Source organism: Centruroides vittatus, unplaced genomic scaffold, assembly GCF_030686945.1.
Source record: "Centruroides vittatus isolate TY-2023 unplaced genomic scaffold, ASM3068694v2 contig_443, whole genome shotgun sequence".
NCBI lineage: Eukaryota > Metazoa > Arthropoda > Arachnida > Scorpiones > Buthidae > Centruroides > Centruroides vittatus.
Window position 1 is genome coordinate 75,618 of NW_027122242.1, and position 144,179 is coordinate 219,796.

At 27.8% G+C, this 144,179-nt stretch overlaps 3 protein-coding genes and 1 non-coding gene across 6 annotated transcripts; 3 read left to right on the top strand and 1 right to left on the bottom strand.

Moving 5' to 3' along the window:
- The first annotated feature begins 10,097 nt into the window (after positions 1-10,097).
- Positions 10,098-36,467, top strand: LOC136977131 (metalloprotease TIKI1-like). Its single transcript, XM_067272571.1, has 6 exons — positions 10,098-10,228; positions 17,622-17,693; positions 24,479-25,039; positions 26,574-26,883; positions 31,725-31,815; positions 35,980-36,467. Exons 1-6 carry the CDS (start codon positions 10,196-10,198, stop codon positions 36,173-36,175), a joined length of 1,263 nt encoding a protein of 420 aa, XP_067128672.1. The 5' UTR covers positions 10,098-10,195; the 3' UTR covers positions 36,176-36,467.
- An 11,017-nt stretch (positions 36,468-47,484) lies between these two features.
- On the top strand, positions 47,485-47,603 carry LOC136977133 (5S ribosomal RNA). The gene has a single exon (XR_010881041.1). It is a non-coding gene; the product is annotated as a 5S ribosomal RNA (ribosomal RNA).
- Positions 47,604-49,900: 2,297 nt separating this feature from the next.
- Keap1 (kelch like ECH associated protein 1) lies at positions 49,901-97,134 on the top strand. 2 transcript variants are annotated; one of them, XM_067272565.1, is made up of 9 exons: positions 49,901-50,064; positions 60,774-60,832; positions 63,626-64,223; positions 66,630-66,779; positions 67,798-68,076; positions 71,192-71,595; positions 78,169-78,374; positions 78,822-78,998; positions 96,847-97,134. In XM_067272565.1, exons 3-9 carry the CDS (start codon positions 63,795-63,797, stop codon positions 96,996-96,998), a joined length of 1,797 nt encoding a protein of 598 aa, XP_067128666.1. In that variant the 5' UTR covers positions 49,901-50,064; positions 60,774-60,832; positions 63,626-63,794; the 3' UTR covers positions 96,999-97,134. The 2 variants fall into 2 exon arrangements, with proteins under 2 accessions (XP_067128666.1, XP_067128667.1); XM_067272566.1 differs by lacking the exon at positions 49,901-50,064 and adding an exon at positions 60,579-60,605.
- A 10,068-nt stretch (positions 97,135-107,202) lies between these two features.
- On the bottom strand, positions 107,203-126,666 carry LOC136977129 (uncharacterized). Of its 2 annotated transcripts, none has more exons than XM_067272567.1 (2): positions 126,441-126,666; positions 107,203-112,364 (listed from the first exon to the last, which is right to left on the bottom strand). In XM_067272567.1, the coding sequence occupies exon 2, from the start codon at positions 112,357-112,359 to the stop codon at positions 111,598-111,600; it is 762 nt and encodes a 253-aa protein (XP_067128668.1). In that variant the 5' UTR covers positions 112,360-112,364; positions 126,441-126,666; the 3' UTR covers positions 107,203-111,597. The 2 variants fall into 2 exon arrangements, with proteins under 2 accessions (XP_067128668.1, XP_067128669.1); XM_067272568.1 differs by lacking the exon at positions 126,441-126,666 and adding an exon at positions 112,650-113,091.
- Between the last annotated feature and the right edge of the window lie 17,513 nt (positions 126,667-144,179).

Below are 144,179 nucleotides of genomic sequence, written 5' to 3' on the forward strand. Positions count from 1 at the left end.
CTGAAAAATTGCTTTCAAGAGTTAACATAACACAAAGAAAGGAAAAAATCCGAGAGACATCTGCCAGCATAAGAAAGGTTTCAAAAAAGAAATATTTAATATATTTCAAGAATTTGCAAATGCGGCATTCAATATGATATTCTATCATTACAAATTTTGAATAAAATTTCCCTAAAAATGTACGGAAAAATACGAAGCATTCCTTTTATTACCATACAATTCCCTTCCCCTTTGAACTCGATATTGGACTTAGAAAATATTTTTCAAATTAATATCGTGAGCTGAAAAAATAATAAGCTTAATTATTGCTAAAACTAACATAAAAGTTAAATACTTGTGTATAGATAATGCTACATTTAAACTGGGAGAATGAATTCTAGCTACGCTACTAATTATTTAATAGATAACCAATACAAGATGCGACCTCTAACTACTAAATATCTAATTCATATCTAACTATTAAATAATTAACTTAGTATAGAGTATGATAGATACGTGCACTAAATCATTTATTGTCATTTTATAGATTAAACTAAGTTACAATAAAACTAGGTTTACTTTCTTTATTAGTTACAAACCAAAATAAAGTAAGGACATTATCTTTTTGCGGTTATTACGAAATCTGGAACAGCTGGACTTATTTGAAAAAGAATCGATGAAAAGAAAGTAAAGCATCAAAACCTGAATGTTGAGCAATTTTAATGGAGTTTCGACTACTTAAAATATGTTATTTATCGCGGATAATTTCTTTTTTTATTTAAAAAAAACGTTAGAATCATCAATATTATTTTAAAAAAATCTTCAGTTGTAAATATATATATATATATAACTTTTCTAAATAAACTAAAAGTAATTTCTTTAACTTCATTTTAGCAAATGAAAAATTTTCATTACGTATTCAAATATTTTTATATTATAAAAGAGAAAAAATGATTAAATATTTCATTAAAAAACGATCTATCAGATTAATTGCAATCATAAATTATTAGAGAGATTTAACAAAGTTTGCAAATAATACTACTAAAATTCGTGTTTTATACAGTAGATACATTTTTAAGCTTTACATTCAGTTTGATAGTTTTTATTCAGTTTTAAAACCAAATGTATAATTGAACTCACAATTAAAAAGAAAAGTGTATACAATAATTAAAGTAACTCGAAGTGTTTTCTTTACGTATCTAACACCTAAATAGGAGCAGTTTCCTATAGAAAGTCCTCCTGGGAGTCACTCCTCTTTGGCAGCTCGTTGCATTATTCCGTCAATCTAACACGATTCAAATTCAATTTTTTCCCCGTATTTTAATTAATTTTGTGAAAATATTCTTTTGCACAATTTCTTATTGAAAAAACTTGGTAAACAGACATATATATTTATATATACACGAACATATATTTTTTGTAAATTGAAAGTTCTTTTTAAAGTATTTTTATTATAAACAATAACAACAACAACAACAACAAAAAATTCCAACAGAACATATTTTATTTATAAGAATTTTACATTTATTTTATAAACAAATATTTTTAAATAATAATTTTATAATTCTTTAAGTAAACAGAATTTTAAACTATATTTTTACCGATCTTGTTCAATGGGAAAAGATTAAAATGCATTGTTTTATTTTATTTTATTGAATAAATTTAATTCTGATATATAATATATATACATTTTTTTTGCTACGTTATTAAATTTTATCAGTTTTTAATATCATCTTATACAAACAACTTATATTATTTAAATATTTAGTGTTTATTTAAGAAATAAATTTTTCAAAAGCTCGAGATTAAAATTTATTTTATTTTATTTAAAAAAAATAAGATAAAAATAGAAAAATAGTTTCTCTTTATTGGAATATCGATCTTTTTATTCATTCATTTGCATGTATTTGTTCGAAGACGAAAATCGAATAAACTTATCAGAATTTTTATTCTCTTCTTCTTCATTATTAATTTAATTTCAATAAAAAAAACATCAGAAATCAATACAGATACGTACGTGTATACGTATTTTTATTTTATTTTACTGAAATAATAGTTTATTGTTCTTTAGTATTTATCTAATTTAACTCATTGTAAATCGATCGTAAATTCGATTTTTAAAAAATATATATTAATTTTTAAATAAATATTATAAATATGTAAATAAGAAATTTGTTAAATTCATAAATATGCGAGTGTTTAACTTATAATTTAAATAACATATTAAATAAATGAATTCTACTGAAATATTTTAATCAATTTGTAAAAAAGTTAATTACATCCGAATGCTACAATTTCACTAAATAATAATAATAATAAAAAAAAATATGTAAAAATAAATAATTTTCAAAGATATAATTAAAGAATATCTTAAATGTATTCTCTCCTTATATTAAACTATAATTAGTAATTTGGAAATGCGAAAGAGCAATTAAAATACCTCATTCTTATCATTATCTCAGTCTCCCTGGACGCACCTTTTCCTAATTTGGATTTAGGCGAAATTCCTTTACTCAACATTCGAATATTTTTCACGAATAAAATGCAATTAAAATTATAAATTCATGTCAAGATTTGGATTTTTCGCAAAACCTTCCCATTTTTAAGTGTCAAAAGATTTTTAAATCTTCAATTATCTTCAATTATGTCTCCACTTTAACTGTCATAACTGTCAAACTTCTCTTCACGTATTATTTTTTTATTTTTGGTTTTAATTCTTTGCATTACTTTTGTTGTCATTTCGTTTTATATATTTTTTTTATTATTTTTTTTCTAAATATATATCAAATTTTTATTTTATTTTTTGAGCACTTTTTCAAATTTTATAATTTTTCTATTGATACAATTTTATTGTTAAAATCAAATTTGATATTATTTTAAATAAATTAATTTATTTTGTATATAATTTTTTAATATTTTTATGAAAATATTATAAAGAAATATTTAATTTTAATACGTAGAAAATTTTATTTAATTGGTTTTTTATTCGTTTTTTTTTCTTTATTTTATTACTTTTATTTATTTAATAGCTATTTGTTTAAAAATATTCATAAAAATCACAGTTTTAAACATATTTTCCTGTATTTAATTTTGACTTTATATTTTATTTTTCTGTTCTTATAATTTATTTTTAAATTAAATATTTTTTTTGTATTTTTTAAAATTTTTTATAAATCTATTTTTAAAAAATAATTTATTATTAAAATTTTATATTTATTTATTTGAAAAATAAACAAATTTTAGTAAATAAAAAAAAATAAAGCTGAATGTTTATTCACTTAAATTTACATAGTTTTTTTTAATTATAAGAATAAAACATAAAAATTAAATTAATTAAAATTGAAATTAATAATAAATTAAAAACTCTAATAATTAATTAATTTGTATAAAATACAAGCAGGAAAGTTTTCTGTGATAATTAAATGAGGTATTTTTTTATATTTTATTATATAATATATTCAATTATAATAGCAAAATTTTCTTTTATTATTATTTTAAAAATAAAACTGAATTTTAAAGCTAAAAAATATATAAACGAATTTGATTTTTAACCTTTATTTAAGCTTTGGAACTTTTCTTATTTGCACAGAGATTCCTCTTCTTAGATTTATTTATTTTGGATATGTTGTCATATTGAAGGATCAGAGATAGAGATCAAATATTTACAAACTACTCCTCTGTCATATATATTAAGGTAATAAAACTAATAAAAGTTTAATAAATATTATATATTTAACTTTTTAATAATTAATTAAATTCCTAACACACATAATGAGATAATTATAAATATTAAATAACTGTTTGAAGATATAATAGATTTGTTTTTATATAGCCACTGTATAGTACATTCTACGTTATTTTCTATCAATAATACAATTTTAGAAATGAAAATTTATATATTAGATGTCGAATTTAAGGCAATTAGAACTCCTTTGTTTTAAATTTCTTTAATGAATAAGCGGGATTCTGCCGAAAATTAAATCTTTATGAATAGTTTAAAGGATCAAAGAAATGTAATTCTTTGATCTCGAATGTTGATTAATTATCCATTCATAAACTTAAGAGTGATTTCTAGCATGTAATGTTTGATTCATCAGTAACATTTTATATTAAAATAACCGCAATATCAACTTTATCTTTCTTTCAAATTTTTATATTATTAATCCATTAATTAATTATAATGACCGTCTTATAAACTTGCAATCATAAAACACAAAATTTATATAAAAGATATGTTTAAAACATAAAAATCAATACATTATTTATACTTTATTTCAGATAAAAGTTACTTAATGTATCTGCACTTTTAAAAAGGGATTTTCAGCAAAGTTTTAAGCTTGATAATTGGAGTAATTATAGTTTACAATAATATATAATAGAATAAAGACATTGATTAATAACATTTTTGAAATTAAAAATAATTAATTGTATATTTATATATGTTTCATTATACACAGAATGCCAAAGAATACCCAAATGTAAAAAGTATCTTAAAGTAAAGGTGTGTCTTTAAAAAGGGATTTACAGAAAATATTAGACGAAATGTAGGGTAAAGTTGTCAATAATATGTTTAAAATAAAATATAATTAACAGAAAAATCTAAAATAAACAGAATTTATTATAAATTTTTTTATTAAATAAAACATTTGGTTAGTGAAAATAAATCCCCGAATTTAAGAATTAAGATGCATCTGAAATTTAATTACGAAAACGCGTGAAAAAATCAGGCTTTATATTCAAAATAATACAAACACAATATATATATAATATTATTTTTGATTACTTACTATTTATTTATTAAAAACTTCCAAAATTTCTGTAAAATACAAAGTTTAACGTTACAAAAGTCAACATTTTAAAATCAATTTTAAGCCTTTTAAAACGTGATATTCCATCGTTTATCATCATTTCATAAGAGTGTTTATTTGAAAAGTTGTACTTTAATTTTCACGTTTTCAGATTTAAAGTACAACATAGCAGCGTACTTAAATAAACTTCAATATTATATAAGAATACTTCTTAAATAGTTAAAATAAGTTATTTGTGTAGAAAGTCACGTTCTGCAATAAAAATAAAGGATTTGACATTTATTTGTTCTTAGAAGTTTTTCTGTCAATATTTAGACAGTTTTTTGAAGATACACGAAAAGACACTTTTTCCGAACAATGTCGAGTAAAGTAATATTTGAACATTAAAGATTTTATAGCAAGAAAAAATATTTGGAAATGGCTCAATAAAAATTTTTCTTTTGAAATTTTTTGAATAAGAAATTCCTTTTAAAAAATATCAATAAAAATTACTGAATGGAAATTTATTTAATTATATAAAAGTAGGAGAGAAACTATTTTAAAATTTTATAAAGTGCAATGAAAATGGTTGCCTTTTCTTTATAAATTGTAGAATGGTGTGCTCTTATATATTGCTTTTATTGCTGTTAAACGTTATTTTTTTCAAAGTTTTTGAAACGAAAGAGCAAAATATTTTATTGTTTTCAGTAATAAAATATATAAATTTTACTATAATTAGAGATTGCAGAAATTTAACTACTAAATTGTTGATTTTGTTATATAAAAAATCCTGTCAATATTCGAAGAGAAGATTTTGGGTGGACCAAATAAAATGTATTGTTAATAACTATAGGTCCACTCCTGAAAAAATCCGAAATTAGCGAATTACTTAAATCTGAATTGATTCAAAATTCATTGGAAATTTCATTGTCACAAGATATTAAAGAAATGTACAATAGGAAAAGACCTGAGTGGTATAGTATTATATTGTAATACCCATTTATTAATAATTATATGTCCACAAGTATCCCTTTTGTAATCAAAAAAATTTTCCATCCAACTTAGACTGAATAAGGTCAATTATGGTCAATACTAAAATTTATGATTTTTCTAAAATGTCGTGTCCAAGGTGTAAAGAGATATTGCCCAAATTTCATATGTTTTGTGAGTGTAAGAGGGGACAAGAATTAAAAATTAAAGTCGGTTTGAGTTATTTAAATAATCTTGTGGACGAAAATAACATGTATCTGTTTTTCCATTCAGCAAATACTGCTACCATATACAAACTGTATAATTTTGCAAAAATTTCCTTTGGTAATTAATTAATCTAAACTAATCCATATATAAACTAGATATACATAAAAGAAATATATACTCAAGATAATGAAATCTTAATTAAATATTGTTGTATACTATACTGATAAGGTTATACATTGTGATTATGCTATTATAACATCCTGATGTAACAGGCCAACGGTCTAATACGAATAAATAAATATTTAATAACTTAAACATTTTCTTTTATAAAAAAAAAAAATTGTATAAAATATATTTAAAATGATTATTATTCATTTAAATAAAAACAAAACCCGTTCTTAATGAGAAAAGAACGTTATATATTAAAAATAATCTCTTATTTTTGAAATTTATAATGAGAATAAGGCAGGACCACTGCGGGAGTCAAAGAAGCTCCTCAAAAGAAAATAATTTTATTATAAAATTAAAACTGAATTTTTGTTTTATAAACACTCGTGTTTGTTAAAATGTAAGAAGATATATAATTAGTTTAATTTAAATTTATTTGTTACCTCTTACCGAATCTGATTCCCCATTCCTCTACTGGACAAGATCACACACAGATAAAATGGAAAAACATTATTATTTTTTAGCATTTCATAATTAAAGTAATGTTATGAAAAAATATGTTAAGTTGTCCAGAAATTATGTATAAAAATTTCAAATTATTAAAGTAATTTTTTAAAAATTTTAGTCAGTTCAAATTAAGGCAAACTTCATTAAAATAATTATCTTTGTATTACAATAAGTAAGAATTGTAACGTATGGTGCATATCTGAACAATTATCCTTAAGTAATTTTACATACATTAATAATTGGAGACGTTATTATTTTCGCTACCTTGAAGTTTTCTCATAACAATAGCTTTATTGTTATTTATTTACGTATTAAAATGAAAAGATAAGGATGTCTAATGTATAATTCTAATTATCATTCAATAACTCTTATAATACTTCCGAAATAACAAATGCATACGTTAATATTAAAACATTTTTGTTTAAAAAATGAAAGTAAATAAATAAAAATGTTAAAATGAAATAAATTATTTCTATCTCAAGCAATAACAGAGCAAGTTACACTTGTATATAAATTACACTACAAATGCTTATATCAATATAATATTCAACGAATTACACTGTAAAGAAAAATGCCGAAAAGATAGAAATATTAAAATCTTAATTAAATTTATTAAATTAATATGTTATTAGAAGAAACTATACAACACTGCTGTAAAGTATTCAAAATTTACTTTTATGATTAATAATTATCATATTTTCTATTATTTAAACAGCTTGCTATATAAATTTTTTTTACAATTCATTTATAATATTTAAAAAAGTATAAGAATGTAAGTTTTATTTTTAAGGTTTTAAAATGCATAAAGTGAAAAGAAAAAAAACCAGTTTAATTATTTTTTTCCATAAAAGGGGGGGAAAGCAGAAAAAAGAAGGAAAAGTTTGTCAATATTCTTCTCATGAAACTGATTCCTGATTTTAAATCTGTAAATAAAAAGCCATGAATGTTGAAAAAAAAAATCAAATTTCGAAGCTCTTCGTTCCTACAACTTCTCAATTGTGAGAAAAATTGGTTTCTTAATTGCGGAAATGGAAGGACAGACGAAGCTGGATTTCCTTCCTTCTATCGATTATTCAGCTTTTATTCTAAATCCACGACTTACGACGAGTCTCTCCTCTGTTCTCTACGCATCTTTTCGACTCTTCCTCACTCTTGGGATTTCCCACAAAAGTCATTTGTTTTGTCATAAAGAAAAATACTACATATTAAACTTACCCAATTAGCAAAGACGAGAATTTTATGTCTTCCGCTTTAATTACATGTCTTACATTTTGATTATTTTGAAATTAATTTCATAATTATTTTATTAATATCAAACGAGAAATAGATTTATTCTACTCTAATAAAATAATATGTATTACAGTTATATTTTTAAATAAATTAATCCTATAATTATTAAAAGATTTGTTTAATTTTTTAAGATGGATTTTGATGATTTTTACCATAGAATTTTCAAGCTTACAACTCGTTATTTGAGGATTTACAAGCGAAATTGATAAGTTACAAGAGATTAAATTCTACAAAATATAACAAATTTATTATTTTCAATGTTTTTAAAGATATAATAATTCATGCAGATTACTTGAATTAAATTTAATTAAAAAATTAAATATTATATTCGGAGTTTAAACTTAATTATTGTTTTTATTACATTTTAAATAATATTAGTAATACAAATATTAATTTTAGTAAAATATAATATAAATTAATTCATTTAAAAATTGTTATTAAAGCTGAAATTATTCATTAAAAAATTTATAAATTGATAAATTTTAAAAGTAATTAAATATATATTTTTTTAATTTTATAAAATTTAATAATGTTTAATTAATTCGTTTAAAATTTTCTTAAATTTAATATTATATAATAATACAGTAACAAATTTTACAGGCCTTATAAAAATTTTATTGCTTAAAAATATATTAAAATAACAATTTTGATATATAAAAATATTTTTCTTTAGTTTTTATTTTGAAATGTATTTTTTAAATATTTTTATATTAATTTAATAGAGAAATAAATATTTAAAAAGAATTAAAATTGAAAAATTTAATATAAATAATTTGAAATTTGTAGATTTAACTCTTTCGTTTATGAAGGAATTTTAATAAATAAAATGCTTTTTAATTAACTAGTTAAATACATTAATAGTTTTTTAATTCAAATTCCAAATATAAACTTTCGTTTTAAATTAATTTTGCATAAAAATGCTTCCAGAAATATAATTATAAGATTAATTAAAATTCATAACTGTTAATGTTTTAATAATCATGTTTATAAATTTATTTTAAAATTAAAATTAAAAAAATATAATAGAGTTTTGAATTTTATATATATATATATAAATTTTTAATGTTTCTTTTTACTTTATAATATTTTTTCTTATTTTTCAAAAATGTTTTTTTATAATATAATAACCAAGTGTAAAGAAATCATATCTTACCTGTCTCGTTGTAAAATATATTATTCATAACAATAAAAAATCAGTGAGTGTCGTATTTATAGTTTATATTATACTATAGAGTATAAACATAAAAGTAAGGGTTCTCCCATAGGGACTTAACAGAGTTTATGAAAAAAAAAAGAATACATATATTTTCTGAAAAGAATATTAACTTTTTCATTTTATTTTATAAAATAATAATTTATTCTATGGAGAATCTGTAATATAATTTTGATGCAGTGTTTAAATTTGCATTGCATATTAAGTTTTTACTCAAGATAGTGATTTCTCATTTTTAAAAGTAGATTGTAGGTGCTTGTTTAATAGATATCAAAATATCTTAATTGATTTTTTTAAAGCTTCTTATATTTATTAGATTATTTTTTTTTTAAATCACTAAAGTAAACTCTTGTTATTCAAATATATAAATATTAATGTCAAGGAAGGAGCAACTAGTGTTTAATAAAATAAATTGTGGTAATTAAAAACTTTACACTTTGATTAAAATGTAGATTTATAACTTTAATTAAATGTTCTATAAACATGCATAAAAATGACTTATTTTTATCATTTCTTAAATATATTTTTTTTTAAATTAAAATGGTGAATATCTCTCTCTCTTCTCGTTTCAATTCATTAATCATGTCAAAGAATATATTAAGTTGTTTTTACGATTTTTTAAAACATTAAAGTTACTTTAATAATTAATAAATAACAAATTAACTTTTACTGCTTTCAAGAATTGTCACGTTTATAAATTTTCACATTTGGAGCTATTAAAAGATAATTACATTTCAGTAAAAGAAATTGAAGTTTGATATTTAATTGCTTTTAATTTAATTTAATTTATTAATTATTAATTTAAGATTTTCTTTCACAGTTTAAGAAATGAGAAAGTTTAAATAAAGACAACTTATGACGTCATTGACAGTGATGTACTTGCGCACGAGAGGCGAAATCTCTGACCAATAAGAAAGGGTATGCTTATCACGTAAAGAAGTACAGCCAAGTTTTGAGGAAGCAAAGAGGAGAGAATGTGGGAACATGATTCTAGTAGAAGGATATCAAGGTCCTGTTCCAGATACAGAATTTTGTCTGGACCTCCAATGCTTTAATGATGGCTTCGATTCTACTCTTTACTTTATTGGTAGGTTTTTTTTTCAATTATAAATTAATCTTAAGATTTAACTTTAGTGTAAAATTAACGCGGTAACAATTTTTCAGTAATTTAAATAATTCTTCTCCAATTCCTTACATTCATCAAAGAAAGATTCTAAAATTAATGTAGTAGTTGTTCAATATTAATTTTATTGTTAATAAATTTTGGAAAATTAAGCTTATTTATTGTAAAATTATTAGTTAATAATTTTTAATAGAAAATATAATATTAAATAAATTTATTAGATTATACACATTGCGTTTTCCCAATTATTATATCTTTAAATAAGAAATTTGATTGTGTTCTTGTGTGATGTATTATGATTTTATGTATACTTTTATATGAAATTTTCGGTAATAATTTTCTAAAATGTGTTTTTATAATAAATATACAATACGTGGAAAAATAAATATGCATTTGTTTCCTTTAGAAATAAATGTTTACTATCGCTAATGCTTTCCAGCGTTATTAAATCTGTAAAAAAATTCCCCATAAAAATGAAGTAAAGTTGCTGATTCCTTTTCCGTGCTTAGATGCCATTAATATACTTTTTAACCATTTAACATTAACTACGAAAATCAATTTTATCAATATTTTATTTGTAGAAAATGAAAAAAGAAAATAAATTCCAATAAAATAGAAAGAACGTACTGTCCTGTACTATACAGTACATCATCATACATATACTTTAACACTCGATTCTGAAAATGTATTATAATTCGAGATATATTTGTATACAAAATTAACTGTATATCCTATAAACAAATATTTTACAACTTTTTCAATAACGTAATTCTTTATTTTAACAATTTTTCCTTTTATTTCTCTTTAAATAAATATTTAAATTTAATGTCGATTACTGATAAAATATTTTGTGTTTATAACTGTTAATTTATGATGTTTGATGGGTTTTTTTCGAAATTAATTCATGATTTTTAATTTAATTGCCATTAAATGAGTCGTTTTTAAAAATTTATTTTGTTTTTTCACGTGTAAGATGTCAGATGGAAACTAGAAATTCGATCGTCTCTTGTATTCTTTCCTATTTTTTTTTTATATACGAATAATTTAGTTTTCTAGTCATGAAGATTGTTAAATGCATTCGAAAATGTTAGAAAACAAATGAAACTATTCTAAAATTACTCTAGTTTTTACTATAATGTATTTTAAACGCGGATTTAGAATTCCATGATATTTTCTAAGACAATTTTTGAGCTATTACTGTAAACAATTTTAGTTTAAAAGTTTATTGTCTTTAATATTATAAAAATCTAATTGGAAAACAATTTTTATAAGTATAAGTTTCTAAATGATCATTTAAAAAATATATATGTTACTTATTCCCAGTAGCGGTTTTAAGTTAGCAAGGCTCTAAGCGAGCGTGCACTTGGTAAGTTCTTTTTATGAGTTTATAAATATGTAAAGCTTGTATCACAAGATATTTAATACTGTAATTCTAGAAACCTAGCTAGATTCCAAATACTGGATCGACAAGCATATATTTGAATTGTCTAAAGTGCCCAAAAGCGCGAGATCCTAAAGCATATTTAAAATCGCTACTGCTTATAACATATTGTAGAAGATTTATTTTTATGTTTGATCAGGAATATTCCTTCAAAATTTAAGAAATTCTTTTTTATGAGTGACAAAAATTTATTCTTACTTAATTTTAACTTAAAACATTTTTTAGATGTTTAAAGAGATTGATCTGTTTTTTATTGTAACTTACGTATCGATCAATGTATACATTGATAAATACATAAGTTACACTTGACACTTTAGTATACACTTTAATAATTAATTTCTAGATACGTATCTGTAAAAAAATTAATTAAACTCTTTAACAAACATGTCTATATTATTTATTTTTGATAGTTTAACTTGATTACTACACATAAAAAACAATTTAAGAGCGTTTTTCTGGTCAATTATCTGTTATAAGCAAGTAAATACAGCAAATAAAACCACTAACTTTATTTAATTAGAGTAATTTATAGGTGATTATAACAATTTTTTTTATTTTTATAGATTTATAGAATATTTTCCAATTATATTCCTTACAAATTTTCCAACTTAAAAATTATTAACGAAGTATTTACTTCTAAAAAAAAAACAATTTTTCATTTCATAAACTGTAAGATGAAAGATATTTCTTATTAATTTTATTCATAGTTGTACTGCATATACTTTAATTTTTTTTTATTTAATAGAATTAATATTTCAAAATTTCAGGAGAGTATTTCAGATCAGATAATTCAATGTTTAACGCATCGTACTATATCATCTATATTTTAATAGATACAAAAAAATATAATTGAAAAACTTGCTTATGCCAACAAAATTATATTTTATCTCTTTTTAATAAATTAAACTTTAACTCGCTTCAACAAAAGTTTTATTGAATGTAAAATTGTTCAATTTATATTATAATATACTTATAACTTAATAAAATTTTCTGCCTTTTATTAAAAGGTTATTACACTTAAAGTTGTTTTTTTTACATATAAAAATATTTGAATTAATTAAATTTACTTAACTAATATCCGAGTAAATGTTTATATTTGTTCTTCTGTTTTTTTATGTGTATAGAAAATTATGATACTGAAGAATGCTCTAAATGATCCAAAAAGATTCAGTATCTTTGTGACTTTTAACAAAATTTAAAATTTTACGTATAGATCTACCTGACCTTTTAATTAGTTTTTAATTCCCAAATATATTTATCCTTGCGGAGGATTCTTGTTATACGTAACTATTTCCTCAGGAGACTTGAAAGTAATTTGTCAGAAGAAAAGTACAGTACATAATAATTTAAACAAGTTAATGAAATTTTCAAAGTTCAGTTTGATAGTTACACTATTTAAAATTTTAATTCGTTCTTTAAAATTTCAAATACATTCAAGAATAATGTCTAGATCCACAATATATTAACTTATAATACCAAAAAAAAAACAAACAAGGTTATATCAGATTTTTTCGTTTTCATTAATATTTAAAATAATTTAAATTCTGAAAATCTAATTCAAAATTTACAATATAAAGATTTATTCTTTAATATAATTCTGCTGTATAACAATAAAACAAAATTCATAAGATAAATTCACAAAAGGATGCATTTCTGTAGAACTAATATATAAAATTACGTTTAATTTGCACAGAAATATAACGAAAATAATAATAAAATTATATATATTATGTTTAAATTAATGCCTTAGTTGTATGGTTAAAAATTCATACAATTATTTTTACTTGTATAATTAAAACGAATCGAAATAATTATATTTCTATCACCATTCTATAGAACCGTTTAGAAAGACTTTTCAAAATGTCAAGAAAAATAAAGAAATAAATAATACAATCTTTACATTTTATAAAATATCAAAAATGTTTGTAAAATTTTAATGATTATGTACTTAATAATAAAAATTCGGTTAGGTAATACCGAAAACTTCGATCAAACTTATCCGCCATTTTTCAATTAATATTAAATAATAGATAAATTAATAAATTTTAAATAGAGATAGTATTAGAATTTAATATATTCAAATTAAAATTTTTTTTTATTTTACAAGACTTCAAAATATTGTTGTTTACAAATTTAAAATTTAAAAGTTTAAAAGGACGACACAAGACATAAGGGAATCAACTAATCAATTTGTTTTTTTGATTACTTAAAACCGAAATAGGAAAGTAGAATCAACCTATTACAAAATTCTATTAATTCTGTAAATACAGTTAATTGACACAGTCGATTTTAATGAATAATGAAAGTTAAAAATTCAAACACTCTTAATTACTTTACAAGTTAAAGAAATCACAGAATATATATATATAACATGTACAGTACTTAAACTGTCTTATTTAATCTAATAGAGATCCGATAAAGTGGGTCTAAATTAGACAGCTTAAGTTCTAAAGAATACCAGAAGTATATAAAAAATAATATTGATAATTTATTACTTTAATTTATTATGTAGGGAAGGAGAAAAGACCTCTTATACTTAGGGCCACAAAAATTACAAGATTTTTAGTCTTTACTAAATAACAAATTTAAAAACACGAGAATAAACCTTAGCTTGGTTTATTAGTTCTTATTCAATTAGAATATTAGGTGTTATTCAAGGTTATAACTTCTTTGAAAAATATATAACTCCTTTGTAAGTAAATATTAAATTCTTTTGGAAATTCGAAAACTGTAACGAAATTCAAAGATATTAAAACTGTAGCTTTAGATAAATTAATTTTGTTTAAATATTTGTTTTTATATCACTGAACTGAATTCCCTATTAAAAATAAATCATAATTGGTTTTACATAAATCTCTTGCAAGGATCGTAACTTTTGGACAGAAACAAAAAGATGATGCTAATATTGATTTTTTCTTCTATTTCCGATTGTTATTAAATATTTGCCTACACATATATTACATTAGTCATATTTACTACATAAATTATAATAAAACTAAATAAAAGAATTATGTAAATAGGGAGTAAAATCAAAAATACATAATTAGGATTGTGCATAAGTAAATGAAATAATCAAATAAAATTCTTAATTACAAATTTCTCTTGCCATTTTAGATAATTAGATAATAATTTTTAACAAAATTAGGTTAATTGAAAAGCTATATTCAATAAATTTTGTATTAAATTCAGAAGTTTATTCAAGTTAATTGTGTTTTCGAATTAGTTTATATTTATTGTTTTAATGATATTTTAGTCTAGAATAAGAATTAAAAAGAATTAATTTGTGATTTCTTATTTTTACTTTTATTGTATAGTATTTAAAGGAGATGAAAATAATAAATACTTAAAGATATTGCTTAATGTTTATCTTCTCTTATAAATTTTTCTTATTTTTCATTGTTAGAAAGATTCTCTTTAATTTAAATATGATACAAAAATAATTGAAAATCAACAGTAATTTGGTTATATTTAATTTAGTTATAATACGTAAGTCATAAATAAACGAAATTGTAAAGTATATTCTTAAAATAAGCAACCTTCTGTAAAAATAAGATAAAAAATTTCAGTGAAGATTAGTTGATGTTACAGATGTAAGCAGAAGCAAGATATATGAAGAGTGCCAACAGAATTATTTGTCCCTAGCCTCGGATATAGATTGATCTCAAAGTTTAGTCCTTTATGTAAAAAAAATATACGAAAGTGATATAGATTAAAATAGTGAAAAAATCTGTTTATGTATTATTTTATTTATATATTTTTAGAACTTTTGGAGAATGGAGTCTTACAATTACCACAGAATTAAGCGTACTGTACCTCACTTTTTCAAGTCTCTACAAATATCCGTTCGTTTTCAATTTATTGACAGCCTTCCATATTTTTTTTATTTTTGTAAATAATTGCTTACACATTTAAGAACTTTATTTACAGTGTATCTTTTATATTTAATTTTTTAAAATTTAATTTGAGCTTACAATCAAATATAATTAGAGTGTTAAACATGTTATTTAAATTAATTTCTGTCATTCTATGATTAAAAAAAAAAATATGTAGTAAGAGAATCCAGAAACGATGAATAGACTAAACATAAATAATAAAGTATGTATTGTGTAAGGTCTGTATAGTTGTTATACACAACATAAAGACACTTTTACTACCTTAGAACCTATAACATCTGTTAATCAACGGGGTCAAAAGGCGACTCAGCTAAGACCTATTGATCTCAACAAAAATAACGTGTAAAAAATACTTAACATTCTTCTTCTTTTACTTCTAATATGGAAATTTTGGCTCCTGCTTCATTCGCCTACGATTACTTAGCATTCTCATAAGAATATGTTGTTTATAAAAATAGAAACGAGTAAAATAGAAACTTCAGTTTAACCGTTTTTACATTTTAAAATTTATTAAAATATCTTTAAAGGAAATAAAAATAAAATTGTAAAACTTTAACAAGAAATAATATTTATTAATGTATCGATTTAATTTCGTTTCTACGACATTTTGTTATAGATATTGACCATAATTTTCAAGTTAATACGAAATTAATAATGATTTCTGTCATTTAAAACAAACTAAAATAAACTTTTATAATATATATACTAAAATTACGTACAAAAATTTCTTTTATAAACCATAATAATAATTCAGTTTATTTTTCAGTTGTGTAGTTGTTTTTTTTCCCCTTTCTTCAATTCTCTTATGTATATTTCTAGATATTTCGATCAAAATAATTTGTTTCATTTGACAAATTATTTCAATAAGATGTGAAATTTTCTAAACAATTTTAAGTAACAATAAAACTATTTCTTAAGCTTCATCAATCACTTAATGCTGTTATTTGAAACCTGTATAGGCTACTTAATAAAATAGAAGAAAAGTTTCACTTGTCTTTACTAAGGAAATTTTCGGGAGAGTTATTGAAACTAATACTATATGAAAGAGCAAACAGGAGAAAAGAAAAGGCAGACGGAGGAGAAAATTGTTCGAGAACACAAAGACGGAACCGAACTACGAATGGATGATGTTCTAAATAAAAATAAATGGACAAGAGCTGCCATATATGACCCTCTATTTATAGCGCGACTTCATCTTCATACGCTTAATATTCGATTGAATTCTTTGTAAATTTTTCTATATTTGTTTAATAAAGTTAAAAAGGGTATGTAGCATTTGACACATAAATTAGTACACTAGAACTCGAGGCATCTCAATGAATCCGAAGACAATAACAACGTCATTTATCCAATTTAATAACTTAATTTAATTATATTTAAACACGGTTAAATTTAAAGATACACAGTAAATTAAAGATTATGTGAATTGTAGGTTAAAAATTGTATGCTTTAACGCTTCCATGATATACTCAGTATACGTAAACATTTTCAAAAGTTTAATTTATTCAAGAGTTCAAATTTATGGTCGAATGACTAATTAAAATATTGTCTATTTTATGAAATGAATAAATTTGATTAATTATCTTAGGTAATTGCTGTATACGTTAGTTAGTTCCACGATTCCACAGCTAAATAGAGTGTTCTTCTAAAACAGTTTGCCTTAGGGAAAACCATTGGGGAAGAGAACTTCTGAATTTCAATACTTGTAATATATATTGTAATTCTGAAGTTTCAACAGCACGGATATTCAACATTAAGTTTGACAAAAGTTAAATTAACAAATTTAGATTTGGGCCAATAAGAAATTTTTAAAAAAAATTAAAAAACAAAATATATTTTGTACAAATTTAGTCAAAGTTTTTTGTACATTTTGTCACTATATTTAGAATTAAGGTAAATGCTAAAATTATCTAACGATACAATAAATAAATTATAGTATTTTTTTTAATTTTAAATTTAAATTTTTAAATTATTCTTATTTATGGAATTTTTATTGATAAAATGTTTCATTTTTTTTTTTTAGATTTGGTTGAGTGGAAAAGACACATTTAGTATTTATGGATACGAGCAACAGTCTTCCTGCGAAAATAATTCGGTAAAATTGTTTTATCCGTTTCTATAAAATATAACACGTTAAAAATATTGAAATTAATATAAAAATATTAATAAATAATTAATTAAAAACGTAAAACATATTAAGCGTTTTTATCTTAAGAACTGACTTTCTTGAAATCAATTCAATGAATTTTTTAATTTAATTTATTAGTTATCATAAAGTGATAACTAATATATATATAAAAAGAATTATTTTAACAATAATTTGTCATTTTATGTAAACTAATAAATTAAATTTCGAAGAAAAGTGATAAAAAAAAAATGGAGGTAAATCGAACAGCAATTGTTTACCAGATATTACCAATTAAGATTGCAGTTTTCTTTTATTCCGGATAATTCGAAAGATCTTGAAAAGGAATGATGAGAATGGAGTAATGAGAAACAATTGTAAAGGCTTGGGATAGTGTTAATACTAGATTTAACTGTAGGAGAATTTTGTTCCTAATATCGATATAACAAGGACAAAGAAATAAAATCTAACTTGGATCATCAAACTGCAAAGTTGGCATTTCGTATCCAATAGTTTTATTTCTTCCTAAATTGAGACTGATTCTGATAATAATTATCCAGATATGAAATGATCACATATGCTCAAATGAGCGAGGAAAGTCAGTTCTAAAAAACGTTTTTTCAGTCATAAAGTTATCAAAGATAATCAGAGATTTGTTAGTGATTTTAATTCAGTTGTTTCTACTCATCCAGTTGGCTTATTAACCATATTCGTGGCTCGTATTTTGAATTGCAAAGCGAAATCGATTGCGTGTTTCTTTTTGACATATTCAGAAATGATAATTTGATAAACATTACGATCAATTTAATGAAATACTTGAAGATTTCTTTAATATAAATACAGTATAATTTTAATTTCAAATACAATCTTCTTATTTTACAAAGTTTTATTTCAGATTTAATAAAGAATGAACATGTAATTTTTTAACTTTTATATTATTAAATACATTTCAAATTTCATTATATATATATATATATATTGATATGTTATCTAATTAAGATTCTTTTGCTCTTCTGGCTGTTATATTGATAGAATAAAACATAGTTTTTGAATTTTTCGACGTTTAGATATTTGAGGAGCCAGAAATGTTAAAAAAAATACCCTTACAGAATTCTGTGTGTGTGTGTATCGGCTTTTATTTTGCGTTATATTTCAGGATTAGGTGAACCAAAATTTTCGAAACTTGGCAAAGTTATTTCTATATATGGAACATTGATTCTATTAAAGTTTGGCGGTTATAGGTCCAGGGATAAGGAAATAGAGAAAGTTATGCATTATATTTCGAGTAGAATCAGACTTAATGAAAATTTTACTCATTATTGACATGTACAATTTTTAAAAAACTCGTCTCTATCTTAAAAAATTAAATTTCTTGTCTTTTTATAATAAATATTCAAGTTTTTTTCTTATTTTCGGCGTTAATTCACAAAATAATTCATTTTTAAATTATCTTCATAGATAATTTTATTTCTTTTTATTTTATATTCTATAATTTAACTTTTCATGAATAATCTTTTTTTTCATTAAAAATATTTTATTATATACGAATAAAATACTAATTTGAATAAATTGTCTATATTCATTGTGAGCATAAAAAAATTAAAATTTATTATTCAAATTACAGAGTTAATTTATATGAATAAATATGTAAATTATAAAAATTATAATTTTTATTTCGAATATTTTATAGTCATTATATTATCTTTTTGTAAGAATTTAATTTTTAAAAAATCAAATTTTATTATTAAGAGATAGGAATTTTTTAAATTAGAATTAACAGTTAATATTTTAAAACATGGAAAAATATTTAAATAAGTTGTGAAAGAAACATTTTATATATACTTTCTTTATTCTCTTCATAACAAATATTTGTAATAAATAGAGAACAAGAAATTTTCTATCCATTCTAAAATTTTTGTATAGATTCAAGCAATACAACTTTATATCATCACTGAGAAATAAAAATGCAAAGTTTTTTTTTAATTATTCATTTAAAAATTTTTAAAAACTCATATTTTAAAAACATTTTTATATTGTTTTTTGTTTTAAATTCTTCTCATATGACATAATATGATAACATAATTAGTAATATTTAATATAATTCTTGGAAACCCTTTGATGAAAAATCCTATTAAAAAATCTTTTGATTAAAACGTATAAACGTTTTCCTACTTTTTAACTAATTGTTTTTTTACTAATACTTTCTTAATTCCTTAATCTTCTTAATAAAGAAAAAAATCTAAAAAATGTTAATTAATTCTTAATTTTTGGTTGTTCGGAGCTTTATTTTAATTATCAGTTAATATTCACTGGATTCTTCTTTAAATTTTCTTTTTTACATTTTTAAATTATTCGAAATAGCTCATAAAACAATTTTTTAAACTATAATCCTGGATTAAACTTTGCAGTTATTTATTTGACTTATACTTTATTTTCTACTGTCTAAAAAAATTGATTTTAAGAGCCGATTTTCAATCAATTTTACCCACAAGATATATTTCTCAGTTAGAAAAAAAGTAAAATAAAAAATTTCTCAAATAATAAATTACAATCCGACAGAGAAAATAGAGTTAAAGAAGTCGAAATTTTCTTTATTAAGAAAAAAGGTTTTTTCTGTTTTCAATTTAAAATATAATATAGATTTATAAATTGTGTTAAAATAATTTATAAGAATTATTTTAGAAAAATGTAAAGGAAAATTTATTAATCTTTTGATTAAAGTTTCTTCTTTAAGATAAGGAAAAAAATATATATTAAACCTTTACATTAAGGATAAAATTCTTACTTATATATTAAAGAAAAAAGTAATTTATAAATTATTTTAATTAATTTTTTAAAAAAGAAGAGAAAGAAATTAAAATTAAAAATCTGTAAATTTATAAATCTTCTTTAACATTTTAATCGTAAATTTTGAATTTTTATTTTGTAAAACGAATTTATGATAATTAAGAATTTTAATTATCATCTTAATTAATATTCATAATTTTCTTAAATTTGAGGATTAAAAGTTGAATTGTATAAATAAAACAGATTGTTACAAGTTTTAAAATTAATTTTTAGGTTTTAATTAATCTATGAAAATTAATGAATTTTTTAATAAAATTTATGTCAATAAATTAAGGCAATTTTATCAAAATTAAATTATATTTTAATAATAAGAGAAGAGTTTTCTTTTCTTAAAACAAGTTTTATTTTCACTAAAATAGAATCAGTTATGGATTTTAGAGGATAATTTATTACATTAGATTTTAAAATTTTAAGTAATAATTGATTATACATTTAAACTTTAATAATATTTTAATCAATAATTTAAAATGTTTTTTTTCTAAATCGATAAATATTGATTTCTATTGTAAAAACAATTGAAATCAATGAATATTGATCTTCTCTAATATTTTTAAAGTAATTTTAAATACACACTATATATATATATATATATATATGTAATTATATATATCTGAGCAGTGAGTGTATATTTTATGTTAAATTAATACATTCACTTTAAGATGAATTCTTTTACATGTTTCTTATCCCACTTAACTGTACCACAACTTTAAATTTGGAGAATTGTCTGATATAATCATTAGAAGGCATTGCAAATACAGTAGGCAAGGTTCTTGCAAATAATTTTTTCGTAGATAGTTCTAAAAGAAACTTATACACATATATTTTGGTTAAGAGAAGACATATGCTCCTTCCGTCCGTCCTAACTACACTTTATCTGTTCTTTGTCACACACCAAAACCCGTAAATAACGATTGTTGTTTACTTTCTGTTAATTATATCACGTTTTAAATGGTTTAATAATGTTTGCAATCTTTAATAAATTATTTTAAACTGCATTTAATTTTAATTATTATTTTAATTTTTTCCGAAAATCCCGTTTTAATAATGAGAGTGCAGCTTAACTTTGAAGTAACGTAGTGTATTCAATGTATAATGTAGACATAAACTCTAATCATTTTATTTACAAGTGTTTCTCTTCATTTATTCTTTTAAAGATTAATTTCTTACGAAATTTAAAAAAAAAATTAAAATTACAGCATCACATAATATTCGTATTATATGTAATTTATTAAACATTAAATATGAAATAAATTTTGAAAATTATGTAATATTGATGTTTATGAAGGTTTATATACTTTAAAAAGATTCATAAACGATTTTTAACTAAAAATTTGAAGTTTTATTTCTTTTTGTTTGAAGATTTCTTTGAATATAAAATTAAATAAAAGTATAATAAATTATTTTAATATTATAGCCTATAAATTTAATCTTACAATTAAATTTCCTGTAATAGTTTTGAATTAATTTTTTTTTAATTTTAAAGAGACTTTTAAGCTAAATTTTGATATAATTTTAAAGATATTTAATCATTTTCTAATGAAATATTTCGGGTCGATACAGTTGTTTCAGCTAATTGTTATTATTATTTTCAATTAATAACAAAATTTAAATGATTGCTAAATAACATTTAAGAATTAATTTGCGTTTGATTTCACTTTATCAACATTTCCTATAATAATTCTTAGACGAAGAGGCATAATAAAAGTTTGAAGTACTGACAGCTGAGAGAAACATTAAATTTAACGACAATCCAAATTATATTTGTGGGATGTTCTGATGAAGTTCTACAATTGCCAAAGTAGTAAAGCCGATAGAAACAACCCCTTTGAGTCTATAAAGTAAATTAATCCGATTACAATAATAACATAAACGTCACTTTTATTAAAATTTAAGATCTTTCCGGAAATTTCGATCTTCGTGTTTTTTATTTCTTAACATTAATATTGTTTAGAATGATTTTATGGGTATCTCTTGGGTAGTAGACTTACCAGTGGTTGAATTAGTACCAGGAAGGTCCAAATTCTTATTTTGTTCTTCTTTTTCAAACCTCCTTCCATTACAAATAAAGCCAAAAACATAATTATATTTGTATCTAAAATTATTTTTATTGTATATTTTAATTTTTTTATACAAATTAAACCAAAAATTACGCCTAAATAATTGTGGTAATATGATGTTCTTAAGTATCATCAATTACACAGTATGCTTCTGTAAAAGTATTCTATACATGGTACGAATTTACAAGTATAGAACATATATTCTAAATTTTGAAATACAGTACATGTTTTATAACATATTTTTAATCGCAAAGAAGTTTAAAGCATATGAGTTTGTCGTTAAAAATTATACATTACTTGAAGCATGCAATGCCATAAGGTTGTAAATGCCATTTTTCTCAAAATACGTATTATTGAAGAAATGAATTTTAAATGCAATGTTTTTTCCTATAAAAAAATATTGTGGCGATAGTGGCACTCTAAGTGGCTATATTTTGAAGATGAATTTATGTGCAAGCCATAACGTTTTAAGCGCCAAAGTGCAAGCCACGTGACTTTTGGAGCGTAAAATGTTACGGTTTAGGGATAACAAAATTACGAATCATTTACATTTTGTTATTCCAATTTGTAACGCAGTGAGTTTTTTTATGCAGAACCGGATAACTGAATGCCAGTTTATTAATAGTTAACCTGTATCAACTTATTATTTGATATTTCAAAATGATATTCGGACTTCCATTAATCTTTCAAATTTGAAGTTTTTAAATACATTTTAACTTTTATTACACTAAATTAATACCTTATTGTTTATATTTTCCTTTATTTATCATAATTATATTACAATTGATAAAGATTACAGCCCAGTTCAAGTACCAAAACTATGGGCCCAACATTGTTGAAGCCAGGAAGCAGTCACTAATAGATTATTGCCAGTTTTTAATGTTAAAATTGATATTAAATTTGTAAATTGTGTTTAATAATTTAAATGTAAGTTTTTGGTATTCAAAACTATTTTTCAGCTGTAGAAACATTAATTTTATGATTGCAATTGTTTTTGGCATTTACAACGTTATGGCTCTAACCCTGTTTTTAAACTTTTTTTCTTTCCTTACCATCAAACTTAGGTGTTTGAAATTAAACCCAATGTTTTATTCCAAAGTGTAAATTGTTAAAATAATTTTTATAGCATTTGATTAAAGTTTGTTCATTAGAAAAAGTGTTTTCTCTCTCTCCTGAAAAGTTTGTTTTTTGGCATTTACAACATTATGGCATTGCACGCTTCAGTCTTATAGATAATACCACTTGACTATAACATTAGCTCCACCAGTGGATGAGTGGATAAAAGCACTGAACACTGGTTCGCGAACTCATACCTGACCACGTGCATTTTTCTGTGTTTTCATGTGTCTAGCACTAGTTTTTCCATAGTGTCTGACACCTATATAGCGGTCGGTTTCCTTTAGAAAGCTCTCTAGGGAGACATTTCCCCTTAGCAGATCACACGTGTTGTGTTGCCTTATCCCATCAATCCAATCCTATAGAGTATAACATTATTAAAATAATTTAATAAAAACGTACCCAAGGGATGGTCCATATAGAAACTATTCATTATCGTCATTCGTTTCCTATTCCAACACATTGTTGGTCAGGTTAGTCAAAGGCTTTCCTGACTTCTCACAATCTTTCTTCATGGACTATTCGATCCAAGTCATCTTTAGTTATTATTATTTAATAAAAATTAAAAAATTAAATACAGTGTAATACCAATGTAAGAATTTGAAGAATTTAACAAAAAATTTAACTAAAATTTGATAATTTGAAAAAAATAAATTTCGTTTATTTTTACTTTTATATAAAAGCAATTTATAATTATAATTATTTCTAAATTATATATAAAATTTAATATTACAGAACGATTATCCGTTTTCCTTCCTCTGGAAAATCAATAAGAATCCGCCATCCTATTTTTTTGGAACTGTTCATGTTCCATACACTAAAGTTTGGGATTACATACCAGAAAACGCAAAAGAGGCCTTTCAATTATCAGATAATGTGTATTTCGAACTGGACTTAAATGATCCTTACACTATATCAACTTTAGCTAAGTGTCAGATGTTACCTCAAGGAAAGAATTTGTCAGAAATTCTACCGTACGATATTTATCAAAGACTTAAAAGATATTTAGATCGCATAAAGGAAAATATGCCATCTTGGACAAATTTTGAACATAGAAGAAACTACAAATCCGATGACAATCTACTCAACGCTATAACAAGAAACTGGGAACATAAAAGACCAGTTTGGGTTATGCTTATGGTTAATTCTTTAAAAGAAAACGATGTAAATTGGAAAGGTATTCCCGTTTTAGATCTTTACTTGGCTCAGCAAGCAGAAAAAATGAAGAAGAAAATTGGTGCTGTTGAAGAAGTCGAGGAGCAATGTATACCTCTTAATGCTCTAAACTTAACGCAGGTAAGATATAAAAATAAGTAATAATATATTCAATATAACAAAATTTAACTTAAATAAAAATCAATCGGAAAAAATTAGAATCGACATCATTTATTACAGTATTAAGTTTAGAATTTAATGAATTTTAATTCAAAACTTATATAAGTATCATCAAATCTGAAAGTATTTCGAAAGTTTATTTATTATTAATATATTATTTTAGAAAGATCATGATCCTGATCATTTCAGTAACTATAATGAGTCTGATATTCTCTTGTTAAAACCAAATGAGAGCTCGTTATATAGAATTTTTCGCATAACGAGTATACCTTTCCTTCATCCCTTTCAGAGGACGTCATTATCTAAAAAAACTACTTCCTTGAAAATTTTCGACTATCGAGATGTTTTAAAACTTAAAAATAGAATGTTCCATCAATTAAATTTTAAAATATCAATTTTATAATTTATTAAAAATAAATTTAGTAATTTCTGTTTCAATGGGAAGTAAATAATTGGCGAGTAATGAATCTTCTTCAGATGACAGAAAATTAAAAAAAGGACATTAATATTTAAATAAAATAAATTAAAATATTAAATTTGAATATTTCGATACGTTTACTAATTAAAAATTATTTTATGTATAACTTTTTATAATTTATCAAAGAGTTATCCTTGTATATAATATCGTAATATGTTTGGTTTTTATATTTCATTAATTGATATTTAAAAATGATTTATTTTCTGAGTGTTTTAACTTAAAGATAAAAGCTGAGAGGAGGGTGGAAAAAAATCTAAATTCCAATTGATGAATGACTGTTATCGAAATGGGCTTTTTTCAATCTCCAGTGCTTTAAGACAAGAATCTCACGAGAAAAAGCAATAGTTGGTGCGACCATTTTGAGATTTTTATAAGGATTTAGCAGCTGAATCCAGATAAATTTGATTCTGTAACAAACGGTATTACTTCTGAGTCAGAAATTTCCTTTTCTAATGTTATTTTAGCGGAAAAAAAATTATAGAATTGAAAGAAAGACTAAAGTTTTGAGGTTTTATTTAAAGATATTTTCAAAAAATTATTTTTGTTTTATAGAATAGTCGAGATTTTATTTATATATGGATAAAACAGGAAATTTGATAATATAACTTTTTATATATTTTTTCTTTTTTTATTGACTTGAAGAAATGTATAATTTAAAAAAGAAAACTTGATACAAAACGAGAAAAATAAAAACGTTATCATATAAAAGTTTTAAAGATGCAAAATTATAATTTAAAATATATTAAAATTAAAGCGATATTCTTTATTTTAAAAAAGTAATTTATTATTACATTTATTTAAAAGTTAAATTTCACACAAAGAATTTTCAAATGGGGAAATTAAAAATAGAAAAATAAAGCTTATTTTTTAAATAATTTAATACTCGTTTCTCACATTTAACTCATATATTTAATTTATTAAAATTATTTTAATAAGAATAAACAATAATATATTTATAAATAAATAGATATTTCAATTTTCCAATGATAAATTATAATTATTTTTCTTATTTTATAGGTATTATTCGCCCTTAATCAAACCCTACAAAGCATCGATAATGAAAACAAAGTGAATGTTTCTCAAGACAGCGATGATCTTATCCATCATTATAATTGCCGCAATTTAAACTCTATTATTTTCAATCAAGACACGACTCAATTACCTAAACTGACCAACATGACGTCAGAGGATATGGATGTTGCACGTGACATGGAACATTACTTCCGGGATGAATTCATTTATAAGAGAAACAAGAAAATAGGAGATCGGGTCATTCAACTTATCCTAAATCATCCCAATGAAACTTTCTTCTTCGCATTTGGCGCAGGTATATTACTTTATTTTATCATTTTCCTTTTAACATTTTATCTATTTTATTTCCGATACTTAAGGATTTTCTGTTTTGTAAATGCCAAATCGATGCTATTGTTCGATAGAAAAGCAAACAAATATTAATCAACGTAGAAAAAAACACAAAAATTGGAGAGTTTATTGTAAAATGTAAGAATGTTGAGAAGAAAAATCAATATTTTATTGAATTATTCAAGTTATATTTTTCTTTAAAAATGATTTTAGGCAATAAGAGAATAAATGAGTTAATTTTATGACAAAATATTATTCGAATTTATATTTTAAAGTGCTTTTAAATATTAGTAAATATTTTATATAAGATATTTTGCGTGAGCGAATTTGCTTAGTTTAAAAATATGTCCTCTATATTCTCATAACGATTGTAATTTTTTAAAATAAATATCTAATATACGAAATTATTTATTTATTTTAAAAAATAGGATTATTTAAACTTTATTACACGAAGAAAAAATTCACAAAATTTTATTAATAAGTCTTCTGAATTATTATTATTATTATTATCGTTTAAGATATAAAAATAACTTTTTTAACATTAAAAGATTTATTAAAATTATAATTAAAATTTAAAAAAAAATGAGATTTTGTTTGATTAAAATTTTATTTTCATTAAAAGAATAAATTAATAATAAATGGAAAATTATGTTGATTAAGTTTATAATATTAAAAAAATAATAGTAATAAAGACACTTTTCAATTAGAAATGAGACATCAAAATAAGATTAGAAGAAGACAGAGAGATTAAAGTAAAAATAATTTTTTTTAATTCAATTTTTCTAAAACTTTCTGCAGTTATTTTCTTCCCAAGAATTTATAAATTTAAACAAATACAGTATTAAATTTTCTGTTGTGAGAATGTTCAGATGGAAGTTAAACTTCACTTCAACTTGAAAGATTAAATTTTTGATATTTATAAAAAATGGTGAAAAACTTTTATTTCTTTCTTTTATTTAAGAATACTTAAACGAATTTTAAACACCTTAATTACTTTATAATGAGATTTTTATTTATTCGCTTAAATAAACAAAATTCTTTGATTTATTATCATTTTCTCTCAATAATTACCGGTACAAATTTCTAATTTAATTCTCATTTTAAATTGAGATAAAGCAAAATTTCTATAATCTAATTTTGAATCAGGAAAAATTTTCAAATGAAAGTAATTCTTTATTTCTTGAAAGCTCTTATATAAACATTTATCGATCTTTTCAACTTTCGTTTACGAAGTTTAAATGGAAATTTACTGTCGGTAAAAGTAATTTGATGCAGTCAAAATTTTTCAAAGAAGTTAAATTTCTAATATATTTCACTTAGACATTGTCTCAGAAAAAAGAAATATTTTTGTTTATAAATTAAATAATATTTTATAAGAAATCCTAATAAGTAAATAAAACCAAGTCTCAAATTTTTTTTAAAAATGATGTATAGGCCTATACTGTTAAATTTATTAATATTTTATCATCTTTATTATTTAATTTAATTATAAATATATGTAAAAATTTAAACTTGGGTAATTTTTATATATGCTTTCCGCGTATCTCTATAAATAAATAATATTAATAGTAGCGATTTTAATAAACTAGTATAAAAAATAGTTAACAATTAAATTGTATAATCAGATGTAATGTAATTTTCCAGTGATTGCTATTAATTAATATAGCTTGAATAGGACGAAATAGATCTGTATAATTATTTTACAAATGAATTTAAATAGAATTTTCGATAAAATACTTTAAGACTGGGAACACAGGAGTGTATAATGTACTGTACTACGTCTGTTGTAGAGTACATTGTGACTTGCGTTGAAGAATTATTGTGTGTTCTATTAGAGACCACACACGTTTAGCGTTTATACTTTTTAACGTGCATGAAACAGATGTATGTTGTACAATGTGTTATCGACGTGCTCAATCTATAGCGAACGTCACGTACTGTACAATGCTTGTACTGTATATCATTGACACAATAGCAGAAAAATGCAAGAGGCCACAATTTAACGCCCGTTTTGTAAAATATGTCAAACTTTGATACTGAAATATTAATATCTGAGATTGAAAAAAGAACATTATTATGGGATACTGCACATGAAGATTATAAAGACAAATCAAAATCTCAGCATGGATTGTTGTATACTCATGTGTTCATTTTATTTGATAACGTTTCTACAAAATTCGAAACCGAATAAAAAGTCATTCGTAATTATTGTTTCATATTTTTATACTAATAATTATATTCTTTCGTACTGCCGTTTCATAACGTTACTCATAAAGTAATTAGTTAAAGCTTGTGGATAAGGGTTGATATTTACATTACCATTGTCTCAATACTTCTCAAAACCAGAAAAAGCTAAAGAATCATGAAAATTGAAATCATGACGTTTGCGAACAAATGTAATACACATTTTACAATGTCAACAGCAAAATTATTGTTTGCATCAATCGATCTAAGAAATGTTCTACACTTATTAATTAAAATGTCAAACGTGCATTCGATGTTGCATCTAGCCCTAGATAACTTGAAAAATTTTTATTTATTGACTAGTTGTACCAGAGTACGACCTAAATAAATAAGTAATAAATTCAAATACTTCATCTCCAACGAAAGCGAAAGACATAGAAATTTGAATTTCAGGTATTTGTGTAGGCACAGGAATTATTGGGTTTTATTTTTCATTTTTTTTCCCCAAAATGAAGAATTTTAATATAGAGAAGCCTATTCTTGTCAGGTGTTCCTATCTGTATAAATGAAGATATACGTAGTAGTTTATCAGCAACAGCCAATAACACAGAAAAAAAAATGCGTATAATTCATATATAAAGGCTTACTTTTAACACTAGCTGTAGCTCTTAGTTTTATTCTCTTAACAACTCGTATATGCTTCCCGTCTATTGCACCTAAACAGTTAGAAAAATAACTTTTTGAAACCCATTTGCTATGTTACACTTATTCTTAATTTATTCAATTTAAAATGTATGTTCTCCATCTAAAATTTGTAGTGTCTTGCCCCTGTTCATCATACTTTCCCTGATAACAAGAGAGTCATGCCGGTCATCCATGTAACTCTAATTCTAAATTCTAAGGAAAAGTTTTGAATTCACATGACTTCCGGTTTAGAACGGAAGTTCGTATATAGTTAATCGGGACCTCTTGCTCTAAGCTTTTCATTTCTGGTCTCAACTTTCATCTATCTAATTCTGTTCTAGAGATTATGGAAGGGCAGACAAACGAACGGACGACAGTGGAAATTTATAGGTCTACAATTTTTTAAATTGCAGTCCAACAAAAGTTTTTATTACTGTACAAGACACTATGGAAACACGAAAGACTATTAAAGATAATTATGTTAGAAGTCTAAAAATCAAGCAGAATCCTACAGATCTGGTTCTGGAGAGGGAAAAGTAAAAAATTTCATATTCGGAGAGACCAATTATCCTTTCTAAAACCAACAGCTACAGTTAGCATTGTTGGAGATGAAAGTGGAAAATAATGGCAAAGTAGGTAATATCAAGATGGTATTGATATCAGCAGGAAGCGGATGATATTAGTATAAACCAGCACACGGCTACTCCTTCTGCATCAAATAAACTTCTACCTCTAAAACCATAAAATAGTTGTCATCGACAGTTTATTGATTGATTTTATAAAAGATTACACTCCAAGAAAATAAAGATGCTACACTTTTTTAAATCGCTTTTTCCCACAATTAGAAGCTTAAATATTGACTAAAAATTTATTTTTCAGATTTCAATCTTTACACTTGTGTCTCTATGCCTTATGTTATCATTCAGATAGCATAATAATTAACAAATCATCAAAAGAAATTTTAGGCATTGTGAAGCAGTTTAAAAACCTTCTGTGTCTTTTTTAAAATGCGTAAATAAAGTTTTAAAATGGCCACACAGATGTATGTTCACAGTTTCTGAGGTGAACCCACAACTTTGTTTGCGTTTAGTTTTTAGATGTTTTTCTACTAAATAAGAAAGGACCACAATTTAATTAGCGTCCATCTTGTCTTTGCAATTTTCTTTAAAAATATTGTCTAACTTGATATTAGGCAACCTCTGCAGAAGTATTTTTCTGAAGCATGTCCATCGTGAAGTACATTATACGTTCGTTTCTCCCCAGCCTAACTTATAAAATTGAAAATATTTTAATGCAGTTTTATTTGATACTAATTATATACGCTAATGAATTTATATTGAATAAAATTATATTAAAAGATTTTTTTTTAAATGTTAACCCGAAACAAAATTAATTTTAACAACGTTAAAGATCATAAAATAAGTTAAACTCGAAGTATTTACGCTTTAATTTAACGTAATGAATGTGTAAGCATATCAATAAGCTTGGCAAATTATTATATTAATAATAGTACAGAGTAAATATAATAATTTTTGTAATTTTTGTAGGCTGTATATTCAAATTAATCAAAATAATGAACGTAATTTAAAATTATTAAATTTATTAAAGTAAAATTATCCAATTCTCTATCTTAATATTTTATTAGTTTTATAATCGAAATGTTCCTAATGCATTCAAATGAATTAGAATAAAATAGGCATATATAAATATATTTTGATGATTTTAAAGATCTATTAAATATAGTAAAATTTATTGAAATGAATAATTAAACAAATATGGCATAAATTTTATTGAAAGTATCTCTTTAAGTACACGTTTTAAATATTAGAAAGTTTTAATTCACAGTTAAATTTCTATATTTTCTATCGCTTCTACAGTAATTTATTTTAATAAAATTGATTTATATAATTTTATTTTTTATTTTTTATTCAAATGAAGGTCATTTTCTGGGCAACAATACCATTTTGGATTTCATTCAAATCGAAGGTTTTCAAGTAACCAACATACCCGCCAATAAAAGAATATTTAAGTAAGTATTATTTTTCTTTTATAACACGATTATTCTGTGTTAAAATCATAACAATATTATCATTATTCAAGAGAAATATTCCGAAAATATATCTCTGGTATAACGTTTTATTATTTGAATTTTCTCATTCACGAATCGTTTCCACGTTGGACGATTTCCAGCTTATCTAGAAATGTTTCATGTTCACATTTCTAACGTGTTCAATATTTTTCTAATGTCCTCAATCCATCTTAAATAAAATACAATAGGTCTATATGTAATTTAATATGTACTTATGCAGTGATAAATCATTTGAAAGACAAGAAATCAAAAATGGTTGATTTATCATTTCTAGAGAGATTAACACATAATAAATTTATTTATTTTTTTAATTCGTATATTCATTCGTTTAAAGTGAAATTTTAGGAATTTTTATGAAATCGTCGTTTTGCAAAATAGATTACTCTAATTTAGTGAATGATCGCTACAAAAGTTTCATTTAGAATTACGTCCGATGTTTTCTCATAGTTGACCAATAATATAAAATAACAGTAAAACAAATGGCTCATTAAGTCCAAGCTAATGATAATCAAGCAAGAAAAAGTTAATTAATCAGTTTGTACGTTTCGTGTTGATTACCATTATAGAAATAAAGATATGTCCGTCCTTAAAATGCTTTTGTGCCAATCATAAAATTATTTTTTTCTTTTAGAATAGGATAAAAATCATATGACAATCCCTTTAATATTCATTTGAGATTTTTTTCTGATCTTGTGATCTAATCTAATTTGGATGATAATGAGGAAACTTACCATTATAAAGACAAAAATTGCTATTAAATACATGAATCGACCAATATTCACTTTATTTTTATTTTTGAACGTCAGGGCCACCTTAACGGTTTAGATAACTCAGGTATTGCCTAAGGGTGCAGGTTCAGAAGGCAAATATCGAAAATTAAAATGCTGGTGAATTAAAACAAAATTCTCCTTATACTCGAAAACTTTCTAATGTGAGATACTTTCTGTCAATGTCAATTGTTATGTGTTAAATTATAGGCTATATCTGATTCAACATCTGAATATTATCTATGTTTAAAACAGTTTCTGTAATATTGTTGGGGTTGCTGAAGAGTCTTAGAGGTCACTTTTTCCTCTATTTGTCAGTAGTAAATTTTTAAAATATTATTTTTAAATGAAGAATTGTTTATTTTTATAGATTTTTCTATGTCTAATGTTTTTTAAAGAAAATGTCCTAAATGTTTCTGATAAGCAAGTGCATTTTTCCACATGAACACAATCTTCTTTTTATATTTACTTTCCTTTGAACACATTTTAAAAGTAACAATGTTTAAATTCTTTATCTTTCTGACAATTACTATAGAAAAAAATTTAATTATTTTGCACAAGAACGTTTTTACTATCTCCATTTATACAGGAGAAAAATCTATTGAAAATGTAATTTGGAAATAAAAATGCAATACTAGATTCTTTTCTGCAATTCTACCACTAATTGTTTTTATAACATTTTTAATAGTAAATTATTTTTTTAGCTATATTTAATAAAATAGTTACGAAAAACTAAAAAAAAATTATCATCATAAAATTCAATAGAAACTAAAAGTAGGTTTTATGAAATTGTAAAGAGAGGGTTGAGTTACTATCACATGGCCAATTATTAGATTATTTTGCGTTGTACGTTAATCTCTAATTAATTGTATTAACGTGTATATTTCATAAAAACTATAAATGTTCAAATGCATTTGTAACGTTTATGTTTATAAAAAATTTCACATTTTATCAAGTGACAGTGTTACAGTATTACATGCTTCACTTTGACGCAAGTAAGCTGTTAAAGATATTTGAATTTTACTTTAATGAGTATAAAATTGATAAATATTGTTATTACAAATATGTCACACAAGCAAAAGAAGCAATAGATGATGTAATTATGATAACTGTACAGACTTTTTTTCCACTATAACATACAAATAATAATACCGTAAAGTAACTTCCTCATTTTTTGACATTTTACTTCATTAATGCTTAGCTCTTTCGGGTAGAAGTTACTTTTAGGTATTTTTTATAGGTCTACATCTAGTAAATTCCCGTAGAGAATGACAGATTATATGTTGTTTAATAAAGTAATATAAGCTAATTAAGTAATTACAGAGTACAATATTTTATTAAATAAAAATTTAGTCTACATCACAACTTTCTTAAAAACAATACTTCTGGTAGATGTATTATTTTATCATCATTATGAGTAATTTTTATTTTTACGAAAATATTATCAGTTGATACTCGACCTACTGTAACTTTAAAGTTATCCTGGTTATCCTCAACACAAGGAAAGTTTATCCTGATTAGTTTTCTTAATGTCTTGTCCAAACTTCTTTTTAGTTCTTTCGGGTCGACAAATTTAATGTAGCAGAAAGACTTGAAAGATCACTTATTAAAAGCAAAGAATGTAATTTGAATAGTTATTTAAAATAGGTATTTAATTAAAATAGATATTTAACAAAGCACTAAACTATGCGGTCGCTAAGTTATCACAGCATTGTAGAAGACCACGGTGCCGATACTTGCGACCTCCAATGTTTTATTCATAGTTAATCATGCTTTATACATTAAAATTGTTATATTTATTTATTATTTTATATTTTAAAGCCATTTCTTGCAATTGTTAGAATAGAATAATTAATATACTTATAATTTTTTTAAATAGGATTTTATGATATTTAATTAGACCAGTTTTTATAGATGTGTTTACTTCAAATGCTTTATAATTATTTTTTTTTCAATCTTCAAACTTTATTTAACAGAAAATATTTTATTTGGGGGGTATTTTAAACGTCATCTATGCTATAAGCATTAAAAAGACATTTTATCATGGCTATTATAAGTTCATATTAGAAGTAAACCACTAGTGAGGATCGAACTACCCAAGAAACTTTCTGAGTTGACCCAGACTGGAATCTGGAACATCCAGAATGACAAGCTGACGTTTTTATTGTTTCAGCCAGCCTATCTAATATATTGTACGAGAAATATGATTTTTATGAATATTTGTTCTAATTTTTTTTTTCCATATTTACCGTCAATAAACTTAATAGACACATTATTATATTCATTGACTCGAATTAAGGTTTAAGAAAAATTATTGTTTTAATAAATATACAATGAATTTTTGAGTATAATGCGTTGTATAATATTCAGCCATATTTGGGATAAGATATTTATTTTTTAAATAAAAACTACATATTGAGGAAAAATATAAAGGGACTTTTAACGTTCTGAAGTTAAAAAAATAAAATATTGAATGAAATTGAACTATGAAAACTGCATTTAACCGAAAATATATACACTCAATGTATAAAATTATGAAAATTTTTCGTACTTTTATCATATTTTTCCTGTTATCTAATAGCTTAATTATACTCTTATACTCAGTAGATATTGAACTTGTGAATATGTAACACAATAAGAATTAACAATAAATAAAATTGCAACTTCTAATACACGTTACGACTCGCAACTATTACTTTATAATATTCATTATTTAAAATTATTTCAATGTTACTATTTAAATGAAATATAAATAATATTGTTGTCCATTAACTCTTTTTATCTATCATTCATTTATTTATTGGGTTTTTTTTTTGTCACATATGTTACTTCATTTTTCATTTCAATTTCTTCTAAAATGATTGAGCAGAGTTTTATAGTTTCGAGATTATTTATTGTTTAAATAAGGTATATAGTTTTTCAATTTTTTCCCTTCTTAGATTTATTTAATCCTAAACTTTTTCTGAAAAAATATATAAAAAAACCAGTTAAGGTTTTCTTCATCGCGGACAAGTCTTCAATTACTTCATCTCTATAAAGAATTTGGGAAAATGTCTTGATATAAAATTAACTTTTCATTTGTTTCGATTATTTCTATTAAAAGTTTCCTCTTAATCATTTCTCTTTCTATTGATCTGTTGGTGTTGAAACTGCGAATTAGAACTTTTATTTTTAAGAATTATATTAACCAGTTTTACTTTTTAATACTGTAATAATCCCCGATGGAAACAAACTCGCTTACAGTTACAGCAGCAAAAAAAAAACAAAAAATCAATAAAGTTTATCAACAGATTTAAAAATATTTTTTTAATTAAATTTTTATTTTTTTCAATTTTAGACAAAGGAAATCTGATGATAAATACGCGAAGGGGTTGCTATATGATTGGAAACAAAGAAATAATCCTGGAAAGAAAAGAATTGCCTATAAACAACGTTACAAGAGAGTTCGAAATGTAATGAAGATAAAAAATCTCGAAAATAAGTTACCTAAAAAAGTAGACGATAAAGTTTGGTTTAAATTAGAAACAAAATAATTGTAATTTATTTAATTTTCTATTATTTATTGATATATTTTATATGTACTTTATCGAATTTTTAATCAATTTTTTTTCAGTTTTATAACTTAACAATTAGCATGAGTATAAAATTCAGAAACCGGAATAGGAAGTTGTACAAAAATGTTTGTGTGTTAAGACGATAAACACTGACTATGCATGAGATTATAAGCTTATCAATGTTGTACACAAGTAAATAGAAAGAAATGTAATTCCCAAATCCTGTTTATTTGTATAGCTGGAGATTAAAATTAGCTTGTAAAATTTATGCAAAAAAAAAAAAAAATGTATGAGTATCTTTTTAAAAATTTTATTTTTATAAAGGAAGAAAGTTTATTTATAAAAAAAATTTTTTAGAAGAATAGAATCATTTAGTTCTTTATTTTCTACGGAAAAAAAATAATGTGTAGTAAAATAAAAAGTTAAAATTATTAAAATCGTTATAATTTAATTTTTGTAAATTGTTTTATTTATTTATTCATTTGTATTGGAAACTGAAAGATCTAGATTCGAATAATTTGTAAATAATAATAAAACTTATCACGAATTGTAGAATGCTTTTCTTTTTTATCGTTCTTTACTATTGGTTGTACTGTACGTCGACAAAATTCATTAAATTATAATTCATTTATAATTAAGAAAATATAATCTACTTTTAATTTAATTTTCTACTTTAGGAGGAGGTCAAAGAATATTTTTGGCCGAATTTTCTTCAACTCCCCCTCCCCAGCAGACTCCCTTTGTATCTGACCAGCGGGATGGTAGCATTCGAATAGGAAAATTACTTAATACAGTTATCAGCGAGCACAAAATACGTTTTTAGCAGTTTTCAGGGTGCCGAGTTTAAGTATTAGTCCATTTATTGCGAAATTTGATTGGTTGGTCGATTATCATTTGATATGGTACGTCAGAGTTAACACTATAAAAATTTTGGATGTCTTGAATTATCTTCTCGTGCTGATGGAAGTCAACAACTATTTTCTGTTGAAAAACATCAATTTCTGTCTCTCTGACCATATTAGAGCAAGAGAAATATCCATATCGAAACCCTATTTGATATCGATAATAAAGCACAACTGAAAATGGTATCTGAGTGCACTCAGGTACTGTACCTTATTCCATAGACTTACCAATTTATTTAAAACTTCGTGATAAATATGGCAGTGGTAGGTTAAAATAATTAAACTCTTAATATGGTTTTAATTTTAATATATATATAAATACTTTATTTTTATCGTTCTTACTTTTTGCCCTAGCAGCGGATTAGTACAGATTTTTCCAAAGTGGACTAGAATTTTAGTTGTGGAGCCCTAAAACTTCGCAACTGAAATTCTAGGCCTCCTCGGATCTTTTAAAACATTTTTAAAGTTAATGAATCAAATGTGTTATCTGTTTATTATTTTATAACTATTTTTAAGAGAACAGTTATTTATTTGAGTCGGCATACAGCTCAACAAAGTAGTTGCCATTTGCCCTTAACACGCATTGTTCGTACAGCTGGCATTTCATCGAACAATAAAAAATAGAATGTACATAATCCTTTGTTTTAACAAACAATTATATACATATATTTTACTTTAATCATTCAATGAATTAAGAATAAAAAATCAGCAACGAGTTGCTTAACTTCCAGGCGGCATTTAGTGGCGCCATCTGTTATCATATTTTATTAAAAACTTTTTATATTTTTAACTATTATAAAATGAAAGAAAAACCCTTAATTTTGAGGGTACGGATGGGTTTTATAAAAAAAATTATAAATGCTAATAACGAGTAAAATCGTCATTAAGTTTGACCCCTCTCGAGCTATTATATATGACCCTGTCTATCTCTCCATTTCTTCGACTTTTAATTAGCAAAATACCCCTTACATACTACCGTGCAAATTTCGTTTCTTAATCTTTAACCCATGTTGAGATATTAAACGAAATAGATGCCAACACATATATACATCGGATTATCCTCTCTTTTGAGTTCAGGAGGTCTCGAACATTGAAGATTTGCAAAAAAAACTCGGAAGGTCTAGTTGACACGAATCCCAATACTTCCTTTCCCTTGCTATGTATCCTTCTGAACTTAGGTCTACGTTTTTCCAATCTTCAAAACATGCTTTAAAGTCGTTTTTGTGACAGCCCTTCAAGACTCGCAACGAATTTTGTTTTCGGCACCAATCGACCAATCAAAACGGTGACCACGAGCAAAAACTGTAGTCGAGGAAACAGGAAAAAGCCATACGGTGCCATACCAGGTGAATACAGAGTTGGAAAAACTAGTATTTGTTAAATTTTGGCCATTCACGACAACAGAAGCAATGTGAGCAAGTGCATTATCGTGGTGTAAAATCCATGAGTTTTCTCGCCACAAATCAGGTCGTTTTCTAAGAATTGCTTCACGCAAAATGCTCAAATAACATTTTTTGATGATTAGCGGCCAGAAGGAATTCATGGTGCACACCACGACAATTGAAGAAAGCAGTCAACATGAACTTGATTTTTGACTAATTGTGACGTTGTTTTTTCGTCTCACTTCCCCTTTCGAGTGCCATTCACTCGATTGTTGAGCTGTTTCTGTATCAAAAGCGTAGATCCACGTTTCATCATCCGTAATTATGCGTTTTAAGAATGATTTATCTCGAAAAAACATTTCCTCTACCACTCGAACACGTTGTTGTTTTGAAAAAATTCAACGTTTTCGGAATGACTCGAAAAGCAACGCTCCACGAGCCCAAATTATCTTTTAAAGTTGTTTGGCAAGATTCAAATGATACTGGAACATCTTCAATAATGTCTCCAAGAGTTTAACGACGATCATCGAGCACCAAATCTCTTACTCGAACGACGTGTTGTTCATCAGTAGAAGTGGATGGTCTATCAGAGCGTAGTTCATCTTCTGCATTCTTTTAACATCTTGTACCACTCAAAAACTCTTGTTTTTAATAGATTATCATCGCCAAAGGCTCTTTGCAACATTTTCAACGCTTTCATAATAATAATTCCGTTGCGAAACGAAACTTAATGCACATTCTTTGTTCAATTACACTAGACATTTTGAAAAATCTTCGACGCAAAATTACTTTACACAGAAAACAAGTGTTTATTTGCAAACGTAAACAGACGATGACATACGGATTGCCGCTAGATGTGAATGAAAGTCGAAAAAAATGACGAAAAAATCCAACACAACGAGTTACTTAACTTTCCCGATAACATTTAAAACTGTGTGTAGTACCATCTGTTATCATATTTTATTTTAAAAAATTTTTTATATTTTTCATTATTATGAAATGGCAAAATGCTTAATTTTGAGGGTAGGGTTGGGTTTTATAAAAAAATTGTAGATACTAATAACGAGTAAAATCGTCATTAACTCCGATCCCACTTGAGATATGATCCTTGACCCTCAGAATTCTTGTACCCCCTCGACCATTAATCGCTGAAATTTAATAGCATCAATTCCCCTAATACAGAAACTTTTCTGCAAAATTCCAGAAATTTTCGAAAAAAAAGCACAAGAGTTATTAAGCAGGTGAACAAACCCGTGCTTTTCCCCCACACACTAACATCCATACATACAGAAAAGTCTCGGTTTTTACATTTCTCGTTTTAAGGTCTGATGAATCAAAAAATGTAAAAGTCTTAGGGGTCATTTTTTGACCGATCGCCACACTTTTTCTCTCTTATATTTGATATAACAGAACCGGAAAAGTAAAATTAATAAGCTAATAAAATGAGTTTTTCTAGTTGATTAATTAAATAATAATTGTTATAAAGTATGAAAAATGGGTTTTCTCACACCTGATTCCTTTTGAAAACTGTCATTGCACGCCGCTGGACTAAAAATATAAAACTGCTGCATGACTTGAAATTGAAGCGTCCCAGTATCTTTTGAAAACTACCGGCCCACCAGTGGCCAAGTGGTCCTCGTACCCTGAACACTGGGAATTCGGTCGTGGGTTCGCGCCTCGCTCGGACAGGCTGGCCACGTGGAGTTTTCCGGGTTTTCTCCACGTCTGTAACGCCTAAATAGGGGCCAGTTTCCCTTAAAAAGTTTTTCTGGAAAGCATCCACCTAGCCCAAGTGTTGCGTTGCCGTAATTTAACAAACATTACATAAGTTTAAACGTTCATTTGTCAAATGTTAAATTCAAATGATTAAATTTGCTATAATAATAATAATAATAAATAAACTTTAATGCTCACAAGACGTCGAAAAAGTAAAAGAAATAAAACATCACGTATATAGATTATTAATATTGGTCGAATGTGTTTTATTTACATTTTAAAAATTAAATAAAGTAGTCCTGGTACGATTAAAATGAAATTCTCGCAATCGGAAGACTTTTTTATATTAAATTACATCCGAATAAACAAAGTATCCAATGGAAATTTTTAAAATAATATCAATCTAATCTTTCGCTTAATTTATCTCGAAATTTGATTTTAATGTCGAAATTACATTTATTATGATATCGTCGCAATTCCAGGCTGCAATTTTTAATCATATTTAAAATTTATTTAATTTAAAATATATATTCTCGATTTTAGTAGTATCTCGCCCCCGTACATCATACTTTTCCTGTTAACAATCCAGTCATGCCGGTCAATTATCTAACTCAGTTCAGGAAAAAGTATTTGAATTGATATAACGTGACTTCCGGAAGTTTGATATAACGGAATATTGATATAACGGAAGTTTGTATACAGCTAATCGGAAACCAAAAAGTACAAATTAAATTCTATACATTTTTCTTTAAAAGATATTTATTTCTTTTTATTATCAATTATAAATACACAAGTACTTATAACAGAAAAAAATTATAAGTGTATTTTTCTTTCAATTTAGGCGTATTGAACGAACGTAAACAAAATGTTAATCGTCCAAAAGGCATTTATTCTGGACATGCCACCAATGATTTAATGTCCAATCACATTTTCTTGTTTTCAAAACTTCTTTTCTAGCTTTGGCATAAAATTCTTCCGCAGCAATTTTGTAAAATGCATACGGTTCATTGGATCCTGCAAATTTTCTCAGAAAGACAGATCCACGAGTACCCGAAGTCAATTTTGCTTTTTCGGTCTTTGGAAAATCCATAAAAGACTCTCGTCTTCTTGATTGAGGAAAAATAAGTCCATCTTCTCTAAGCCCAAATACTTTCTTGTCCTTATCAATTGATGAGAAATCAGCAAATGCATGAAGTGTAATAGCATATAATTCTAAGGGCTTATGGAGATACGGTACTTTCAAATTACTGTATCTAGTCTGAAATGAAAATATATAATTTTTGAAATTCAGATTCATTAAACACTGAAAGAACTTTATGAGAATAACTAATTTTTTTTAAATGTTTGATTATATCGTATAATTGATGGATATATCATATTTGGAAAGTGAAAATAACATCATGTTATAGAAAATAATGTAAAAAGTAAATGTTACATCTTCATAAATAAAATAATTTACACTTGTTTTTCTGGAGTTTTATCAACTTTAATATTCAAATTTATAAAACTCCAAGTATATTTCATTTTAGAAAATAATGAATTACATTTTCGAAATCTAGAATTTAAATTATTTAAATTTTTTTAAAAGTAAAGTTCATCTTTTAATTGCTTTTCTGAATTCTCAAATTATGGTCAAATGTTTAACCAAATACAATTATTCTAGATGTTACTGTTGAATGTCTACAATAAATTTCTAATAATTCTAAAGTAAAATATAATTCTTCAAATTTATAGATATGCATTAAGTGTTTTTAAAAAAAATTTTTCTTACCATTGAACACCACTACCTGTAGGTAACATTTTAAATACTCTTAAAATATCTCCCCTAGCATTTAAAGTTTCAGTTCCACTTTCAAAAGGAAACTTTAAAGTAACATCTATATGTGTTTTTATTCCAGGAAACTTTTAATTTTTATTCGTGAACATAATGAGTTTGATGGAATTTCTCTGGTAATAACTGATCTTCTAATAACTTGTGTGTCATTTTTCCTTCAAATTTGACATCGCATTTCTGAATATCAAAATAAATGATCCATCTTCCAATCTTAAAAAGTAATTTTTTTACATTAATTAAAAAGAATCATCCAAAAGTCTAATATGAATGCAAAATTTTAAAAAAACTATACTCACACAAGATTCTCAATTTTCATACAATTAAATCATCTTTGTTCTTGATTACGTATTAAAGAATTTACTAGTCTGTTCCGTACAGATGTATTTTAATTAATTAACATTATTTTAACTGAGAAACAAATTTTAAAAATGAATATTAAGATATATTTTATTCCATATAATTCATTAAGAATTCAATACTATATATTTATTAAAATAATGTGTAATACACACTTTGAAGACATTTAAGTTTATACTCGAATCCCTAATATATCAAACGTTAGAATTTGTAAATTATCGTGTGTTGATTGTATTTTTCATTCATACAATGGAGACAACAAATGACAAGCAACATAACAAATATTAAACAATACGTAGTTACAGTTACAAATAAATTAAGAAAAAGGAAGTTAAAAAGAGTCATTTTAGATAAATTGCCAATGTCAACAAAATCAAATATTTCACCTAGAATACTACTTTTTATCTGGGAAAACACGACACCCGAAACGTAAATATGGCTCCATACACACTCAACAGTACTTTTGCAGTAATTTCCATTATTAGAAATATCCGAGCGATGGCCGCTTATCATCATTCGCAATTTATTCAAACGTAACTGAATAATCGCGCTTTTAACGGAATAACCCAAATTATAATTTAGGTATTTTCCCACTTAAATGTTGTATTATAAACAGTTCTTTAATTCTTTAACATGTAAGACGAATCGTAGTTCATTATCTGGTACGATTTAACTTGCATTATCTCATTTAAATAAGTTCTCGGTGGTGAGGTGATTGATGCCGAAATATAAAGGAATGTCCCAATTCATTCAATATTTAATGAAAAAAATAACCCAGTTTTTCTAAGCATATTTTTCAGTCTTTAATAATAAATTGAAAACACTACAACGTCGCTCTTCAGAAGGTAAAGCTAATGTTTTAGACCAGAATATTAAAATATTTCGTATAATATTAATTTCCCAATTCAAGACTTAAAATCGGTCCAGGGGTCGATCGTTCTAATTTGTATAAGCGTTTAAAATACCTTAATTGTATTTTTTTAAAAGTTCTACAAGAAAATCAAGACTCCAAACAGGAATCAAATAATATAAATGGATTTTTTATTAAATTCAGTTTTTGTTTTTATGTAATTTCGATATTTTACTTGATTCAGTATTAAATTATTCTGAAGAAAAAAGTTAAGTCCTAAATATTTTAAGCTAAATGAGAAACAAATTCCACTTCAGAATTTGTAAATATACAGACAAAAAGAATATATTAATCTAAAAATTAATGATTTGCCAACAGGATAATTGTTGTTCACTTTATTAAATATGTTAATGGAGATTGATAACAATTTCTTTATGCATAGTTTCTGAAGGCAAAGTATAATCGATGCATTTCTTTGTATTCGAAAGAGTATGTTGACAGTTTAATTTCTCACACTAAAAAGTCAAAATGCATTTTATAAGCATTGAAATAAATCTTTTTCTTGTTTTCAAAATGTTTTAAATGTAAGTCTATTAGAACAACGTTGTTAATTTATTCATTTTCCTCAAAATCAATACTTTTTCATTTGCATCAAAGTTTATTAATAGACAAGTTCGTGAACTAATTTAAAGCCAGAAACTGAGAATTGAATGTTAAGGGAGTTGAAGAAATACAGTCTACTCCTTTAAAATATTTGTAGGAAAACAGAATGGCAGGTAATTTTATATGATGTTATGTTTACAAAATGTCTGAATGTTTTTAAAGAAAAGTACCAGCTTTGAAATCATATTTAAATAAAAGGAAATCTCAAAATGTCGTTACATATTTATCTATATATTTCACTTCTATTTCTATCTGAATATTATTTGCTCTACTTTAATTAAAACATACATCAAAATTTCCTGATAAACATACCTCAAAGTTATTTCTAGAAGAAATATTACTTCTATCGACCGATTCTGCGTAACCTGGAAATAATTATTCCATAATTATTATTGTAAACAGAATTACAAATACTAATTTATTTTAATGTATCAACAAAATATAAAATAACAAATTTTCAATTCATTTTACAAAATCTACTTCCATTCAGAAATAAAATCATAAAATTCATTTATATTTGCACTAATCTGTTCAATCTTTAAAATGTTGTATACAGAAAATTATACAGTACAGGGAATGTAATTGCGATTCATGTCATAATGTGCTATATAATACTGTATTTTCATTGAATATTTTAAAACCTTTCGTTAAAAAATTACGATTAATGCAACTTTTTAATATACAGTACATCATTAGCATACGATAAATGATTCTTATATTTATACATATAATAAACTAAATGATTGAACTTACTTATAAAACTTATTTTTTAATAAACAGCTTTCGAATAAATAATCGCTTCGAAAAAATTCTATAATACTTTTGACAATTCTCAAAATTATATTATTAACATTTACAGTATTGCTAATGTAACAATAAAAAATTTTCATACGTTATGCTTAGAATAGCGCGTGCGTTGAGCATTACGCTCGAGCTAATATCAATATCAAAAAACTGATACAAATATAAGGACACTTATCTTTAACTTACATTAATTATAATTTATTGCTTTCATTCGATGAAGCAAGAAACAAGTCTTTTACACGATATTCATTGCCTTTTATCTTAATCACTAATGGGTTCTGTCTAAAAACATGCTGATGCAATGTTCGATCACTTATACAAAATAATTACATTTTGTCTTATGCTCGTTTACTAAATTTGAATTTTCAAAATAAAATAATCCATTTTCCAATAGTTTATACGCTGTTTTCCGAGGAATTCAAGTAAATTATCGACGGGTAATGTCAAACGAATTTCTTGTTATCAAGAAAAATAGGAACAAAGCTCTAAATGGGCCCCTTTTAGCCTACAAAATTGATTACAAGAGCTGTATATCCGCCAAAATATTTTATTTGTGTTATAAAGGAGGCATTTGACAATTACGGCCACCCTCTGGGTGCACGCACGGCACATCTAGCAGAACTTTTCTTGAGTCATTGACGTTTGGCAACAACTGAAATGAGTGTCACGTCATTAGGTTCTCATCACTTTCACGCTAAAAATGACGAATTACGGCATAGTTAACAATTAAGATAAGAAAAGAATTATAATGCATTAAGTAACATTTATAAACAAGTTGAAGATTTTTCGTATTTTAACTTAATGAAATTAATTTAGCAATGGATAAAACACTTAACACTTGATAAAACGAATAGCACTTGAGGATAAAAACAACATATAATTATTGTTTTAATATTTATCGAATCTTTAAAAATTAAATTTCATTTTAAGCGTTTTGTTTTATGCAGTTAATCGATTTGGCAAGTGAGCGGCTCATATATTTAGAGAAATCAGCTTCTACAAATTATACAATTCTGTCCATTGCCATAACACAAACCATTTGTGAAAATAGAGAAAACGCGCTGACGAATAACCTCGAATTATTTCGTTTAATTAAAGTTCAGACTATATAACGGTGCGAGTTTCATATGGGATGTGATGCGCATGTAAACTGTAGCCGGGGAATACCAATGTAATGTATTTATTAATTTCCGTCTTGTTTTAACAATTCCATTGGATTTGGGCCTAAAGAAAATTAATTAAGAGTGAAAAGTATGTCCCGAAATAAGAGGAAACACCACATTCGTCGTCTCTGTGAAGAAACCGCGCGACGATCGATTAATTCTTATGCAAATAGAGATTTGTCCGATAGCCATTGACACTAATTGTCAAATTCGACTTTCCAAAATACCTAAATTTAGAAACATCGTAATTTAAACTTACCAACAGAAGTGCAGAATACGAAGCAAATCTAAATAAGAAATAAATAACGCTCGAAACAAGCAAATTTTTTATCGCACCAACCGAAAATCAAACCGTTGGCGATAGCGATAATCGTCCGCTCGCAACAATAGAACTCTGACAATTTGTCATTACAGAGTTTTATTGTTGCGTTGCCACGAAATTTAATATTAAAAGTTTGGCCGAATCGCGTGATTTCCGCGGACCTCTCCTTGCATATAGTCGTGCGTTAATGTTAGCGTCAATATGCAGGCAAAAACCTAATATTCTCGTATAAAGATGAATAAAAATTGCGATTTTATCATGACACTTACGACCGAAAAAAAAATAAACTTCAAGTATAGTAACCCCAATTCCATATACTTTTGCCATTTAGTTAATCAATCTGCTTAATTAATGCGCTTAAAGAAATTTCCGCTTTGTCGGGAACACTTGTATACCTCGGCTACTCATTATTGTTGTTTGGCTCTTTGTTTGAGTCATCCATTTTTAGTTTCACTGTACTAAGCTACAAAATAAAATGCCAAATGAAAAGCCTGAAGTTAAAAATAAGCGCTGCCATTGTTGTGTTCACTAAACGGTGTAGGCGAACTCGCAGAATGGCGTATGGGTTTTACCTGGTAAAAGTCACGATTTTGCTGAAAAACGACTTTGAAAATTTCGGGGTTTCAGTCGTCTGCAAACTTTTTCGACAGTCGACCCCTTCAACCTTCCTACTTACTGTTAAGCTACGTAATCATAATGGGACAAGCAAACAAGAATTTTATTGGCCTGCAATTGGAAAAAAAAACCGTAGACTGTCCGTCTTTTCCTTATCTCGAGAACGGAGTTAGATAGATGAAAGATATGGACAACAGGAGATTCGACTATGTACTAACTGTGTCCGACGCAAACCAAAATTCACGTTATTTCAATTGAAAAATTTTTTCCCCCTAAAAGAGTTAGATAGATGACCGGCACGACTCTATTGTTAAAGGTAAAGTATGACGTACAGGGGCTGATTTGGAAAGAATAGCATATAATTTAAATGAAATAAATGAAAACTTGCAAGCCAACATTGTGACAATAAAAGAATTGCTGGTGTGATCTTTCGATTGTTTATTATTTATAATATTACATATATCTAGACAGATGCATTATATAATAAGTCTTATTAAATTAGTAAAATTGTCAATTTTTAATAAACTTTTTTCCATCGATTCCTGTCGAGCGCTTTCAAAAGACCTGGTTTAAAGTGTATTTAGCGTGGAATGCGAAGGGAAGTGGGACGAAAAGCGATACTGGAGGCGCGAATTGGCTACGAATATGCATAAGTGATGCTGTAAAGGCAGTTTGTTTTCGACAGCGGCCATACCACGCTGAAAATACCGGTTCTCGTCCGATCACCGAAGTCAAGCAGCGTCGGGCCCGGTCAGTACTTGGGACGGAGACGACCTGGGAATACCGGGTGCTGCTGTCACTATTTTTTTGCTTTCGTTCTTCCACCTATCTCTTTTTCTTTGGTCTAATAAAATTTATCAGTACCTGGCGCAGTAATTTCTGTTTAATCAAGCAAACATTTCTTTTCTATACCCTGTACATTGCTTTAAAAATTCCCACTGTCAATTACAAAGGTACACTGGGCGTTTAAATGCCTTTATCACGTGTAAAACAACATACTACAGACAGCTATCATCAAAATCAAGCAACAGCCTATTATGTATATTTATATTTACTAAAAATTCGAATGGCACGAGTCATTAAATGTGAAATATATTAATAATGTAGGTTTAGAATTAAATAAAATTTGTATATACTAAACAGATAAAAAGAGAGCGACGGTGGCGACAATTCGCTGTTTAATTTGCATAAATTCGAGCTTTTGTTATTCTGGGCATTTCGAATGAAAATCGTTCGTTTTCGTTTGGATGGAATTTTTTCCTAGGAAGCGATAAAGGTAAGGAATCGGACCCCCCGCCAACTTTGACCTATCGACCCGCAAGTTTCGTTAGCTCTTCACTGATAACGAGAAAGGCTTAAGTTTAAAATTTGAGCTCTCTAGACCCAGTAGTGTTTTTTCTCTAGGAGCATCTGCACCGCCAAATGAATAAGTAAAAGAAGAAGAAGAAAAAAAGAAAGAAAGAAAAATACAGCTTTTATGGCCATCTTTGCACTTTTAAATTGCTTATATTTCGGCGACCCCTTTATAGAAAAACCTGAAATTTTGCACGCTACCTAAGAAAGCAAGTATCTTCCGAACGAGATATTCACATTTACTACAGACGTTTGGAAGACGGAGAAATCGACCCCCGACAATCGACAACTCTGATTCCTGTATATGTAGTCAGTCAGTGAATTTTTCACTTGGCGCTGCTTGACTGCCGTGACTCTCGATACTGCAGAACGGAATTTTTGGTAAATTCAGCGCTGTGAAAGCAAGAGAGCGGTTTTGTTGGTGAATTTCCGAACACCTATTATATTTTTTAGTTCATTGCTAAACTGTCCTACTCATTTTAATTACTTTATCACGTTTTTATCGTCTGTTTCTGTATTAAAAATGTTTCCATGTGGATGGAAGTAAATATCAATAAAAGTAAAAACGTTTTAATGGATCTAAAAGTGTGCAATATTAAAACACTCTATTTATATAACAAAGTAAAATCAATTACAAGTCAGTATTTCATAAGTTTAAGGCCCACCAGAGGCCAAGCGGTCTTTGTACCCCGAACACTGGGAGTTGGGCCGTGGGTTCGCGCCTCGCTCGGACGGGCTGGCCAGGTGGAGTTTTGTGGCTTTTCTCCATGTCTGTAACGCCTAAATAGGGGCTGGTTTCCCTTAAAAGACCTCCCGGAAGGCCTCCTCTAGATCACTCAAGTGTTGCGTTGCCATAACTTAACAAACATACATTTTTCGAGAACTCATGTTGTCCCGGATTTTATCCCCAAATACTTGATAGCCTAGCCAGAACTACGATGAAATGGCCAGATGGTGAGGGAAGAAGCCCGACATATCCGCGACGAACCGCTTATGAAAAAAATTCATAGAAGTTTTCGACTGAATTTAATTCCGTAGCTCCAGAAAGGCAAGCTGACGCTTTAACTGTTTTGACAATCTGGCCGCCTACCAAATTTGGTTTCATTTAGATTGCTGAATATCTCTCTAGACAACGCTGCATATGAGACGGCCGAGCGGTCAAGGTGGTAGCTCTAAGGGACCCGGGATCGAATCCGGACGAGTCGAAAAATCCCCAGGAATTTTTCGGGAAGGAGGTCCATCCGGATAGGTCCCGTCCCTCACCACTCGGCAGCATTATTGTGGCCTGGCCGAACCCATAATTGGCTTGCTAAAAGAGGCCCTCTTAGCGCTCACAGGGCGGAAAGACTTAAAAAAAAAGCTGAATATGGATACTTGAATTATGATCACCCGATCTTTGTGAAAGTTTTACAAGTATTCAATAACATTATTATTTGTTTTCAATTTGAAAAAAATAATGTAAATAATAGAACAGAATATTTTTTAACATCCACTAATTCTTGAATTTATTCTTAGGCGACATTCATTCGCCCCGATACGAATTTTTCAATTTCACTAAGAAAATGATTTAAGTTTAAAAATTTAAGGAATTATATTTTATTTTAGTCGATTATTATGTAAAATCATCGGATTTAATATAATACACCATTAATTAATTTTACGATAAAAAATAAATAATAAATAGATACTTTCTAAAAATATATTATCTGTAGTTAAAAAATTAAAGTGGCGCTGCAGTACAAATCAATGCGAAAGTCACTGTGCTTTTCTGTTATGATCTGGTTACTTTTGAAATAAAAACTTTAATTTTATATTTAGTGGCGATTTTATGTTGTACTTAATTTTAAGTAATGAAGCATTAAAGCAAAAGGAAATTCATCTCTCTTCATTAATCATTTCCAGTACAAGTACAGTACGTATGCTTTTATCTATGAGTATTGATGGTTTGAATGAACAAGTGTTTTCCCCCTGTTTAAATACCTTTATTTAAATTGTATTATTTAATAATGGATCTTAAACAGGTCTTGTTTATATATTCCATGTAATTAATTAAATGGTTTAATTATTATGGCAAAATATCAATTTATTTTGGTGTCACTTGTGTGATTAATGATTTGTCTACAGGTTTAATAAATTTGAAGTTTTTCCAAATGAATGATTGACAGACAGATGAATATTATTGATTAGAAAACAGATAAAACAACAATAAAATATTTTCCACAAGTTTTTTTTAGGTCAGTTCTGTTATCTTATATAATTTTCTTGGATCAGATTATCATCAAAACTTGATATAATAGACATTTCTATTAGTAATTATATGAGGAAACTGTTGAAATTATGCTAACATTCATCTATTCACTATATAGTTAAATTGCTAATTATTTTCTATCTGTCACTTATGAAAAATTTACCATCTGTTAGGTTCAAAATCTGAAACTTTAATGTCGACGTAATTCCGTTACGCTGCTTGTTATTACTGGTATATTCCATGCTAACTTGTTACGCTAACTCTAAACAAATACGATAAACCTAAAAACAATCAAATGATTAAGAATTTACAAAATGCTTTATCGATAAAGGAGATATTTAATAAATGTCTTCTCTATTGATATAAGTTTAATTAAGGTTAAAACTTTAATTAATGATTTTAAAATAATTAGTAAATTGATAATTAGACATATTTTACAAGAGTGTAAGTAATGAAAAATATGGAAATATGTGTTACTCCGTTTATTTTGTAGACGAAAATATATTTTTTCAAACATTTTGGCCTTGTTCAAGCAGGGCCGGATTTGAGGCGATTGGAGTCAATCAGGCCCCGCGCTTGAAGGGGCCCCGCATCACATCAAAATTTATATATTTAAAAATAGTACATTTTACAAAAATAAATATCTAGGTATATTATTATAAAATATAAAACAACATATTTGAGTATGTAAATGAACTGTTAATTAATTTTGTTACGTAAAGTTTGAGGGGCCCCTCAGTGTCGTCTTTATAGCAGGGCATACAGGGCTCTGGCCCAGGGTCCCCAGTCCACAACTAACTTCTGAATATCAGTTACTTGAGTACTAATAGATGGCTGAAGGGATTCGACAAAGTTAAAAAACTCTGGCGACTAAAAAAAAAGAAAAGGTCAATGGCTAATTGTATGCAAGGTGAAAAATGTATCCGAAAACACTATGTACTGCGTGTTCTTTACGGGATTACGAGAATGTATGGTTAAAGGAAGTTTCATGTTATATGTGTGTTCAGTTATTGTAGATTCCAATGTAAATTTCATTTCAATGACCAATAATTTGAAATAATTCAATTTCGTGTCAGGCTGGCCTCTACTAGGCCCCCCATAACAAAACCCTGGCTATGCCAGTGCCCTAGGTCTGTAATATACTATTCTTTCTGTTTCCTTAAGGGGGCCCCATCTTGGTCCTGGCCCAGGGCCCCTTACGTTCTAAAGACGCCACTGGAGCCCCGCAAAAAAAATTCAATCAGGCCTCGCACCTATTGGATCTGGCTGTGTTCAAGGCCGTTGTTGTGCTTTTTATTGAAGGTTTTATAGCCGAACTTTATATTTGGACTTTTTAAAATTAAATTTGGCTTTAGCCCTCGTTTGGGCTATGACAATCTTCTCAAAAGTATTGGCTAGCAATGCCATATTGAAACATAAAAACTTATTTAAAAACATTTGCTGTAAGTATATAGCAAAAATGCTGGAAATGTGCAAAAAGGTCAGTTTATTATCTATTAATACATATACAAATAATACAATTTTTGGTACTTTAAGAAAAACATTTTTTATGCAAATATAACACTTTTAAAAAACAAATACTGGTAGAAAAAATTTCCATATTTTGCTTTAATAAAATATTATTATTATTATTATTTTTTTTTTTCAATATGTTAAAAATGGACTGACTATGGATTAGTTTGTTTGACTTCTTTTTCTTAATATTGTTTTAAATTATGATTGTTTCTTGTGTTTTAATCATATAATTTTTAATCTCTGCCAAATTTCTTTTTCGTGTGAGCTTTGCTATTTCTGATAAATCTTATTCAGTCAAATTCTGGTAAAACTTTTTCATCTATTAAAACTGTTTTGCATATCATACTTAACTACTAAATAATTAAATGAACAAATAATCACTATAATTAATATTAATAAATATGCCAAAATTTAACATATTTAAAATAATTTTAAAGATTGCACGTGTTTGAATAATTATAATGAATTGCTGGTTAATTTTTTGTTAATATATCACATAATTGTTTTTAAAATGTTTTGAATAATTTACAAATTTTTTAAAAGCATTTAATGAATAAATTATGACTTTTAGAATTTTGATGAAGTTACATAAAAAAAATCAATATGCTGTAGTTTTGAACTGTATATTTCAGATTTATTTCAGAAATAAATATATGAAAGTTTTTACCAGTGGCTTACAGTGACATTTGATGATAGGGAAGCTGTGCCGGTCTTGGATAGAATCATTGGAATCGTTATATGATGTTTTGGTGTGTAGTAGCATCCGTGCACTAAACCTTGTGAGGTTGGTACTCTGTAAAATGCATGCGCATAAAATGCATATAATTTTGCTGCTTTACATGATTCAAATATCAAATATTTTCACCGTGGAAGCTATCCCATATTTGACAATACAGTGCTTCCATTGGGAATATGCATATATGAATTTATATTCGTATATACAATAGCAATCTTAGCATTTTTTTTTTTTTACATGTAGTATAGAAACTTGTAATAAGATACATAATGCAATTAAAATAAAATATAAATTTTAATTAATTCAAAGTATGTTAAAATATGAAAGTAATCACACAATATGTATTTATATTTTAGAAAATAAAAGGGAAGTGGTGTTTCCACAGCTTCCATGGACTTACTGGTTTTCACATTGGAAATGAATTTTAGTATCAAATAGGGTGTATATAACAAACAACATATAATTAAATAAAAGAAAATAAGAAAAAATGCAGACAATAGAACTGTATTAGTCAATTATTATAAGTTTCAAGTTATTGAAACCTGACGAAGATAATTATTTAATATAATAATGTGATGGAATATTGACATTTATCACTTTCTTGACAAAGAGCCTTAAAAATTACAGTTAACTAATTTTAAATTAGAATTTTTTTTACTGTTTGATCATTTATTTGATTAATGTTTTTGAAATCTCTTGGCTGTATTCTAGAATAACAAAGTAGTTTGAATTTGATACAAAAGATTACAAAATGAAAATTTTCATACTTTCCTTCTTAATAAAGATATGTAAACTAAAAACCTGGAATATGAAAATAAATTTATTCTGTAAGTTTTAGGATTACAAAATAAACAATGCATTTAAAATAAAGAAAACATGTTTGAGCAGTTCAGTTTAACAAAATTGAATCTACTCCACAGTCTGATGCCTTTCAAACTTTTGCATTCACACATTTCAAAAGGTTCTGGAAGTTCTTAGTTGTAAATTGGTGGAGCTTGTTCTGAATTATTTTGCAAAGTTCTGCAATGAAATTAGCCTTTCATCCTCCATCCTCCATCATAAACTTTCTACTTTAATCAGTACCAAAACCATTTCATTGGTAACAACTGAGGTACAGTACATTAAACACTTTATTTCCATGATGAATTTCTTTTACTGTATTCCATGTTAATCAAAGGTAGCAGCTGTGTCTTGGCAGTCATAATATCTTAAAGCTAGATGTTACCATTTCTGGCAAAAACCCATAATTAAGACTTGCCCAGGTTGTTTCTGTGGCAGATCTCTGTTCAGTCAGAATAACTTTGAATTTCTAACTGTCTTGAGATATACTTGGGTGCAGAAATTCTTTTGCTAATAGCAATATTCCTTTCAACAAATATTACATATAAAGCTATACATTATAAACTACAAATCAGCCAATGGCATATGTTCCTGCAACGTATGGTATTGGTTGGCTTGTAATATTTTCTTTTTTCTCAATCAATCAATCAATCTTTATTATTTCATATAATGAGTGTTATTACAAAGGGGGTTAAATTTAATTTACCAGCAAATAAGTTTTTTCTAACTTATATTTTAAGCACCTGTTCAACTTTTCATTGTCAAAATTTTAAAATACAATAAAATATGATGGAAAGCAATTATCAGGATGATAGACTAGATGCAAGATGACTTATATAGGATGATAAGTATTCTCATCCTAAATATTTGGTAAACATTTTTTGAAGATACAAAATTATAGAGATTTTAAAAGTCAAGCAATTATTCTATAAGTCATCTAAAGTATTGCAATAACTTTTAAAATTCAACCTTAACTTATAAAATCATAGAATATTAATTCTTTCTAGAGAATTTTTAAATACAGTTGAATTTCTCTTGAAGCAATACATACAAATGGTAAATCTAGATTCAACTTTCAGAATGATTTTAACATGTTTGGTATGGTGATATTCAGAAATCTATTGTACTCTCCAGTATCAAAGAATGGGACTGTTATGGAGATGTAGTTTAATAGTTTTGGGAAGAATAATGTTTGTTGAATAGTGATTTGCATATTTTAGGAATTGGATTCTTGATTATTTACTGATATATTTATGAGATACTCAAACCTATTTCACCCTTTTTATGATGCAATTGGTTTTTTTATTGTCATAGATGATGGTGATAAATGAGCATTAAAATGAAACATACAATATAAAGCTATCTTTCTGGTATTTATGGATTTCTTACCTTCTTTTGTCTTTGCCAATGTAAACAAAATCAAAATGTGAAACATATAGAAAATTTAAACTCAGAGTTTAAATATTCTGTATTTTACAAGTTTTCTACATTTAAAAATTTGTATTTGTCATTTAACATTTTATGATTGATGTATGATTAATAATATGATTAGAAAAACAAAATGGTAAATACATAATTTCTATAATGGTATAAAATATAGAATTTGGGAATGATTGTAACTTTTCAAATATGAGACATCAGTCAAGATAGTGGGAAATAAACACATCTGATATCCTATGTGCCAATTAACTTTGGATCATATGTTCCATTTAATATTTAAATACTATACAATATGTAGTTATTTTTATTTCTGGCCTTTATGCTTGGGAGGCCAAGCAAATTCTTAATTTGCTTACAGGATAATCCATCACTAAATGCAGAAAGCAAATGTAAAAGGCATTCTTTAGATTAATACTATAGTTAGTTGCTTTGCAAATAAAATAGACCTACAATACATAAAAATAATAATAATGTCATAATTAATTAAATTTATCATTATCAATATATTATTTTTTTCTTAAATAAAATCTACCAATAAAAGAGTATAAATATATTTAGTTAAATATTTAAAGTGAATAAACAACTAATATATATATAAAGAACAATAAAATTTTTCGCAGTTGTTTTTAAAATAAGTATATTTAAAAAATGGATATATGATATATACTATTGAAACATTGCCTAAATCAAGCAAAAACATTTTGTTCAAACGTATTGATGATATTGATCCACTTGAAAGGCCTAATACGATCTGGTTTTGACATTCAGATGTTTGGAAAATAACATATATGTAAGCTTCATTTATATACACAATTTTAAAAATATTTCATCAGGTTTTAATTGGAAACAATTCTTTTAACATATTCTAAGATATACAAATTAAACTACTAGACAATAATTCAAACCATTTACTTCAGGGAAGTTTTGTAAATTAGAGACATATCAGATTGTAAACTATATTTTAATGAAAAGAATCACCAGAACCAATGTTTTGATAGTTTATCAAATATTGAACTAGATGCTGAGAAAGTGACTAAATTTCTTTTATGTAGTTTGATAAATCTCATCACAAATGCTTTAAGTATTTTTTTAATACTTAAAGCATTTGTAATGAGATAAATTGTTTTAAAATTTAACTAATAGTTAACAATAGTTTTTTTATAAGTGTATTTAAGATGATTGTAAACAATAGGAAAGTTATTAGTTTAAATTGACAATAGAAATCAAATAAAATGAATTATTTGAACAACAAAATAAAAGTTTTGTCAAAATATTAAAAAGAAAATAAATTTTACTTTAGTTGTGTGTTTTTCATATTTAAATATGGTTTATATTAAATTTGTAGATTTGACTAATCTAATTATATGGCAGCTATATAAAATTGCAGTCTCATTGTATGTACTTTTTATATAGATTTACAGATACACAATAAGTCAGATATATCATTTATCTAGTTAATTTATTTCAAACTGTATATTTAAAATTAAATTTATTATTCAATTTCAATTATTATTATTGTTTTTGAACTTTTAAAATATGTTTATCTCATTCTATTTTTCATAGTGTAAAATTTCTATTATATTATTTCCAAACAGCTTCATGTTTGAGACTACAACCATTTTAAGAGTATGATATCTATTAAACTTTTTCTTGAAGAAATTGATCATTAATATAAAAATTAAAGTAGGTTATATTAAATTAAGAGTTAGATAATATATTTTAGGAAATATTTCTTTAAATCAAATATTTAAAAAATTGTTTTTAAAGTGAAAATATCTGTTTATTAAAATTTACTGAATGAAAAATGTGCTTTTTTTGTTTTTCAGATTTAGTTCTTCTGAAGTTTAAATGGCATATTGATATTTAAAGATTATCGTATTTTTACAGCATAAATATAGAGGTAGATATCAATGTAATTTTATAATTTTACATAGAATAAATATCAAAATATAGAACAAATAATACAAATAAAAAATTAGCATATAAAGTACAACTGTTAGAATATGTTTTAAAACAGAAATAATTATGTCCCCATAAATGAGATAATCATAGACACTTGTAATTACACTAATGATAAAATATGTCTTCAATTTTGTGAAAGATCTTTTATATATAACTTGGAGATCTTATATATTATATTATATCCTAACAGCTTGAAGTTTGAGACTATAACCATCTTGTGGGATATATATTCCCACAACATATTGCTCACAAAATTTTTCACACTTTTTTCAATAACTGTAATAAGTATTCATAATGGACCTTGATTTCCAAGGATCTTTGATGGATATTTTTGGGCTACAATTAGTCTAAACTTTCTATTAAGTTGAGTAAAGATTTAACTATTAATATTAATACAAGATGGCAACCTAACTATCTATATACCAAATACATTAATTAAAAGTTTTACCAAATTGCAGCACAAAAAATCTTATATTGACATATTTGACTATTAAAAACTTGAGTTAAATGATTTATAAATATAAATATATATATAATATAGGTTTTAATGTAATCAAAAATAATTGGCATTATGTAGTTGTATAAAGTCACAAATCTCAACCTTATTAACAATGAAACAATTTACAAAACTACATTAGTTAGTTTATAATTAGCAAATTTCTATAAAAGTTTAATTAATACTAAGTTTTAAGTGATACAATGATAACTGCAAAAATAAATTACTTAGTTCTAAACAAACTTAATTATTATTTTAAATAGAAAAAGAACTTAACAAATATTTATCTGACAGTAGAATGCTTCTTAACTTCTAACTTAGATCTACCTTATAATCTCAATTTTTCGCAACCAGTCACCTACTCATCATACTCAGTGTCGACTGGGAATTACACTTTGGATCTGCTCTTGCAGTTTTTTAAGTATTGAATGTGACGTTACATTTCTAATGTTGTTATGTGCTCATTTACATACTTACTTGCTAACAATTGTTTTACCAATAATTTTCCTTATATTATTTAACATCATATAACCAATGATATGTAGAATAAATTACCCTGAGACAAAACAATTTAATGATCATTTTCTTTTTATTCACCAAATTGTAAATGCCATTTTTGACTAGGACCTGCTGATGTAAGCAACAATAAGCATGGGATTGCTATCAGTTTTTTAAATGGATATTAATTTTGAATGGGGAATGCACATATTTTGCTGTTACAACAAAAAACTCTCCAAAATAAGAAAAAAACTCAAGTGAAATATAATGACCCCAGAATATAAAATAATGTTTGGGTTCAATTCTTCATAATTAGAGTTACATATAAACTCTCTATAATGTGAAATGCATAAAAATAAAATATAGTTTATTTGGTTTTGGAAGATATTTTTATGCTGTTCATTATTTCGAGGTCTGATTGAAAAAGTGTTGAGACTAATTTTATTACAGATCAATTATTCAAAATTGTTACATTTTAATGCTAATTCCCTTCAAAGTAAGTCATTTCTGACATAATGCATTTATTTGATCATTTTTCCATACCTCTTAGCATCTCTGGAAGTCATTTGAACTTGAAGAATGACACCTCATTCATGTTCAACATTATCACCCAAAGTGAAAGTTGAAGGACATCCTGATCCTGTTCTCATTCCCTAGCAATTCTCTCCTTCTGAAAACATTTTATGCCAATGAGCACATGACAGAGCTTCACTATCATACACAGTTTTTAATGCATCATAAGTTTCAATTGCATTCTTTTTCAATTTTATATGAAATTTCACTGAATAGCATTGTTCAGTACTCTTCTCCATTCTTTTATAACCACTATTTTGAACATATGAGCATGAAATCTTCAACACCTGTTATGTTGACACAAGAAGATTAAAACTTGTTCCAAATGTTCAGGAAAAATTATTGACTGTTATGTAAATGAATGTTACTATAATACACATACAAATTTATTCTCGTTATTTTTCAATCAGACTTCATAGAATTATTTATAGTAAAAATTTTTGATTGCAACAGATTGTTAAGACATTTTAGAAAAAGTTTCATTTGTAAATAATTTTTTGCAAGAAAAAAGTAATAAGAAATTTGGTTGCCAGAAATATGAAATGCAAAGCAACTAGTTAAAGATAAATTTGAATAACCAAAACATGATTTTTATATTTAATAATACTCTTATTCATACTAATACTCTTATTCATTCTATTTTTCCTCTATTGAATTAGAAAAATGAATATACAATTTCTGAATAAATTCAATTTATTTTCAGCATAATATCATCTGTGACTGGTAAAATTCAAACAGACTTAAAGTTTTAAATTTGCTACAGTAATTCTTGAAAACAAAAGTTTTCTAAAATGCATATTCTGAAATTGGGAATTAAATTTTTCAAAACACTTAATGTATTAATGTATTTTAAAATTAAGATTTTAAAATACAGTAAATTTTATTTAAATTCACATAGAAAAGCTGTTGGAATTTTAATAAATATACTATATATATCTAAAATTTATATGACAAAGAAAAATTTGCTAAACTTTTTATTTTGTAAATTTAATTTTTATGCAATGTATAAGCATTTTAATTTTTTAAGAAATTCTTGAATGTATAGTTAAATAAATATTTTTGAAGTTAAGTAAAATAAATATAACTGATTAGTATATAACTGAAAAAATAAACATCTTATAATTTGTTTTGTGAAATTTATCATTGTCATTATTTTCCTAAACTTGCAACTAATTTCAATTTGTAATATTGAAAACAAATAATGGATTGAAATTTCTATTTTAATTAGTAATTAAAAAGAATACTGAATATACAGATATAATTGATTATTTTCTTTACTTTATTTGATAATCCAAATACTTTTGTTAGTTCATAAAAATCAAACTTTATAATTTTTTTATATTCTTCACATATACATGCTATATTGATTGATTTGCCTTAATTATTTTTTACCCAGAAAATAATTCATTTGTTTTCTTGTATTCTCAGTTTATAAAAATTACAATATTTATGAATATAAAATACTAAGAATTATATTTGCAGAAAGCAGAAAACTTGAGATTTAATTTAATTTTTTTATAAATAAATTAGTTATCAGTAGATTAAATTGAAAAAGATTTAATCTAAATTTGTAATTTGATAAGTAGATTTCACACACACGTGTGTTATGAAGATATATATATATTTTCATTTAACAACCATATGCCCATCTTCATTTTATGGGTTATTATATATTAAATGAGGGACGGGAGGAATGGTACATCCGAAATACTTTTCTGTGTAATTTATATTATTTTATAAGTGAATTTTGCTTACTACAATTAATAAAAATATTCTGATTCTATTCTTAATGATAAGAGAAGTATAGATCTATAAAATAAAATGCTGATTCATCATGCACTCACTGTATGCTGAAATCACTTACAGTATTTTCTGTACAAAATTAATAATAATGCTATCATTAAAAATTTCTCATGAAATAATCAAAATTATCATATCAATAATTAATACAATTTAAAGAGAATTTTGCACATTCATTATAACAGATTGAAAATTTACAAATATGTAAATCATTTGAAGATAATGACACTGCAATATTTTCAGTTGGACTTTTGCCAATTTTTGATTATCAGTAACTTAACTAAGAATAATGACTTTAGTTTCCTATAAATAATGATATTATTTATGATTATCCAGAAAAGTATAGTTTTAATAAGTTTATTGAATGTTTATTTTATTTAGCAATGGATATTAAATATGACAATAATTATATTTAATAATGAAAATAATCAAATATTTGAAATTGTTGGTTTTATATAAAATTATTTTTATAGTAAATTAATATATATTTATTTTTTCCATTATATAGAAAAACAATATGAGGAAAGCCAGTATTGATTTTTGCTTCTAAATATAATACCTCATTCAGTAAGTTTTCATAACATAGTTATTCATTAATAGTTTATTTGATTAAATATCTTTTTCTAAAAGTATATATGAATATTATATTTTATGCATTTTTAAACACTTTTTAGTTTTATTCTTAAAAGTATATAAAATTTAGAAATTATTATGCAAAAATATACAAGAATTTAAAATACTGTTTGCTTATTGCATATTTCAATAAATAAAATTAAAATTAAAATTTAATTTTCAGGCTTTGTTTGTTTCAAAACATCTTTTAAAACATTAACTGATTAAATGTTTTGATGTAAAGTATTATAAACCTACGTGAATGTAAATTTAGTCATATTATAATTTTAAATAACTCAATTAAAATTATAATAACTTTAACTTATAATGATTCAAATTCACAAGGTTAGGTACAGTTGATTTAATGCTTAAATATATTAAATAATAAGGTATTTTATTGTAATGTAATTTTTCGGCAGTTCTCAAAGGAACATTTTTATTTAAAGCATATTCTTCTAATTGATAAAATATTCAAGACAATATATTCTAACATTGTATTTGTTTTTGCATACTTTTAAATCATGTCTGTATTGCAATTTTTAAAAACTGATTTTTGAATTTCTTATCAAAATGCAATGAATGATGATTATTGAATATATATTATGAACTCTTGAGTATGATTCTGAAGAAATTATGAATAATTAAAAGCATTTTTAAAAATGCTAGATTAAATTTTTTTTAATTCAGAATTCTTTATTTCTTCATTTCTCTATATGCATTTCCATATGTTTTTATGAGATGAAATTGTATTTTTAAAATTTTTTTGAAGTGACAACAATGTCAAAGACATGGTAGAAAGCAGAAATTATTTCATATACATTTAAGAAACAAAAATACTAGACTGTAATTGTGTGAGAGTGGAAAATAACCAAATTCATTTCATTTCTTATAGATGAAACAAATATATATTCACTAAACTACTTTAAATTGTTGATTTACATATTTACTGCCAATTGTAGAGAAACAAAGGAAACAGATTATGCTAGACACTTTTTTTTTAATGTAATAATTCTATGATTTATCCTTTGCTTCTATTATGCTTTTTTTTTTTAAATTTTAAAATGTAATTGGTCAGACACCATTATTTTCTAGAAATTATCATATCCACAGACTCCAAAAATACTAACCAATTAACAACTTTATTTTACTTAGTTGCATTTCAGAAATTACAATGTTTTCCTCCTCAGTAGGCTTTCAAGCTTAAACAAGGCACAAACACTTTATCAATACAATTTTTCAATATTTCAACCATTTTTTACTAATTTCCATAATAAAATCATGATTGGTTAGTATTTTTGGAGTCTGTGGATGCGATAATTCCTAGAAAAGAATGGTGTCTAAACAAATTACAAATTAAAATTTAATAATTTTAAGTTCATATAATAGTTAAATTTAATTTTTTCCCTCCCATAAAAATATTTAAAAAGTGCATATTACTGATACTGTCCACTAACATATTGATCAAAACATTTTTTTTACTAAGCCAAACAATTGCCATTAATAATCAGGCTGTTATTATTCTATATTTAATAATTATATACTAAGTAATTTGGTACTAGAGGTAGATGTTAGGCACCATCTCTTATCTAAATTAATAATTATAGTAATTTAATAATTTTATTAAATAATTTAGAATAATCTGGAAGAAATTAACAGCAATCGTTTGGCTTAGTATCAAAACATTAGGCTTCAGGATGTTGTTATATATATATATTTTAATAATCTGTGTTCATGTTTAAATATATTTCACTAATTTTTATTCATTATTCATAGTCATTGTAATTTTATTACTAGTTTTTCTATGTTGCATATACCTTTTATGTAGAATCTCTTTTCTGACCTTAATCTGGACAAACATAATAGTGTTATATCAGTCTCCATTTGTTAAATTCTTCACTTCGATTATACCATTTTTGCAAGAAGAGTGAATTACTGAGCTAATATGTATAACTTATATAGTTTTATGATAATGAAAGTACAATATTCTTTTAAATGTCCATATACAGTATATATTATTTATAACTCTGATATTTTATATAGAATTTTGTGATTTTTTTAAAATAATACACTAAAAATAAAATGGAATTATAAATATTTATTTATAGTGCTGTTTCAAAAAATTGAATATGTAATATGCTTTATCTTTAAATTGTTATATTTATTTCTTTATAATTTCTTTCACATAACTACAATTAGATAATTAAAGAGTAATTAGGTATAAAGAATCTTGAAAATTAAAATTAATGTCAACTCTATACTCTGGAAAGATACAATAGTTTAAGAAATCTTGAAGCAAAAATATAATAGTTCATAAATATAAAAGTAGGACTATACTGTATAGTATTGTTTCAAGACATTAAATTTTGTAATGTATAAACATTTCTGTGCAACTCGAGAAATTCACTAAGAAATTTGTATTTCTATCTTGTCCCATGTAAATATATGCCAGTCACATTTTAGGAAAAGATTACATGACACCATCCTGTGATAAACAGAAACAAATATATTAATGAAAATTAATTGTCATGAAATATAAAGTAGTTAAGTAAAACATTATTTTCATGATTTTTTTCTATATCACTTTGAAGAATAATTCAAAGAAAATTAAACAATCTGCTAATTTCAATGAAAAATTTTGATAAATTAATATTTAATAATTATTAAAAGTTTTACTCTGTAATAAAAAATAGTATAAAATTAAGTATTTTTATTGATTGTATACTTAAAATGTTTTGTTTTTATTTTCAGCTTATTTTTACTAATTGTATATCTGCAATTGTCATTTGTGGAAAATGTCATTGCCTGTAGCATATTCCAGCTTGACTGAGTTATTAGAATGTAGAAATAAATTGTTAAACTTGTTCTCATTTTATAATGAATTTATAATACTCTATATATTTATAAATTGATAATTTTCATGGAACTTTTAAAAATGGCAGAAAAATCAGACTGTACTTCATTTAGGAGTCCAGCATGTTTTAAGCCACGTCCTATTGATGAAAATAACCCCGCTGTCAATGGTTCAATGACATTTGTAAATAGTTCATTTCCAAAAGAAGCTTTAGATATGATGAATATGATGAGACGTCATCAGAAATTATGTGATGTAGAAATTCGTGTGGACAATGATACCTTTCATGCGCACAAAATAGTTCTGGCAGCTGCAAGCCCTTATTTTAGAGCCATGTTCACCAGTGGCTTAAAAGAATCTGAAATGTCTGTTATTAATATTCAAGGTGTTTCACCTGTAACAATGGCCTTTATTATCAAATTTGCTTATACTGGGGAAGTGAAAGTGGAAGAAATGAATGTTTGTAATCTCTTACCAGCAGCAACAATGTTTCAGGTAAAATATTTTTAATGTAAATGTTGCAAATGTATTTTTTACACAATATGCTTTAGTTAAATAATTTAGAATTTTAAATATGTAATAATAATCAGAATCAGCAAAATGACAGATTTCTATAAAAAATAAATAATCAAACATTTATAACTCAACATCAATTTTTAATAAATATTTTTAATTACTTTAGTAGTTACCATCAGATTTTAGTATAGAACCTACTACAGGTTTTATACAATAAATTTAAATTCAAAATAACAAATATACAATAATTCAATAAATTGTACATAAATATAACAAAAAACAATAAAATTAACAGTGACTTGATATTTGTTTTTTACCGTATTACCATATAATTGATAAATTTTATTTACATAAATTCTTTACTTATTAAAGCTTAACATTTTATCAAAAGTTTAGTTGCTATATTTCAAAATTAAACTGTCATAAACTAATTTTAGTAAAACTTGAAAATAATGTTCATTTAGAATAACTTTTTAAATGGGAAGAAAAGGAAAATTCAAGGAAAGAATGATTATATCAAATTTTTAAAAAAATTTCTAATATAAATATCAATTTTGAAATTTTAAAGCATAAGTTCAAGTTGTATTTTTGATTAATAAACAGGCAAGCATAAATTTTAAATTAATATCTCGTTTCAAAATAATGCTCATCTGTTCAATAATGTTTATCATCACTATTAACAACTACTTTGTGATTTAATAAATACAAAAGTAGATAACAACTTTAATGTCATATATGACTTATTAACAATTAAATAATTAATGATATGTTAAACATTAAAGGAGTCAGCAACTTTTTAAAAGATAAAACACTTTTGAAAATTTAATTTATCTTATCTCAAATACAAACTTCAGCAGTAATTAAACAAAATAATAAACTTTTTAATGTCAGAGATACATTTGGTAAATTTTGGTAAAACGTGATATTTATCTGAATTTCCTTTTTAAATAACAATTCTATAATTTAAATTTGCGTGCCCAAGACACAATCAATGAATATATTGTTGTAATTAATGAATTAAATACATATTTTGAATATTTAAAATAATTTGGATAAAAGATGCAAAAGCGAATAATTAAATATAATCAAAATGCTAAAATATCAGTAAAAGTTTTAGGTCATTTGTGGGTTTATATATATATATATATATATATATAAACTCTTTGTGACCTGGACAAGGAGTTTGCATTTTATATATTGATAGTGACCAATATGTGCCTATTAAAATGCTTGAAATGTTCAATTGGAACTTGATGCTGAATGATAAAAGTGATTTAAAACGTTTGTTTTACATAAATTTAGTGCTGGTATGTTTTGTTATTTATAGTATTTTACTAATAGAAAAATAGTTGAATATTCAAAATAAAATTTCACGAAAGAGGTATGCTTTAACATTATATTTCTTGAAATTAAAAATTATAATTTTTCTAAATAGTTCAGAGCTAGTAATGTGACAATGCGATTGTGAAGCATTGAAAAACATATGTAGAGTTCTTAATGAACTTAATGTGAACTTCTTTTTAAACTTAATGTTTTGTAAACATTAAGTTTCAAAATATTTCATTCTTTAAAACAGAACTTTGCCACAAATGTATTTAAAAATTAGTATGTTTGTCAATATAAAAGTTGACATTACAAACAAAACTTTAGACACTTAATATTTTATAATAATTTATAAAATAATTTAATATTTCAATTTTAATTAAAAGTAAAACATTTCTTATATTGAGAATGCTCTAATATGCTAATTATGTATATTCAGTTTAGAGAACTGATTTATTTATGGAAACAAGCATGGGTATGTATTAATCAGACAAGTACAGTAGAGAACCGAAAATCAGAATCACTTGGGGACTGGGGTTGTTCAGATTAGGGATTTGTTCCGATTACGGTCTATGTATGAAAAAATATATTAACCTGTCCGATGTTCAAATTTTTCTCCGTTGCGTGTCGCTTCGTGTTGAATTTTCGTCGATTTTAAGCCTAACGAAAATTTTTATAATAATAATCGAGGCTATCGTATCGTTAAAAATTATTTCTGCATTTTGTACAAACAAAATAAATATATTGAAGAATATAAAAACATGAAAATTATACTTTAGAAGTAAATTTAGTATCAAAAACGTTCGATTCAGCATGATACAGTCCGACTGAAAATCGTGCCGAATACCGGCGATTCTGATTACCGGGGTGCCGATTTACGACTCTCTACTGTAATTAAAGTTATAAAGTTTGACATTGGCAAATTTTATGACATAAATTTATAGATAAAAATATTTTAATTTAAAATAAATATATATAGAGTGGCACTGATCTATAAAAATATATTGTAAAATGATATATTTTATAATAAACTAACTGATATTTTAATTATGAATTTTTTAGGTTAATCATATTATTGAAGCTTGCTGTACATTTCTGGAAAAACAATTAGATCCATCTAATTGTATTGGTATAGCAGATTTTGCCCTTCAGCATGGTTGCACAGCCTTGTATCAAACAGCAAATCAGTTCCTGGATCAACATTTTTCACAGGTTATATTTTGAGGTTTCTTTTTAAAGTCTACAGCCTTTGTTTTATTATAATATCATGTTCTAATTTGTTCTAATGAAATCTTTAACATAGTTTAAAATAAGAATTCTTAAACAAAGTTTTTTAATTCAGTATTTCTGTTTTTAGTACATTACTAATGTTAATATAAATTCTTGGAAAGAGTTATTTAATAAATTTTGATATAAAATTTATTTTATTTGTAATGTTTTTAATTATTATTATTATTTTTAAAATTAATTATCTGTAATATAATTTAGTGTTTAAAGAATTTCTTCCAGCTGGAAAGAGTAAAGAAAAAATATTTTGTAGTTATTTTTTTATTTATATTTTTTAGTTATTTCTGACTTCACTCTAACTTTATTACAATTTTTTTATTTTTATAATTTATTTTTGATTATATTTAATTTAATTTAATTATTATTATTATTATCATCATTTATTGTCTATTGGAAATTTCTTCCCTATTACAAGGGGGTTACATTTACATTGTTTACTTGTTTTTTACTTTACATACTTTTGATTTTGATTTACACCTATTTTTCCGCGAATACATTCCAAACATTAATTTGAATCTTACAATTTTATTGTTCTATTTCATTAATAATAACATGTTTTAATTCTTCATTAGTGTTAGTTTGTTTTGTTTTTATAAATGTCGATTATTTTACAAAAATAGTTATAAATTTTATATAAGTCTTTTTTACCCATTTTGTTGAAGTTTTTTAACAATTCTATTAGCGAATTGCATTTATAAGTTCGAGTTATGTCATAGTGTTCACGAATATCATTTAATTTTGGACATTTTAATATTAAATGATAAGGTGTTGAATCATCGGAGTTACATAAGAAACATTTTGTTGATAACTTATGTAAGTGTTGTATAAAAATATTTTTTTTTCTACAGATTTTGAATAAAATATCAGTAAAAAGACAATAATAATTAAAAATAAAATATTTCCATTATATGATTTTTAAAAGTAAACTTTTATATAATTTCAGGTATCTCAAGGGGAAGAGTTTTTAGTTTTATCTCCTTGTCAATTAATTCAATTAATTAAAAAAGATGAACTTAATGTCAGAAATGAATCTGAAGTTTTTAATTCAGTTCTAAGATGGGTAAAACATGATGAGGAACGTAGAGGTCCTAAACTTTCAAACATTTTGAATGCAGTTAGGTGTCATTTTTTAACACCTCGATTTTTAAAAGAACAAATTCAAGGATGTGAATTAGTGAAAAATATGCCTCAATGTTGTGAATATCTTACTCAAATACTACAGGTATACTTGATAAGTTTTTAAAATATATTAATTTAAAATTTAAATTTTTAATATTTGAAAACATTTTAAATAATGAAAGTAGGCTTCACACTGTGATAACAGCCCAATAAACAAAAACTGTTTAGTCGAAGATACCAAAATTATTTATTTTAAAGTGTTTTCTTTCTCACTTCAGCCAATCTTCAATATACATGTAAATTAAATGCAGGACAGCAAAATAAATATTTATAAAATGAAAAAATTTATTTATATAATTATTTAATGCATGTTAAACAATATTATTACCATATAAATTAACAATACATAATAATAATAATAATCATTATTTTTAATTAATTTATTATTATTTCTTAAAATTTTCTGAAGAGCATTGACAGCAAAAAACAAATTTTTTAAGGAATCCAACAAATTGTTTAATTCATAAAAAATATGTTGGAGCCCTTAAAAAATTTTAGTGTCCGTGCTCTTCAGTTTATATTATGGAGTTGAATATTGTAAAAAATACTTTAAAATTTTTTATGTTGTAAATTTAAAAAATCTTATGTATTTAAATATTCCATTTCCTTGTTCTAAAGTCAAGTTTATGCATATGCTGAAGTTATGTTGTAGTAAAGTTGGAAATGTTTCGAATTTAACACTTTTGAAGTCCTTAACAAAACAATTTTTGTTTAGTCAGTCATCACTTTTAATAATGAAGTTTAGATTTTAAGAAAATTAACTATATTTAATAGATAAACATATTATCAAATAATTTAAAATATATTACTTGAACTGTTTCAGTTAACCATTTTTAATTTTGAATTTAGTAATTTAAAATTGAATAAAATTTCATTGAATTTCATATATTTATTATATCGTAAAAACTGTCCAAATATGATAATTTCATCTCTTACAAGAATAATTGTCATAATTAATGTACTCGACTTTCACACATAATTGGTTCCTGAAAGTGTGTATGAATGTTGAATGTTTGAAAGTAGAGGGATGTAAAAAAAATATGCACCAAAAACTGTGTTTTAAAATATTTATTTATCAATATGTATACATAATGAAGTTAACGAGGCATGTTTAAGTGCTCTCAGGTGTTTTCTTTATAAACTTGTCAAGAATTAGTTGAATACCACCATTTTTTTTATTTTCTTGATAAAGATTTTTATAACATGCTGTTTTTCTCAATCGCCCTACATACTTGAGATTTATGTTCTCCATTGGGATCACATTCTTTCATGATAGTCAAAAATTTGTCAAGATGCATGAAGGCTTCATTCATATTTTTAATTGTCAAAGTCTTTACGTTTTTATTAGCTTCTTCTTTTTTACTTTCATTATGTATTTCATTATTGCTGAGTTGTTGCTCAATTAAGTAATTCATTTGACAGAGGTAATGAGTGAGATTCAATCAACTCATTAACCTTTCAACAGTAGGGTATGGTGCTACTCCAAAGTAATGGAGAAACGTAGGAAATTTTTAAAGTATTTTTTTACACGTTTTTTCTCATTACCATTTTAGAAAAAGATTTTGTAAACAGTTATGTCTAGTAAAGAAAAATCTTTTTTATTGTTACCTAATTCATTTTTTATGTGAATTTTTTTTTGTTGTAGTTTTTTGGTGATACCCCCAAAAGAATTTAACGGATATATCCATCCCTCACCACCTCCACACGATTGCCCTTAATGGATATATCCATCGGCCACTGCAGAGTGGTTAACAACTTCATTGTTGACGTCAAGTTTAGTTCATTCATTAGAATAACTATTTCATCTGTGATAGTTTCTGGTGTTTCTTCAAAATTTATAAAATCACTCATCATTTGTGGGCATAATTGTTTTCAGGAACATTTCATTGTTGACTTTTATTTCAGCCCACGAGTTTTCAATATTGTTTATTGTGTTCTATATATTATAGTTCTTCTGAAAATCTGTTAATGTTGGCCCATCTTCCCTATTAGTTGCCTTGATGGCCTTAGTTATTATCATCCTCATATAATACTGTTTAAACATAGCTATCACTGTTTGGTCCATGGGCTGTATGAGGTAGGTAGTATTGGGAGGAAGAAACACAACATTGATTTCTAGATATAAATTCTGCAGAGATTTTGGGTGTCCTGGAGCATTGTCTAAGATTAATAAATTGTAAATTATTTTTACAATATTCCTTAATTGTCGGCACAATGAAAAGTGAACCAACTTTAAATATTAATGCAGTAACCCAGGTATTTTTATTTGATTTCCGAATGACTGGAAGCAATTCTTTTTCTTTCCCTTTCAATGCTCTGGGATTTTCCACTTGGTAAACTAACAATGGCTTCAATTTTAAATCACCAACTAAGTTTCCACCAAGAAGCAATGTCAATTGGTTTTTGGAAGGTTTATGTCCAGGGGCAATGGATTCTTCTTTTGATAAAAATGTATGATTAAGCATTTTTTTCCAAAATAAACTCAACTCATCTACATTGAATATTTGGCTAGGAGAACATTCTCCATCTACAATAATTTTGGACAATGAGCAAATAAATTCTTTTTTAGCATCTTTATCTGCATCAGCCAATTCTCCAATGAATTTAATATTATGTAAAGAATATCTCATTTCAAATTTGTCAAATCAGCCATTACTTGCTTGAAACACCATGTTAGAATCTTCATTTAATCTAGTCTTCCAATCTTCATGCAAACTAAGAGCCTTAGCTTGAATAATTGAAAACTCAGAGGAACATTATTTTGATGTTGATCATCAATCCATGATGACAAAGATTTTTTCATTTCATCCATCACTATGCCATGTCTTTTGGAAACAATCTTTGAAGATATATTTCCACAATTTTGAACATATTCCTTAATTTTACTCGTATTTTTCAAAATTGAACATATCGTAGATCTGTTTATATCGTACAAATGTCCAATTGAAGCAAAAGATTCACCATTTTCAGAAAGTTTAATTATTTCCATCTTTGTCTTGATCATATGAAGTTTATGAGTCTAACTCCATCTCTGCCTTCCCAGAATGAAACTTTTAGCACCATTACTGTTTAACAATAAATGTTATCTATATTACTGTTAACTTTGATTAAATTCTATAATCAAATTGTCATTTATAATTACACTTCAATATTTTTAGGATTTAACTGTTTGTCGTAAATACAATTGTCATCAACGTACACCGAAAGTTCCATTTGTCATCTATACAGCTGGTGGTTACTTACAACAGTCCCTCAGTAATATGGAATGTTATAATGCGGAAGATAAACAATGGTATTCCTTAGCTGATATTCCTACTCCTCGCAGTGGACTTGGAGGTGCATTTATTGAAGGAAAATTTTATGCTGTGGGTGGAAGAAACAACAGCCGTGATGGCAATCAAGATTCAAATGCTGTAGACTGTTATGATCCAATTAAAAATGTTTGGAGATCCTGCTGTCCCATGAATGTTGCTAGAAACAGAGTTGGTGTTGGTGTTTTAGATGGTCTTTTATATGCAGTGGGTGGTTCAGAAGGAGTAACTCATCATAAATCTGTTGAGAGGTATGTGTACTGAAATATTGAAATTTTGTTTATTTAGGTGCTAAGTATATAAAACCATTTAGTTACATTCATTTTAATAAAAGAATGAAAAAATTAATAAAAGTTTATATCCATTAATTTAACTCCTTTCCAGAAAATTTTAGTATAATTTTTCGGTTAATGTTACCTATGGTGGTGAACATGGCGGTTCATCTCTGAAACAGTGGGTACGCACAGTTCTAACCTAACCTAACCTATTCTAATAATTTGGCTGGCAATAATTATGGTAATTTATTAGAATAGGTTAGGTTAGGTTAGAATGTTTGTCCTCACTGTTTCAGAGACAAGCCGCCATGTTCGCTACCATAGGTAACATTAACCAATTTTTTTTTATTTGCCATATTTATTAAAATTTGGTAATAAGTGTAAATCACTGAAAAATTTGTTCTTAATGAAGTTGTTGATGTTCTCTGTGATATAATTGAAAAGTAAATGTAGTAAAAAAAATAGTATTAATTAGTCTGATTGTTAAGTGAAGACTCCTTAATTTCAGAAATCCCACGGCTACATGACTCAATAACTAAAGAATTATACATCCAAAATTAATGAAATTTTCAGAATAACATATTTGTATATATGAGATGAACTGTATAGTTTTTGGTAGAAATCAGTCAATTTGTTAAAATATGATAAAGGCTTAATTCTTAAACCAATAGATGGCATTTTTTATGCATGCACATATTATTTAAGATAAAAAAAGCATGTGTAAATAGTTTGTTTCTGTTTTCTTTACATGTGCTTATATTTGTTTGTTCACATTCTCCAAAAATTCTTAGCGAATTTCTTTTGCAACATTTTTGTTTTTTATTGTTTTTTGTGAATTTCTTTTTCTGAATTTTGGTTTCGAAGTGTTTATTTATCTTCATATTCTATTTAAAAAGTTTATATCAAGGAATCAATTTCATTTAAAGATAAATTGTTTAATATTATTTTGTTTACTTAATTATTCTGTTTTTGTTTTGTATTTTTTTAAATAAAGATGTGTAGGATGAAAAATAAAGCCAAGTAATAATGAGGCTGATTTTGCACTAGAATTTGAAAAGCAAGCACTGGAAAAGTACCCTGATTAAGGCTATAGTAAAATTAGTAAGCAAAACCCTAAGAAACAAGTGCATTCAAGTACTTGCTTCAACAGATACTGCAGTCAATGGGAAACCAATTAACATTTTCTAAGAATTCCAATTTGTTTTTTTAAAGAACTAGTTGGAAAATTGCTTCAGAACTTTCAAGTTACATTAAATAATATTCAATACCTGATTTTCAATGAATATTCTATGATCAGATCAAGATTAATGTCAAAAATTCACAACAGATGCTGTTAAGTGAATGGGAACAACCATGAACCGTCTGAAGGTATGTTTGTTTACTTCTTTGGAGAAATCCAGAAAGTCTCCTGTGAAAGATACACCTCTTTGCAAACTCTAATGACAAATTTTCTTCTTGAGGACAAGCTTATTTTAGTACATTACTAAAAATGTTTCAATGTTTCAAATGTTGGCAAAATTCAAGTCAACTGTTCAGAAATATCAGATGATAAAATAAATAATGTTGTTTTTTATTTTAATGAAAATAATTTTATTTATTGAAATATTCACTTTTACATTCAATTACATTTTCTCAACAGAAAGACAATTTTAAAATACTATTTTTATAAATGATTTGAATGACACTTAAAAAAAATCTTTCTTTGTGTTTGGTGGACTTTGAGGAATATTGTTAATCATGGCTATTTGAACATTTGTCAAACCTTCACAGCAGATTTGTACAGTGAGCAGCTGTAAAGAGTATGTGACAATTAGGGTAAAACAGCCATCTTTTGTGAATTGTTGAGTTGTTTGTTTTTTACAAGGTAACTACGCTCACCCACACATTGCAGAAATTACAAGAAACAAAATAATGCAATTGGGATGGAAACTTTTACCTTATCCTTCCTATTCTATTGACTTATTTCCATTGGATTATCACATTTTTTTATCTTTGAATAATCATATGCATGGAAAACAATTACAAATCATGCAGCTATAAAGAAAGTAACTCAATTTTTAATATTAAAAATGGTATTTTCAAACTTCCCTTCCATTGGGAAAGTGTAATTGAATGTGAAGATGAATATTTTGTTGAATAAAATTATTTTAAACAAAAAAATACAAACATTTTTATTCACACTTCAAAAATGACATTATTTATTTGGTTACCTGATATATTACACAGTGTTGTAATCAGAAAACTGAAGCAGCAAGAATGGGAGACATTAATGACAAGAAGGAAAGCAATTTTATCTCCATCAGATATAGAAAAATTTAAAGATTCTGTAAGACTATTTCTTACAAACGAAATGGTCACTCTGTATAACAAATTATTCCTTGCGTAAAGTAATAGATAGAATATTCTGCAAAAATTTCTGCAGAATATAATAACATTTTTGTGAAAAAAGCATTAGATGAACAATTTCAAGACTTGCAATCAGTATTATATCTATTGGTTTTTGCATAAAATCTATGGGTCGATGCTGGCCTAGTAAATGGATCTCTTAGAACAGTTATTGACATTCTACATAGAGAAGGAAGGAGACTGCCTTTGTTACCAATGGCAATAATCATAAAATTTGATTAGTATATGGGACCAACCATGAGAAAAGGAAGATTTCCTATTCTTCCTATGCAAGAAAAATGGAAGGATAACAATGTTGATTGTGCAAGAAGATGGTTTCCAATCTCAGTTGCATACTCATTGACCATATACAAAGCTCAAGGACTGACACTGGAAAAAGCAGTAATTCACATAGAAAAAGAAAATTTTGCTGGGCTAGCATATGTAGCTATAAGCAGAGCACAAAAACTAGAAGATATGATGATATATCCATCTTTCAATATTAATAGAATAAATAAAATTGAAGCTATGAAACAAGTACTAAATAGAGAACATTTTTTGAATAGTGTAATGTATAATCAATAAAAAAAACAACTTTTTAAATTCACGTATTTAGATTCAAAATTTTGTTATACAGATTTAAATGCCTTATTTATCTAGTAATAATTCTTTTTAAAAGAACTGGCTTCCAAAAATTAAAATTTGAAATGGCATTCATCATTTAATTTACTTTTAATCTAACTTCAAAATCAGAATGCATAAATATTAAATATTAATAATGTTGCCATAAAGTTTCACTAGTTAGATCTCTGCTAATTAAATTGATTTGAGATAAAAATTTTTAATTTCTTACTTATGTTCAATATTTAACATTCTTTATTAAGATCTTTGCAGATGACTATCCAAACATGAAAAGGGTTCCAGAGTTAGGAAAGATTTTAAAATGTGCTGGTAACATTTGAAATCACAATAACAACATTGCAAATCTGCTTTAATTTGTATTTTAGATCATTGAGATGAGTTATTAAAATGTTTAAGTGACTATAATGAGTTCTCTTTTTCTGTGATATTTCCATTCCTGAGAACTTTATTTAAAAATTTGCTTAAAAGTTTCTTTATTCAAATAAATGTAAACTAGAAGGAAATTAGAGGAATATGCTGTAATCTTCAAAAATGTTACGGTGAATTAATAATAGCATAAGTTAATAAGTAAAAAATGATTATTATTAAGAAGTTTTCTTTAAAACAATATTATATGTTGCAAATTATATCTTTAGGAACATCAAGCCACACGAATGCTTACCTTGTCACACCATCTATAAGAATAAATTAGAATTATTTACCTACAAGACTATGTGATATACAAAGTCATAGATTACAGTCAACACTTACCATACTACATTAAAAGAAACATCTGTATGGAATACAGAAAAATCATAAACAGAACCACAAATCAAATAGTTAAAGAAAAAGAATGACACTAAACAACTATTCAAATAGAATAATAAACAATTGAGAAAAAGCATTACAGAAAATAATAATAATAATGAAAAATACTATTTAAAGTTTCTATATATAAAAAGAATATAAGAAAATATCGCCAATACCATTTAATAATAAATTAAATGATTATATTAAAACAAAAGAAATGGATAAAACAGTGAATTCACATTAATATGGATCACTAAGGAAACAGTAGTTAGTTTGCTTTATTGAAAATTCATATTAACAATTTTTAGGGTGAAGGTCATGATTATATAATTTATAGAGTTAAGGATTGATAGGCAATCAAAATCTCTAAATTATAATATTCTAAATTAATTTACTAAATAAAATTAACTTTATTTAGTAGAACAAAATGAGGAGGACACTGTATTTTTGCTGTTTAAGTGCAGAGCAGTATATCAGAGTGGCTAAACAGAACAAAGCTAAGAGAAACCTGTGATTTTTTTCTGTTGAAAATTGTTTGAAAAGGTAGAAAATATTTTTTGGCACCAAAAGAATAAAACAAGGAGCCAAATTTAGCAGCAACTAGGTTTGGCTAGCTTATGCCAAACTAGTTTGCTGCCCCCTATATACAAACTAGTACATGTTTGCATGAGACTGCATTCATTTAAAGGGTGGACATCCTTAAACTTTAACTCCTATTTTCTGAGTACAGTAGAAAGGTCACCTAAAACTGAATGTTTGAATTGCTTTACCATTTGAGTCAAACTCATCTTTGCTTACTAGGAAAAAAAATCCATTCTACTCAAAATAGAACATTTATTACAGTATTACTTTTCTTTTTACACTTTTCTATATAAATAATAAAATTATTATTGGAAATATGATTATTTCTTGAGGATTGTTAAGATAATTTACAGTTTGGTTTAACAAATTCTGGTAACAAGAAAAACACACCTTTAAAATTCCAGCAAATAAATTTACTAATAAAAACTTTTTTGATCGGTTAAAACGATTTGAAATTGTTTTTATTAGTAAATTTATTTGCTGGATTTTTAAAGGTGTGTTTTTCTTATTGTCTAATTATCCAGTTGATAGAAAATATATGATATACAAATTCTGATAAAATTTTTGTTCACTTTTTCATGTGAAAATTAACATTGCAACAAGGGTGTTTTGTCAGGGTAATGACAAAATTTGCTGTACCAATGATTGTTTTAAGGTGAAGGGACTGTACACAAAAATGGGAAAATGAAATGTAGTATATAGTACCCCTTGCATATGTAAAAACTCCAAATAATATATATGTGAAATGAAAAGACAATTAGTAATGTGACTTAAAGAACATGAAGTTGATTTAAAACACAAACAAATAAATTCTGCATTATTCTTAATAAATTCTTAATAAATTCTTATGAACACTGTATTATTAATAATTGCAAAAGGGATAATAATAATTTAAAATTCCTTTATTACGAAGAATATATGTAAATTAGGAAATTTAAACAATGTATATGTATAAAAAAAAATTCTGTAATAATTTAAGTGATAACAGCATAGAAAAAAACAGTAGCTGCAAAGAATGTCTGTAAATAAGACATCTCTGTATCGACGAAAAGTAAACATCACCTAACAAAAAGAAGAAAAAAAAATAAACCCAAGTTTGAAAGCAAGTAAGGCAGGAAAATTTACTCAACTCAAAGATTCTGAAATGATAGATTAAAGTCTGTAATTCCTATAATTTAATAATCTAGAAGAAAGACTGAATTTTTAATAAATTTATCACTGTTTTACACAATCTTGCTTGCCTTGTTCATAAACTTTGTTATATGAATTAAAAAATTGTATTGATAAATAGAAAAATAAAGTATCTCAGGTGCCATACTGAAGAGGGGAAGAAAACTTCCAAAATGCCTCTATGGCCTTGATGAAATAAACATAGTCTAATAAGGCAAGCATTGGTGTGGATTAATGTTCCTTCCTAAAAGAAATAATTTGCAACATAGAAAATACAATGCGGTTCCAAAGTACAATATTACATGTTAAATTTAAGGTTTCTTGAAGAATGTATCCAGAAATTTTTATCTTACAGCTCTTCTCATATAATTCTTGTTAGAGCAGCACATTCTAATGTTGTGTAACTGTGGAGCTCCTTTCCATCTTTGAATAATATTCAAAGATTGTAAAGTAAAATTCAGGATGATGTAATGAATCATTAGTCATAGATAGGTTCATGGTCTGGAAGAAATTGATTTCTAATGGAAGTAGATGCTGCTGCTTTGTTATCTTAATCTTCTAACTACAGTAATACTGTGTAACTCATTTCAAACTGTGATTCATTCAAATTTCTTTTTGTTGACTTCATCCAGGATTACTTGAGGCCATCCATATGCTAACTAAATAGCTATAGTAACTATGTTATCAGCAATGGAATCTCCATATTTATCACAGAACTGAAAAGCGTATTTCTTCCACATTCCATTTATGCATTTTTATGATATTTCATTTCATGCAGCTTTGATGGTCTACATGGATATTTAGATATGATTAGTTTTAGAGAAAATTTCAATATTTGTATTATTATTCATGAGATTGTAGTTATAAAATTTTAGTTAGAAATAAAATAATTTGAAAATGAATATAGAATAATTTTTTTGTCAATTATGTAAACCTTTATAACTTATAATTATTACTTTTGAATATTTATATTTAATATAGGTATGATCCTTGTGAAGAAAAATGGTGTTTTGTAAGTAACATGTTGACACCAAGGATTGGAGTGGGAGTATCTGTTGTTAAAAGATTATTGTATGCTGTTGGTGGTTATGATGGAAACTGTAGATTAAATACAGTAGAATGTTATAATCCTGAAAAAGACGAATGGGTTTCGGTTGCCAGTATGAAAATTACTCGGAGCGGAGCAGGTAACAAATATTGGATGTTTCATTTAATTTTTATTCCAACTGTTTAATACAATGTTTCTCAGTTTTTTGAATTACAACTTGAATGAAGTCAATGACTGTTTCATGAATCCAGAAAATAAATAACTAAAATAGAAATCTAACATCAATGATAATATGCACTTACTTAGTTAATGATAATAATCAAATAAATACTTATAATTCATTAGTGATTAATTTTGTAATGAAGAATCACTTTTATTTATAAAAGTTCTTGATATTTAAAAAAGTAGATAAAACATTATCAATCTGTACATTTATATAATAATAATTATTATTATTATAAAGGTTTTAATATTATTAACTTTAAGATTATAGCTTAAAATTATTTATGATATTTTGACATAGATTTTTAATAAAATATAAGTTTATTTTGTGTATTAATGAATAAAATTATGCATTTTTAAATAGGTGTTATATCTTTAAATAATTACATCTATGCGATTGGTGGTTATGATGGAACATCACAATTAAATTCTGTAGAAAGATACAATGTAGATCTTAATGAATGGGAAACAGTGGCTTCCATGTCATCTCCGAGAAGTGCCCTCAGTGTAGCTGTTTTAGATGACAAAATATATGCTTTAGGTATGTAAAATTTATTTCTGAATATTTAAGTTCCTTTTATTTCAAACTTTTATTTTAAAACAGTGTTTCAGTTTTGTGAAAACAATTTAAATTTCTGTTTAATATTTTTAAATTCAAGTGATATGCAATTTTTATTCTATATTATGTGCAAATTGAAATAATCTAATACTTGATTGATTATGTTGTTATATTACTTCATTCACATAAATTCATGCTTATTGTAATTCAGTTTAATCATTTATGTATCATATACAGTGAAATCTTTTTAATTTGTACACTAGAAGAAATTAAAAAAAAAAATTAAAAAGACAATTCCATATTCTTTGGCAATATCATATTTTCTCTAATTTTTTTCCACTGTTTTAATCTGCTTAAGTTTATCTTTATATTAAAAAGTTTTTTGTTCCAAGTTTAGACATTATGCAAACATCGGTAAACCTTTTACATCTAGTAGCAAATATCACTAAAAGTGTGAAACAGATGCCAATTTCATCTCTGCCAGGAAATTTAGAGAATAGTGAGGTTGAGGCCGAAGTTTTAAACGTGAAAACATGTGTGTCTGATGTTCAGCGCTGCTTTCCTGTAAGTCTAGAAGTTTGACAAAGGCGTTTGGAAAGTCAGTGGAATCATGCTCGACATTCCAAATGCCATTGTCAAACTTCTAGGTTTACATGAAAGTGGCACCAAACGTCCAGCGTACACATTTTCACATTGAAAACTTAGGCCTCAATCTTGCTAATGTGTATTTTGGGGAATTTTTGTGATATATATTAGTTTCAAATTATCTAAATTTATACTAAAAAATTGGATTAACTACTTTTTTACACATCAATTTACATCTGAATTTCAACGAAATAAAAGTGAAATGAATTATCCAACAGTTCAAATTTAGTTTTAATTAATCAGGTTCAACTATATATACATATACAAATATTTACATTCATACATATCAATTTTTACTTTACACTTAGTTTATAAACCATATATTTTACAAATAATTAATTATTAAATTTTTAAATTAATACTTTTATTCATTTTTGTTTGAAAGTTCTATTTTTGTTTAAACTTTAGTTATTACAGGCCTTATTCTAAGGTTTGTTTTCCTACTGCACAAATTGCAGTTTTGTTTTGGCCAAGCCAATAAATCCTAGTGTTAATAAACTGTTCTAAAAGACATAAATGAAAAATAAGGACAATAACACAAATCTTATATCTGTATAATTATTTATTAATTTCAGTCACTATTCAGTCTTAATTATTAGATGTGTGCAATGCACTGTGTGCTAGCATGTAATATAACTTACTACAGGATAAGTATGCTGTGGTTGTGGATTATAATTTAAATGATAATATTGATGTTGCAGCCATGTAAAAAAATATCTATTGTATATATTCAACACAAATGGTAAATCCTACCAATGTTCCTACCATAGTTCTTTTTTGTGGACCAAATAAAATACACGATAAAACTTAGGTAAATCAGGATTGCACAGTACTGAATATTTTTTCCAGTTTGACAGATTTCCATTTTGAACAGGTTCTTTTTTAATATAGAAAATTACTCTGTTCTGAAGAATTTTTTTTATTTAGGCTGGTTTTCTTTTTATTCAGGTTCTGTTTTGGACAGGTTTTACTGTAAACTGTGTAATTTAAGTAAATATTTTAACTTTAACATAATTAGAAGAAAGAAAGATGTATAAAATTCAGAAATCAGACAACTAATTATTAAATATGGGATTCCCACTGCACAATTCAAAATTTTCATTAAACATTTTATGTCTAGTTTTAGTTACATGTTAGAATATGCACTGAGTTATAACAATGATATCATATAAATCTTTATGAATATTTATATCTGTTAATATATTTCCTGATGGAAATAAAACCAAAGCCAATCATTTACTCATTAATATCTTTTAAATAAGATAATGTTGAAGTTGAATCAATGCAATTACATTTTGAAAATGATATTTAATAAGGACTTTCTATTCTATTTGGAAAAGAAAGCATCTTAGTGATAAGTTATCACTAGTAGTACCATTGTAGTGAACAAATCGAGAAGTGATGTCAATGATAAAATGATAATGACATTTATAATATTAAATTAATGAAAGAACTATAAATTATTACATGGTATATGATACATTGCAGTGAAAACTAGATCTCTATATAGACGGATTTAAAAAAAATCAAGTTTGTTAATATAAAAAACTTTCAATATTTTTGTCACTTCAAAAATATCTACTACCACATAACAGAAATATTGACTATAAAAGATTTTCTAAAATTATTCAATTTTTACACAATGTTTATTTTCCATATTTATAAGATAAATATTAAAAAAAACTATTTTATAGAAATCAACAAGATTTTTAATCTGTTGAAGATTTCCAAGGAATTGGATACCCTTTATCTTTAGATTGTTTGCAATGTTCAGGAGATGTGAATTCTAATTCCTTGAAAATTATATATTTAATAAATTCAAGAATACATATTAAAAAACAAAGCTATATTTATTGTAAGTTTTATTTATTGTAAGTTTTATTTTTAAAATATTAAAATAATGTAAATAAAAATAACTGTTTGCCATTTTCTCTAATATCAACATTTCAAAATGCTATCCTGAAGATGACATTTTGAATTTATTTGTAATTAAAAATTTTGCAAGTAAACAATGCTTCAATGCTGAAAGACAGTTTGATTTATTCTAAATCTAAGTTTGGCATCTTAAAGAGCATATTTTTATACAAGGTCTGTTCAAAAAATACACAGACTGTTTGAATTGTGCAGCTCCAGTTGGTTCCAGGGGAATCCAATTGGTGTCACTAGGTTTGTACAGATCTCCTGGTGATAAAGCCGTTTCTCAATTACAGATATCTTTATTTGTTGATCAGCTACGCGGTTTTTACTGAAGAGCAATTTTTTCGTTTGTCGGATTTCAGAATGAATGACATGAAGGAGCAACGACTTGCTGTGAAATTTGTGTTAAACTTGGAAACGAAGGTCTAATTGTCCCAGTGACATTGAAACGAAGGTCCATTCGTCCCAGTGAGTGGGTGAAACGTCCCCCAGACTCAAAAAAGCTCGCCAAATTCAATCCAATGTCAAGGTGATGCTGACAGTTTTCTTTGATGTTAAGGGTGTTGTTCATCATGAGTACCTCCCCAAGGCTCCACAGTGAACCAGATTTACTACACTGATGTTCTGAAATGTCTGAGGGACACCATCCGTCGCAAAAGACCAAAAATGTGAAGGAGTGGCAACTGGTTTCTCCATCACGACAATGCTCCAGCCCATTCATCCCTCAGAACTTGTGAGTTTTTGGCCAAACACTTGATCACTGTTCTTCCCCCCACCCCCACTCACTTGATCTTGCTCCTTGTGACTTTTTCTTGTTCCCAAACTCAAAAGGCCCTTGAAAGGAAGAAGATTTGAGAGGATTCCCGAGATTAAGGCAAATGCGACGAAGGAGTTGAAAGACATTACAAAAGAAGCATACCAGGACTGTTTCAACAAGTGGAAACACTGTTGGGAAGGAGAGTACTTTGAAGGGAACCCAGACATGTAACTTCTACATAAAGTACATTTTGTTTTATGACATCAGTTCGTGTATTTTTTGAGCAGACCTCGTATACTATAGAAACTGCAAAATGGTTTTTCTTTTCACTTTAAAATTAATGGTTTAACTAGAAAAAAAATAAATCAATTAAATATGGAGAATAATGCTGACTATCTTGATTGTAAAAAGTACAAATGTAAACTTGCATTTTTGAAAGCTTATCATATTTCAAGCCATTCTCCAAAATATATGCAACTTTTATTTGTTGACAATAAAAAAATTTTTAAAGAAATTTATTTATTTATTTAAAACAACTTTTATGAATTTTAAAATTAGTACAGTCAAACCTGTTTTTATGCAGTCTTTTTTTGTGCGATTCTTTATTTGCGTGATTTTTCTATGCGATTTTTTTATTTGTGTGGTATAGTCGGCGACTAGTCTCGTGCGATTTGTCATGTCTCACGTTGACTTATTATAGCTAAATAAACTTATTATAGTAATATTATTGCATGAATACACGAAAAGTGAAATAATTTATTTTTTAAGTCAACAAAACACCACCTGGACAAAAATATGTAAAACAGACAATCGATGAGACGATGCAGTCAAGTGCTGACATCTGTTGTCAATAAATTCTATTTCGTACGGTTTTGAGTTATTTTCTATGTGAGACTTTTTTTATGCGGTCCCTATTGATTGCATAAAAAAATATTTTTTTAATTGTGTTGCGAAAACTATTTTTTATAGCCACTCGTGAAGTTTCGTGCGATTTTTTTTTTTATGCGTTTTTTTTTATGCAGTCCCTATCCACCGCATAAAAACAGGTTTGACTGTACTTTTGCATCTACTTATTACATTATTATCTAGTTGCTTAGTGTCTATAACTAAAAATTTTATTCTGTATTATACAGGGTGATTCTGAATGATGTTCTCAAATTCAATACTTAATGATGGTAGTTTAATGAAATGGAGGCAAACAGAAAGTACACATATACAAAGACTGACTGAACAAGTTTTTGTCTATTCCACTACAAATGTTCAATATGCAATGCACACATCAAGCCAATATTCCAGTGCCTGCCACACACTGCCTAGCATGTCCAAATCAATATCTGCAAATGCTGATCTGATGCATGCAAACAGGTCACCCAGTGTTTTAGCAAGTAGTACAAAAACATTGTCTTTGATGAAGCCCCACACAAAGAAATCACATGGGGTGATATTCGGGGGTGGCATCCAATGCAAGAGTTCATTATCACCTGCAGTTGCATGGCCAATCTATCATTGTGGAAGTGTGACATTGAGGTAGTCACAAACTGTGGTATGGTGATAATGTGGTGGTGCACCATCTTGCTGAAAAATGAAGTCTGGACAGTCTTCCCTGAGCTGTGGAAAAAGCCGTTGTGTTAGCATGTCCAGATAAATCATACCAGTCACAGTGGCTTCTTAGAAAATGAAAGGTCCATAAATCTTGCAATGTGAAATAGCACAAAACATTCATTTTAGGGGATGCACGTTCATGTTGCACAACTGCACAGCGATTTTCCATGTCCCAAATCAGTATGTTATGTCTATTCATCTGTTCACATGCTCCATCATGTGGAATGTTGCTTCATCACTAAACACTAATTTCCATGCGAAATCATCCTCCCCCATATGTTCTAGCAGGTCTGCAGTGAATAAATAGCAATGTTCACAATGTCAAGTTTAATGTTTTCAGAGCGTGCAGAAACTGTAATCGATATGGTTTTATGATGAGTCTTTGAACAGCACTCGCCACACTGTTGTCTATGGAATTTCTAATTCTCAGCCTGCACAGTGTTTGGACTTCAGCAGACTCCTCACAAAGTGAATCATGCATGCACTCCACTGTCAAGTTACTCACCAATGGACAGCCATTTGACTTTCCCTTACAAATGCAACCTGTGGCTTTAGATTGGGCATATCACTTTCAAATTGATTTACTGGAGGATGGATTCAGTCCAAACTTTGTTGAGAAATGCCATTGAACAACAACAACAGGCTTGTTTGAATGGTAATCGAGAAAACAGAAAGCTTTCTGCTGTCTGTTACTTGCCATTTTCTGCTATGCAATTGGACTGCCTCCTGGTGACGCCCGCACAGCTAATACAGAACGGGCAATGCAGATATGAAACCTTTTGAGTTACTCTGTCGATTAACATTAGTCTTGTCATAACTGATATATAACATCTTTCATAATAAATTCTTGAAATCAGGAACATCTTTTAGAATCACCCTGCATATAAAATATAGAATTAGTTTTGGTTACATGTATTTAAATGTCTGTTTTTTTTTGTTGTTGTTTGAAAATAATATGCAACTAATAGTATTTTTAATAGTATTCTGAACTGTATATCTGAATCATATACATTAATCCCTTATCTTTAGAAATATCTGTATTCAAAATATAGAAAAGATACTATGTGACATTAGCTGATTAGAATTGAGTATGGCTACCATATGTTTGAGTACAGGTTTTGATTGTCTCATGCAGTGTGTCGTAGAGATGATGTATAGTATCCTGAGGAATGTTATTCCTGGATAATTGGGGCTTGTAAATAGAATTTAGGAGCTGATGTCAATTGTCTTTCAATCATGTACCATATGTGTTTAATAGGAGATATGTCTAATAATCTAACAAGCATGGGAAGACATTCACTTCCTGAAGAGCCTAAATAGTGAATTTGGGAATGTGTGCATGGGTATTACCTTGTTAAAATAATGTATTATTTATGTTGGTCAAGACTAAAAGAACAACTAGTTTTATGATATTTTTGATGAGACACTGGGCAATAACACTTACAAACACAAAAGATTTTGAATCATATCTTATTTCCCAAATCATAATGCTGGGGTTTGCAGTATCTCTCTTGTTCTTACAATGTTTGCTGGCATATCATTTAATACTAAAGCAGCCATCATCAGATCTCAGAAAGAATTAGCTTTTATCATTGAACACTAGTGATTGCTTCTCATATTTTCAGTTAATCATGTCTTAACATTACTGAAGATGCTCAAGACAATGGACTATAGTAAGTAATAGTCATGTCTGCTTGAAGTAGATGTTTCAAATAGTGGGAGTAATCATATAAAGAGCTACAAAATTTCTGTATATCAGTGAATATTCTATCCATAAATTCCATTGAATCCAAAAATCTTGCCACTTGTCTGTTTGTCATGGAGCTCCAGAAACTGATGATTAGATAGATCCTTCTATTATTCATTGGGACCAGCAACAAAGCACAGTTTAAGTTTCTTTTCCAACTTGATGGACAGTTTCTTGGAATAACATCTTTTCTTTATGTAATCCAATGATCTATTTATTCTCAAACTCAGAGAAATGGATATACGGAACAACATGTTGTGATGTTATTTTTGAAAAACAGAAGAAATATTAAAATTTTGTAAAAAATAATAATAAATCTTAAAAATGTGGCATCTTTGGCAATAAGTCATATAAATTTATAAGACTGTTTTTCATAAACTGTTAAATGGAATCTGTTGAAAATTGAAGCATTCATTCATTATCACACTTTTTAACGATATTGCCAAGTTTCATTAAAATTGATTTGTCCTTTCATAGTGTTTTGTTCTATTTTTAATTTCTGCTAGTGTAATAATCTAATGTTCTTGGATACTCAAAACAATTGTCTTGTTACTGCTTATTAATATTTTTGTTTTTTCTGTCTCATTATGCATTTCATTTCATAGCATCCAGATTTATCTTTTAGTTTTATATCCTTTGGAATTTTTTCTTTTTGTGTTTAGCCTAGCCTCTTTGATTTTATACATAGTATTAAAAAAAAGGAACAAAAAATATTGAGGATTCTACTCAAGATTTGTTGTTTATGAACTTTTCTCAAAATGAGCTTTTCTAGTCTTAGTCTTCCTTAGATAATTTATTTATAATTTTAACATCCCGGACCATTTCTCAAATTCATTTTATTGTCTTCTGTAGGTTTTGTTCCAATTAGTGGAATGAATGCTTATCTGGTATGTCTCACAGTCAAGAGGACTCTTTCCCTTCATTCTTTATTAATCTAACCCCTTCATGTCCAAAATCAGTGCCAGATGCAGTTCCTATTAAATAGATCTTAACATCCATCCTCTGAATCAAATTTTGTAGGGAATGTCAGTTTGCATAAATAAATCAATAGTCTATGGCAAGGGTCGGAAACCTATAGCCCTCTGATTGAATAGAAATGTAATAAAAGTTATAGTTTAATTATTAATTACACATTTAAATGGCAACCATAGTTCAGTGTAGGCTGTGGTGTATTAAAAACATTCTGTTGCTTGTATATTTATATTACAGTGCATGTGTTTATGCTCTGTGTTGCCATCTACGTGTTATGCATGCATCTCACTTTTAAGAACATAATTCAATTAACAACTTGACTTGAAAATTATATATTTTTGAAGTCTATTTTAATTGGACCAATTTCGATAAATATATATAACAAAATTGGTAGAATTATGTTGGCATCTGGAATAACATTATGACTTAGGTTTGACACAAAACCGCTGAAAGGTTGCCGATTCCTGGTCTGTAGATTACTTTATTCCCTAGTTTCTTCACCAAATGATAGATGGCTATCCATATTTTATGGATGCTGCTGGAGTGTAGCATGCTAAAAATCTCACATTGCTAAATTTGAGAGAGATTTTTTGACTATTATTCTCATATTGGCAGTTTATAGATTTATATTTTATTTCTGTTTTTTTCTTGTGTGTTATAATTATGATAAATTTAATTCAGAAGAATAACATATGAAACTGTCAAAACTTTTAAGTTATATCATCATTAACTTCAGGCAAATGGAAATCAAATGTGTAGAATGATGTAAATTCTATCTTTCATCATGCACAATTGAACTTGTCTATCTTCAATCTCACTGGAATGAGAAAAAAATTTGATGTAGACAGGTTTCAAGACTTCCTACACAGTAAACAATATAGGTTTGATTGCAGATATGGTATTTTACTAATACAATAGCAAATACAGTAGATACCTGTATTAAGTATAGATAAAACATCCCTTAACAGAAATATTTTTGTCAATAGTTTCTGATACCTGACTTTCTTCAACCAAACTTGTAGCCAATCAGAGAAAAGTAGCATTAATTGCAACTCTGTACTGTATTGCAGATGATGTTTCTTAAATATAGTTTATTTGCTATCAAAATATAGTCACTAAGCTTTGAATTTGTAATTGACACTTCAGTCTATAATTTGAGATATAGATTATTTTGGGAGAAAATTACTTGAGGTAAACATGGAAAATATATTGAATTTAGGTTGAAAACGCAGAGGAAAAAATAAATTTCAAAATAAAAAGGTTTTCCAGATAAACATGTTTGCGATAGACAGGTTCAACTATATATGTAAAAAATACATTTTTCATTTTCATCAGAATAGGAAAAGAAATGAATTCCATTTCACTACTTTTGAAATATAACATTTTATTAATGTAATCAAAATTGTTACACCATATCATGATCTATTTAAATTTACATCAGATCTTAGCTATGAGATATTGTCAATGTAAGGTCAATAGATCATTTTTTGGTTGTGAAAAAAACTAAAAATTAAAAATATAAGACTTTTTGATGTAAATTCTATCATTTATACTTGTTTCATATTTGATAGCCACTAAACAGATTAGTGCATGACAAAATGGTATTTGATTCTTCTTTTTATCATAGTATTAAATTATTTTTAATGTTTTATATTCAGTTAAAAATACAATTTTCTGTTGATATGTAGATAATTGTTATTTTGGTATTATTTTGTATTTACACTCATTGACAAAAAAGTAGAAGACTTTGAAATTAATTGAAACTTTATTAGCATGAATGTAATGACAATGGACATAAGTGATTACACTATCATAACAAAGGGACAACTTCCTATGTAATACTATAATTCAAAGGAACATTTAGAACTTTGTATGATATCCTCTAGTCTGGAAATATGCAGTGATACAATTGGGCATGGTGACATAAGTCACCTTATATTATTCTGTGAAAGATTTGTTTACAGATGTTGCAACTCCACTTCCTTAGATGGCTGAAGTTGGCATCTTATCTGGTTTCATGAATACTTAATGGGAAAAAATCTGGAGACTGGACAGGCCAAGGAAATATGACAATGTAATGGAGACATTTATAGAAAACCCTGGTTTTGTGAGGCCAAGCATTATCTTGATAGTCAACAGTGGGAACAGTATTCCTGGTAATGCTGTGCAGAGCCAGGTAGCTCTATGTGCCAATAAATAAGATTGAGAGAGAGAGAATGGGAGTAGTATCTTGTAGGACCTTCTCTTGTCAGGATAGATGCATGATATGGTTGGCCATGACAGATTTATTCACAGATATTACAATTGCTGTGGAAGATCCCTCACACTTATAGATGATGAAAGTTGGTGTCCAATCAGTTTCATAAAGGCTTTGTAACACATCTGGAGACTGGACAGGCCAAGAAAGTGCAGAATTTTGTGAGAAAATGGTTGTTTGCAGTCTTGCCATGAAAAGCAATTCATAAGAATGTAGAATTTCCTGAATTTGTTGTTATGTTGTCAATGTTCTTTGCACCAAAGATAACTGACAGTCATACAAGATGGCTCCTCAAACAAATACATCAGCAATTGAGAGAGAGTATCACTCAACAGTAAAGGCAGGATTTAAGGATCTACTAATGGTCCTTCTCACTAACATAGTGGTTGTCTGTTTCCAAACAGAACTGGAATTCATTGCTAGAGGCAATATGCTGTCAGTTTATAGCAGTCCATGCTTCTCTGTAACAGCATCCCTGCAGACGAAGTTGTTAATATTAGGTTGTTAATGGCAGAATGTGGCTGTCATTGTGCATGAAAATTTATCTTTCCTAGCTTTTTGACAATGGTAAGGGAAGAGACAGGGTTCTGTGGTGAGGCTTCCACCTGTCTATTGATAATGGATGAAGATATAGTTCAAGCTTATCTCATGATCAGTTGATCATCTCATCTGGTGGTCTTTCAGATTCTGCTGCCATGTTTGACCACACATGTCCACTGCTCCTATACCACCTTAAAGTCATATCAGAATGGCTAAGATAATGGACATTCAGTGAAATGGCCATCCTGCTTCTCTTAGTCCAATAATGCAATCTTTGTTAGCTGTACATAATGTCTTTTACTATTGTACAGGCATAGCTGGGATTTGAAGATCTTAAAACAACAGGTACACTGAAAATTATGAACACAGTAAACCTCTGGAAGCCTTTTTATAGAATACTAGGATATCAATTTTGACCTTTTGATGGCATTACTTAGTGTCCAATAAACCCTAACTGTATGTATGTATTTATCTACCTATCTGAGATATAGAATTGGCCAATTATATCAAAACTTAGAATAAAGCTATCTGAATGCATAATTTATTTGTCAATGAGTGTATATTTTATAAATAATAAAAATGTAAAAAAGTATTAACCATAGATAAATAATTGACTAATAATTTTTATTGTGGTTAAGTATGTGATAAGAAAATACATTATATTTTAAAGTGCTGTAACTAACAAGTTTTTAGTTCATCATGTTAGAATTAAACCAAAACATGCCTTTGTCATTCACATGTTAAAATAATAATGTGTACAAAAACAAAATATAAAGAGATTAATGTAGTCTATTATAATGCAATTTAATATGTGTAATGAATTTTATTTAATTATTATGAAAAGTTTATTCAAACTATGTAGTTTAGTTGCTTGTATAGGTATTTGATTTGACTTTAAGTATTCATAAACATCTTTTGCTATATGATAATTTTGTTTTAACTAATTTTTCTTGCCAATTAAATACCCTGTTGGCTATAAAAAAAAATGCAACACTAAGAACAACATGAACACTCTTGGTGAACCTTTACGTCCGGTAACGTTTAAAATTCATGAAAGGAACGTTTTCAGCCTCACTCGAGGTCTGCTTCAGGTTAAATTGAGAAGGAATTCCAAGGTATTGTTAATCATGTTGGAAGGTATTGTTAAGAACAACATATTGGATAAGCCTGAAATTTGCAAGTAGTTTAGAACATGGGAGAACATGCACATATTTAAAAGTGCAGCCATATGCAAATTACATGTGGCAGTAACACCCCTGGAATTAATGTAAAAGGAAATCACAAAGAACTAGTATAAAGTACTGAAATTGTATTTTTGTGCAGTTATCACTTAAGAAAAGATCAAATATGCCCCATTGAAGAGCACAGTAACCAAACAATCAATTTCAGACTTTGATCAAGGGAAAATTGAGGATTACAGGAAGGCAAAGTGTCTTTCCATGAGATTGGTGCTTGTGTTTAGGGACATCTTAATACTGCTGATACCCATACCATATCAATACTTTCCTTCAATACTGAGTACTTTTTGTACTCAATACTTTTAGTCTGATACTGATACTGGTATCAATACTTTTAGTGTTGGAACATCCATACTTGTTTTGGGCAAAATATGGCATCAGTGGGTAAAGGAGAATTAACATGTTGGTATGAGGGATCTCAATGGTCCTATCACATAATAGATGAGAGGATGGGCATGTAAGTGATCATACAGCTATTTAACATCTTAGCACTTGATTGTAAGTGATCATAGAGCTATTTAACATCTTAGCAGAACAGTTAAGAGCTTTGTACATCGATTAACATTCATATGTATCATTAGATATTGTCTACAACATCGGAGCATCCATTCTAGGCACCAATTGCTTGCTGTTGATTGTGTAATACAGGTGTTTACAATTACAATAGTGTCAGGAATGTTGCACATGGATAAGTAAATGGAATTACATCATTTTTTTCAGATGAATCCTACTGAATATGGACAATGCAATGGGCAAATCTATATATGGCAGTAACACAGCTAAAGGCTAATGAAGCATGTATAATGCAGTGTGATACTGGTCTGTTATCTCATGTTATGGCATAGGATTGGCCATTGGAATTTGTTCCTTCTTGTGCCTCATATGCATTATTGGTACTTTGACTAGCCTTTGTCTCATCAGTAAGTATTGGAAACTATGTAGTGCCTTACCCTCAGGACCTCTCTGATGCCATTTACCAGAACAACAATGCATGACCTCATGTGGCATGAAATATTCAACAATTCCTCGATAATCAACGTGTTCCATTTCTTTCTTGGCCTGTATGTTCATCAGTTTTGTTCCCTATAGAACATGTCTGGTCAATGATCTCGCAACAAAATACAGTAGACCCCCCTATAACACGGGTTCATATAACACGGATTCATATAACACAGTGAAAAAATTGCAATTGTGTTCATATAACATGCTAAAAGAGACTCATATAACACAGTAAAACGTCATCGCTGACTCATGTTGCGACAGGATTGGTCAAATCTGGACCAATAGCAGATATTGTACAAACTGTTGAGTTTAAATGAGCACTGGACCTACTAAAAAACATTTATTATTCAACAGCCATAAAAATTATATTTATATTACTGTTGTCTCCAAAGTTCAGCAAATTTTTTGCAGAAAAATAACTTATCAAGAAACACATGCCTGCCGTTAGATGAGCTGCTCTGCGACGAAAACAAGCTTAAGCAATGGCGTCGTTGAACGGTGCACACTTTGTAAGTAATCCTACAATTTTTTGTTTATGGCATTATATGGATTATTCCCAAAAAATTATACATGATTTGGAAATGTTGAGTCAAATAAGTCTAGAATCGATTAATTTTGTGGAGAAAAACCTTTCAAACAGCCGTAGCCCCTAAACTGCACAAGTACTGGGCTGTGATTGGCTCATGTATTTAAGTGACTCGTATAATATGGATTCATATAGCATGGAACATATCTACCGTGTTATAGGGGGGTTTACTGTAGAATGTAATTATTCAAAAAATGAATTGAATGCCTGTTTAACAAAATTCGTTGCCGTGGGCATGCACGTCATATGTGGATGGTGGTAATTAAAGCTCGTCGTCTATAAGGATCTGCCAAGCTACTGATAGATTAAGTTCCTCCTTCTGGATGATACAAGTGATCACGTAGCTAGCTTTGTAAATGGATATGACTTCCAATCATTTTAGATGCTCTAAGTGGGGTGTGGTGATGACGACCTCGGCTTCGTCAAATTCCACTTCGACGTCTGAATCAGATGCATAAGTGACCAGGGCAGTGGTCTCCCATGCTGAAGGTCTGCTTAGTGCTCTCATATTTTGATACTTAAGGGGTGCTTGGTGGAACCAATATATATAAGGCCCTTGTCCCATTTGCTATCCTTAAGTGGGATGGAGTAAACACCAGGAAGTCTGTTACGATCTGGAGAGTCTCAGAGAGATCTCACAACAGCTAATACAACAGACACTACTAGCTGCTACTATGAAAGAATTTTGGCAATGTATTGAAACTTCATGGACTGACAATATCTAAACAAACATCTGATAGCTCTGATTCTGATGTTTGTTTAGATAGTGTCAAACTCTGACAATCCTCTGATTGTCAGAATGAGTAGTAGCAGTTATTGTCACCCATAGCAGCTATACAAGATATTGGATAATTTGTACTCTGGAAGTCTAATCAAATTGATTTTTAAACATTTTAATCTTGTAACATAAGCTATACGTTCCATACATATGCCTGTATATGCACCATCAACAATCAACATGTATAATACAAAGTTGCAGGGATTGATGATTCTTAAATATTATTCAAGGTTTTACAAAATCAATCAATAAAAATTCCAAAACTAAATTTTATTTATGTATTTTCAATTCAATTAAGTTTTAATAGTTTAACAATGTTTTTATTATTCAAAATAGTTATCAAATTTGTACATTAATTATTATCAGACATATATTAATGAATTTTACAAAGAATTCAATGTACTGTATAATTTTTTACAATTTTATCTACTACTTAACACTGTGACTTCAAAAAAAAGGAGTACAATGAAAAGATTCTATTATTATAATAAGAATAGAAAATAAAAATGTATGTTAAGCGTTTGCTATGAAGCTGTTTGTCATAATAACTATTAATTCTGTCATTTTGTGGTGCATCTTGACTTTATTTTCACTCATACATCTTTTAGTTATGTCTTTTTGATCTGGTTCCTTGAAAAAAGTATAAATAGTACTCCATTAAATCTAGTAGAGCACTGTTTCACATTTTTATAGTAAGATTTTTTATATGCATGAAATAATGCATACTTTTTATATCGATTTGGTCTTATGATGAGTCAATGTCATATTGAAGTAAAAGATTGCATCCTAATGAAGTAAACCAGTCTACTAATAAATAAATTAGATTAAAAAAAATCGAAATTATTTCTTAAGGTATTAAGAGTAATGGACATATAGTAATTTATTTGATCTGAATTCAAATATTTATAGATTCTAAACAAATAAAATTTAATTTTATACTATGTTTGAAGGAAAAAAGTAATACATTTTATTTTATTACATATTTTATTGCAGCAGAAACACTAACATTTTCATTGTAATAAAATATTCTAATAAAATAAAATATGCCATTTTCTTCCTGTAATGTAAAATGAAATAAGAAATTTTTATGTCTTATAAGAAATAAAAATTTCTTAACATTATTTGACTTCTGAAATTTCTCAATTCTAAATCTGATAATGTATTAAAGTGACTATATTAATAAGATTAAGCAAACTCAAAACATAATTTTTAAACGAATAAAAAAACATTATTTAAATATTACTAAGAAGAGTTTAATGGGTTGTATAATAAGTTTGTCTGAGTTTTGGATAATAAGTTCATGATGAAAAATAATTTTCTTCTTGATTTAGCAACTGGTTGATTTTGTATATAAATAATATTTCAACCATCTACAATTTAGCCTGTTTTCACAGGTCAGTTATTATAGATATTATTTTAGGATAATGTTCATTAAATGTAGGCTACGTCAAATCTGAATAAACTTATTACATAATCTAATCATGATTTTGCTGTTGTCATTGTTAGTTGATGATAGATATACTTTGTTCATGTAGACAATGGAGACAACAATTAATTTTATCTAAAATGTGATTTTATATGTATGAAACTTATTTTATAGTTCTTTTAGATCAAGTCTAGTGGAAAAATATTTTTGCTTAGTGGAAGTAAATTTCAGTTTCTTTAGCATAGCAAAACTAGAATCATATCAGATTGTGAACAACTTATCAATAAAAAAGAATCAATTTTACTAGAATAATACTTTAATTGTAAGACTTCCAAATATTTTTGCTTCATCCTTTCCCAACCATCTTCAAGATGATTGGGGAATAGAATAGAATTGAATAGTATAGAACTCATTGGAATAAATTTGAATACAAAATGTTTTTGATAAATCTAATGAACTTAGTATAATTCCAGTTTGCAATGTAATTAATACAGTAAGACCCCACTTAATGCAGGGGATGTGTTCCTAGACAACAAAGCGTTAAATGAGGTTATTTTAACATAGAGTAAATAGAGAAAGGGGAACATGAGACCAAAAATAAACAAATTTTACTTTAATTTTAAATTATTTTTATATTAATTTGCATAATAATATTTGTTAAATAACACACAAACATATGCACACAGAAATGTAAAGTTCATTTTTTGTGATGAAGGTCCTGACTTTTCTGAAATTCTTGATTTTTTGCAATAAAGTTGTGAAGTTTCATTTGTTGCTTTTTTTTTCCTTAAGCAAATGTCGGTAGCAGAAGATCGCATCCAAAACGCCTCGTTTTGCTTTTGCACTCCTTTCAAAATCTGGATCATTCACTACAATTTGATTAACAATTTCAGTTATCATTACCAAACTTTTACTAATGAAATCTGTAGAGAAATTTTTTAGGCTTTTTGTTTTCAGAATCTCTATTTTCCAGTTCTACATGAATTCTTTGTTCTGCCAGTTCTTTAAGGTCGTCATTGGTAAGGCTGTCACCAGAAATCTGCAGTAATGCTTCAATGTCCTGCTCGTCTACATCTCCTAGTCCTGTTGTATCAATTAGGTTGACAATTTGGTCAACCTAACGATACAGCAATAGGCTCTTCTCGTTGAGCGCTTACTGTATTTAAGAACTATTTAATGGCAATAAAGTATACAAATTCAATTCTTTACAATACAGTAGAATCTTACTAAACCTGCACTTCATTTTTCTTGCTTTTCTAGTAATCCAGCACCAAGTTGGGTTAGGATGCAGGGATCATCATGAGACATTTTTATGTATGTTATGGAATGGAATCCCTGCTAAAGAAGCTATCCCTTTGCACAGATCACAAGAGAATATATTTAAGGCTAGGATAGTTGCAAAGAGAGACACTATTTCTTCACTAAATTTTTTTATATAAAATACTTAATAGCATATAAAAGTACAATGTAACATTAGAATATTTTGTATTGTTTTCTTTTATGTAACTAAGTACTTCAAATTAAAAGGTTTAATAATACATGTTATGACAATGTGCTATGGATATGACATAAATCATTAAAAATTTTAATTTTTCATATTTTATGTACAGTACATATCTTTTACTTACCCTATTCCTACATTTCAATAATCTTGCATTAACTGGTTTTTAATAGTGAGATTCTACCTATACTGTATTTATACTAAATTATGATAATAGGATTATTAGGATAGGATTGTTTTATGAAAACAAAGTTATCTTGTGATATGTAAAAGTTAAGAGTCTAATTATGGAAAAAATTCTTTCTCAATTGCTAGACTTCCATTGGCATAAATTCACTAAATTCTGTGATAATTTTAGTTTTTAAAATATCATTTTTATATTTGTTAACAATTGTCTCAAATTGTTATAGTACTTATACCTATATAATACAGTTCTTTTCTCTCTGAATTTATGAAATGGATTTTGTATACCCACTCTGTCTGATGTTGATAATGTATGTGTCATTAGTAAATGTTTTACATAGTAAAGAAAATGAACTAATCACAAAATTTAAACCTAGTTTTTGAGCATATCTTGTTATTTTAACTGAACTACATCTTTTAAAAAGTATTGGAGGAAAGAGCTATTTTTTTATTGATAAGTTATTAGCTATAATAGTAATATTTCATACAAGACTAAGGTATTACATATTCAAGTTGATCATGGGCATTAATTCTTAGTACTGTTAATCTATGTAAATTATACTAATTAATTATATATAATAAATTCTTATTATTACATGGGATGTAAAATTTTGTATAGAAAATAATATGAATTATAAAAATAAAATTGGTAACTGTAATTATTTCATTTAAACTTTAGGTGGTTACGATGGCACATATTTTATGGAGACTGTTGAAGTTTATGATCCAAAGACAGATAAATGGAGTAAAGCACCTTCTATGTCATGTGGTCGTAGTGGACAAGCATCAGGTGTTTGGAAAGCTCCATGTTTGGCTCATGGCATAGTTTAATTTATATTGATGATCATACAGGGACCATAAGATATATATATTAAAACTCCATCAAGATGAAAAGTACAAATGGTAGTATGTAATGTATGAATGCTTCCATTTTAAAATTCAGAACAAATGACAGTTTTTTTTTTTTTTTTATTTAAAATGAATATACCAGAATTATCCAACATGGAAAATTAGAATGCTTTTGCTTTATTTAATAATGGAAAAACAAAAACTTATCACAAAGGAAAAAACAGAGCACAATTGTGATGATGTAAGATATTGTTAATATATGAATTAAAATTCATTCAGATTAACTTACAAAGTTACAGTATATCAGAAACAGTTTTTAAAGAATTCAGTTTGAAGCATGAAATAATTTAAATATCTTTTATGTTTTATACATAGATATAAAACATAATTAGATCATTAATTAAAGTAAAATCAAAGTTACTTTTAAAGTAATAAATTAAATTTTAAATTCTACAGATCAATTTCTATATTTTTATTGATTTATTACCAAATCTCTGTTTCGAAATAATCTAATATGTTTTATAAAAAGGGATCAGTTAATGTGATAGAACTTACGGTGGAATTATTTATGAAAGTACTTAATGAAATTTACTCAGCAGTTAACTGATTAATGTTTTTTTAATGACATTTATAAGAAAATAGGTTATCTTAATATAATATTTTTAAAAAACAGAAAAGCCAAATTGAAAAATTTAAAGTTCAAAGATTGAATATGCTTTTAAGATAATGGCATTAATTTCTATAAATGAACGACTGTTTAATTTTTGTTTTAAAAAATCAAATTTTAAACTTTCTTAAACTATATGTTATTAAATATTATCTAGATATTTTTATTGTGTTTTCATCTAAACTTATTTTATAAATTATTTAATATATATTTTTATATTATAGATGGAATTTTTTTTTAATGAAACATACACAATAAAATTATTTCTATACTAATTTAAAAATTATTCTTTATATTTAATTTTGTTTAAAGTATCAATATCTGTTTGGAATAGATAATTTTAAAAAATGATTATTTATTTTAATAATTTAGGCCTGTAATAGAAATTAAATTATAAACCTATCCCTTTTGAAATTTTTCTAAATACATTACGTATAAACATTATGAGTAATTGTTTATACATCACTACACTTCTTGACAATTTAAAAATTATTAGACTTTCATCTGAAATTAAATGCTAATGAAATTATTTTATTTTAAATGTTTTTTTTCGGTTTGGAAATATATTTTTATTAAAAAAAATATACAAATATATAAATTAAATTTTAGTTTTATGCTTAAAAAAAGTTGATAATATCAGAAATTTAAGTAATGAAATATTTAATTTTCTTATGTAAAACTTAATTTTCACAAAAGGAATTGTAATGGGTTCTATGTCTGGAATGTGAATAAAAGGAAACTTTTTTTTTTTTTTTTGTCTAATTGCATAGATATAAGTCTCCTTTAATATCACATTTAGTTTATTTGAATGTACTTAATACCCTAAATGTAAATGTGTACAATAATTTCAATATAATTTTGGTATTTTAAAGAGTGTAATGGCAGGTGTATTGTCTGTCTATATTTTATATAATAAAGGTTTGCATTTCATTGCATAAATTGAATTTTTTTATATATATAACAAAATTTTATCTTCTTTTGTATAGCATATATAAAATTTTTCATTTTCTTTAAATACTTAAATCACGTAAAAGTAATTGAAGTAAATCTTTGGATTAAATAAGCTTTCTTCTCTTTAATAAGAGAAGTTTTAAACAACTTTTTAAGAAATTAAAACATCAAAAATATTAAAACTAAACTCATCACCAGTCTTTAAAAAAAAACTTTATCATCATTTCCAAGGCAAAATCTCATCTTTACATCTTTGAAAACATTAATCAAGTTTTTGGCATAAGATTTCTTTAAATAAAGAGTTTAGTTTTAATACTTTTGATATTAATATACTGTGAAAGAAGAAATGTCAAATTAAAACAAAAATAATTACTTAAGTTTAATTTCTTAAAAATGCATTTGTTTATTTAATAATTTATAATTAAATAATAATAAATTCTCAAGCCTCCATTGTTTATCCATTCTACAACTTATTATAAGAGTGCAAAACTTATAAATAAGTAAAAAAAAAAAAAAAAAAAAAATAAGTTAATTAATTTAATGTTATAATTTTTAAGTCGAATTTACAGTTACCAAATATACTGTCAGATAATGTTTTGTTTTTAAAATATTATAAAGTATTAGAATATGCAATTAATCACATATATTAAAAAACAAATTTATTCTCAATATTCAGGACATCTAATTTTATATTCCATGTTTTCTAATCAAATTTTTTTTTTTTTTTTAAATTTAAATTCCTGACATTTATTTCCTAATACAAGCAAATATAAAAATTAAAAGCCTTTGTCTAAATCTAAGACAAAACAAAGAGAATACAAAATTCGAATTTTTTGTAATTTTGAATTTACGGCAAATTTTATTCAAATTTTTCTAACAAAATGAAGCAATTAACTTTCTGGTATTTTTAAGTCTGGAAAGTTTAAAAGGAAAACAAATTGCATGACAATCTTATCAATCAATATTTTCCATCAAAGTAGTAATGTTCACTTAACTAATATTATTATCTGTTTGAAATGGATGGAGATGGAATTTTGTGTCTAATTTCTTTTTTTCTTTTAGATTATATTTGCAAAGTTAAAAAAAACATTATATATATATATAAGGTTTGAAATGTCATGGTGAACTTCATATAATTTTCAAACTGAAAAATTTATATAAAAGATTTTTAGTTTATTTTTGAAAGATTTTAAAAGTAAATTTGATTTTTTTTTAATTATTACTAATTTCTTTTTATTAAATGTTTTTAATATACAATAATTAGAAAATATTAAGAATTGAATTGTAATTTTAATTATCACTTCAACTTGATATGTTCATTTTATTTAAAAAAGTCAGTGTTAAAATTCAGTTTTTAAACATTTAAATAAATAATATCACTTCGAAAGTCTGGGATAATTTAGATTTAAACAATAACTTTAACAGGATGAATGAAATTTTTAAAATTAAAACAGACATATATTGAGTTTTTAAATTAAAATCAGTAAGGCATAATTTTAAATTATGTAAAAAAGTGATTTGCATAAAGAAGTAGAAGTGTATTTAAATTATTAAATTATTAGTTGAGAATTTTTGTGTTATATCATTATTCTATTCTGGAAAAAATTCTTCTCATTCATTAACCATTGATTTCATCTGATATTATTGTCGACGTATTTGTAATCAATCAGAAAATATTCTAAAGCGTACATGTTTTAGATACAACATGGAGATTATATTCCTGTTATAGATTTCCATTTTTAACTTATCCAAAAACAGGAATGTTTATCTTATCAGTTGCAGCATCTTAAATCACTAATTATCTTTTATACTTATACTATAACATCCTATAAACAGCAAGAGATTGCTGAGAGGTAGAAAAGCATGTCAAGAATGCAATTCTTTCACTATTATTCTCCAGCAACCTTATTGTAGACATTATAATTGGCAAATAATATACATTGTTGACAAGTGAAAATTGTTAACTAATTTCTCTATTTCATTTTGATAAGTGACAGATGAAGATGACTTCATATTATATGAATATAAATTTAAATTTTAATATTTACCTAATTGTTGCAAACTCAAGATATTATTAAAATCTTAATAACAGAAGAACTATTATATAAAATAATATACTAGAATATATGAAGCTGTCTCTCACCTGTAACTTTTTATTTTATGATTCTGAATAAGTATGATGGAAAAATCAGGAATATTAGATATATGTTTTGTTTTTTGTTTAAAAAAAAAGATGAAAGGAAATTTGGAATAAATCTTTTTATCAAGGGAAAAAAAAGAATTTTCAGGTTTTTAAAATAAAAGAGACTATTGTCCACAAAACAAATGATACACAGAGGAAATTTTTATCATCATACATCTTTTATGTTGGTTGAAGTATTTATGTGGTACCAGGGAGGGTGTTAATGGTACTTCACTTTTACATGATCAAGAGTGATAAATGTGTGTGATCGCTAACGAAAAAAAAAAAATAATAAAACGACGTAATTAATCAGTTGCATTCCTTGTTTTTTCGATAGTGATTTAGAAAAAAACCTTCGTAAAACTTGTCTGTTATATTTATAATATGGAAAATGATGACTTAGATGACGAATACTGTATTTGTTCAAATAAATTTTAATTGAAAATATATGCTTATTATTTTTCTCGGATGAATATTTTTACGAAATTAAAATTCAGTAACTCGAAACATAATTTTTTATTGTAATCTTTTATGCGGAACAGCTGAAAAACTAAGAAAGAAAAGAGTTTCTTCAAACAGCAAGCTACAGAACAGTTATAAAGTTGATGGATAAAGCTAGAGAGTAAATGTAATGTGCCAGATGTTAAAAGTTTCGTTATAAACCGTAATTAAATTGAAATGTAAAACAAGCTATTGATTTATGATTCTAAGAATTGTGATGAGCGAAATGAATTTTCTATGAATAATTACTGAACGTGGATGAATCTGAAATACACTAATACACAACTTATGGTCTTAACCTTCAATTATATTTATGTATACAAATAAAAATTTAACACGATAGACTTCTACATTTACTTATCTAGAAACACTGATGAGTAAATTCGATCAGAAATTTTGTTATCTGTAAATGAAATAATTTCACAGAAAATTAAGGATTGGTAATTTAATCTAATAATCCTGAAGTCAGTCGACGTTTCTACTCATTAATCCCAAAATAAATGTAATTATCTATTATTACGGCGGTGGTGAATGATATGGAAATATAGTTTATGATTAAGATAATTTCTAAATTGATTGAAATTAGAATGATAAAGGAAAACGATGTAATGGAAGGATTTCGTCCGAGTATAATTAAAATGCATTTGATATATAATTTCTGTATATATTACACGATGTAGACACAAAGATTGTACCGGGCTATATATTGCTTCTGCTGCAAAATTTAAATGCTGTTGCACTGGAGTGTAGATGAATGGCAGTGGGCTATTCGTTGTATTGGACGCCATGCACCCCCAAATCTCCCTTCGCAGTTAAAATGCGACTGGTCATCTCCAAAAAAGTCTGGAAAAACAGCACCAGACTTCTTTTCAAGACCTTGAACGCTCAAAGCCGCGCAGGGGAGTTGGGGTGCATGACGTGCAACCCTCTACCGATTATCTATAATCCAGTGCAATTGCGTTTAGTTATTACGTAACAGAAGCGAGTTACAGCCTAGAACAATGTGTCCACAGCCTCTACAGTTGTCGGAATGTATCCCGTTGTTTTATATTTTAATAATGCTATTTAGTATTATTGTGTAAAATGCAAATCATCCATTTTTTTTTAATTTTTACCAGACGTCAGAGAATGTTAGTGCATTTGTTGCTGTTCGCCTAATTGTGCGTTCAAATTATGCTTATTTATGTTTCACAGATTGTTTGAAGAACGATTTTATTTGTAAAGTTTCGTTTATACACAATTATACAATTGAAATTCTATAGTGAATGTTCGTCTATCTTATATACGAGATCCAAAAATGCTTGCGAAATCTAACTCTCGAATTTCTGTTTGGCATGCAGATAATGTCTTGTTAAACGAGATACCGACCGATCGATTTGGTTTGTGAAAATGGATATATAACTTGACAATTCGTTAAGAAATAAGAGAAACTAATAAGTTCAAAGGCATTTATTATGACGTTTCAAAGCTCACAAGTCACGTGATTGCGTTACGAATCAATTTTAATATACAGTATATATATATATATATATATATATATATAATATTGCATATATTTTTGCGTACAATTATATCAATGTAGCCCTTCGTTTATAGATTGACTGATTAGAAAATATACGAAACGAGTAAGAAATGTCAATAAAAGTATGAAATGAATATTAAACCGCTCTAAATAAATGAATGCTCTAGATTTATATTCTGAATAGAAACCAGTCAAGTTCCAAGGTGAAAGTATCGATAAAGGAGTTGTTTTTTTATATAAAATAAAGCAACTTAATGAGATCATTATAATTAGAATGAAACTGGCAAAATTTATGGAGTCTGTAGGCTCAAAAAAAACAAAAGAATTTTCTTCTTTTTATTGGCATTCGACTTCTTACATATGGTAGTAGTTTTGAGTCTGCATGAAAATGTGTGATAAGACAGTACATGTTCTGTCATATATAAAGTAGTGATACACACGTGTTTTACCAATCAAATTAATTTATAATCGAAAATATTTGAGAAATCTGACATATAATACAAGATATACTCTCAAATGTCATTCAAATAGCAAATTTGAATATCAGGCAATCTATATTTAGTCACGTATTTATATCCCTTCTAGAAGAAAAGGTATCAATATACGGTACTGGCTTACAAATAAATAAATTTATTATTTATATTTGAATTCTTTGTTTCACAATCAATTAATTATTTCGGAGTAATGTGATATTCGACGTCTTTTTCCACGTGAAACGATTCCACATTATTCTAATTGACATTCATTAGAAAGAATACTCTCAGATGTCACGGCACTAGGCCTTTTCCGAGCGATTAGAATCTGAAATTCTAAAAAGAACGAAATAAAAAAATTACAAGACTTGTAATTCCTTTAAATTGATTTTGAAAAAAATGTATTAAAATGTAACGATTTAATTAAATTGGAGCAGAAAAAATCTCTCTGTCTGTGACTGACTTTTTATAAATCAATAACGATAATGACTTTTATTATTCCTTACCGTTAATCTTTTGTTCTTTATTAATCTAATAGATGATAAATTTTGCATTGTGTTGTTATGGTGCTCAGAAGAGAAAAAAAAGAATTACCGTTTAATCACACGTTAATCTTGGAATATGAATTGAATGGGTAGATACTAAGTATCAAATTACTTATGCACAGATTAAGATCTTTTATGTATTAATGTGAGTGCCGGTTGTATGATATCTGAATTTAAAATCTGAATTCGTAGTTTGAACTGCATCCAATCGACATGAAAAAACGATGACAATATTAATTAGAATGAGCCAAATGATTTCATACGCTTATAGGATATTTACGACCTTTAACCTTATACAAATGATTCAAGATTTAATCTTGATTACAGAACTTTATCCTTTTGCATAATGAGGAAGTCCGTAAGATAATTTTTATTATTATTATTATTTTGTATTGCTCGATACTTGTTTAAAAATAAATTATAAATGCTATATACGTATAAGCTTTCATTTGCATGATATCAAATAGTCTGGCACTAAGTTGAATAAATAATACTGTAATATTTGAAATAATTTATTAAATTTGAATAAGATTTCAGTGGTTTTTACGTTTAATGTGTTTGAATATTTGAGATCGAACAATATGTATGAAATTTATCACAATTTTAGTGTCTTAAACTTATTCTAAAGATCGATTTTAATGAAACTTGCTCATAGTACAGAATTCGAATTGGGTTAATGTTACCTTAGGTAGCCAAGATGGCGGCTCGTCTCTAATTCCAGCAAGGAAACAGTTGGACGCACGTTCTAACCTAACCTAACCTATTCTAATAATTTGGTTGCTAATAATTATGGTAATTTATTAGAATAGGTTAGGTTAGAACGTGCGTCCCACTGTTTCCTTGCTGGAATTAGAGACGAGCCGCCATCTTGGCTACCTAAGGTAACATTAACCATTAAATCTTTATTACAAAAACTATCCTTTTAATAGCAAAGATTGTCATTCCATTAGGGACAATTATGCAAATTTTTATGAACCATTAAAATGTTTATAATGCAAATGTATAATTTTTTTAATAGAAAATATTGTTTTTATGAATATATGCAATATGGATTTTATAACCTTTCTGTTCTTCCATTAGCTTATTCAATTTCTGTATGGAGTACTGGTGTTTAATAAGCCTCCTCCAGCTTGTCCTATCTCTCATCAATCGAAGGATTCCTCCTCCTTCCACTTTGATTCTATAAAGATCAAAAGCAAAGAATTGATTTATTGTTCTGTAAGCAATAAAAAGGACGCTCTTTTGGCTTAAAATTGCAGCCATTAAGTACAGTCTTGTAATGATATTATACAAAAATATCCTTATTGCAGCATAATTATTCTATTTAACTGAATTATTTTTTGTGTTACCATTAATAAGCTAGAAGCAATATCCTCATACAGGAAATATTGTCTATGTTTAAATTGTCAATTTTATTTCTCTCTTCTTTAATAAATAGCCTAATTTATATACGAAATTATTATTATATTTTTCATGTTAAAATCACTTCTCTCGTGTACTGTAGATTATTGTTTGAATTTGTAATTTAGATACACCAATGAATCATAATTGAATTCCGGAACTTTAGGCGCATTAATAATGGCTTAATTAATTTATATTAATGCGAATTATTCAGGTGACTAGCAAATATAAACACGTGAATAATTAAATAAATATTAATAATAAAAAAAAGTTTAAATATTTAATAGTGAGAATATATTAAAAATAATGTATTCTTCATCTGAAAAAAAATGAAAATTATATTTTAATTTAAAATTCTGTTTTGTGTGGAAAGATTGCGTTAAGAAGCAGTGAAATTTAATGTAAATTAGATAATTATGGCATCTATTAAAGAAGGATTTTAGAGAGTTTAAAAAAGAGAAGAAATGAAAATAACATTCGTATCTTTAATATGTACCGTACAAAAGAATTAATTTAATTTCTTACATAAATAAATAAAATTTTATGAATAATCAAGAAGCTGGAGTTGTATCTTGATACTCCACTGTTACACGACAATATCCAATTTCGTTTTTTACAAAATCTTGTCATTCTACCATTGTGTAGCTTGAAAATTATTTTTACATTAGAATGATTTTAATTTAGTAAAGGTATTACTAATAGGATTAAGCAATAATAATAGCCTGCGACATCCCGAAACACTCTTCTTTCATTGAATTCATCTCATAAATAATTGAGTACTTTCAAAATAATATTTGCTTTGAAGTTTAAATAAAATTTAGTCATTTCAATGATATGAATATCAATCATTAATATTTTTTTCTAGTTTAAACTGATAGGTATGAAGATTCTTTTATTCCATTTTTTATTTTATCCTCTTCTTCCAAAATTAATCCAATTTCTTTCCACTGTACTGGAGAGTGAAGGAGCCTTGAAACAAAAAATCTTTTGTTCTAAGATTCGTTCTCTTTAAAGTATCGAATCTCACGTAACGAAAGATAAATCATGCATACAACTATATTATACAAGATTTCATTTTTTATTATATATAAATTATTAAGGTTTTTTATATCGATTTCCATATAAAAATTAAATTTATAACTCCCGGTTAAAGGAGTTTCTATCGATCAATTGGTTGTAGATTACGTACAAATGAATCGTAAACACACGATTTTATTGTTTCTTAAAGGATTAGAAATATATTAAAAGTTTTCTTCGCGTTATGTTAAATATATTAACGTTATTATCTGTGGTTTTCGTTTATCCGGGCGCACCTCTCTCCATCATTTCTACGGTTAATGGAGTTTCTACTGTATGTATCAAATATTTTTCTTAAGGGAAGTGATAAATATTAAAAATTTAACTTTATGAACAAAAAGCATAGTAGCTTTTTTTTTATAAATGTGAAGATCAATTTTAATGGAATTTTTTATAATACAATTTGACTATCTGGCCGCGTATCCAATTTACTACTCACCGGTGTTGGAATATTATATTCTGGAAACCAGAAACGTTCGTTCGCAATTGATTTCCATTCGTAATCATTAATTTCGCCACACCATTTTCGTGTGGTGGTGTAGAGGTACTAGCAATGACTTAATAATCTTTTCTACTCGATTTTTTTCTAGATTATGATTAAAATTTCTTACTGTAAACAGGCGAAAGTTGGCATCTTACAGATGGTTACATAATGCATAATATTGTTACACGGACGAGGTGACGATGCAACTCGACCGTGCATCGTCAAATCCACTTTCATTTATTTATTTTCTTAAAAAGTAACGTTAGCAGTTTGCAAATGAATTGCATTATCACATTAATAATTGCATAATTTATACGTATAAAAGTGAATTTTAAACATCTTTCGACGTAGGAAAAAAATAACAACAACAACAACACCAACAATAACTCAATAACACATTTATTTTTATTTAATCTTAATTGAATATAATGTAGACAATGCTTTTCTAACTCTACTTAAAATGTCAACTTATTTGCTCACTCATTGAATAATTAATTATAAAGCTGTTTAACTATAATCTTTAACATCGTTTAAAATTATTATTCTTAATTTCGGGCCATTAATTTATGTAGAATTTAAGTTAATTCTGGTTAAAATTAAGTTTAATTTGATGTAGCAACTTCATACTCTTTCTTATCTTCCAATTTTGAAGTATTTAGGTGGAAGAGAGTCATAAAACCTTATCTGGTTTACCTTTAGCCTAATTCTATTTGATTTATAATGTGCCATAATTGCTTCGATTTTAATTTTTAACGTTTTAAATTAACGACAAAGTATTTTATATTTAATATATTAGTTTGTTAACTCGGTAATTCTTTCGTAGAACACCTCTACTAACTGGAAGATCGGATGCTACTTTATGGAAGTAAAGAATTCTTATAAGTAATTTTTATGGTTATTTATAAATTAAATAACACGAAAATTAATATATCCAGTTCATTTTACTTTTCTTTTTTAAGATTGTTTTACAGGCAGAAACATTTTCACAGATGAAAATTAAATACGCGTCACGAAGCGTGTCTGTGACGCTCTGTCGGGCATGAAACAGAAAAGATAAGTAACGTTTTGCGGTTATGTTCGTTTAGACGTTTCAATACGTATTTTTATCTATTTTTTTTTCTGGATGAATTAGTCTAACTCTTTCGTTTAAAATATATAAGTATACTTTCAATTATAAAAGAAAAACTTTCATTAAATATCACTCTGTATACTGGAACAATGCATAGGTGTGCGGGTTTTTTTTAATCTCGATTGAAAACACGTTTTTGCGATTAAACGGTGGAATTGGGTTATGAAAATGGGTGAACAATTATCGGAATATCAAGAATATACAAAAATCTATTCGATTTTTTTTTCCTACGGATTGTCATAGTTGAAATGAATCCCTTATCTATATTATTGAATTGTGTTGTTGTGCATCTGTTGCGGTTGTTTTTGCGGTATTGTTTGCGTCACGTGCATTTCTAAATCCCATTTGTCATATCTCTAAATAGGCAATGATCTTTCTAAACATAAAACTTTGTAATCTTTTTATTATTTTTTTTTCTTACTTTTAAAATTGTGTATTGTTTGTAGTGTTTTTTTTTTCCTTCTAGATTTGTTTGTGTATTATTATGTCACGCTATACGTATTCGTTATTGTCTTTGTTCGCTCGAATAAGATTGTGTTAAATTAGCTTTTTTTTCTATTATAGTATACGTGCCAATTTCATTTGTTTCGTTTTCTTTTATGATCTTTTAGAGCTAAATATGTCCATAATAGCGACATTAAAGTTATTTTTTTTGTAAACGTTATTTACAATTATAAAACAAGAGCTTAACTAAGGAGATTGGGCTTACTCAGAACTTAAATATATATTATATATATTCAATCAAATCTCGGTATAACGCCACCCTTGTAAAGCGCTAATAAATACTGTATTTGTAAACGAATCTACTGCATGAATATCTTCAGCATTAAGTGTACGATTTTGCATTGAAAATACCAAATTACAATGTATAACTTATATAATTCTTAATGTTTCGGATATTTCAATTTAGCACCCCGCACGATTTAATTCTAGTTTCAGGGGCAACAAATGGTGTTAAATCGGTTTGACTGTTATACTTAACGAGTATTATTCACACGTATCGCTAATGCATTGCTCAACTTTTCTATACAAACAACTCGAAAGTATTAAATTCCGTTCTTAAGATGTGTATATATTTCGGAATTATTTAAGTAGTTTATCCCAAAATTTACTACGAAAATCACTATAAAATTTCCATATCAAATCACCGAAGTGTATTTCTTCAGTCTAATGTCCGGTTTACTTATATAAGTCGTACCTTTACCACACTTTGGCCGGTAATACAGGTAATACAACTTATTTACTGGTCGTTGTACTTTAGATAGCCAACTAGTTTGTACTAGAAAAAAAAATTAGCAATATATATTTATGTATATATATATAAACATATATAAAAATATCCGAACTTTATGATATGTATCCTTATTAGAAGATGGTATTCTACCCAATTAGAGTATAATACTGTTCAGCCATCCGTAAAAACCATTTTCTTGGCATTAACATATTGTATAGCCTACCAAATATATATTTTTTAATAGTTAAAAATATAATTTCTGTAAAAGAATCAGACCGAAACGTGACTATTAAAATTAGATTTACGTATTTAACACGGAAGTTAATTTTTTTAATGGGATAAAACTTCTTCATTTTATCTACAAAATTCGATTCGAGATCTAAGTGGGAGGCCCTAGGAGGTCGATAAACACTCCCGAATATAAAGACAACCTTGAAGAGAGGTTCAATACCGAGAAGTCATTAACTTATCACTCATCTAAGCTCTCATAATCCAGAAAAAAATAAAATAAAGGGCAGCTGCGGGTGAAAAGTGAAAGTATGGTCAACTCCACAGCAAAAATAATTAGATAAGGGGCTGATATATTATTTAAAAACACTAAAGGAATGATAAATTGATTTAGATGTGTTCGATTCTACGAAAGAGATAGGGGGAAAAAATAAAAAGATGTCATAAAAATTTTATTTTTGAAAATTTACACTAACTCCTATCCGTAATTTTTTTTTTTTTTTAATTTATTTTAAAAAAGGAGGAAGGAAAAACGATTTGCGCGATTGATTTGTGAACATTTCAGATTTTGTTTTTCAAATTTCCATTTAAAAAACTTAAGATATTTTTTCGTTTTTTACATTCTAAAAAAGAGTAATTTTCGTAGTAAATTTAAATGTTTATCGTCGGGAATAGTGATAAAAAGAAGAAAAACTCTCTTAGGAAAGGTAATTTATCTGTTGGAACGAAGTTTTTCAGATGAAGCTTTTATTTTGTTTTAAAGAAAAAGAAGGTTAAATTTACAAGAATAAATTAAACGTTATTATAAGCCTATGAGGTCTTTAAACTTGCATCGCCCACTCGTCTATGTGGCGTGATGTCATTTTACATTTTTTGAACAAGTAAAATGTGAAAACTTTTACTTAATTTTCCTTTTTGTATTAATAGTAATCATGAATTTTTAATAATTATTATTTTCTATAAAGGATCTAAGTTAGATTTATAAATATTTAACACATTCTCTCAATGACTTTCTTTGTTGTAAGGTATTAAATACATAAATAAATAAAAAAAAAACTCTGATTTAAAATTAGATATTTAGTATAAAGCAGGATTTCGTGTTAGAAACGATTAATTATCTTTTGTTATTAAAATGTAATGTGTATCAAAAGTGAAGGTAGAAGTTGGGCACGTTATGCCTCCCACCTTAACGTCAAACTAGCTATTGTCCTTTAATTCAAACAGGTAATACTGGTTTTCCCTCTCCAAAGCAAACCTTTCCGATGAAAACCAGACTTGGTTCTATCCAAGATGACATTTTAATAAGAAAAAAAAAAACTTGATTTACCCCCAAAACCGGTCTCTCGATGATAAAAAGAAGTTTTCAGAATGGAACAAAGACTCGATTTAAATCGAAAAGTTTGGAAAAACTTCCGTATAAAGTTCCTTAAACTTTTTTCGATATTATGAAAATGTATAGGAAGTGTGTATATCTGTCATCGGCTAATATATTTCTGACCTCATAAACGTTACGAATCTTCTTAAAATTGACAATGTGAAATGAAAGAATTTTTACCTTTTCTCTTTCTTGTTCCACCAATTTTATTCCAAGAATTTCCCATTCCAAGGAATAATTTTGTACAACAATTTTTAAAAACTGATTTCCTATACAACATATATCTTATATCTATTCTACTTTATAGAATTCTTCTTCGTAAATTGTAAATTGTGTTATTCGATATTTATTGAAATCATCAATTTAATGAGAGGAAAGCTCAAAATTCATTTATGTACAGTTTAAGATGTAAAACTGTTTCTATTAATCTAGATAAAGTTCTTTCTTTTCTTTTTTAAATATCTCACCTAATATAAAATATACATATATAAAATTAGGTTACTGCTCTTCAGCATGATGTCAAGCGTGACTAGATGATTCCCCTTACCCAAGATGAGAACATGTAGAAACTACGTCTATACATAAAGCTGTGACACGGACGATTAAAAAGCATTTACCTCACCTTAATGAAATTACACATATGGCCATTCAAACTAGGAATAAAAATTAGAAAAAGATGTTTGTGTTTTATCTTGTTTTTTTAAACAGACGGTTCTAATTTGGCTAGAGATCAGTCTGTAGTCGCTCCCGGTTATCCGGGAGCCGACCCTTTTAGAGACGTGTATCCAATACGAGAGTTTAATTCTGTAACATCATCGTTTCCCTCTACCTAATACATTAAACATTCTCCAAAATGAAAATCGACTTTCGTTGGTGGGTACGGGGTCTTTTCTGCTTTGTAGTTTTTGGGATTCTTCTATTCTGTTCTGGCGTGATTTCGCCCTCTGTTGTTCGTAGTCGTCGTTCAAAGTTGCTTCGTCTTCGCAGCTACTGTGATGCACGGGGCTGGAGTGTCCCGAATCCGTTTCGGGATCCCTGCATTCTTTCAACATGTCTAACACATTCTGTTCCGATTTAGCTAACTTAGCACGTGTAAGAGTGAAACATTGATCCACTTCTCTCTGTTTAGCTTGATGATTAGAAGTCTGCATCTGCGGAGTGTCAGTCTGAAGTGCTTTGGGGTCTTCCACGAATGCTTTAGCTAGATTTCGGCTGATTTGTTTCCTGATTGTCTTTTTCATGGACAAATGTCTTTCCAAGTGTCTTATATCCCTGTCTGTTAGTGTTTTAGTCGAATAATCTTTTTTATTCCTCTCCGATTTATATTCTTCGTTATTGGTCGATCTGTTGTTGCGTTTTTCGTGTCTTTTCTCGTGTCCCGTTCGTCCGTTAGTTATGTTATTGTGGCCATCGTCCATGGAATCCGAAGTGTCATCTTCCATATATTCGGATATCTTCCTACCTGTTCTTCTGCGACTGCGAGGTGAATGATCGTAGATGCACAAGTCCTGCTTGGCATCATCCATTTTGTATCCTCCGAAAATGTCTCTAACGTCTGGGATGTTTCTTTCCATCTTATCTGCAAATAAATATTAAAAAAATGTTTAAAAATCTTTTAAGACTCGACTTCTTATTGTTTCTTTTCAGTATAATAATTTGAAGCGTGGCTTCCTGTTTATTATATAAAGTGTAATCGGGTCACAATGTCTCTTGCACATTAAAGATACAACACGCTTCGCTAAACAATGAGAAGCGACAGATCGTAACGGTAGTTCATCTCGAACGTGTTTAGTAGTTCAGAAGGATTTCATGAATATAAGTTCCAAGCGTGGGATTCGATAGTTACTAGTAAGATTGTAATTACCTTAATGGCACGAATTCCGAGACGATCTAACGATGTAAAATATCCTTGGCTTATATGGCCTAACACTTTCATTTCAGATTTTCTTTTGACGTAATTCATCTCTTCATTTAAAAAATAAATAAATAATTTATTAAGGGAAATTTTTCTGACATTAAAAAGCTGTAGGAAAGAGTACGGACACGAACGAAGAGTGATGGCATACGTCCAAAATAATTCAAAGAAACGGTCGAATAATTTTAAAAAAAGCCGAGTAACAACAACAATAGACTAAATAATAAGAGATAGGACAAGAATCATAACAAATAACGACGATAAGAATAAAGTTCAGATCGGCAGATCATTTATTCTAACCTAAATCTAGACTCGGGGCCGATAAGAATAGGTTTATAATGGAAAGGAAAGTTCGAAATGTATGAAAATAACGGCGTAAACGTCACCATACGACGTGACGAATTTCCTAAATAATGTGTCATTCGAATATAAAAGTATTGTCACACAATAGTTACCAGACTGACGATAAAAGCACTTTCGATTGCTACTTCAATAGTTTTCCAACCATAAAATACATATAAGTTTATATAAAAGATGAGCGACGAAGCAAAGGAAGGGAGTGACAAATTGTACAAGATGAAGAATAACCACACAATTTAACATCCTTCGATATACCAAATTGTAGAAAAAAAAGAAAAAAAAAACTTTAAAGTTTGTCAGCAATAATTATAGAATATATTCTCCGTATCTGATATAACCGGATCTTCTACCTGTACAGGTGAGGCCAACACAAATTAACGACAGCAATAACTTTTCCCCGAATGGCTTAAAACCTTGAAGATGAGAAAAAAATTTTAATAAAATAAAATAAAAATTATATAAATTAATTCTGACGTATGTAAAAGAAAAAGAAGTTATTTTTGCACCGTTTTATATCGGTTATTTCTCTTTATAACGTGACAAATTATTATTAGAAGTGATAGAAAAGTAGTAAAAGCTATCCTTTCGCAAAAAGGATATTACTCAACTTCAACTTGTACGAGTTATTTCCTGGACGGGTGATTAGGAGCAGCTGTTGGCGATGTTGGAGAAGGATGACCAACTTCGACCTCATTGTGGTCATCATTAACGGAGGGTCGAATTTCGTAAATGGAATAATGTCCCCGGTGGGATGTGATTTCCTTTAAATCGACTTCTTCCCAAGAATTTCGGGGGAGTCGAGATGAATTAAATGAAACAAATCCCGTTTTATCCAACGTCGCATCCCGATAACGGTTACATTCCACGCCAGTATTCTCTAGAAAATTTTTATAACTTTCTTTCTTTCGGGAAAATGGCTCCGTACCAAAAATTTATCGAAAAATTTTCAATAAAGTGGTATTCGGGAAGCGTGAAGTATTCGTTTACAGCCAGTGAAGATAATGTTCACTTTACCAATCAGACGAAGTCGAAGGAAATGTTGGAAAATTGAAAAAACAAATCATCCGCATCGTTTCTTTCGAATTTATTAATAAAATATCACTTAAAAAAAATCGTTATCTTTTAAAATATTGAACTAAAACCTCATTAATGACGGGTACAAACTTATAAATTTTACATTTAGTTTTAACTGGGAACTAACTTTTAATTAGAGCGGCGATTATCGCGTTTCGTGGTAAAGCGTGATCGATTCAGATTCATGCATTTTCATCACGATTATCGCATTTCTGCATAGATGTTAACGCTTAAAAATGATGGAGGATTGAACCTTGACTGTATTAAATTCAGTCCGCTTGAATAGACTTTTAGTGTAGTCAAGGCAAACTGCATCAAGAATAAAGTCGGTTGGGTTTCGTGTGAAAATCATTAGAAAGGCGGGCAGTTTTTCTAAAGTAGGACGCAATATCGGTCTGACCGAGTTAAGATTCATCCGGAAAGAACTGGGTTGAATTTTCACTCTATTTTATGCTTTATTTACACAAATTGGTAGCGGGAGTATGCAAATCAATGGCATAATCGCGGTTTCAAATTCGCTGCTTTCTGCTAAGAACGTCTCGCTGTTACCAACGAAAGAGCCAAAACTTTCTCTTCCAGGGAGATTTACGACCGAATTTAAGTAATTTATAAGTTAAATTATTGCATAAAATAAAAATAATTAACTTTTAAGAAGCTATTTATATATTTTCCCGCATTGCAAATCGGAAAATCCTAGTTACAGTAGATTTTTTGCCTGCTTTTTTTTTCAAAAAATGAAAATTTTAAAGCGAAGTGACTCACTCTCGAATTAAGGAAATAGTCACAGATATAAAGGAAAATGGTAGAGGAAGGATTTCTTGACGTTGATAAGAAATTCGTGTTTTGTTTAATGGTGCAATATCTGACATCATCGAAATTATCGTTGAATAGAAAATTTAATTTTAATTAATTCAAAATTGCATCGGACATCATTAAAATATTCTCCTCGTTAATTAGTATGATAATAACTCTCTGTAGTAAATATGTAAATGAATAACAGTTAAATAAATTGCTTTTGAAAATTCGTCCAGCTTCGTTTTGACGATAAGAGTTGTCTATTAAAACGTTCGTCGATCGTTAAAACTCTCGAAGAATGATGTAAAGAGAAGAGATACACCAAGTTACATTTTTAAAAATTTAATTTAAACTTTAAAAAATAAAGTGCAACTTTCTAAAGTATTGTTTAGGATACAAATTTAAATATTTATAAAAATTAATTTTAAAATGCAAACTTCATTCGCTGCCTTATTTCCATTCTTCCCAAGAAAATTGATTTGTTTTTTCCTCTTGTACTAAAATTAATTCGAATTTTGAACCCGAATTTAATATCGACTCGACATCTACAAAGCGAAAAATAAAAAAAATGAAATAAAATATTAAAAAAACTCGTCCAATTTCCCGCATAAATTAAAACTTTTGCAAACAAAATTAATTCCCAGCACGTTAATTTTCTTGGGGATTTCCACTGAAACTTTCGAGATAAATCAACTCGTAAATTAATTAATTAGATTATCCTGTTTGTTTCGAGTTATTTTCGCCATCAGTTCTCACTTGGCTAACCCCGAGACAACGTTGTAAATGGGAAAGAAGGAGCAGGATCGATGGTAAAATCGCCGAATAATCCGGCATCGTTTTCACTTTCGCAAACGAAAATGAAAAGACCAGGAACTAATTAAAGAAAACGTATTTAAATTTAGAAAATAAACAGAAAGGAAACTTTTAATTTAATTTTCCGAAAGCAATTTTATTGATAGAAATGCATAGAAGTGTGTAAGTAATGCACCTGTCTAAGCAAACCCCCAAACTTCTATTCCCGAGTGGCCATTCCCCCATCTGCCTATCGAGCACTCCGTCTAAGCCATTATATAAAGCACAATGGTCGATCTACATAAAAAAAGCACCCATCTGTACGATATCCGAAGCGATGAGTATTAAATTTTGTGCCCTTTTTTTTATTGCAAAAGAGCGGGATTTCTACCAGATGTGCAATATCTACTTTTATATATACAGTATATATAATGTGTTATATACTAGCGAAGTAATACAACTTCCCATTATTCTAAGTATTTTTTAACTGTGATATTTCTGATGAGAATCGAGTTTTTCTGACATTTTGGGGTCAACGAATGATTTATAAGAAAAATCTAGAAATATATATATATATATATATTGATGTTTTGCATCGCTATAGGTTCCATTTAATATAAATATTTTTCTAGTTTAGCTGTGATCTGTTATCGATAAATCATTTTTTTATATCCTGGAATAAATTATTTCTATTGAGAGATAAATGCTTTAAAATAAATTATTTGGGTTTAAATTTCGATATTTTAACTCTCTTAGAAGAATTACATTTAAAAGTCTATTAGAAATTCCGTTCGTAGGTCAGTTTATGTCGATTTGCTGTAAACTATAGCTTACGCCTTAATTCTAAGTATAAAATTTAGTTATTATTTTTACAAAAAATGAAATTTATGGGGGAAAATGTGTAAAATATTTTTTGAAAATGTATTGAAATGTAATAAATTTATTATTTCTGACCCAGTTCTGAAGAGCTGATAACCATCGCTATTGAACTATATTGAGCATATGCACTGAATCAATAACATGGATTTTTTTCGTACTTATTCGATTATATTACACAAATTTAATTATAAAACCATTTTAATTTTTTAAATTAACACTTGGAAAGATTGTCTAAATTGCCTATTTTATCGAATTTCGTATGTCGCGAGTGTTTTATTGGAAAGTATTAGTCATCGTATAAATCCTTACACGTTGATCTACACGTAGGGACAATTCAACAAATACATGGTAATGGTGCAATTATGCCCTTTAATCCCCTTTCTTTAATCGGAAGCATTGTGTTTCCCCATTACCTTTTTTTAAATCAATTCTCTTTGTTAAGAAAATTGAATAGCTAACAGCGTATAGTTCATGGTCTGTTTATCCTTCGAACTAATCATTAAAATGGGTCTGCACTCGCCTTCAATTTCTGAATTGTTGTCTGTAACATAAACTAGATAATGAAAGAGCCAAATGCTACAGACATTCTGCACTTAATCACGAGTTTTGGGGGAAGTTCTGTATAATTTAGATATATGATTTAACGTTGTATCATTTCCATTCATCTGTATTCTGGCAATCATTGCTCATCTGCATGAATCAATCTAACTTGCTGGGGTTTATTATCCAACATATTATTCAATCGAAGAGAAACAGTTTGCCTAGACAATGATGCAAAGCTATATATTATTGAGGTATACTGAATAACTTACACAGCTAAATACTGAAACGAGGAGGGTAATCTATAGCAATGTTTAGGCCAACATTTCGATTAGTCGCGGGCTAAAAATTACATTTCGGGAGGCTCAGAAGAGAGGATAAACTATGATTCATAATGTAATCTGTCAAACTCGAATTGTACGCAATAAATATAAGAAATATACAACACAGATGTAATGATTTAGGAAACAAATTGGATGAATTCTTCTTCGAAAATTCCGAATATTCATACACGTGACTATGTAATACAACATTATTACCAAATGTTGCATCACTAATATGTCGATAATGCTTCGAATTATCGATAAAAATCTCAATTTAGACGATAAAAATGGCGACGAAGGAGAAAAGTAAGCATTACACAGCATAAACAGAAATAGAAAAGATAGCCTTGCGACACGCAACATACTTGAGATTAGGAAAATGTAATAGTTACTTAACAAAGTAGATCAGGAAAACAAAGATAAAACTAAATTCTACACATGTTAATACCTGCTTGTAAATCGGATAAACAAATTTTAAATGATAAGTATGCAAAACTTGTTTTAATTTTCAAGTATAGTTTCAATTACACCAATAAAAACAGTAGAAGTATCAAAATACTCCCATTCGAAAGACAGAAAAATTATTATCCATTTAAAACATCAGAACAGATGAATCGCAAAGATTATCCAGACTTGTCGTTTGTAAATAATATTTATTTTAAAAGTGTATATAAATAACAAACGGAAATGTAAAAACAAGTAAACATTTTGAAACTTCATCTCCCTCTCCTATTAAAAACAATAACAACTTTTGAGTGTTATCAACTCCCCAGAACACAAATTAATTATTGTTATTAACCACATCTTTTGTTCACTTTCAATTATTCAAAAGAGAAAAATAATAATAATAATAAAACATGTTTAATGGATGAAGTTGGATTCTAGGTTAGGCTAATTATCACATTAAACAGTAGCAACATTATTGAAAAAAACACAGTGCATGTTTTTTTAATGTGTTTCTAATGGAATCTAAACTTAAATTATGATTTATTTTTAAATAATTGTGTACATTTTCGTGCATGAAAATCATTAATTAATAAAAGAAAAAAGTTCTTTCTTCATAATAACATTGAACAATAATGTTTGGAGAGAAAAGAAAAGAAGGAAACAATCCAATTAAAATAGATAGATACAAGTTACAAGCAAAAATAACAATAATCTATGTAAATAAAATGAATTAGATTATTTTAACACTTTAGAACTTGGACTAGACACATTTCTGTTGGTTGGCACTAATGTTTGAGACAAAATTAGACACAATTAATCAAACTTTAATTAGGATTAAGTGCTTGAAATAAGTATCTGTCACGAGAAGACAGTAAAGAGTTAGTTGATAAATCGCTAAAATTTCACTTCCAAATGTTAAATTTTGTATAATTCACTATGAGTAATTTAATGGGAATAAGTTAAATCGTGATTTTACTCTTTGCCTGTGTTATTAGTAAAGTTTTCAAATAATTATATTAAATTATTGATAGCTTCACTAACGACGTAGATTGTGATTTTAATATTTAAAATATTTTAACAGTAAATATTTACAGAAGCCAACAGAACTCCTTTATTGACATTAATCAATAGGTAATTCGGTTAGTCAAAGAATAAATAAAGGAAAAATTAAATTATATAAAATTTTATATATTTATAATGTACGTGTTCTCATTTTCGTCTTGAAAGTTAGGAAAATTTATTTACTTGTATGAGATTATTTTTCGCGCTAAGAAGCTCGCGACTAAGGCTAAAAATATCGAAAAGTGAATATTTGCATAAAATAAATCTAATTAATTTCCCTTCGCTGATTAATTTGATGCATTTTCTCGGTCGAAAGAAGCTTTTTTCTCGATTATCTCCGACCAGATAGGTCTATGGAATTAATCAAATATTATGGATCAGGTTCATTTTTAGTCATTGTCCTCTGCAGATATTCATTCTTCAATAAGCCTATTGTATCATAACCTCCTTTTCTTTGAAGTAGGTCTTTTTGAAATCGTATTTTTACACTTTATTCAAACAATGTAAATTATAAAGTAGGTTATAACGTATTTTGAATATAAATAAATTTTATATGTAACTCCTTATCCTTAGGCATATATAATTCACGTGTTTCCACGCAATTTTTGTAGAAAACGTTATACTAAAGCAGCATCGTTTGTTACATCGTGAGCTTGTATATAGTATATAAGAGCTTTTCTTGGTAAAGAAACGTGTTTGAGAAACAAAGAGCACTTTTGAGATCTCTCTAGACGGGAAATGCCTACCCAAACAATTCAAAAAATCCAAGTTTTGTATCAAAAAAATGCGTCACAAAACAGAAACCTTCAGTTAAGTCGACAGAAATTCTAAAAAGGCACAAGAATGCGGATACTTATAAACTACAAAAGCATTTTAGCGACAGGCAGACAGTTTCTGCCCACGGTCCAGACGAGTCCCTCTCGTTTTTTTTTTTTTTTTTTTTTTTCGTTCTAACGGACATCCCCTCTAAAGAAAACGTCAGAGAGGCTACTTAGGGGTGAAGATTCACACGAACTTTACTAATTACGTTCGGCAATCGGGTCGAGAGCGGATCAGATGTAGGTTAGATAACAATAAGCATCTCTCTGCCATTGCATCCATTATAGAGGAGCGATAGGTTATCTAAAGAAGGAAAAATTCATAGAAGGCTTTTGTCTAGCCGTCATATTACCTGCGGGCTGATGGTTCCGTGTTCCGAGCAATGGTTTCTTGCATAAATTGCTCATCTCTCTCTCTCTCTATCTATATCGATAAAGGATAATGTTCTTGTACTTGCCCTCTTACGATCTTTGAATTTGGATAATTTATCATAAGGTGTTTTCACTGAAAACAAACGATTCTTTTTATGGAAAGTGTAATTTCAGTCGACTTGACTTTTTAATTTTAGGCATATTTTTGAGGAAATTCTTCGAGATCTGCTTGAAAAAACGCGATACTTTTCTTTCACTATAAAAGCAATGATATGTGTAGTTACATGGCTCGTGACTCGAATATATAGTCTCTGCCTGGCAGTATCGTCAGAAAATCGAGTATACGTGAGTTAGTCATGGTCGAATGGCGTTAAATTTTGACATAAAAACAAAATTTCTGCAATTTTGTACGTTGTTGATAGAAAATTTGATTTTGATTGACATAACTATGTTTTCGTCGTATCGATTATAAACGTAGACACTAATTATGGAAACAGTCTGAATTATTAATTTTTCTTGTTGTAGAGTACATGATTCGCTCGTGAATCATACTTAAGACATTCTCAATTGTCTGTTCAGCATGAGAAAGACATCCTCTTCAGACGCCATCAAAATAACAATTATATTATACGAAAACCGCTTCTGTAACCAGACCAAAAGCCCATAAAAACTTAATGGTACACTCTTCTTACACTTTTGAATGCCAATTTGAGGAGGTTCTTTACAACCCAAAATTAAAGAAGAACGGCCCTATATTTTCCTAGCTAACCCGAGCGTGTAATAAGGTTCCGAAGCTCTATTTACCTTCCGTAATCACCATCAAGAACGAAAAAAAACCGCGTAGAAAGAAATATATTTGGTTCCTGTTTAGATGTAGCCCTCGGGGTCGGATAGGGTTCCCTTAAGGGTCGAAGCGATGATCCATTCTGATGATTCTCTACTTTACCACTTGCGGCTATCTCTTATAAGATCTTTGCGGTCCGATAGGACTCAAAGAGAAGTTTTGCATATTTCCGGGCTTCTATTTTCGGAACTTTTTATCTAATTATCTCTAAGGACCCCATCCAATTAAGAATAGAAAAAAGTCTTCTTCGTGAATGCTGACGACGTCGACTGAAACAATACGCCTTGTTCGTTTTCTTAGCCAGCAATTGCCCATTGAATGGGCACGTGATCTTTTCCATTTCTTTTAACAGCTTATTATGGAAAGAGTTATGATTCGTAAAAAAAGTATATATATAATAGTAAAATGGCAAAACTCTAATCAGATGAATGCTCATTACGAAAAATATTACATAATAATTAATTGTATATTTTTGGCCGTTGTTTTTGGGATTGTTGTCTGTGTTGTGTCTTTTTGTAGAGTGTTTGCTCCTATTCTATGGCTTCTGGAGTTCTTATTTCTTATAGTATTGCTGCTTTTTTGTAGTATTTTCAACCTTAAAGTAATCAAATTTATGCAGATGAGAAAATTAGTTAATATGTTCTAAAATTCTTTGCTGTGCAATTTTATATATTTGCAATGTTCTTGCAAGGGTTTAAAACCGTGTGTATATAAATAAAAATTCGGATTAATTCGTCTCATCATGTCAATGTTTACACGAACAAGATGGGTTATCGGTTTTCCGATCAACCGACAAAGAGCATAAACCATGCGACGTGACACGTGATCAAACACATCTGGATAAGGTTTCCAATGATGCTTTTTTCTTATAAAGCAAACGTACCGATTAAAACTGATCGTGATGACTTTATATATATATATACAATATATACTGGAAATTTATTTAAATCGATTGCGTGTTGCGGGAGTTAGAATTGCTGGAGGCATCGGAGAAATCAAATCAAGACGTGCACCGGCCAAACTGTCCAAGTTTATGAAAGAAACGAATGGTCTGCCATTTATGTCCAGACGGCAAAAGTAGAACAGATTCTCTTCTCCGTGCAGAAGGGTCGTTCATCTCTTCTTCACCTTGTCTGCGCTACCCTCTGCAGTTGCTAGGCAACGGCACAAGCTCCGGCCCGTCTGATGACATCACTCTCCTACATGAATGAGAAGGAACGGAATCGTTTTGATTCACCTCCAAACTTTTAGTAAACGGAAAAAATATCTCCTCTGGATGGATGCCAAACGGAAGAAGCATTATTAAGTTGTAAGATGGTTCTAAGTAGCGAAGAAAGCGATAAATAAAGAGACGTGATTACGGCAGAATTACTCGATTAACCTCGATCACGTGACTTTCGATGCGGTCGAAATTTCGTCTCCGACAAGCTATTATCGGATTTTCGTTTTAATCGAGACGACCTTCCGAGTTCCAATTTTAGATTTTTCTAAATCGCGTTGGCCTTTAGCGCTTAGGATCTTCACCCCCTCCCCGAGATGATTACAAAAGTAAAAAATACGGATTAAAATAAGGAAAACCGTATTAAAATGGAGTAAGGAGGTTAGATAAATCGATCAGAAATTGGGTCAAGTGATGAAGAGCCACAATCTCCGGTAATGCTTGGTTGAGTTAAATAAACACGGTCACCTTCTCTTCAAGTTCAATGTACCGTGGATGACAAGAAAAAAAATTGTCCCTTATGTTGCATTTAATGATTTAAAAGTTTTCGCAAAGATTCCAAGTAAAAAATACCATCGAAACAAACTTATCTCGACTGTCGAAGGTTCATTGCACTAACAAGGGATGATTGGCAATCTGCCCATAAACTTTGCTTTCAACTCTTTCTTTTTTATGCATTTGAAGAAAAAAAAATTGAATTCCCGTTGTCTTCTGCCATCTACATACACACACGTCAAACTTAAAGGTCGCAAATACGATTTTTTACTTAGATCTAAACGTTTATCCAGGTTAAATTTGTGCCTCGCCGTCCGGGATTCCATACATAGAACTGAAAATATGAAAAAGAGAAAGAAAGGGTCTGACTGGAGGGCTAGGAGGTGCCTGGACGTCGCCCGTCTGCTCACCAGTGACATTGCATCTATCACTTTCCCGGCGTCATTCTCAATCAAGTGGTCTTCATCTCTCCTTCCTGACATATATACCCCTATTACTAGATCAGTACAGAGATTAGTTCAATTTATTGCACGGGAGACGGGGTGACACAACTTTCAACTGCTTTTATGTCACTTTTTATGAAAGTACAAAGGAGAATTTGGACTTGCCATTTGCGAGTTCGACAATGGATTCTTGAATAAACGAAAAAAAGAAAAAAAAATGTCTTTCTTTTGTCGGATAAGGTAAACAAATCTTAATAATAGTCCAACCGTTCCATTACAATTTACGTGAACATAAACAGACCACATTATGAGAAAAAAATAAACAGAAAAGGAATTAACTCTCGGCATTTTATATAATTCCCGATTTAATTATTTAAGCGCAATTAATGTTAAGTAATCTTTATATATCAATCGCCATCCTCGTTAGTTGGTCGTAGTAGACAGATTCCAATTATCCTCCTAAGAGTTCTTCCTAATGGTGCATCCGTCTCAGTTAAGCAACCGCAAGACAGTTGTCGAAAAGAACACTTCCTGTAATTTCGTTTAAGATGCTTTCGATGTTTTGTTTCTCTTTTTTTCTAGCCGGAGGAGGAGAAACCAAAAAACTTCCAATGACAGCTAAATGGATGATTGTGTCTCCTTGATTCTCCAGATGTTGTATGTTATTACGAACATTCTAAATCGAACATCTCAGTTGCTTAATTCTATTTTTTTTTTTTTTTTTTTCAGGGGAAGAAGAAAGCACGAACTCCTAAATCCAGTTTAAAGGGTTATTTCTAACTATAAAAACTTCTAGTTATTTCGCATTTCTTACCCATTCAAAGAGCTTAAGAGCAAATCGAGATTTTCCTAGTTTCAGTAAGGGGGTGGGAAACGTGAAAAAAATTATTTAAACGAAATATTTACAGCCCAACGAATTCAAGATTTGATTTCCTAATGATTTAGATAATTCGGATAAATACATTATACCGTTAAAGTAAAATATACTTATCAGAATTTTGCTCCTAGCCTACTTTTTCGCCTCGTGTATCACGTAGTTTCATGTTAGATACCTTGTTAAAAACTTTTTAAAAAAAATCGAAGTTCATTTTTAACAAGGAAAACGAATGTAGGAAAAACTAAATCAAAAATAATTTTTTATATATATATTTTATAAAATTATAAAAACAAAAAAAAACAATTTTTATAGTTCTTCCGTGAAATCTAAGAAATCGCGTATTAAAGACGTGAGGAAAGTAGAAAACGGCACTGATGTTACGATTAATAAATAATTTTGGAGCTGAGGTGGCCATTTTCGTTTCTACGACATATCCGAATGTAGTGCAATAAACATAATCACACACTAAAAAAGAACTGGAAACCAGTTTCTCCGGTATAACGACAAGAGTTTTTAAACTTGCACTGTTCGTGACGTGATACATCGCATTAACTCACGCAAAATCAACATTCGGTGAAGTAAAACGTTTTCATAACTACACACTTCCGTTATGTAGAATACATTCTGAAAACTACGACGGAGACATGCAAAAAATAAATAAATAAATAAAATTTCTGTTTTTATTTCAATTTCTGAATTTTAAACGGGTCGGCACTGATCCTAATTTCGAGATTGCGCGTTATTAAAATTCCACGCAACTTACAACCGCATAAACACGGCTGTTACGTTCGAAACAATTCTAAGAATTCGGTAAATTTTTGACGTGGCTTTTAGAAATTTATATCTAAATCCTCTTAGTGAAGCTTGCAGAATGGAAACCATTGTCCCAACCCAGCTAGAAAAGGCACACGGTAAAGCTACAAAGCGTGGGTCTAGTCCAAAGCCGATTTATATATTAGAATTAATATAAAGTCCCTGACCGGATGCTTCCATCTGCACCCCGTCACACTAATCCTCTTATTTTTGAAGAAAGGAAGAAAAGGGGGTGTCTAAAGACAATGAAATAGACTAATAGCGCCTTTAAAAAGTCATAATTGAAGAGTAAAAAGACAGTAAGCAATCAAATTCTTGGTACAGTACGTTGTGTAGAGGTAACGATCTGTCCAGTTAGTTTCGAATGACAACTTCTAAATAGATTCCCCCGGGTTCTATGCGGTCATGGAACTTTTACCCTGTCTATCCACTGGTCCTTGTTAGTACCACGCCTCCCGCAGACTCGGAATAAAAAAGAATAAAAGAATTCTGATTGTCATTCTCATCTACTTTTCTGATGCAAATGAGTGACGTTTCTTTCTAGACGGTGATTCTTACTCTTTTTCTTCTCAATTATCATTGTTGACCGGATTTCCGCAAATCTGATCTGTTAACAATTTTAATTTATAATGCAAAGTAAATCAAGAGAAGCATATCAATATCTGTTTTTAACTTACAATTTTCTGTTTCTTTTTCCGCGAGTCTGAGAAAATTTAAGATTCTTAAAGCTAAAATCGAGCTATTTAAGTCGAAATTTATACGAAAATCGCACATTTTCCCAGTTTTATATTTCGCCTTAACACTTTCTTAACGGGTAACTTTAAGCTCCATCGATCGCTATTTGGATTCGATTCTCAATTGGACAATTATTATAATTTATTACTTCACTATAAATAAATAAAAAAATATATTTAGAATAATCCACGGGAGTTCTGCATAAAAATTCGACCCATTAAAGGCCTTAAAATATACGTAAAGCACCACCCAAACAGGTCTGTTTCTATAGAAGGATTTGAGTATTGGTATACAAAATAAAGAAACTCGACGCTTCGAGACACCATCTTAACCCTTTACAAACCATTTCCATTTCTTACCATCAAAAATTAAGTTACAGATATAAATTTTTAATTAAGGCAAGAATATTTTTTAATTGATGCCGGCGAATGTTCCGATTCCTCTATAACAATGGTATTATTAAACGAGAGCGATTGCCCAACAATAAGTGAAGTAACTTCAAGACATTTTGATTCTCACCTGATATTTAATTTAAAAAAAATCCTCACACTTATTTACTGTTGAGGTTGATAAAGCCAATATTTATTTTCGGGAAGATTTACTTAATACCCATTCTAGAACCCAAAGATGTAGTTTTCCACGCTAAAAAGGCGTGTAAAATATGGAGAAAAGGTATTTAACGTGTAGGAGATTTGCCACATACGATCAGCGCTTTACATTTTCCCCTATTGTTATCATATGCTCGGCCGTCTGGAGCTTTGATTTTATCGTTTATAGCAAATTATGCACGGGAAATATATTCAAATTTGCAATTAATAGGAAATTATGCAAGTTGGAAAAATATGCACTTACCTGAGACAAGATTTCTCTTCTTAAAAACGGGTTTATATATATTTATATATATATATATATAAATGAATTTACGCTTTAGCTTCTCCTTCTTATCGGCATGGTATCCCGATCTTCAGAATTACACACGGTTTATAAAATATTAAAAATCCTTTAGTAGTTTCTTTAAGAAACACGTCGACAGAAGAGCAAGAAGGGCGAAAGCTTGTTTGACTTGTTGACCGCTCTTTGGACAACTGGCGGGAGTAAAAACTCCTATTCGGCCCGCCATCTGGTGCTCATCACCCGAAGCTGAAAGATCGTCGTCGTCGTCGTCTTCGTCGTTGTAGTCTGCCTTATCGTTTCCAAAAAATCGATAATATTTTAATAATATTTCTAATTAACTAATTAATAATAAATTACGAAAACGTATTACGTATAATTTATTTTTTTAAATTTTTGCCATATTTAATGCGTTGGGGAATTTCCCTATCGTTAGGGAAATTATTTAAATTACGCTTATTTATTTTAGGGATTAAAATTAGGTTATCTCGATACTTTTAATATTAGAATTACCAAAGAAATTTAAATTTGATTTTCTGAGTAAAAATTCAATTTTCTATTAGGAAAGAAAGAAAAAAGTTGCTTTTTATTTTTTTCTGTTCTTGATTTTTTTTTATTTTTTTTATTTAGGGAAATCCGATGCTTTTAATATCCTAGCGGGGTTTTGTAAAATTATTCAGGGCGGAGTGTCCTTTTTTTAACTAGACATACGTCCACCCTTCTTCTCGGTTTACGTCTCCAGAGAATGGAAAAATAAATTATTATGTACAGAATTCATCTTGAAAAACTTAAGGGTAAGAAGATCGTCTGGCAATTATTTTTGAAGTGAAAGATGATGATTTGTGTACATTTTTTCACTATTTGCAATGCAACCGCAAAGTTATTCACGAGTAAATTTCAGGCTAAAACTTTTATTTTTTTTTTTAAAATCGTGATTTATGATTGTTTTTGAACTCTTTTATAATTTTTTTCTATAAGATGATTAAACACTGAGGAGTACGAGAACAATATATTATGCTTCAACATGTGTTGAATTTAAAATGGTTGCTGCCACTTTAAATGTCTTCTGCAATGGGGAAAAAGTCTAATAATCTGTTATAATTTAATTAATTGGACTACAATTTGAAAAAGACGTTTGTCTGTCTGTCATTCTTTAATATCGAGAACGGAGCTAGATAGATGAAAGACCAGACCAGATATGGAAACCGTATGGGTAGGAGGGCCCGATTAACTATATAAGAACTTCCGATACAAACCGGAAGTCACGTTATTTCAATTCAAAAATTTTTTCCTAAGAGGTGTTAGATGAACGGAATGACACTATTGTTAAAGGAAAAGGATGGTGTATAGGGGCAAGCCACTACTAATTTGAAGTGGAGAGCGTATATTTTAAATTAAATAAATTAAAAATTGCAGCCCGGAATTGCGACGATATCATAATAAATAATTGCTTATATTTGCTTTTTCTGTTTGCAATACAGTGACAATTCATTTTCAAGTTAAAACTTCACAAAAATGTATACAAAAAATCATAAATTAAGATTATTTTGATTTTTTTTCTAATTCTCTACAACATTTAACATGATTAAAATGTAAAGAGCATACAAAAGCTTTAACAAGTGTCGAATGGTTGTAACAAATTCTAAATGGTTTATCCAATAACAATGATAAAAATAGCACAATAATCATTTATAGTTTAATTTTTAATTATTTTAATGAGGAAAAAATTGCAGTTAACAGTGAAAAACATATATTTTCTATGCATATAGTACAGGTTAGGCTAAACTTCTAAAAACACTTATCAAAAAAATCCTTATTTAAGGTTACTTTTAACTGTTTTATAATTCTTTAAAACATCTTTATGATGATTAAATAGCATGCAAAATAATAATTCAAGTTTCAACATGTGCTGAATCTAAAGTAGTTGCTGCCAACTTTAAACGATTTATGTAATGATTAAAATAGTAAAAATAGAATCATGATTTGTTTATAATTTATTTTAGGTTTAAACTTTTTTAAAACGATATAAATATCTTTAAATGCAATCAGTGTTGCTGCAGATAAGTATAAAGAGCAAGTAGAGCTGTAGCATCAACAGGTGTTGATTCCAATACGATTGTGAACAGCTTTCTAATGTCTTTTAATAAGCCTAGAATAGCATAAAAACATACAAAGCATACAGCTTTAATTTCAACAGGTGTGAACTGGATAAGAGCAGATGAAAATGGCATTAATTTACTTTCATGTGACGTACAATAACAGAAGGTAATCCAGCCACACGAAGAAGTCGACTAACCAGGTAGCAGATGTAAATAGTTCGAACTTTCAGATGCCTTTTATCAAGGACACATCTATACGTCTGCCTCGTTAAATCTTATTTTCGAATTAAAATTTTTTCGTTAATCTTAATGTACTTCATTTGAAAAGATTGTCGCAATTACATCTTTATTTTTTAAAATTCTAAAACATCTGTTGAGACGTGAAGGTTAATTTATTTGTTTTATAAGTTACTAATGGTTTCGATCGCTGTCCTTCATTTACTGGACTTGCACTCCTTGACACTGTTTGTTTATTATAATCCAGTTTCTACTTTAGTCACTTTATTTTTATTAATAATTTTGAATTTTTAATAAGTAAAATATTATAAAATTGGCATTAATTTGAATATAAACTGTAGAATATCCGTTCAGTTATGTACAAATAATTGCTCCAAAACTCAATGTCATTGTGTAATTGTTATTTATTGGCCAGCTTGTGTAAATTTATTAAAATTAAACGAATATTTTTTGTAGAAAAATCTGTAACGTAGCGTTACAAGTTACTCGATACCTAAAGCAATTACGTAAAACTATAGCAACAGCTGCATGGCGATCAAAAATGGCGATAGTGACTCCTAACCAGATTGAAGCAGGTGTTATCCAGGTGTAAAGATTCAGTCGCTATCAGTAAATTTTTAAATAAATCAACTTAGTATGATATACTCGTAATTCGCATAGTTGTAGACCGTGCTTAACTAATGAGAATGATAAAAAAAAATTTATATCATCTAACGAAGGAGAGAAATAATAATCATTATGATGTAAGTCTGAAACAAAAAGATAAAAAAAAAGAATGTCTGTAAGAGTTAACATTCTTGAAGGTTCCGGCATAAAGCGGATGTTACGCATTCCCCGCTGATACACGACATTGTCCTCTATCGAGATAAACGGGAGGAGGGATGTCCTTGTGTAACTACTTGGGGTCTTGTAGCAAAACTTGTCACAATTGAAATTTCGTCTGTTAAATGTAGAAACATTAATTATAAAGAAGAACAATAAACTTTATAAAGGACGAGTAACTTACCTGTATTCGTGCAGTCTGCAGGCTATTATAAAATCTGCACTTTTTTTTTCTTTGTAATAGCCTAAAGCTTGGGTTTTTAGTAGAAACTTTAGGTCAAAAAATCGAAAAAAATATATCATATATATATAAATCAATGATGCAGTCAATCATATAAATAACAAAAGTAGAGTCTAGTCGACAGGAAATGGACCTCCGCATAAAGGAAGTTAAATTTAAACGATATCTTCTGGAAGGAGTTTTCCTACATTTCAACTTTCTTTTTTCCAAAGAAACGATCGAAAAATGATAAATCGATTCTAGAATTGAGCTTGAAACTATTTAAATTAAAGAAAAAAATATGAATTAGAAAAATTAAAATAAAATACTTTTATTAACGTTCCAATTTAATCGAAGATAAATATCTCATAATCTAAATTTAAACTTATAAAAATAACAATAAGACTAAAATAAACTGTTTTAATTACGTTTTGTTTATTTCAATTTATACATTTAATCTAAATTCTAAATCGATATTACTATTTTTAAATAAGTTTATAAAATATTTTAAAATTTTTAATATTTAAGATTATTATTTAGGGTCAAGAACCTTACTGTTTAGAAATCTTTGGAGAGCTCTCACCTCTTTTCATGGGATCTTAAAATGAAATAAGCTTCAAGAGTTTTTCACATTGAAGTCGAGGATTGTTTTAAGGTAAAGGATCTCCGTCCTTGATTTTAGTTCTTTTCATTTATTTATTTATATTTAATATTAGAATTTTCTCATAAAAATTAGGCCAAATACTTTACAAACTTTTCACCAATTTATAACTTAAACAGTGCTTTTTATATATATATAATTATTTTAAAAATACTTCCTCGTATTTAAACTTATAACGAAAGTTTAAAAGGGTAAAAAAAAAGAACAAAAGAATAAATTGCGAGAGAGAAAGAGAAAAAAAATCCCCGATTATAGCAAATAACTCTCGTTTTAAATAGATTCATTGTCTCTTCCTCCATTATCATCTGAAAAGACTGAGATGTCACAAGAGTTAAACGGAGTTGAACGACATCGACTGTCCCTCTTGAGACCTCGTTTTGGTAGATCGTCTCATGACATCATGACACAGGTCGACCTTTCTGATTTCCCCCGCACACAAGGCTCTACTGTTAATGAGGCATAACTGGCCGAATAAAAAAAGAATGGGAGACGAAAATATTCTCACAAAAATGCTCTCCGGATAAGTTTACTCAAGAAGATTTCCAATGTGTCATCGATTTTATTCGTCTTTTTTTAAACACGACAATTGGGATAAGACAAAAACAACATCCTTCTCAAGAAGAGAAACTAAAAAAATAAAATGATTTGACATAAAATAAACAACTAGAATGGAACATATCCTTAAACACTCCCCATAAAAAAATAATAAAATATATGTAAAGATATATATTATATCTTATCCATAACTGGTTCCTAGTTCCGTTCTTTCATTCAAATAGTCGTGCACCCTTAACAGGTATGCATTATCATCAAGCATTAATTAGGAGATAACCTGGAAAAACCGTTGCTACATAATCTATACAGGTTTCGGATGGTCACCTTGAATATCGGATGGCAAATTAGAATTTATCGATAGAATTAAAATTTAAATTAAGGAAGAGACGACGGATCGATAAATTCTTTCCTCTATTTTTTTATTTTATTTTATTTTTAGTTCTATTTTTAAATTATCGATGAAGTTAGATTATGTAGAAAACTCTTCAATCAGAAAAATAAAAATGCACTTTATGTATTTATTTAAAGACATATATACGAAACGATGTATTAAAAAAAAACTTAATTGAATTTTACGAAAATGTCGATATTTTTATTATTTTAATTAATCTTACCAATGAAGTATTTTAAGTAATTGAAATATTCTATTTTTATACGACGTTTCTCCCTTTTTTTTATTTATCGATCTGACAGATTTATTCGCTTTATCTTTTTCTCTTTGATCTTATTTTATTTCTATTTTCTTGATTAATTTATTAAATCATTTTGTATGTTTTTAGAATACGAACCTACAGTTTTGTATTCGTAATACAGTACGGAAAATGTCAATGAGTATTACCTGTTACTACCCGTTCCTTAAAATCATTTATTGAATTTAAATTAGGGAATATACATTTTTTTTTTAATTTAAAAGTTAAAAATAAAGTATCTTTAATTAAGATTATTAAAAAAATGTTAAATTAGAGTATGTATTTATTACTATAATTAAAATTTTACTAAGAAGTATTTTGAGCAAAGAGGATTTGCAATGTTTAATATATATTTTTATTTCTAAAAATATTTAATTGCATTTACTTTTTTGATATAAAATTTGTAAGTTGAGTCATCTACGAAAGTTAATAACGTCGTTAATAATTAAATATTGATTTAAAATGGCATTAAAAGTAACGAGATTTAAGAGAAAGTTGTTAGCGTTTTATTAACTTATGACTACGAATTATTAATAGCAATTAGCGTTAAAAGGTCGATGCGCGCTATAATTTATTCTTTTATTTATTTTTTAAAAATATTTTATGAATTTCGGATTTTAAAAAGAATTATAAGACATAAAGATTAAAAAAAATAACCAGAATTTTTTTTCCTTTTGGATCAAACTGTAATGAACCTATTATTGCTTTTGTATCATTTTGTTAGTTGATAATTTAAATTTGAATTTATTTATCTTAAAAATTAGGGAGAAAGTTAAAAAAATAAAGCTTTCTAATTTTAAATATTTTACTTTTTAAACCTCTTTAGTATAAATAAATTCAGATTTTAATGTATCGTCGCATTATTAATTGATATGAAGTAATAAGAGGCTGATTATAATTTCATCCTTCTTTTTTTTAACCTTTGCATATTGTTGTTTGGAAATTGCTCCACATTATTACTTGAGATTGCTGTAATAATCACTAGAAGCTATGCTATTAACTCTACTCGATTGAGGAAATACTACTCTCATCCTATTATTACAATGGTAAATTTTTTGTGATATAAAACTAGTGAACTTTCTCCTCTTAGGACTCATTTAGTATTGTTTAAATCAAGATAGTGTTCAGATTACTATAAGTGTCGACTCATTTTACTCTCTTTTATATTGAATTTGTCTAGTCGAATGATAATTATTGAATGGATAAGATTCGTGAGAAGCATCGTTATTAACTTAATTAAAAGTATTAAAATTTTAATATTTTATCCAGGACCAGATTTAGGTTTATTGTAACCCTGTGTTATAATACATAAGATGTTTTTTTCTGACAAATAAAAAGAATTTGGAAGAACGAGGCCCTATACTGTTTCCTCACAAAGTAGGACCTTAAGCTGTAACTTGTTTAACATATAATAACTCTTATTGATGACATAGAGTTATATTCTAAGCTATAGAGTAAAAACACTAGAACTAGCGTGAAAATATTTCATAATATATTTCTTGTAAAACCGTAAACGTTTATTAGAACATTTAAAAATATTCTTTTATGAGTAAATTATATCATTTTTAATTTTATAAAGCGTCAAAATGTTTGATTTTTTAAAAAATCCCTCTTGTATTTTGTTTAAATTTGAAGATTGTAAAGGGAAAATCGAAAAATTCGTGCGTAGGAGGAGCGATTCAAAAATGAAAACACTTAAAATATATATAGACCTATATATTTCTACTTTGGTGTATTGAGTGTAATATATATAATTCTTTTTTATTTCACTTTAGAATGTTTCTAATGTCTAGGATATAAAAGAAAATAGTTTAGAAGCTATTATATTTTATGCCTTTGATATCTCCTAAAACACATCTTCTCCCTAGAGAAATTTTCCTGATCCGTCCCTAGCGAAAAACACGACAATAGAAAAGTAAGAAAGCAATATTTATAATTGCAAATTTTCCAAGTATTTATTTTTCTAAATATAAAGTAATGAATATTTTAAAGAATATTAAATCCAAATGAATTTCTCATAGTGTTCATTAAGATGGAAAAACGGTTAATGAAAAATATTCAAATGTATTTTAAAACATCGATAAAATTTATTTAAAACTGAGATCGATACAATTTACCATTCAGATTGTCTGCTGTTTGAATAGTCAATTTTATGATATTATTTATTTATTTGTCTGAATGAAAAACAAATTTGTCAGTTGAAAGAAATACGAATTTATTTTTTTTAGGATGTAGTCGTGTATCTGCAATACATAGACGTTTTCAAATTTGTAAAATCAATAATGATAATGACAATATGTTTATATCAAAATTTATGTAATATTGTGAAGGTTATTAATTTCTAATATACTTAAAATTATATATTGAATTATGATATTTAAATTGTAAACAATATACGATAATATATTTGTTGTTTGTGTGTTCTGTCGCCGTATACAAATTGTATATACGAACGATCAGAATTCTTTATAGATTATCGTAAATAATATATTATAGTAATTCGTAAACGTCTATTTCATAGAAATGTTTTGCATAAACTATAACTTAATATAACTTAATATAACTTAACAAATATGGATAAGACATCTATAGAATTGATTATGTGATTATAACGTTCCTCATTTGTTCAATCATTACTGTTATAAAGTGCGTATGGATCTGGTGATAAGTACATCTACCGTTTTAATACTGAAATTAAGTTAAAAGGTATTATTATTATTATAATACAAAATAATACTTTTTACAAAAATTTTACAATACTGTATTTGCTTTGGAATCAATGCAATAATCAATCAATGCAATAAATCAATGCAATGTCCTAATCAATGCAATAAATGCGAAATGGATACTTTTTAAAATAAACTTTTTATAAATATGTTTAAAAAGTTATACACGAAGGCCCAAAAATCAATTAATTAACCAAGAGCTAGTTTACTTTAAAAACAATTAAACCGGTTTGGAACAGCTGCCTGTTATTTGTGAATCTTGAATAATAATATTGATATTTAGCTGTTGCAAACCGTCTTTAATTGTACTTAAGTAATTTAAAAATACTTCGTTAATGTCCTATAGGGGATATGTTTTTATAATTGAGTCTGTATTGAAAGAATTAATTAAAAATTTTAGCTTGACATTTTGACTAATTATTTCGATTAATTTTTATTAGTAATCTCTAAAAATTACTTAAAAATGAATATAATAATGCATGTCGCGTGACTTCAATTACATAAGATTGGGTAATTAAATTAATTCTAAGGTAATAGAATAACATTTTCCGAAAAATGACTAGTGGCACCTGTCTTGTAATCCCCAATCTGTCTTCAGTAGCATCCAAAATCTCAAAGTCCTGGATACGCCACTGGATATATCCATGTAAAACTCATAAAATTGAATATTAAAATAAAGATGACCCACTGGCAAAGGCGGTAAAGACATCAGCCTCCATATCGCTCCACAGGACATATCAAATCCAGGAGAACAACTCTTCAGGATTCCTCATGGACGTTCTGTCCTGGATACGTCTGATTCCATCCCTCACCGCTTGGCCACCATCTTTGTGAGCCTGTCCTGATATGTCGAGTACCCACAAGACTCGACATATCGGAGATGGGCATGGATAAACGGCCTTTTAGTTCCCACGAGGCAGAAAGAACAAACAAATAGTAAATTATTATTGGGTAGCAATTTGAAAAAAAAAATTATTTTATATAGTGTAGATCTATAAACGACCACTGTCGTCTGTGTGGCCGTCTGTCCTTCCTTAATCTCAGTACGGTGTTAGACAGATGAAAGTCTAGACCAGATATGGAAATCTTAAAGGCATGAGGCCTCGATTAACTGTATAGGAACTTCCGTTTTGTACTAGAAGTCACGTTATTTCGATTCAAAAATTCTTCCCCGAAAGGAGTTAGATAGATCAGCGGCAGGGCCGGATTTACATAAGGGCATTTGGGGCCTGTGCCCAAGGCCCCCACAAAATTGGAGCCCCCACAAAACTAAAAAAAATTATTTTCTTAAAAAAAAGTAGAATTAATTTAATACCTGAAAAAAAATTATGTTTAAACATAATTTTTTTTTCTATTACCGCGACAGCCTAGTGTGGCCTAATCATGAGGGCAACAGGCAGAGAAAACCAAACCCGGGAAAAAACCTATGAAACATCGAAAAATTTCGGGAAAAAATTTCACATAGGTATTTTTCAGTTAAATTAAAATAATTAGTTTACACAATAAAATATATGTATGTCTACAATAACCTTATTTTTAAATGAAATTTACAACTTCCTGGTTCAAATCTAATTGCAATCCCAAAAATCTTTCAGTACAGTAGAGTATTTTGAATTGTATTTTACAATGAAAGTACAGTATTTTGTGTAAATTTTCTAAATCATCAAATTTGCTTACTCTTAAAGGGGGGACCCCACCGAATTTGTGCCCAGGGCCCCTGGATTGGTAAATCCGGCCCTGATCACGCACGGCACGTACTACACGATTAGCTACATCGATGATGTATAGTACGTGTACACATTACACAGATGATGTATAGTACGTGTACACTACTAATTTGAGGTGGAGAGCACATATTTTAAATTAAATAAATTAAAAATATGATTAAAAATTACAGCCCGGCATTATGACGGTGTCACAATAAATAATTGCTAGTTATATTTACTTTTAAATTTAACTTATGATCTAATTTCTTTTAAATGAAATATACAGTTTAAACAATTTATCAGATTTTTATTAATAGTAACAGCAATGTGATGAATTGCTCTTTGACTACTTTTTCTTTTTTTTCTTCAACAGAAATTGATGTAGAAACAAATTTATCGGAGTTGTATAATTCAATCAATATACTGCGATAACGTCCATCAACCTGACGTTCCCTTTCGAATTTTTAAAAAACAGCCTATACATCTAACCATAGAAGCCTACGTACCTAAAAGGTATCTTTTATCATTGTAATTTCATTACTGAGGAAGATCGCAGGGAATTTACTTTTTCAAAGAATTTATTTTTCCATAATAATAATATTAATAAGCAAGTACACAGAACTCGCCCATTAGCAAGTACACAGAACTCGTCCAGGAAATAAGGCATCTGTGGAGGATGGATAGGGTGCTTATTGTACCTGTTGTTCTCTCTTCTACAGGCGTCATACCACACAGACTACACAAAAGCCTGGGCACATTACAATTAAATAGAAACACATACATCACACTACAGAAGGCCACTATATTGAATACATGTCATATTGTGAGAAAATTCCTGAATACAGACACACACACACACTGATACACTTCTTTAATTTCTGTTTTGGTTACTATGCCTTGACTTTGGACCGACATAGTACACAGCCACCGGTTGTTAACCGAGTATATCTCACTTAACCCAACATAATAATAATAATAACTCTCCCATAGTCACCACCTGGTCATAGTGGGAGAGCCCAGTAATTTTACTGATCCATAGGGCAATGCAGGCTGGAGCACAAGCTCCTGGTAGGGACACCCATGCCAGTAAGGTCTATGGGGAGAAATGAAGCTAAGAGAGACTACACCCACTATGGTTTAATCTGGTTATTACCATAATAAATATCTCCACATTCTGTGGAGATATTTATTATGGTAATAACCAGATTAAAGTGTGATACCGGCTCGGACGTCGCCCGGGTTAACAAGGTCCGCGTTCGTGGGTTAGGCAGAGGCTCACGTTCGAAAAATAGGCCACAGTCTCCCTTGGTTATCGGTGGCGAAAGCAGCACCGGCCCAAGCATGGCTACTGCAATGCCCTCAACAGATGTGAGGAACCAACCCAGCCTTGGTGTTTCTGTGGCAATGCATCCACAGACCACAAAGGCTGGAAAACCACGCCAACGGATGAAATGGACAGTAAAAATGAACGAGTTTATCATCCGTACTTACTACACCATCACAAAACTCGAAACAAACAGGACAGCATACAGACAACAACTACACCATAGATTCATACAACAGTATCCTCATCTCACTGTCACTGAACAAAGGGTTGTTGATCAAAAAAGAACAATTATACACAACAATCTTATTCCACGAACAACACTTGAACTTATCAAACAACAGGTTGCTGATTACATACATCAACAGACAGAAACATCTAACATTAATGAAGATCATGTAACCTGTCAGGATAATCCAGCAACAAGCATTGATAATAACACACATACAACAATTACCACTAGCGATACTACAGACACTTCCTCATCCATCACTGATAACATAGACATGGATTTAGTTAATATGCTCTCACTTATATTTCAGGAAACACTCACTAAATATACAGGTACAGATCTCACACAAAGACCACAAATACCAAAAATCAACATGTCAAAGGAAGTAGGAAAAACACTAAATTATGTAAACACTCACTTACTACCACACTACATCCATTTAATTTCTACACTCTCACACATTCATACATTAGTTTATGCTGGGGCAGTCACAGTAGTGACACACCATGGACTGAAAGTACAATCACAGACAAATACACAGAAAACACAGTTCTATCACAACCCTGCCTGGCAGAGAAGAATAGAAACACAAATAAATGACATTAGACAGCAATTAGGCAGGCTGCCACAATACACTAAAAACAACATAACACCCAAATTAAGGAAACAGCTCAAAAACATTTTCAAGAAAATAAAAACACACACAAAACATGAACATCACAACACACGCATTACAGAATACATTGATACACTAAAACAAAAACTTGCTGCCAAAGCACGTAGACTCAAACGATACAAAACATGTACACTACGAAAACAACAAAATAAATTATTTACAAACAATGAAAAACTCTTTTACAGACAAATTAATAACAAAGCAAACACTGATACACAGCACAGTGGCACACCAACAGAAGAACTCACAACATATTGGTCTTCTCTTTGGTCCAGTGCTGTCATGCACAATGCTGATGCAGGCTGGATCAACGAGGATAACAGAAACTTGCACAACATACCAACTATGCCCTGTGCTGAAATAAACATACATGATTTCCAATACACTGTTAACAGAACACACAACTGGAAGACACCTGGTGTAGACAACATTCACAATTTCTGGTACAAAAAGTTTACATCACTGCACCAGGAACTAGCTAAACACCTAACACACATCATCATCAATCCACTAGACATGCCAAATTTTCTTACTCAGGGCATCACCTACATGAAACCTAAAAACAACAATACCACAGACCCTACACAATACAGACCAATTACATGTCTTCCAACACTCTACAAATTATTGACATCCTGTATCGCAAACAAAATATACAAACATGTTGAAGAACACGACATTCTTAAGAACAACAAAAAGGTTGCCGTAGAAACCACAGGGGATGCAAAGAACAGTTACTCATAGATTCAGTCATTCTATGGCAAGCACACAAACAACACAGAAACATACACATGGCATATATAGACTACAGAAAAGCATTCGACAGTGTTCCACACAGTTAGCTGCTACATATTCTACACATGTACAAAATACATCCATCACTCATTACATTCTTCCAAAACACTATGCAGCACTGGAGAACAACACTACATCTCAGGGTTCATAACACTTCCATACAAACAAACCAAATTTTTATTAGACGAGGAATTTTTCAAGGAGATTCCTTGAGTCTCTCTCTGGTTCTGCCAAGCCTTGAACCCATTATCCAACATGTTAAACAACACACAATATGGCTACAATATCAGGCATGAAAAAACAACACAGTATACACTGTCACATCTCATGTAGATGATGCATAAAGTTTTATGTCATCCATGTACATGAGATGTGACAGTGTATACAAAACCACACAAAACCAATTTCATCAACTCCTACAAATCACACATTCATACACCAAGGACATACAAATGGAATTTGGCCTAGATAAATGCGAAACACTTCACATAGAAAAAGGAATCCTGAAGAAAGAAGATTTTGCACTTGGAAATGGAGATGTTATTGAATTCATGGAAGAGGGCGAGTTCTACAAGTATTTAGGATTCCAACAGGCCAAACTAACAGAACATACACAAATAAAGCAAAGATTAATTAAAGAATACCAAAGTAGGTTAAATGCTATTTTCAGAACAGAGTTAAATGCAAAACATACAGTTAAAGCAATAAACACATATGTCATCCCAAACACATATGTATTTGGGACATATTCTTTCACATATTCTTTTGGAGTTATACATTGGACTCACACAGATCTTGAGCAACTCCAAAGGAAAACAAGAACAACACTTACTAAGCATAAACAACATCATCCTAAATCCGCCACAGAAAGATTAACCCTTCCACGTAAAGATGGCGGACGTGGCCTGATTGACATAGTTAACCTTCACTACAAACAAATACAGTCACTGCGAGAGTTTTTCTACAAAAAACAAGAAACATCACAATTACATAAAGCAGTAACTCTAGCAGACTCAAATAACACACCATTAAACTTACACTCACATCATATGGACACAACACAACATATAAAAAGCATAGACACCATTAAGCAATCGTGGGCTTGTGTGAGGACCGGAAATAGCCCCCCAAAAGGGATATGTACAAGTTTGTTAAGTCAAACCCCAAGATTATAACTTTTATAAGTGTCGAGTCGGCGACACCGGACTTTGATGTCGACGCTCATAAAGAGTAACGGGAAAAACAAAATTTTAGGTAAAGAAAATTTAGAAAGAAAAATATTAAAAATTTAAGACGCAGTTTAGAAAGCAGAACGAAACTAGAAAGAAAAAGATATCAAAATGAGCGTAGGTGTCATAGTCAACGATTAAACGCGATCATAGTCTAAAAGACGGTGTCGGATAAACCTTCTCTTGCCGACCTTTCCTGCGACCCATACGAACTCCATTTACACCTGGAGACAGGTGGGATACCAATTGGGAAGCGAGGAGGAAAAGAGTTAGCCAATCAGCGATGATTCGATCCCGAGAAAATTATAAAGCCTCCGATGTCAAGGACAAAGGAGAGCCTTCTGTAGAATACATCTGTTGTGATCGTGGTTTGTCTTCGATAAGTACTGTGCTTCTTCTCTATATCGAACATTGACTCGACGTCGCCCCGGAGCCCCGCCTGCGTTGGACAAGAAAAGAGAAAAGAACCTGTGAAGACTAGAAAACCAAACTTCGGACTTGCGAACATCGACTTAATTGTGTAAGCATTTTTCGACAAAAATAAACGGTTTCTTTGTGAAAAACTTGTCTTTTCTGCCTCTTGAAAACCGCCACCCACATGCGTCTAGCCCTTAGCCATCCCGACGGTTGGGAATAAAAACTCCCCCCCAATTTCGCTTGAAAGGCACTCCATGGCAGGCATCCTTATGATCTGGCCCAGGATTTTGTTCACAAAACTGCATCAAACAGCTGGTTAGCTCGGGGATGCCTCTTTGGGGAGACGGAAGGATTCATAATCACCATACAGGATCAGGTCATAAATACTAAAAACTACAGAAAACACATACTCAAAGATGCAACACTTACAAATGACACATGCAGAAAATGTCACGTCATGCCAGAATCTATACAACACATCACTTCTGGTTGCAAGCTCTTGGCACAGACAGATTATCTACACAGACATAATCAAGTAGCAAATATAATACACCACGAGCTTGCAAAGAAACACAAATTATTAGACATCCACGAACCATACTACAAGTACTACATTCCACAGACAGTATTGGAAAACAACACGCACAAAATGTACTACGACAGAGCCATAATCACAGATAAAACAATTTACCACAACAGACCAGACATCACACTCATTGACAAACACAATAAAATCACATACATTATAGACATATCCATTCCAAACACTCACAATATACAAAACGCATGCACTGAAAAAATGAGCAAGTACACAGAACTCGTCCAGGAAATAAGGCATCTGTGGAGGATGGATAGGGTGCTTATTGTACCTGTTGTTCTCTCCTCTACAGGTGTCATACCACACACACTGCACAAAAGCCTGGGCACATTACAATTAAATAGAAACACATACATCACACTACAAAAGGCTACTATATTGAATACATGTCATATTGTGAGAAAATTCCTGAATACAGACACACACACTGATACACTTCTTTAATTTCTGTTTTGGTTACTATGCCTTGACTTCGGTCCGGCATAGTACACAGCCACTGGTGTTAACCGAGTATATCTCACTTAACCCAACATAATAATAATAAATGCAGCCCAAAGGATATTAAACGAATTCTCTTAATCAGAATAAGATTTATTTAATAAGGCCTACCAGTGTCAAAGTGGCTAAATCCATGAAACATAGTGATTTTTTAATCTATTTCGCCTGTGGGTACTGAAAGGGCAGAAACATTAAAAAGACAATTTAAACATAGGCTAGTTTTCCATGAAAAGTCCTTTCAGGAGGCAGATCGCCTATGTGCATTGTCTTATTCTGTCAAACCAGATTTATTTAGTAAGAATATATTGTTCTTTTAAAATAAGAAACTAACGTTTCTTCCTTCCTTAAAATATTGGAATTTTAATTAAATTTTAATATATTATAAAATGTTTAACTTGTTGAAAAATATTTTCATATGAAATAGGAGAGTATTTTCTATCAGAAGATCTTTTTAATATTTTTATAAGAAAGAAGGAACAAAATGAAAATATTTATAGAATGTAGTTTGTTTAAATCCTATCGATCTAGAATTTATCATTTATTAAATTGTCTATGTATCTTTAAAAAAAAATTGCTTAAAGGGATTTTTGCTTTTGCTAAATTCAATATACTAAAAACAGTTCATATGTAAAATAGATTGGTTTTATATTTACTCCAAAAAAATTTTTTTATACCGCGAACACTATCTTATTGTTAACTTTGGTTCATAACTTCCACATATCTTTATCGATTTTAAAGAAAAATATACTGTATAACTTTTAAAATATCAATAAGATGTTGAGTATTTTTATATTCTTTCAGGTTTCTTAAGAAATAACAAAAATGCGAACAAAAATATAATTCATTTTTTCGATTTGTAACTTAACAGGTATTAAGAATAACCACAGAAAGAAAGGAAGGTAAATTCCACTTCTAGAGAGGATCGAGTTGAGATCCTCCTTCACAGAAGTATAAACACTCATTCTTTTTTCGTTTTCACTCTTTCCATCTTGTGGATACCAAGAGGGCTTTTAATCATATCCACCATTGTTTGGCCAGGCCCATATAGAGTAAACTGGGCGAAGAAAGGTCTGACGTATCTGAAACAAACCATCTGAACACCGTGTTTTAGCTATGTCCCAATCGTCCCGCCGTTTTAGTAAAATTTTTACTTTTGTTTGTATATTAAACACATTTATATATTGTATTCTGAACTTGATTTATTAGAAAATATTTATTTTGCGTCGATAAGAGTTATAAATTTGAATGGATGGATACAGCTGAAGACATGCCTGGATGACAAGAAATACAAAATAGTTTTAGTGAATTTAAGGAAAGTATTATACAAACCGAAACAGATGAAATTCGATTCTATCAATAGGTGCTAACAAAGACGACAATAAGTTATAACTAAGGTCCGGATTTTTGGGTGCCGCACCCACTCGATTTTTGAAAGGGGCAGAGTGTAAAAAGACAAACTAAGTTGGTTTTAGTGCAGTAGGCCCACTCATTGCCAAATTGTTTAGCACCCAAATGCACCCAATTCGCAAACCTGCCCCCAAAACAGTGACTAGCACCCAAACTATATATTTTGCACCCAGCTTCCCCGAAGTGAAGTTTTCTCGTTCGAGGATAGAATTCTTTATACAAGCAGGTTAGTTGTAGAGAGGTTAGTTGTAGAGCACTATTGTAAATTACAATGTTCATCTTTATGTCTAAATTACAATAAGCAATTATGTAGTCTGTAAATATTGTTCCTTTTTGTCTTAATAATACAGCATTTAAATACACCCAAACTGGCACCCAAAACGGAGAAAAAAACACCGAAACGATCACCCAATCCATTCTAAAACTGCACCCAAAAATCCAGACCTTAATTATAACCAATCACTTGGAAGAATAGAATGAAGAAAAAAATCAATTTAGCCAACATATGGCTCAAAATACTTAATGAAATGCACGAAAAAGATTTTGAATTACATGATTTTAACACTTTGATAGCATTAATTCTTTATTCTTCGGGAACTATAGTTTCTGTAGAAAGAATATTTTCGTACATATAGTTCACTTTGGTAAAGAAAAATAGAAAATGCTTACCGTTGTTACAATAAATAACCAGTGTTCATCCATTTATGATTTCCTACTTCATTGTGTGATAAGTTCTCCCGAGAGCCAAAACTCAGTACTCACATATTCAGTTAAATATTGAAGCCATGAGAACAATGCTAATTAAAGCG

Bases quoted from the DNA above. Each gene is read 5' to 3' on its own strand.
- LOC136977131 (XM_067272571.1), top strand. From the start codon at position 10,196: ATGATGGCTTCGATTCTACTCTTTACTTTATTG. The intron at 25,040-26,573 runs GTAAGATATAAA...CTTATTTTATAG, and splicing joins ATGCTCTAAACTTAACGCAG to GTATTATTCGCCCTTAATCA. The intron at 31,816-35,979 runs GTAAGTATTATT...TTTCAATTTTAG, and splicing joins GCCAATAAAAGAATATTTAA to ACAAAGGAAATCTGATGATA.
- Keap1 (XM_067272565.1), top strand. From the start codon at position 63,795: ATGGAACTTTTAAAAATGGCAGAAAAATCAGACTGTACTTCATTTAGG. The intron at 66,780-67,797 runs GTTATATTTTGA...ATATAATTTCAG, and splicing joins TGGATCAACATTTTTCACAG to GTATCTCAAGGGGAAGAGTT. The intron at 78,375-78,821 runs GTAACAAATATT...ATTTTTAAATAG, and splicing joins AATTACTCGGAGCGGAGCAG to GTGTTATATCTTTAAATAAT.
- LOC136977129 (XM_067272567.1), bottom strand. From the start codon at position 112,359: ATGGAAAGAAACATCCCAGACGTTAGAGACATTTTCGGAGGATACAAA.